Source organism: Trachypithecus francoisi, unplaced genomic scaffold, assembly GCF_009764315.1.
Source record: "Trachypithecus francoisi isolate TF-2019V2 unplaced genomic scaffold, Tfra_2.0 Lachesis_group11, whole genome shotgun sequence".
In the NCBI taxonomy this organism is placed as follows: Eukaryota; Metazoa; Chordata; class Mammalia; order Primates; family Cercopithecidae; genus Trachypithecus; species Trachypithecus francoisi.
The window spans coordinates 127,415,746-127,559,924 of NW_022681456.1; the positions used below are offsets into that span (position 1 = coordinate 127,415,746).

General features: G+C 40.6%; 3 protein-coding genes across 6 annotated transcripts; 2 read left to right on the forward strand and 1 right to left on the reverse strand.

Annotated features, from left to right (window-relative positions):
• Positions 1 to 648: 648 nt before the first annotated feature.
• Positions 649 to 23,367, reverse strand: RAD51AP1 (RAD51 associated protein 1). 2 transcript variants are annotated; one of them, XM_033223159.1, is made up of 10 exons: positions 23,132 to 23,367; positions 20,231 to 20,280; positions 17,937 to 18,078; positions 15,744 to 15,794; positions 15,179 to 15,288; positions 12,933 to 13,019; positions 12,285 to 12,434; positions 7,978 to 8,142; positions 4,497 to 4,646; positions 650 to 1,842 (listed from the first exon to the last, which is right to left on the reverse strand). In XM_033223159.1, exons 1-10 carry the CDS (start codon positions 23,146 to 23,148, stop codon positions 1,706 to 1,708), a joined length of 1,059 nt encoding a protein of 352 aa, XP_033079050.1. In that variant the 5' UTR covers positions 23,149 to 23,367; the 3' UTR covers positions 650 to 1,705. The 2 variants fall into 2 exon arrangements, with proteins under 2 accessions (XP_033079051.1, XP_033079050.1); XM_033223160.1 differs by lacking the exon at positions 15,744 to 15,794 and having other exon boundaries at positions 649 to 1,842; positions 23,132 to 23,359.
• A 133-nt stretch (positions 23,368 to 23,500) lies between these two features.
• On the forward strand, positions 23,501 to 68,208 carry CUNH12orf4 (chromosome unknown C12orf4 homolog). 3 transcript variants are annotated; one of them, XM_033223155.1, is made up of 14 exons: positions 23,501 to 23,678; positions 25,879 to 26,073; positions 27,949 to 28,094; positions 32,216 to 32,397; positions 36,669 to 36,768; positions 36,882 to 37,003; positions 42,856 to 42,962; positions 43,479 to 43,676; positions 44,544 to 44,672; positions 50,181 to 50,255; positions 55,565 to 55,767; positions 64,677 to 64,734; positions 65,319 to 65,386; positions 66,034 to 68,208. In XM_033223155.1, exons 1-14 carry the CDS (start codon positions 23,546 to 23,548, stop codon positions 66,124 to 66,126), a joined length of 1,809 nt encoding a protein of 602 aa, XP_033079046.1. In that variant the 5' UTR covers positions 23,501 to 23,545; the 3' UTR covers positions 66,127 to 68,208. The 3 variants fall into 3 exon arrangements, with proteins under 3 accessions (XP_033079046.1, XP_033079047.1, XP_033079048.1); XM_033223156.1 differs by having other exon boundaries at positions 23,601 to 23,731; XM_033223157.1 differs by lacking the exons at positions 23,501 to 23,678; positions 25,879 to 26,073; positions 27,949 to 28,094 and adding an exon at positions 26,963 to 27,036.
• Positions 68,209 to 108,510: 40,302 nt separating this feature from the next.
• On the forward strand, positions 108,511 to 120,212 carry FGF6 (fibroblast growth factor 6). Its single transcript, XM_033223161.1, has 3 exons — positions 108,511 to 109,001; positions 109,973 to 110,076; positions 119,969 to 120,212. The coding sequence occupies exons 1-3, from the start codon at positions 108,656 to 108,658 to the stop codon at positions 120,143 to 120,145; spliced, it is 627 nt and encodes a 208-aa protein (XP_033079052.1). The 5' UTR covers positions 108,511 to 108,655; the 3' UTR covers positions 120,146 to 120,212.
• The last annotated feature ends 23,967 nt before the right edge of the window (positions 120,213 to 144,179 follow it).

The window sequence follows — 144,179 nt, forward strand, 5'->3', positions numbered from 1 at the left end:
CTAAAAATACAAAAACTAGCCGGGCGAGGTGGCGGGCGCCTGTAGTCCCAGCTACTCGGGAGGCTGAGGCAGGAGAATGGCGTAAACCCGGGAGGCAGAGCTTGCAGTGAGCTGAGATCCGGCCACTGCACTCCAGTCCAGGCGACAGAGCGAGACTCCACCTCAAAAAAAAAAAAAAAGAAAAGAAAGTTGCAAAATAATGAAGAGTAGGCATGGAGAAGGGAAGAAAATGACAAAGAAATGTGTCACATGAGCCAAGGAAATCAAATGCTTTCATCAGAGTATAATGAATAGGGTATGTAAGATTAGGTGAGAAAATTGTACACTGGGTTTGGCAACATAAAGTTATCGGTGCTTTCAGCCAGGCTGGTTTTAACATACTTTGAGGTAATTTTCAACCCCCCTGATAAACTATAAAGAACATGGCAAAAACAGGTTATTAAGCTGGTGCCAGATGACTAATCAATTATATCAGTACCCAATATAGAGTAGGCTCTTATGTTTATTGTTGATCTACACCAAGCAGAGAACCTCAATGCTATATAACTGAAAAATATGTTTTTAAAAAGGGGACAGGTGGGGCAGGTTAGGGGGCTGGTATATGACACTACAAAAATATACATTGGATACAAAAAGTATATAACAGCAATAGACAAATGCTCACTTTAATCACAATTCTAAATTAATTATTTTCACATTAACATAGATATATCCATAAACCAAGAAAAACTGAGTTAAGTATTATACATTTAACAGTTAACATGATTTGAAAATGTTTTATTAAAAATTGATCAGAAGCTAGTTGAAATTCTCAATGTAAATATAAACTATTCATTACAATTGTTTTTCAAAGTAAATTCGGATCTAAGCTTCCTGAAAAGCTGTATTATCTAATATCATAATAGGGATGACTAAGTACCTGACAACTACTTTCTAAAGAACTTAACAAAAAGTGACTTGAATATTATATTTACAACAAAAAGGCTAACATTCTCTGCAGAGCTCTCATTTTATCATGCAATGTGGACAATCAGGAACAGGTGGATGAGGGGGTATCAAGAAAAAGAGCATTTCAAAATATTTCCATTTTATTAAAGGTTTTGACAATTAAGATTTCATAAAATGTCTTTAAATTCTATTTTCTAGAGAATGACCATCTAAACAGGAGACACATGCCATAAAACTGCAACCATTTTAGTGTGTAAAATAATTCCGAGTTTGTACTATAGAAAGATTTGGCTAAAATATAAAACATCTTTGCAATAAAACTGATAATGTAGCTTAAGCAGCTTATAAGATTTCAGAAATGTCTTCTGAGAGAAATGAGAATGCTTCCCTCTGCCAGACAAAACTGAACAGTTAAAGTCAAGGTGCTATAAACTAGACAAGGCTAGAAAGGCACATCACGTAACTAGAAAAGAACGGCATGGGATGTGGACTTCCTCTATGTCGAACTGATAGAAAAACAGAATACACTATTCACAAGGAAAGGCATGAGAAGATAATTCTTATAAACAAACTTCTCACTGAAGTCTTGAAGAGTTTTACAAAGAACATAATCATAAAATGGCTAGAGGTCATTTATAGGACACGGTAATGGATTCCTTTATATTACAATACCTGCCTCAACTATAAACACAAATCAAATATAAACACTCTTGTAAAGCTGTGATTCTCTCAAGCAGACATTCCTCTGGTACCACACTCAGCTGCTAGTGGCATTTGGATGCAAAGGTTTAACTCGTGCTAATCTGGACAAGCCAAGGCGGAGACTCTGATTTGGAGACTTCACAGACGCTACCGCCAGTGGGCTGCTGCTGTTTCTGCTACCTCCAGATGCCGCTGAAAGGAAACATATGATGTGATGCTGATGATGTCGGAAATCGCTTAACAAAGATTCATTTATAAAACAAGCAGCAAAAAAAAGGTAGTTAAGCATTATTCCGCTTTCCAGGGTCTATCAAGCAATAAACTAGATCAAAAGAATAGAATGTTCTAAAGAGCAGAAATAATGCAGTATTGCCTATTTCCAAACATCCCAGAAGTCAAGGTAATGACTCTAAAACCTCACCATGAAAGCTGAAAAAGGAAGGCTGGGAACAAATAACACTAGTTGTAAAGGCATAAAAAAAATGCATAAAATTGTAATTTCTAAAGTAATAGAAAAAGCAAATGCATTTTTAAGGTCCTGCAATTTTTACAAGTAGTCCTTGAAGAGTCTATTTTTCAATTATTAAATACCTTTAAAAATAGTAAATGTTGTTTTTATTTATACTAGTTTCATTTATATTATTACTCTAATGTAGCAATTATTTCCATCTATTTCAAAATTATCCACATTAATGTTCACAGTTGACGATGATGTAGTTGCTCGCCATAAATTTAAAATAAATCATTATACCTGGCCAGGCACGGTGGCTCAAGCCTGTAATCCCAGCACTTTGGGAGGCCGAGACGGGCGGATCACGAGGTCAGGAGATCGAGACCATCCTGGCTAACACGGTGAAACCCCGTCTCTACTAAAAATACAAAAACTAGCCGGGCGAGGTGGCGGCGCCTGTAGTCCCAGCTACTCCGGAGGCTGAGGCAGGAGAATGGCGTAAACCCGGGAGGCGGAGCTTGCCGTGAGCTGAGATCCGGCCACTGCACTCCAGCCCGGGCGACAGAGCGAGACTCTGCCTCAAAAAAAAAAAAAAAAAAATCATTATACCTGCTACCCTGTAACTCAGACTATGCTGCTTTATTTTCTAGTTTGAGAGGTATAAAATAGTATTTTATCTTAATTTACACTTCCTTAATCAACAGTGAGACTGAAACTCTTCATATTTTCCAGTTGTATTAATAGTTCTTGAGGACACTGGTATATTTATGCCCCTGGCTAATTTTACTTTTGGGGTCTTGGTGATCTTCTCCAGTTGTATAAGATAGGTAACACACTGGCAATCTGAGGGCCAAATCTAGCTCTCAGATATATTGTTTTGGTTCACATGGTGCTAAAAAAAAAAAAAAAAAAGGCAACTTACAAAAATTAGCAGATTTCCTATTAAAATCTGGATTTCTGGCTTCTCTTGAAAACAACAATCAGATCTAGAAATACCAGACCCATCATCTTGCATGGAAACAATAAGATAGAGCTGAGCAGCAGCTGCTTCCTTCAAAAGGGTACCCGCTCCTGAGTCCAACAACATTGCTACTCACACAAGTCTACAGCATGAACCGATTCACTCATTTACATCACTTGCCTGACTGTCACATGCTGATTTTATAAGCACTTTGTGCTTTAAAACATTAACTCTTTATCCATCATTCTACTGTTTCCTTGTATCTTTTTGATTATGCTACTTTTAAATTTCTATAGTCATATCATTTCTTTTAAATTTCCTTCATTGGGGAAGCACTAATTATTTTTAGAAATATAGTAAGTATTACTCTTTGAACGATATGACATCATTATTTCCGTAATTAATCTTCCCTCCTTTCCTTCTTCAAAAAGTTTAAGTCTTCATTAAAAATCTTAGAAGTTGTAAATCAGAATGGACTTTAAAGATTCTATTTGTTTCCAGTATTTCCTATGACGAAATGAAGACTCTGTAAGTTAAGTAACCATGCGGCCTCACGGCTCAGGCCTAAATCTGCGAATAGCAGTCAGCAGGGAAGTGAGCACTGTGGACCAATTAAGAGAGACCACTCACAAAGAAAAACAGGAGTAGAACTGGAAAGGCTCAGGCAAAGAGAGGGGACACATGAGGAAAGACATGCCAGGCAGAGGAGGATAAAGAGAGGCCCGGAGAGAGGAATACATACAACATGTTTGAGAGACAAAAAGTGTTTCCATTTCACTGAAGTAGAGGGTTCATGTAGGTGGATGAGAGAAAGTAAAGACAGGACTGGTTAGGAAGGCAGCAACAATTTGGGCCTGGAATAGGGTTTTAGTAATGTCAAGAAAGGTGAAGGTCAAAGAATTCTTGAAGGATCCATGAGACTTGGCTGTGGAGCAAAAGAAAACAAAGAGAAGTGAAATTTGATTTTTAAAAGCAAGAGGTTGAGTTTGCTAGGGCATTTGTTAAATGCTAGAATTGCTACGTATAGATCCCAAGGCTTCAGTCAGACTGTGGAGGTCAGCAGGTCCTCAGCAAAAGATTTGCTGCCAGAAATACATATATCAGGAATCTGAAATGTTTATACCATTTAGCACGGTAATTCTCCTACTAGAAATTTTATCCTAGGAAAATAATCAGTAATATGCTCAGAGATTTCTAAAATAAGGACATCTGTGCTTATTGCAATCTTATTTATAGCACTGAAAAAATCATAAACCTGGATGTCCAATCATAAGGAATGGCCAAATGATAAATATATGCAGCAACCAGAAACTTTGGTTTTGACGATTATGTAATAATATGGGGAAATGCTCACACATGGCATTTGTAACTAGGAAACAAATTTACCAGTAATAATTTCCCAAGCTCTAACCCTTGATGATAAATATGCCATACCTGGTGGGACCCATTTAGGTCTCTTGCTTTCAGCTGAAGGACTGCGTATTTGTAGTGGCTTCCTAGTGGCATCTGAAGAAAGAGAAACCTTTTGTGGCGAGGACTGAGATTCTGATTTGACGGCAGCTGGAGCAGAGTCCATCGAAGTCACTTATTTTAAAAATATACGTAAAAAAGTTTGTCATGCAGGAAGAAAAAGTAAGTCTAGCATGTATGTGTAAAAATTGTAAAGTTACATAATCATATAAAAAAACTTATTAATCAACAAACATTTATTGAGAGCCTAAGAATAACCATCTTTTATGAGCATTAATATGCCAGGTAGTGTGGTAGGCATATCACACACATTACCTTTAACTCTTTACAACAACTCCAATACAGATACTACTATCCCCACTCTCAGAGAAGGAAACAGAGACATTAAGCAATCTGCCTGTAGTCTGACAGCTAGTCAGCATCTAAGCTTAGAAGCCAGATTTTCCTCCAAATCCCATCCTTGTAACCAACCATTACACAATAGTGTCTCACGAGTATGTGTCAGTGAGATTATGTGTCAGGCTCTAGGATTAGAAACAGTATCATTCATGGCTCCTGCTCCCAAGGACTTTAAGGTCTAGTCACTAGACTCTAGTGGGAAGAACAGGAAAGTAAAGATGTGTAAAATGCGGTGTGGTAAGGGACATGGCAGACTCTAGAGGTATGCCAAGTAGGAAAGGAAACTACAGTCTGGGGGTATGTGTTTTGAAGTTAGAGGGAGATGAGTGAGGATGGTCTGAACCAAATCAAGATTGAGAGTAAAGGTGAATTGAAAGAAGCTTTCCAGGCAGAGGGAGTATGGTGTGCAAAGATGGAGGATGCACCAAGTTCCAGGACCAGCAGTGCTGACTGGTTCAGTATATGGCTGGAGCAGAAATCTCAAGCGTAGGAAAGGTGAGAGACAGACACAGGGTGTAGATCACTTATGAAGAGCTTTGCAGACCATGCAAAAGAGTCTGGCTAGTCACAATCATGCATACATTTTTCTCAGGAGTGATTTGTATTTTAAAAACATCTTTCTGGTGGTAGTGTAGGAGAAATAGGCCACTTAGAAGGTTATGGTAATAAGGTAAGAGGAAATGGGGGCCTACTAAGGTGGAGAATAGAAGGAAAACAGCACATTAGATATGTTTTGGCAAAAATAGGCGGGAGGCAGCAATGGAGATGAAGAAATAATACATGACTTGCAAGTTCCTATCATGGGCACACTGTTTGATGGTGCCATTTAGCTAGAGAATGAACACAAGACTGGAAGTATGCTTTGGTTTTATTTATTTATTTTTTTTGGTGGTGGGGAGGGAGGAGAGGTGGCATATAAGTTCACTTTCAGATAGTGCTTGTTTTGAGATACCTAGGGGTATTTAAAGGCATATAAATATGAACATTTTCACCATATACTCTTCCTAATGTTAACATCTGCATCCTCTAGATCAGCACTGTCTGATGGAACTTTCTGTGATTATAGAAATGTTCCATGTTTTGCACCGTCCAATACGGTAGCCGCTAGCCATATATAGTTACTGTGCACTTGAAATGTGACTTGCAAAACTGAGGAACTGATTTTTAAATTTTACTTAATTTTAATTAATTCAAATGTAATATAACTACACACGGCTAGAGGTTACCATATTGGACAGCACAGTTCTCAACATTGTTTCTATCAAGGGAAAATTATAACGTGTGCTAGACACAATTCTCAAAGTTTACCCAATGCACTACTAGTAGGACTAAAAATATAATCCATTTTTCCTAATTCCTAATCCTATCACTTAGTGGTTCCATTTCATTTCTAATGGTATCTATTAATCTCAGTTGTGAAGCAACTTGCTCTGAGGGATAGAGAAAAGATTTTAAATGGTAAATTCCAACTTGGGAGCTGAAATTTTATTTTTAGTTATTAGTGTGTCTTGTTGAAGAAGCATAAACATGTAAAGAAAATACAAAATATATTCATGGTGCTAATAACTTTTTCCCATTATAGCTTGTGGTAGGCAGAATACTGGCTCCTCAGATGTCGACATCCTCCTCGCCAGAACATGTGAATATGTTACCTTACATGGCAAAGGGACTTTGCAAATGTAATGAAGTTAAGAATCTTAGATGGGGAAATCACACTGAATTATCTGGAGGGGCCCAATGTAATCACACGGGTCCTTATAAGTAAATGTGAGGAGGAAGAGAGTCAGAGTCGAGTGACACGATGTGAGAAAGTCCCTGCCATTGCTCTCTGAAGGTGGAAGGGGCCACAAGCCAAGAAATGCACCCTCAAGGGGCTAGAAAAGGCGAGAATGTGGATTATCTCCTAGAGCCTCCACAAAGGAGCACAGTTCTGCTGACCGCTTGATTTTAGCCCAGTGAGAACCACTTTGGACTTCTGATACTCAGAACCGTAAAATAACAAGTATGTGTTGTTTTAAGACAGACGCTACATTTATGGTGATTTGTTGTAACAGTAATAGGAAACTAATATACTGTTTTAGCTCTAAAAGCCCTTGTATTTAAAATCTAATTTCTGGAACCCAGATGAAGTCATCAATTAAAAAAAAACACTCTAATTAAAAAATCTCATTAATTCAAAATGCAGGAGAGAGAAGCATATAACTCAATCAGCACTTAGTTCTCGTTTAATTCTCAGTAAGTACTCAGCAACAGGCTACTTAAGGTGACAGCAGTTCCTATGAATAAATGGAAAGACTAAATAATGGAACTTTTAATATCAATAGCATATATATTAAGTCAACCAAGACATAAAAATGACTATCAAGAAATAAAACAAATTCAGTCAATAAGTTATATTTTTGCAATAACCTATCACATACTGTGAACTCAAAAATATCCTCACTTCTTTTACACAAGAAACAGGTATTCCATGTTCCAGTCATCATAAATTTTAAACGTTTTATCATAAAAGTAGTTTCTAATGGAATTTGTTTTGGGGAAGGAAAAAAAAAAAAAAAGCCCTAGACATGTGGCCAAAGAGTTCTCAAATCAGACTAAGTAAAGCCCAAAAGCAAAAAATTAGAATCATGCAAACTTCCTTGTTTTGCCTGGAGAAAATATGGCCCAAGATACAGCTTAGACTCTGAACGGACAGACATGGGTTCAAATTCCAGCCCTTCGTCTAGTAGATGTAAGATTTCCAACAAATCATTTAACCTCTCTGACACTCAGTTTTTCACTGTAGAATGCAGGTGACAACAGCTACCACAGAGGGCAGCCATGAGTACAAAGCAAGGTCATATACAGTAAGTGCTAGCATAGGCAGTGGAGTCAGCATTCTTGTCTGCTTTTCTCCGTTCCCCACCCCTACCTTCCTTTTACATATTTTAACGAGAAATGGACATTAGGAAAATGTTAAATAGAACAAAGGCAAAAATAAGAAAAATACAGCAAACAAACCACATACATTTCCTTTATAAAATTAAGTGTTTTGGACCAAGCTTACCCAAAGCATTACATTTGGATTTAGATTTCTTCTCTTTCTTTTCTACTGGGGATTTTACCTTCACTTCTTTCTTTTTAATTTCTTTAACTTTACTTTTTCTCATAGAGAAGTCTTCGTCATTATCCTCACTCTCACAAAAATCAGAATCATCCTCAGAATCTTCACCTAAAACAGAAGATTACATAGTTCATCTTTGCTCTAAAAAGTGAGGATTCTGTTGCCTTAACTTTATCCACAGCTTTGGCAGGCAGCAGATTCTTATGCACCTTTGTGCTGCACTGTTTCCAGTAGCAGAACACTGCAGTGGTTGACATTGTGGGTGCCTGGGTTTGAATCCTCGGACAGGTCACTAACTTCACTGAGCCTCAGTTTCCTCACCTAGAAAATGAGGATAACCATAAACCTCCATCAAAGGGTTGTTGCGTAAATTAAATGAGTTAACTTATATAATGCATTTAGAATAACATCTGGCATATACCGAGCAAAATATAATTGTTTGCTATTACCACCATCACTATAAATTTCCCATCAGTAATCTTTGCTTCAGATTTTACCATTTTACCTCAGTAACTTTCAAAAAGAATTGTAGGGTTTGACAATAGCTAGTCTTTCAAAACAATGACATTTATGGTAACAGTGAGCCTTCCCTTAACCACATAAACTGCAACACTCTGGAACAGACCAAATGAGAACTGAGATAACCATACACAACAATCTTAGCAGCTAATCCTAGAGCTGATTTCATTTGGGACAAACCTGTATTTCTCAAAAATGCTTTTCTGCACTTCGTGGGAAAATATAAGCCAGTGATCTAATTTTGAAAGTGCTACAGCTGTTCTGGGAAAAAGCATGTCCTAACCTGATAGTTAAGCAATGATCTTTCTATTTTCTGAGGGGCTTAGGATCAGAAAACCATGCCTTGTAGATAAACTCTGAAAACTAATTGTAAATAGGGTTAGTCCTATATTCATATAAAACTTTTTTTACATTTTTAATATTATGAACATGCTTATTGCAGAAAATGCTTAAATCAAAAAATGTACAAATAAAATGAAAAATAAACAGTACATGCTTATTGTAGAAAACAGTCCATATAAAAATTTATTAAAGAAAATCTGTGTAATCTCGCCACTCAGAGATAACCACTATTATCCCCACATACTAATATATCTACCTATGTGAAATATTTTATGTAAAATAAAAATCACATAAAATTTTCAAACCTATACCACAGTAGACAGTAATAAACCACCACCCAGATTCAACAATTATCAACATTTTGCTCCATTTGTTTCATCTATCTCGCTTTTCTTCTTCTCTTCCCTTTTCGTAATATATTAAAATAAAACCAAGGCATCATGTCATTACATTCCTACATACTTCAGAACGTATCTCCAAAAAACATGAGCATTTTGTTACACAACAATGCCATTATTACATCTAGCAATACCAACACTAGTTTCTTGGTATCATCTTCTATTCAGTCTATATTAATCTCTTTTAATATAGAGCAGTATCTTCTCCCTGCCCTCCCTTGTGTCTGACTTGCTGAAGCAGTTGAGTCAATTGTCCTGTAGAATGTCCAAAATTCTGGATTTGTCTGTTTTCTAGCTCATGGTGTCATTTAACTTAATCTTGCCTTTTTTTTTTTTTTTTTTTTTTGAGATGGAGCCTCACTCTGTCGCCCAGGCTGGAGTGCAGTGGCACAATCCTGGCTCACTGCAACCTCCGCCTCCCAGATTCAAGTGATTCTCCTGCCTCAGCCTCCCAAGTAGCTGGGATTACCGGCTCACAACACCACGCCCAGCTAATTTTTGTATTTTAGTAGAGAAGGAGTTTCACCATGTTGGCCAGGCTGGTCTCGAACTCCTGACCTCAACTGATCCGCCCACCTCGGCCTCCCAAAGTGCTGGGATTACAGGCGTGAGTCACCGTGCCCAGCCATATTCTTGCATTTTATGTGAACTGGAATTCTGCTCTCAAGGCTTGATTGGATTCAGGCTCACTTTTTTTGGGGGGGCAAGGGGGAGGGCAAGAATATGCTTCATAGATATATTCTCTGTACTTCATATTATATCACATCAGAAATCATATAATGTGTGGTTGTCCCTCTCTTAGGTGGTTCAGGTGATGCCAGCCGGAATTCATCATTGTAAAGATCATTATCAACCTTCCATTGATGACCTTTACCTAAATCAACAATGTCGTTTATGGGCTGGGCACAGTGGTTCACCCCTGTAATCCCAACACTTTGGTAGGCCAAAGCAGGTGGATCCCATGAGGTCAGGAGTTCGAGACCACCCTGGCCAACATGGTGAAACCCCATCTCTACTAAAAATACAAAAATTAGTCAGGCATGGTGGCGCACACCTGTAATCCCAGCTACTTGGGAGGCTGAGACATGAGAATTGCTTGAATCTGGGAGGTGGAGGCTGCAGTCAGCCGAGATCGTGCCACTACACTCCTGCCTGGGCGACAGAGCGAGACTCCATCTCAAAAAACAAAACAAAACAAAAACAAAAAACAATGTAATTATGATCTTCAAATTGCAATTTTCTTACTCTATCATTGTTCCCACACAAAATTTTAAAATAATCAACTCACAAATTCACATAATGGCTACTGGGCTATACAGAATTAGCCCAAAAAAGGCCAGCAGATCACATGAAGGCTGCTGGAAGTTTAGCCTGCAAATTCAAGTCATCCCAAGAGGCTCTCAGTTCAAAGAGGGCAAGTAATGGAGGAAGTTTCTCTAAACTTTCAGAATATATAATCTAGAACAAAACTTTCTGTATATCCAATAGCTCTAATACTGCTTGTGTTCAGTAACTTAGAAGTCTTAAGGATTCTCTTCTTGGCTTAAAAAGATAATTAGTAGGAGCTGGCTACATTTCTGTTTAACAAGCTTGTTCAGAAATGGGGTCCAACTAATCTTCGTCAGTCAACTGAGAAAGCAATTTAAATAAAATTAGAGATGGGGAGTTGGAGTTCCCAAAATTCCAAGTCATTTGCATACCATAGAGGAAAATCTGGAAGGCCCAAACCCTTCAGTTATGGATTTTGTTAGAGAAAAGACTTATCTTCTCTGCAATTTTCTCTTTTCTTTCCCTAATGAAGGTCACACATGGTCCTTTCTATTCTCATCCAGGGCAAGCAAATGCAGGCGCAAAACTGAAATGTCACTTTGGGGCTGCTTCTACTTCTTGGCTATTATGAATAATGCTGCTCTGAACACGGGTATGCAAATATCTCTCTGAGATCTTGCTTTCAATCGTTTTGGATATATACTCAGAAGTGGATTGCTAGATCATACAGTATAGGTTGAGTATCCCTTATCTGAAGTGCTTAGGACCAGACGTGTTTCAGGGTTCAGATTTTTTTGGATTTTGAAACATTGGCATTATAACCAGTTAGGCATTCCAATTCCAGAAATCCAAAATGCTCAAATGAGTATTTCCTTTGAGCATCACATTGGTGCTCAAAAAGTGTCTTTGCATTTTCCTGTCTCCCAGGTTCTCCCAAAGTAAAATAAATGCAAAACAGTCTTTTTTCATGTATTTCGTTTGTTCCACAAGGACAGGAGCTGTTTATTTTGTTCACTGTTGTATCCCTAGTATCTAGAATATTGTGCACATAAAAAGCATTCAAATATTGGTAGAATAGCTGATGATGAACAGATCTGTTATTTATTGATAGTATATCAAAACCTAAAATATGATATCTTGATTTGGCCTAAATTTATCAACTTATGAATTTAAATTTTTAATTAATATGTTATAATGTTCTGTCAAGGTCACTACACTTTCCATTTGCCCAATTTCTAAATGAGTCTAAAAACCATCACAATAAAATACAGATTTCATATCACTTCTACCTCAGAATAATTCATGGATTTCTACTACCTACAGGAAAAAAAAAGCCTACACTTCTTCAAGTGTGTCTGAGACCCTCCACGATTATTACCAGCCTCCCTCTAGAGCCTCTTCCATGTTCATCCCAGCAAGCCTCACTCAGAGACAAATACAGCATTTGTCTATTCCACGGGTAATGCCTTTCTATCAGTCAGAAATGCTACTTTCCACCATTAGTTTGTTGAAACGCTACTCATTTTTCAAGGCATAGCTTAAAGGTTAACTCGTAGAAAAAGCTTTTTCCCCAAATGCTATCACTGAATTGAACTGTTCTGCGTGTCCCTGAAGTTTGCACACCCCAAAGGTTTAACACAGTGCTTTGCACAATTAATGGCTTCCAAGAACTTTTTTGACTAAACTCCCATAGAATTAATTTCGAAGTAGGATAAAACCTACCAGGTGCAAAGTCTGGTTCAGTGTCATTAGCACTATCACCATCACTGCCTTCCAGAAGAATCTTCCTCTGCTGTACTGCAGCTTTAGATGCTGCTTTTCTTTTCCTTTGAACACCACCAACATCATCTTCCACAGTAATCTTATCCAAATCTTCAGGAGAGGCATAAAAATCAATGGAAAACTTTCTGTGACAGCTGATATTTCAAGAACTGCAGAGCAGACTCTATTACAGCTATTGTTTTTATGTGCCCAGGTTCATCCCTCCCCTGCTTCTATTTACCAGCCCAATCTGGGTCAACCATGGTACATCAGTGCCCTGGGAACACCTCTAGTTTTGGGAATAAATCCAAGACCCAAACAGAGATAATCTTTCCCCCAAAATTTTCAAACTAGAATTGGGAATATGCAGCCCCTTTCTTCAAAGGTCAGTTGCTCCAACTAGAAGCCATGAGTAGTTACGAGCCTTCAGGGAAGAATGTGTGTCTGCAGTAAGACAGAATGAGACTAAAACACAAAGAAATAAAGGCCATGACATCAAGAGAGTCTTGACAAATTTAAAGAACTTGCTTCTAGCCACAATTTCAGCAATTTAAACAAAAGTCAGAAAAACAGCATTGTTGATGAAAAAAATTAATATAAAAAACTTACCTAAATAATCACTGGCTACACTGCAATTAGAGATATGAGGAGACTTATTCATTGTTTCTATTTTACTACTGCCATGTTTTTCAATGCCTAAATATAAAGAACAAGAAAGAAAATTCAGATACATCTTAATCAAATAGTGTCTAGAAATAGGAAAATTAGTACTAAAATGTAATAGCATTTAGATATAGATAAATGATCCCAAACTCAAACTAGCACAATAATTTTATTCAGAGAGGGTAACCTATGGTTAGAAGTCTGGGCTCTGAAATTTACCATACTTATGTTTAAATTCAGGCTGTACCATGTAAACTGGCTGTATGACCATGGGCAAGTTGCTTATCCTAAGACTTAATTTCCTCATCTATAACGTGGAGATAAAAACAGTGTCTTGCCCAGTGGTATTACAGAAGACCAAACGTGGATGTCACATGGGAATTGCTTATTATTATGCCATGCACAGGAAATGGTCAATAAATTTTAACTATCTATCCTGTGTAGGCAAATCCATGTTTTTACTAACATAAGAACTCTCCAATCGTTATAATAAGCTGAAGATGATCCAAAGCATTCTAAGAGGACTTTAAGACATAATAGTGGTACTATTAAATTCCAGTGCTACAAGGTGCATTATTTAATAAGAAGTCGTATAATATTAATACTTCTAAGGAAGTCCCCTTATACATTCTACAATGTCTTAAAAGAGAGAGGTGAATTTCAGTGCCTCCATTTTAAATGTAATTTACGACAATTCTCTTTTGGTGTTTCTTTGATTCTTGGTTACTAAAAGTCTTCCTAATCAAACTTTCGTTTCTTTTTTTTTTTCTTCTTCTTCTTCTTTCAGGAATTTAAAATTTTATTTTTGCTTTATGATTGTGGGAAATATTTACATGGTTTCAAAGTCAAATTTACAAGAAAAAAGTATATTCAAAGAAGTGTAGCTTCTGTTACTTTCATTTCTTTTTAAAGAGGAGCCAGTCAGGTAAGGTGGCTCTCGCCTATAATCCCAGCACTTTGGGAGGCTGCGGCAGGAGGATTGCTTGAGGCTGGGAGTTTGAGGCCAGCATGGACAACAAAGTGAGACCCCTCTTGATAAAATAAAAAATTACCCAGGCATGGCAGCACATGCCTGTAGTTCCAGCTACTCAGGAGGCTGAGGCAGGAGGATTGCTTGAGCCCAGAAGGTCAAGATTGTATTAAGCCATGATCAAGAAACTGTATTCTGGCCGGGTGTGGTGGCTCATGCCTGTAATCCCTGCATTTTGGGAGGCCGAGGCGGGCAGATCACGAGGTCAGGAGATCGAGACCATACTGGCGAACATGGTGAAACCCCATCTCTACTGAAAATACAAAAAAAAAAAAAATTAGCCAGGCGTGGTGGCAGGCGCCTGTAGTCCCAGCTTCTAGGGAGGCTGAGGCAGGAGAATCGCGTTAACCTGGGAGGTGGTGGAGCTTGCAGTGAGCCGAGATCGTGCCACTGCACTCCAGCCTGGGCGACAGAGCGACACTCCATCTCAAAAAAAAAAAAAAAAAGAAACTGTATTCCTGCCTGGATGACAGAGCGAGACCCTGTCTCAAATAATTAAATAAGGAGGAGTACTCATTTAGAAAACAAAGAAAAAAAGCCCCATGTATACCCCTAAATAAGACAATAAGCTAAAATATCCCCCCACATAAAAACTTTAAGCCATAAAGCATTTTAGCAGTAGAGTATCTTTTTCAGGAATAATGATTTCTGCCTCTCCAGAATATTAATATATCATCTGCTGCATAGTTGCCAGAAAAATCAAACGAGAAAATCAACAGAGAAATCCAAAAGTCATTCTTGTAAGTCTACTGAGCTTCCTAACCAAATTAATACCTTTGACCTTTGTAAGAAATAAAAATTACCAGAATTAGGGCATGTTCAACTGATCTGGAAAAAAACGAGATGGATTGTTAGGACTATACAGATCAATCCATTTGATGAAGAAATTAAATGTTCACTGTACACCAACATGCAATGTGAGCAATGAGGCTCACAGTCCACGCCCTCAAGCTTACTCTGGGTATGAAGCAGAGATGTACATCTGTTTGTATGAGATTTAGGCAGCTGAATTCAGAACTAAATCCAACTGTATCCTCTGCAAATGGGTCTATTGACAGTGCAAAGTATTCACATTTTACTCTTTCCTCTGTGAAGGCCCACCCAAAGAGTTCCAAAAGCATTAAGAAGGTTTTAAAGTTACATATACAGAAAATAAAGTTACTTTTATCTTGAGACGTCTGCACATTGGTGGTGACTGTTGGAAGTTCCTTCACTGATAAAGCTAGTGCAACTTCTAAGTCTCTCTGGTAGAGCTTGTCATCTAAAGCCATCCTAAAATAGATACACAAGTAATAATGAGTTCTTCAAAATATCAGTCGCAACTAAAGAGCAACGTTTGAGATTTCCCTAAATGACTATCCAAGAGTTGCTAATCTCACAAAAATGTTTTTAAATAATCATCATCATTAATAGATCTTTGAAGATAAGACTCCTAAAATGTCACAGTATCATGTTATATACAGAGTAAGAGCTTTGAAATAGGAGGAGCATGTGCCTCTTTGCAATGACTGTTGTGTCACCTACCAGCTGTGTCCAGGTGGGAAACACCTACTCAACCCAAAACAGACTTGGTTCAAACATCACTTCCACTTAAAACTCTTCCTTGACCTCACCCACTCCCCTTTAGCAGATATTATAGCCCTTACATTAAATTAAAATTATTATCATTTTTTTTACATCTATTCTTCCCAGTCCAGACTTTGACAAATATTTTACCAAGCACTTACTTTGTACAAGGCACTGCACTAGCTGGAATATTAAAAGTACCTTCAGGGAGTCTGCAATTAAAGGAGGAGGGTGGGGAAATAAGACAGGCTGATAATTATACTATAAAAGGCAGATCATAAAGTCCTATTCAAGTTGGTCAAAAGTGCTATGGAGTGTAAGAGGAAAAAAACATCCAAGAAAGATAACGAAAAGTTACATAAAAGAAGCAGCACTGAGACGTACCTTAAAGAATTTATCTTTTTAGAATAACAGTTTTCTTAAGATATAATTCACAGATCATAAAGTTTACCTTTTAAAGTAAACAATTCAGCAGTTTTTAGTACATTCGCAGAGTTGTAAAATTACCATCCCTACCTAATTTCAGAACATCTTTACTACCCCAAAAAGAAACACCATACCCGTAAGCATTCCCTTCCTGTTTACCTCTCCCAGCTCCTAGCAGCCATGAATCTACTTTCTGTTTCTAAGGATTTGCCTATTCTGGACATTTCATGCAAATGAAATCGTATAATAGGTGACCTGTATATCTGGCTTCTTTCACTCAGAATGATGTTTTCAAGGTTCATCCATATTACAGTATATATCAGTTATCAGTAGTCATTTCTTTCTATAGCGGAAAAAATTCCATTTTGTGGATACCACATTTCACTTATTCATTCATTAGCAGACAGACATTTAGATCACCTCCTTTTTTTTTTTAGCTATTATGAATAATGTTGCTATGAACATTCATGTACGGGTTGTGTGGGCATATGTTTGCATCTCTCTTGGATACATACATAGGCTGGGTCATATAACTCTGTTTAACATTTTGAGGAACTGCTAAACCATTTTCCAATTTGGCTGCACTATTTTACTTTCCCACCAGCAATATAGGAGGGTTCAAATTTCTCCACATCCTTGTCTTTTTTATTAAGTCATCTAGTGGATGTGAAGTATTATCTCATTTTGATTTTGATTTGCATTGCCCTCACAGCTAATGATGTTGAGCATCATTTCATGTGTTTATTGGTTATTTGTGTATCTTCTCTGGACAGAGTCTATTCAAATCTTTTGCACATTTTAAATTGTGTGGTTAGTCTTTTTACTATTGAGTTTTACAAGTTCTGTGTATACTCTGGATACAGTCCCTTATCAATTATCTGATTTACAAATATTTTCTCCCATGTGAGTTCCTTTTTCAATATATTTAAAATGCAATACAAGAAACTCACAAAAAAAAAAAAAGAGCATGACATAAGTTTCTCCATGCTAACTAACTTTTCACAGAGAAACTTGGAGCAGTAAAACATTATGTATGCCATGTTCCATTTGTTAATATTCCTCTTCCATCCATCTCTTCTCCACACTGCAAGTTTTGGGTCTCTAAGGACTTCCTTCACTCCTTTCTCCCTCTTGGTACTATCTAATGGAATTCCATGGTTAGTCTAGAAACTATGGGAACTTATCACTGCTGGATAAATCGTAACAATATGGGAAGAAGACATCTTTTTCTACCAAAAAATACATGGCTTTACATTTTAAAGACTGTCCTCACATTAAGTCATCTTATGTCTTAATCATCTTAAGTCATCTAATGTCATTTTTAGCAAAGTAGTATGATTTGAGGACTTCAGAGGCAAGTGTTGGGTTCTGTCCAAACCAGTCATAACTTCTAAATTCCACAATCCTTATTGTTTTAATATTTAATGATATTTCCTTATATGTTTGTGAATTTCTTTTTTTTTTTTTCAGAGACAGAGTCTCGCTCTGTTGCCCAGGCTAGAGTGCAGTGCCACGATCTCTGCTCACTGCAAGCTCCACCTCCTGGGTTCACACCATTCTCCTGCCTCAGCCTCCTGAGTAGCTGGGACCACAGGCGCTATTATTACAATTTTTTTGTATTTTTTAGTAGAGACGGGGTTTCACCATGTTAGCCAGGATGGTCTCGATCTCCTCACCTCATGATCCGCCCGCCTCGGCCTCCCAAAGTGCTGGCATTACAGGAATGAGCCACCACGCCCGGCCGATTGTCAATTTCTTTAAGTCAGAAAGCCAGAAAAAAATAGTACGTCCTGTTTTCTGACATGCACGTAGTAAAATAAGACCTATGACTCTGCTCAAGTTCTAATTTAAACCAAGGGTTTGAATCTGTGTCTCTTTAAAATGAACACATCTCATGTCATATCTTTACTGCATGTCTTACCTCTCACCTTTTTTTAGGGGTTTTCTCTTGTACTGGGATTTCTTCTTTCTGGAGATTGCTCAAGTTAGGTTTTAGTTTATCTGGTTTTAACTCCTTTGGTGTTGTTCTGGATTTCTTGTTTAAAGGTACAGTTGCAGAAACAAAATCATCTATTCATGTGTGAATTAAAACCAAAAGAAAAAGATTATTTTCTTAGTAAACGAAAATCATTACAATGTGTGTTCAAGTTTTTATAGGCTAGGCAAATTGTTTAATTTCCATAATTTAAAAATCATTGTTAGTATTTTGTTTATCTTTATTCTCATTCATCTATTTCGACTTTTGTTTTTGTGCCCTTTATATTTAAAAATATCTGTCTATCAAAAACCAATTCACTAAAAACTGCAAAAGCAATTAAGACAGCATATAAATGTCAAAGACAAAATGATTAAAAACCTGTAAAACCATTAGAAAAATTGTAGAATTTAATCACATTGAAAAGTGGAAATAAATTTTTTTTTTTTTTTTTGAGACGGAGTCTCGCTCTGTCGCCCGGGCTGGAGTGCAGTGGCCGGATCTCAGCTCACTGCAAGCTCCGCCTCCCGGGTTTACGCCATTCTCCTGCCTCAGCCTCCCGAGTAGCTGGGACTATAGGCGCCCGCCACCGCGCCCGGCTAGTTTTTTTTTTTGTATTTTTTAGTAGAGACGGGGTTTCACTGTGTTAGCCAGGATGGCCTCGATCTCCTGACCTCGTGATCCGCCCGTCTCGGCCTCCCACAGTGCTGGGATTACAGGCTTGAGCCACCGCGCCCGGCCAATAAATTATTTTTATTGGAATGTCACAATGTAGCCAAGTATCTTTTTTCAAAGCCCATTACCTGGGCCAGGCACAGTGGCTCACGCTTGTAATCCCAGCACTTTGAGAGGCCAAGGCAGGCAGATTACCTGAAGTCACAAGTTCAAGACCAGCCTGGCCAACATAGTGAAACCCTGTCTCTACTAAAAAATACAAAAATTAGCTGGGCATGGTGGCGGACGCCTGTAAATCCCAGCTACTCAGGAGGCTGAGGCGGAAGAATCATTTGAACCCAGGAGGCAGAGGTTGCGGTGAGCTGAGATCGCACCATTGCACTCTAGCCTAGGTGCAAGGAGACTCCATCTCAAAAAGAGAAAAAAAAAGTCCATTACCTATTCCTAGTACATTAACCATACTAGAGAAAATAAGAAGCATTCTGGGGGGAAAAAAAGAAGCTCCTATTTGAGGATTTTTACAATAGTAGTATTTTCTCTTTCCATTACCATAATGATCTTCCTATGATCCTACCAAAGTAACTTCTTATTTTCTGGCAAAAGGATGTTCTTTTCCAGTCCATTACTGTTTCTCACAGGTTTTTCTGTCTTACCAATCCTCAGAACTGTTGTAGTTCTACTCTTGACTGTCAACATAAAACTACTACTGTGGCTTTTCAACATGTATACAACACATACATGCACACCTTCAGGGTCTATGTAGTCTTAATCACATACTCAGCAAGCACTAATACTCGTTGTTTCTTATATGCTTCCCCATGTAAAAATAAGTTAACTTATGACTCCCCCACCTACTGCCACCCCCCACCTACTACACACCTGACAATTTATAAGTATCTGGTGATAGACTAACAACAGTAAAAAAAAAAAAAAAATCTAGATGTTATATTCTATACTGTTTTTCCCAAGGGGTAGATACAGTTAAGGCTGTGCTCAAGGCAAAAACAGACTCCTTCAAACCGAAGACTTACGAAACATTTGACTTAACAGAAAACTCTAGTGGTCTGAGAAAGAAATATTGAATCTACTTCAACATATAACATAATCTAATGCAATGTTCCTCAAACTTTTCAATCATAGCAGAGTCAAGTAAACATCTGACTATGCCTATGTTATAGGCATAACATAAGCCTAACCTTTCTTCAAGGTTGTGTTTTATATTACAATTAATAGGGATTTTATATAATATTCTGTAACATCTTCGTATCTCAAAAAGACAGTGTTTTCCTTCTGCAGGGATGGGATAGGAAACAAACCTCTATGTGAGAACTATGGACTTGAAGTAGTTTAGATCTGAAGAGACTTTTCACCTGGCCCTGTTCATTTATCACCTACTAACATAATTTTTATCAGTCTAATTATCAGCATAATTATCCCAAATGACTGGAAAACTATCTTTTGAGACCTACTTCATTTGGGCAATGTAGTCAGTATTTGAGCCATATATGTCATATAAATTCTGAGGAAATGAGTTTCCAAATCTTTAGAGCAAAAATAAGCAGCTTTACTTACCATCACTGTCAGAGTGGTCAAATTGTGAGTAATTGACTGGTTTCTTCTGTCTATGAGCAAAACAGAATTTTTTTGTTAACACAAATGTCAATTTCTCACTTCTATTACTTAAGGCTATTAATGAATATTATTTATTTAATATTTATTTTAGTATTATTCATTTATTAATAATGAATAAATAAGTGAAATAAATAAAAATGTGTTAAATAAATGAAATGTTTGAATGAATGAAAATGTGTTTGGGTTCTCGTAAGAACATTTAAATCTAAAACATGATTTGCATTTTACCGCAGGGACTTATCATTAGCTAAAAGAATTACAATGATACCTGATATACCTGGGTATTGTTGGCTTTTCAATTATGTAATAAAGGAAAAAAATTCAGATAACTTACAAAGAATAATCTATACAATTAACATTTATAATTTCTATACTGTTTAATTGCTGTTGGGCATCTGTAAGTTCCCATTGTATGTATTCTTCTGTTCTGTGTGTGCATTGTCTTCCTTACTAGATTATCAATCTCTTGACACTAAAAGCTACTTTCTTTTTTTTCAGTCTCTCCACAATACCAAATAATGTTTTTATGCAATGGACACCTAAAAATGGTGAGTGACCTTGTTCCTGCCACCTGAGATGAATCTTTATACAGGCTGAGTATCCCTTATCTGAAATGCTTGGAACTAGAAAAGTTTTGAATTTTGGATTTTTTCAGATTTTGGAATACTTGTATTATATACTTACCAGCTGAGCATCCCAAATCTGAAAATCTAAAATCTAAAGTGCTCCATGAACATCTCCTTTGAGTGTTGTAGGTACTGCAAAAGCTTCAAATTTTGGAGCATTTCAAATTTGGGATGCTCAACCTGTACTACTTTATAGGGCATTAGAAGAAAATGATATTCAAAGTGAAAAAAAATAATTTTTTTCCTCCCTCCTCTAGGCACTAAATAAAATGTTTTTCTAGTTTTTATTTCTATATTTTGACAAATGGCCAAATGTGAATAACCTAATTTGTCAGCTGGCTGTTCTTTCAAGTAAAAATAATGTTCTATGAAAAAGAGGTAAGCTCAGCTCACAACTCAGACAATCTCACAAGGCTTTTCCTTGAGATAACGACCACACACCAGTATGTAGAAATGCTTTATGTGTACTTCCCATGTCCTCACACAAAATATTAAAACGTGCACTCATATTATTCTCTTACTCTTCAGAGTTAAAGAATTTAGAGCTGAATAAAATGTGAAAACTCCTTTAGAAATTCTGAACTTGAATAACAGTGAAATAAAATCAATAGCCTATTTTTAAAAAGGAAACTTAAGGGTTAAGCTATGATTAATATAATAATTTCCACTACTTCATCAAGCACATCCTTAACTGAAATTTTTTTTTTTTTTACTCTTGAGAGTATGGCAGTAAACAATGCAAAGACTAGTAGTACAATTTAGTGCCACTGCCTTAATTGTTCTGAGGTGCCAGCAGTTTTATCGTCACTGCAGTGCAAATGACAAAGCAGTGAAAAAGGCAAATCATGTCTGTTCCATACAAAGGGATTATGACTTCACTGCCTGGATGCTTAAAACCCATTTCAAATTCAGCATGTTCGAAACAGAAATCTTGATCCCTCACACCTCCTGACCTTCCTTTTCCTAGTCTTCCCTATCTTAATACAAAGATCATCCATTCTGTAGCTCAGACCAAAACTATTGTGGAGACATCTCTGATTCTTTCTTTCCCTTACCTGTACATCTACTTCATCAGCAAGTTCTGTCTGCAGTGCCTCCGAAATACATCCCAAATTCATCTGTTCCATTCCATGCCCAGCGATAATAGCCTATCCCAAACCACTCTCCAATGATGTAATAGCCTGATTTCCCTGCTCCCATTCTGGTCACCCCGTCCATCATTTATTCTCCACCAGCAGCCAGTGACCTTTATAAAAGCAAACTTAGATTTCTCTCCCCTACTTAAAACCCTCCACTGACTTCCCATTGACTTAAAATAAAACCTAAACTTCTTTCTAAGACTTACAAGACCCTGTCTGTTCTGGCACCTGCCTATTTCTATGGCCTAATCCCCTACGATTCTCCCCCACTGTTTGTTAATCCTACAGCTTTAGACTGTCCCTAAAATATGGTCAAGTATGGGGCCTTGGCTCCTATTTCCTCTACCCTGATTCATGACTCAGTGCACGTAATATCGCCTCAAAGTCACATACTAACTACTATATTTAAAGTAGTGCTTTCCTCCTTCGCACTCTATCATATTTCGAGGCTTATTTTCGGCCCCCTAACCTCACCTCCCACTAGAATGTAACCTCCAGCACCTCATACATTAAAGAAGTGAATCTATTCAATAATTTTACTAAATGAATGGCGAACCGTAGGCTTCCATGGCACTCAACTGTGTAAATAGAAGAATCGTTTCTAAATACCATAATGGAAAGCACAGAGGATCTGGAGTGAGATGACTTAGGTTTGAGTATTGCCCTGTCACTTACTGGGCTGTATGACTCAGGTAGCTTACCCTTTATACGTAGAAATGTTAAATGAATACAAGAGGAATGCTTACTCTTTCTATATCCAATAACTACAGTGATGAACAAATAACACATAATTGGGCGCTCGGTGAAATGTAAAGCTCTGTTCAAACGCTAACATAACAAGGTCTTGGTAAAAGAAACGGCAACGGCTGTGAAGGGAGGCAAAGAGAAGGGAAAAGCTACGATGCTAGGATACTTCTGAGCAACGGGTGGCTCTCCCTGGAGACTGGGTTCTCGATAACCGTACATTCTAACCCCACCATCGCTGCCCTCCGGTCTTACTCGATCCTTTCCCCGTAGTCGAACGTCTTTCCCCTTAGTTTTCTTCCCACCCCCGCCGAATGTCAGGAACTACGCACCTCACAGGCCGCACCATGGTTCCTTTCAAGGCTTGATATTTACAGTTCTCAAATTCTCGTCTGCTTCAGCGGCGGTTTCAATTCGCGCCCAAAACCAGACTTCGGCGCCCTCCGCCCCCTGTTACCAGTCGTCCAATCATGACAGCCATGCTTGCGGCGGCGCACGCGCCGTGGGGAAAGCGAATTTGCTCCCGCCCTTCCTAAGGCACCACCTTTCCGTATCCGGTCCAGCAGAGCCGAGTTTGTGCTTTGTCTCTGCACTTTCGTCACAAGGGCGGGTTTGCGCTGTCTCTGAAATACAGAATAACAGTAGAAATACACCTTATTGTCCTTTTCAAATGGTTAAGTTGAAACGGGTTGGGAGATAGGGGCACTTGGACTGAGAAATTTTCTACAAGATGTCAGGAAATAGAAATGGTTGTGGCGAATCTGCGGTCGCGGATCCGCAGGCTGGAAAGTATAAGCGGGCAAGTCAGCTGGTTTCCCAGTGCAGGACGCGCTGACAGCTGGAGTGAGCGGGCTACTCAGGACTTCGGAACTAGGCGAGGTGAGCCCAGAACCGAGTGAGGACGCCCTTTCAGACTGACGCCCGTTGCAGAGGTATGAGTCCCCTCACCCGGTTGAAGTTTCTCAGTTCGACCGTCTGCCTTCCTTTTGCCTAATGTGAGCCTCAGAGCCTCCGCTCTGTTGGCTGTGTGTGTTCGGTCCAGCCCTCCTCCCTTCCCATTTTCTTATGGGAAACTTTCCTGGATCACGGTTGCTAAAACTGAGCCAAGGCTTCAGGATAGACCATTAGTCTAAAAAAAGAGTGAGGGGAGAAAGAACTAAAGCTGTCAGTTTCTTGAAACACAAATCTGAATGTTGAACCAGAGCTTTTGTGTCTGCCTTCTCTTTTTTTTTTCTCAACATTCCTGATTCATTCATTGTTTTGCATTTATTAGCGGTTCTTTTTTATTGCCGTGTAGTATTTATCTCACAAAATAAACAAGTTTTCTATTCTACTAATACGCATTTTGGTTGTTTCCAGTTTGGGGCTATTATAAATAAAACTTGTATGGGCATTCTTTCCTCTGTACTTCAGCGAACATATGCGTGTGTGTGTATTTGGATATATACTTAGGAGTGAAATTTCTACATCATAGAATAGACTTTTATGTAGTTTCGGTAGTTTTCTAACATTATAAAAATGTTTATTGCTTTACGTTTAATGTTAATTCTTCCTGAGTAAAACAAATACCCTATCTATTTGCATTATGGTGAAATAGACGGATATTTTTGTGTGTAGCCTACATGCAGATTTGAAAATATAGTCTGGATAATTCACCTTATCAGCCCCGCCCCCCCACCACACGTACAGAAGTCCTCTGAGGTTTTTTTTTTATATTTCAGGTGATATCTTTTTAACGAACCGTATGAATAATTGCTTGTTCTTTATTTTTCCCGTGAGCACCATGAAATAAAAACGCCACACAATCCAACAATTATTTATTAGTTTTTGCCATTCCCAACATCCTGCTTAATACATGGAATACAAGACAGTATTCCTCCCACTTCAAGAAGACTATTTTCTAGCAAGAGTAAGAAATAGAGCGTGGTAAGTGCCATGATTCAAATAAGTCCAGGCTAATATGAGAGACTGTCAGGACCCAGTCCAGTTTTAGGGAGTTGAATAAGTCTTCCTAGAGGCTAAACTGAGACCTGAAGAATTAGCAATTGTTATCCAACGAAATTAAAATCAGTAAGAGTGCTCTAGGCCAAGGAAAAGGCATTCAAAAAGATTCGGCGTGGAAAGAGAAGTTTGGTATTGACAGAAGTTCAGAATGGCTGGAAAATAAAATTTGTGAATTTGTGTGTTAGGAAGGAGAGGTGCAGTTTCTGAGAAAAGAGTGGAAATATAAGCAGGGGTGTTGTAAACTGGGATAAGGAGTTTACATTTTATCCCAAGAGCAATGGAATGTCATAGAAAGTTTTTAAACGGATGAACAACATGATCAGATAAGTATATTCCTTTTTTTAAAAGAAAGGTTACTATAACTTCAATGTAGAAAATAATGTGAGAACTGATTTGATGGGAGAAAGCCTAGCCATAGGAAGTCTAGTTACAAGGCTAATGAATAAATAAATCTTTAATTGATGTTGATTCTTACTTCCTTTAACTAGATTTTCTTCTTTCTTAGTAGTGTCTTGTTTGCCTTTGGGGTGTGGGCCGGAAGTGGAGGTCCTGTACTCTCTATTTTCTGTGTATCTTCTTCCCACATAGAAATCTTTCTAACACTTTCTTACTCCCCTTCCCCCAGTCGGATCTCATGACCACGACCTCTAAGTTCTCCAGAATCACTGCTTGATCCCTGATTTGCTTCTTTGACTTTCTTTTTACCAGCGGTTTCATAAGCTTTGTATTTCCCCACCCATGAACTCTCCCTAAGAATTCTCTCTGCTCTTCTCTCCATGGTCCTTCCCTATTATTGAGAACCTTGCCTTGGAATATAAAGTACTTTATGGCCATAATTTTTTTTTTTAAATCAAGTTTAAAACAAAGTGTTTTTTTATTTGTTTGTTTTTTAAGAAGCACTTTGTTTTCTTCATGGAAGTACAGGGATAAACACTTGGGAAAAACTAGAATAATTGGCTCAGAGTCACACATATAAAATCGCTTGAATGGTGGAATGTTTTCTTAGAAGTAGGACAGCAGTAATGAAACATAATTTCTTTATGGACTTATAACCTTCTGCTCTTTTGTTCTTTAGAAATCCTGTCAAAGAATATGAAGAAAAACAGAGAAAGACTCTGCAATAGAGAAAGAGAATTTGTATATAAATTTAAAGTAGGAAGTCAGTGCTTAGAACTGAGAGTGCCACTCAGATTTCCTGTTCAAGAGAATGCCAGTCATTTACATGGACGTCTGATGCTGCTGCACAGTTTACCGTGCTTTATAGAAAAAGGTGAGGACTGATTTTTTTTTTTTTTAAAGTAACATCGCTTTATTAGTTTCAATAGTCTGTCATTAGAAGTTTCATATTAGAAAGCATAAACCTAAGAAGCTTTGGAAACAGCCATAAAATAGGAACTGATTCCAAGAATAAAAGCATTTCCCCAGAGCTTTATTAAGTGTTTTTTTCTATAAGTGGTAGTTGTTTATAAAGTATAAAAATTGGATTTTATAATGAAAAATTTGCTACCAAGTTTGGAATTAAAGGAGCTCTTCTGAATTTAGTTGGGTGACGTTATAAGGCAGTTTAGCTATCACTAATTGTGGTAATAGCATTATAGTGCTAAATTGGTTGCCCTTTTAATAATCTGGTTATTAATTTCTGAGATGCCATAGAACAGAAAGTGTACTAATTTTTGAAGTCTTTGCTTACCTAAATTAGTTTTATAAAGTTATATGTATTAAACCATTTTTAAAGGTCTGTGTTCTATCTCACAGTCTAGGAAAAATTTAAAATTCAGAATATGTTAGATCGTAGGTTAGAGTTAAAAGAGAATCTAGAAACTTTATAGCCCAGTCACATCGTACAAACAAGGAAACTGGGACATAAAGAGGTTAAATTATTTACCCAAGACAGTGGTTGTTGAAATAGGGTTTCTAATCGTTTAGCAGCAACAGCATCACCTGAGAGCTTGGTAAACATGCCAGTTCTCGGGCTCCATGCCATTCCTGCTGAATCAGAAACTGGGCTAGCATGCGGCAGTCCGTTTAACTAAGGCCTCCAGGGGATTCTAATCACACTTAAGATTGGGAACCACTGTGTAAAGTCGCAAACATAGTGATAATGCTAGAGCCCGAGCCAGGACACAGGTGTCCTAACTTCTCTCACAGTGCTCTTCCATTGTGTCCTCAGCTCAAATCAGCTGAGGTAGATTTACATCAGCTGGCGAGTACGTGGGCCAAAGCTTACGCTGAGGTAAGAAAATAGATCATAAATTTCAGGGCTATTCTGGATTTGGGTGAACATTTTAGAATGCTATGGTAATCCTGAAATAGTTATAAGATCTTTTTTCTCCACATACCAATATTCTGTAATAAATATGTGGCTACTTCTGTGCTTCCTGTATCAGGGTGAGCAGGTAAGACAAAAAAGACATTTCTTTCAAAGGATGTTACAATGTACCCTTTAAAGTTACATGGAAAACTCTTTTTAATCTAAATACAGTAATGTTCAGACCCTCAAAATCTGTAGCATTTCTTTATGTCCTCATACCCCCATGGCTTCAAACTGAAATATCAGGCTTAAGAAAGTAACATTACTTTATTAGTATCAAGGGAATACATAAGAGTTAAGACTTTTGACCTTTCTCTATGCAACAGCCTGTCATAGTAAAGGAAAATAATCATGAAATTAGTTAAATGATCCCCTAAGCTGATTTCATTTTAGTTGGAGATTCTATTAAGAGTATCAGCTTGATAAAATAAAATTTCATGTCCAGGCAAGGTGGCTCGCACCTGTAATCCCAGCACTTTGGGAGGCTAAGGCAGGTGGATCACTTGAGCTCAAGAGTTTGAGACCAGCCTGGGCAACATGGTGAGATCCATCTCTACCAAAAATACAAAAGTTAGCCATGCATGGTGGCATGCACCTGTGGTCCCAGCTACTCGGGAGGCTGAGGTGAGAGGATCACTAGAATCCAGGAATTCAGGGCTGCAGTGAGCTGTGATCATGCCACTGTACTCCAGCCTGTGTAACAGAGAGAGAACCCATCTCTAAATAAATCAATAAAAATTAAAAAATAAGATTTCATGTTGGAATTCTCAGGTAAAATGTTCCCTATTTATACCTGGATTTTGCTGATGATGGTGTTTGATGTCCCTATAACAGACTTAAAAGAAGCTCTGACTCAATTTATAGAAGAAGAATCCCTCAGAGATTATGATAGAGATGCTGAAGCATCCCTGGAAGCTGTGAAATCAGCTGAGGTAGATTTACATCAGCTGGCGAGTACGTGGGCCAAAGCTTATACTGAGGTAAGAAAATAGGTCAGATCGTAAATTTCAGGGATATTCTGGATTTGGGTGAAAATTTGTAAAATGCTATGGTAACCCTGAAATAGTTATAAGATCTTTTTTCTCCACATACCAATATTCTGTAATAAATATGTTGCTGCTTCTGTGCTTCCTGTATCAGGGTGAGCGCGTAAGACAAAGTGCTTCCTGTGTAATACCTTCGTAAAACAAGAGGCTACTTGCATATATCTCACCAGCGTAGGGTCACCAGATTTAGTAATTAAAAATATAGGGCACCCAGTTAAGTTAGAATTCCAGATAAATGAATATTTTTTAGTATGTCAACATATTACATGGAACATATTTATACTAAAAAATTTTTCACTATCTGAAATTCTAATTTAAGTGAGTGTTCTGCGTTTTATCTGGCAGCCCTAAACCAGCAATAGTAATTCATTTAACCTTTGGTTTGCTTTTATAAACTTATCTTCATTATTGTTGTCTAGTCACATAATATCATTTTCTATTTAAATAATATACCGTTTCATAAAGTCTAAGGTGCCATTAGGTGTACCACAAATGATTTTAGGTACTAAGAAAGAGCACTGCAAATTAAACTATGAGAGAATCCAAGATGACATCAAGTATAAGAGGCAAAGAAAAGACTCAAAAATATCCATTGCATTTATCAAGTAATCTTGTCTGTGGCAAGATCAGTTTCAGTAAGTTGGTGGTGGTGGAAACTAGATTTCATTGACTTTAAGAATGTGAGAGTGTGGAAATAGGAAGAATTAGTGTACTAACTGAAGAAGTTTGAATATAAAGAGGTGAAGGATGGGGCACTGGCTAAATGGGAACACAAGGTCAAAGGTTTGTTTGTTTTTTAAGGTGGCAGAGTTTAGGACTAGAAGGGATAGAATCCAGAACTCAAATGGAGAATTAATCATAACTGGGAAGACAGGTACTTCTCCAGTTATAGCCAAAGAGAAGCAGGAAAGATTGGATATAAATCCAGATAATTTTATTAATTTGGTAGCAGGAAGTTGAGAATATTCTCTTCTGATTGTTTCAACTTTAAGGAAAGACAGGTTATTTGTTTAGATGAGGCGGTAGGTATAATATTGTTGGATATTTAAGGAGAAAACTGAGCAGGTAATGATAGGATTGCCAGGCATCATTGAGGCCAAGATTAAGAGTGGCACCGGTTTGTCACCGTAAACTTTGTAGAGTTTTGTGATTTTTCTGCTGCAGCTCTCCAAAGCCTGACTGCAGACATAGAGAAGAGGAATAAGATTAGGGTTTTGTTAGGTAGGTAAGATAAGGTACATCAGTCAAGGGAGTTGAGGATATCGGCAAGACAGTGGTTAAATGCTAGATCACAAAATGTAAGCTACATAGGGAAGGAAGTGAAGCTAGATAGCAGTTGATGGCTGATAAAAAAATGAAAACATTGAGAAACTTATGAAGTGAAGGTCCTAATGAGGTTAAATACCAATTACCTGGGAATTATTGAGTGAGAAATCTTGGGTGGAGGGGTGGAGGTTATAGTCAGAGACTAGCATGTTTGAATACTGACTGAGTTTCTGGTGAGGATACTGAATGGTTGGCCGAGGTGGTGTGGAGAACTAGTAAATTTTGCATGTGAACAATGACTATCTGGGCTGGTGGTACAGGGGTAAAAGAATTTACCAAGACAGTTGCAGTTAAAGAAAGGTAGATTTATTAGAGAAAGCAGGAAAATACGTTGCGAGGAGGCAATGGGCAGGCCAGCAGAAGAGAAGCTGACTTCAAGGAAACAAAGGCTTGCTGGAGATTTTATGGGACAGCATTTATGCTGTATGCCGTAGAGTGCTGCGTGCAGTACTGATAACCCCAAGATGGCAGTGAGCTGCAGTCTTGCAGCTGTCTTGCAGCTGTCTTGCAGGTGTCTGGTGAAAGTTGGGCGCAGAAGGACTACATGGCCTGGACCGGGGTGTCCAATCTTTTGGCTTCCCTGGGCCACACTGGAAGAAAAAGAATTGTCTTGGGCCACACAAAATACACTAACATGAAGGACAGCTGATGAGCTAAAAAAAAAAAAAAATCAGAATTTATGAATTTGTTGTGTTGGGTGGCATTCAAAGCCATCCTATGCCACAGGTTGGACAAGCTTGGTCTGGCCATGAAGAAAGCCAGACCTACAGCTTCTCTGCTTTTTCTGTTTGCTTTCCTGTGGTCCTGCCAGCCTGACTCCTTTGCCCTAACTGGGACTCCGCAGTAAAGACTGTAGAGTTCAGGAAAGTAAGAAGGCAGGGCCTTGGATGGGTATCCACATGGATATCCAAGTAACCCAGGTTGCAGGATGTGGGGCAGAGAGGAAGTCTTTGAACTTGGTGCCAAAGCTTTACAGGAATGAGGGTGAGTGACGGACAGGTAGGTTGTTAGATAATAATGGCCATGAAAGATAAGGGGTGCTGAATGGTTTGAACCTCAAAGAAGTCAGACGTTATGCCTGGAAGTGGAGGTGGAGAAATAATGGCCTGGACATTGAATAGCTTTCTCTGTGCAGCCACTTCCTCAGTGCCGCATTCCTCTCAGCTGTCACAGTCCCCTTTCTAGTAGCATCTGTCCTGAGGGAGTGGCATAAATTAGACCAAGGAAAAAAGTATGTTTAGTTCTTCTTGCGTAGGTATCTTCTACCTATTCATAAGGCTTGCCCTACGCTGAGTTTAAAATTAAAGCTGCAGATTATTGTAGTTAAATGATCTGGTAGTGGGGCTACTGAACATCTGGTGTTAGGTGTGGCCAAGCACATCCCTGCAGTCTTGCAGTAGTTCCTCCCTACAAAATTTCAGCTTTGCCCTGAAGTGAATTTTAAACAGAAATTAAGTCCCATGGGCTGGTTATAATTCCTACAGCAGTCCCATGTCTAAAGATGAACAGTTATCAGAACAGTGTTGGAGTTTCAGAGGCATAGAGGAGATAAAATCCTAGTTCTAGGTTCAGCTAGTCTCCTGCTTTCTGATGTGGCAGCTGGTTGAAGTGAAAGAGAACAAATTAGAAAAGTTTACCTGTTGACTGAGTGAGTTCAATGTACCTGTTTCTGTGATGTGTTCAGTTTTAAAGTAAATTATTACTCTTAAGTCATATTATAAATTCCAGTTTTTAATATTTTCATGGATAAGAAAAGGGAAGAATTTAGTTTTTTTTTTTTTTTACAGGTATCTTTTGCAAAGATCTATAATGGAAAAAACATCAAAATCTTTGTTTTATTGCTGCTTCATGCCATTAAATCATAGGATCTTTGACAAGGGACTTCTCAGCGTGTCAGTTTCCTCTGACGAGTTGAGGAGGCTGCCCTTGGAACAGGCATCTGCACCTCCCTGGGTGTATCTGTGTGTGCTGAGAGCATTCCCATTTTGTTTCTCCCTGTTTCTGCTTTTCTTGTCTATCAGCATTTACTCAGTCCCTTCATCATTTTAATAGCTACCATTTTTATATACTTAAAAGCCTGCTTATATTTTAAAAAGAAAATGTAACACTAGAAAAGATCAAACTAAATGCATAATTACACATTTATCTTGATATAGGTATGCATGAATTTGGCTTTCATTCACAGGTGACCACATAGGTCACCTTATTTTCTAAATATGTAACCTATTTTAGCAGTATTTTTTTAATAATGAAAAGTTTCCTCTGATTATGTAACTAATGCCTGCAAGTTATTTTACCATACAGTATGTTAGAATATAAATAAAGGCTATCAGAAATCCCACTGTCCTGAAATAAGCCACCATTAGCGTTTTGTTGATCGTGTGTGTGTGTGTGTGTGTGTGTGTATGTGTATGTGTATGTGTGTGATTTCACAGAAATGAGGTCATAGCATACGCTTTTATTATGGACACTTCCTATCCTTTCCTCCGCATTAGTACCTCTTTCTCATTTCTGCTTCCAGGTAACTTATATTAAGAACTTAGTCTGTGCCTCTCCACATTTTTTTTCTGTACTTAGGTAATCCTATATAATACACACACATTCATATATATATAAAAGAGGGTCTTTCTGTCATTGATGTACAAAAATTGAATCATATACATTTCTGGTAGTCTGTTAAATAAAAATACTAGGTCATGATTTAAGAATGTCTGTATATTATCTTGTAGACCACATTAGAGCATGCAAGGCCTGAAGAACCCAGCTGGGATGAAGATTTTGCAGATGTGTACCATGACTTAATTCATTCTCCTGCCTCTGAAACTCTCTTAAATTTGGAACATAATTACTTTGTTAGTATCTCAGAACTGATTGGTGAAAGAGATGTGGAACTGAAAAAATTACGAGAGAGGTATTTCAAATTTCTTGCATTATCAGAATTAAATGTTACATTGTCAAATAGATGGCCTGCAGAACAACTTGTTTTTATTTTTTACAAAAAGGATAAGATAGAAAAAAATACTTCAATATTAGAAATTAATTTTCTTGTATGTTTACATGTGTAACTACAACTGGGAGGGTCCTCGTAGGTTTATACACCTTCTAAGTGGTTTACCTAAATAAATGATGCTGGTGGCCTTGTATATTCTTATCTCTAATAAGAGGAATAGATTACTTCCCTAGAAGGTTTGCTTTGTTCCAGGCACTGTGCAAAGTGCTTTGGATGCCCTGTCTCATTTGATCTTTACCATAACCCTACTATTATTTCCATTTTACAGATGAAGAAGTTTTTGCTTAAATAAGTAACTTGTCCAAGGGCATGCTGGAATTTGAAACCAGGAAATCTGACCTCAGAACTGTTAACCACTGTACCATTCTGTCTCCCTATTCAGAACCTCTGCATTGCCCTGCTCTAACTACGTCCATGGCTCTTTCAGTTCATTTTGTGTGCTCAGATACCTTAGAAAAAAACAATAACGCCAGTATTGTTCCAAGAAGTTGTAATTAGATTTGAATTCCTACTGTATGGCTTACTTAACACAGTATACAAACATTGCTTTTATTATTTATTTTTTCTTCGGAGTATGTCAAAAACTGCTAGCATTGTGTATTTTAAAATAAGAAGTGGCCTCCCTGACTGCTTTCTAGTAACTCTAGACAAATTGTGATAGGAGTTCAGGGTGTGTCCTTCTAGATGATCCATTGAAATTTAGCAGAATCTGATAACATTATCTTAAAAACACTTAGGTAAGACATTGGGTGTATATGCAATGAAGGTAATATTTCTAGTGTTGCTTTGATTGTGAGAGTACATTAGGACAAAAGCACTTTTTTTTTTTTTTTTTTTTTAGTGTAACCGACTTAATAGTCCCAAAGGAGTAAATTTAAAAAGATGTGCTGGTTTGTTCCTGGTTCTCATTAGCTTCCCCTTAGAAAACAGTAAGGCTAGCAAGATGAGAATGATCTTTGGAACGTTGTCATGGTTAAGAAAATTTTAAGTACAGAAAAATAATAAGCAAATGTGTTTAATCATTGTTCCTGAGGGATACCCTCTTGTGTGTACCAAATTAGCATTTTTATTATATTGCATAGATTTATAAATTTTCATAACAATTGTACTCCTCTGGACCGTTTATGCTCATACTTTGTAAAATATCAGAATGATCTCTTTGTCAAAAAGAACATGACATTTTGAGATATTTGTCACTGTTTATAGGTTTGGTTTGTTAACCAGCTGTATTGAGGCAGTTTATTCCTTTTTGATGAGATACCTGTAGTGAGTGGTTGCCACTAGGTATATAGTTGAAACATATTTCCCTGGGGAAGGGCAAATTTTTTTTCTAGTTCTTTATTATGTAACCAGTAAAATTGTGAATATAGTTTAAAAAGAAGAACAAAATATAGAATTAGGTTTTTAAAAATACATAAAAATAGAATTACCTAATACTAGTTAATTACTTTCTGTTGAACTTCATTTGTTTGATTTTTCCTCTTAGGCCTTCAAATAATATAACCTTAAAGTCATCCTGAATCTGTTACTAGCTCTCAGGTCTTCTGTGACTATACTCATTCTGCCTCTTTGGGTCTATTGATAAATTCCCACGTTGGCTCCCTATACTTCCATTCCTAGTACTTCAGTCCGTCTGTTGAGTGACTCTAACTTGCAGCATAGTTAGCTGCCTGTACCCCCCAGAAAACTCTGTATCTAGCCATTAATAGTCTATAATGGTTCCTTTTTCTAAATCAGAAGAAGATTTCTGTTCTACATGATTCTTCATCTTTTGGGAAGTTGAATTAACTTACTAATTAGCTGCATTTACTGGTGTTCATACTTTTTTTCTTCGTGGAATAGTTTTTTAGTAGAGGTTTGTTTGGGTTTACTTCATTGTTTGAAATGATCTTTGGCCAATTTCTTAATGGGGTTTGGCCTTCTTTTTTCTGTCTAAACATATAAATAATGCTTGAATTCATCTATTTTTAAAAGTTTTGTCATTTATTTTTCACCTGTCCAAACTGCTAGCTTGAAAAAAAAAAAATAAGCGATATTCCTCTGGTAGGTAACATTTATTGCAAAGGTGAACAGTATGACTTAAGGTAAGTTGTAATTCACTAGCGTCTGTGGAGGTTGACCCGACATTTTGGTGCTTAATTTATTTATCCAGTTCATGAGCAGAAATGACACATTTTCTTATTTCTTATTTCATTTTAATGCCATTGTACATCTTTAAAAGATAGTTTCTCGGCATAGCATCAATAGTACAAGTTATAATGATCTTTTTTCTTTAAGTATCTTCAAGATAATATGCAGGATGCCAGAGCTGTCACATCTGACATACTGAGCCAGGCTGTGTTTAGTATTTCATCGTGTAATAAAATTTTCTTCTATCTTAATCGTAGAAAATATATATTGTATCATCAGCTATATGATTAGCTAGTTGCCTTTTGGACATATTTAGGATGAAATAGATGTTCATGAAATTTTATTTGTTGAATTTCTGTCTTTTTCTTCACAAGAAATGTGCTTTCTTTTTAAGCAAACCAGATTCTAGGTAGTTCTTTAAACTTTAAAAATGGCAATGATACCTTTTATCCACTAGAGGGAACATGTGTAATGTAAAATAGTAATATATATTTATATCTAAGTTTGTATTTATAAATGTTTAGCAGTTATTTCTGTTTCTAAATAAGAATCTCACTTGCAAGCATAATTTTCACTTGACCTGTAGTAGTTGTTAGAAATTAATGGAGTCATCTGCTTTAGAACTAAGTGGGATTTAAATGATATTGAATATTTACTACCAGAAGGTATATATAGAAATGTATATATGTATAACTTGTTTGAATTTAATTTATCATATATATGAGTATCTTAATCAGTGTTATAAATAAGTACAAATTCACTCTTTTTTTTTTTTTTTTTTTGAGATGGAGTCTCGCTCTGTCTCCCAGGCTAGAGTACGGTGACGCGATCTCAGCTCACTGCAACCTCCGTCTCCTGAGTTCAAACAGTTCTTCTACCTCAGCCTCCCAAGTAGTTTGGATTACAGGCGCCCGCTACCATGCCCAGCTAATTTTTGCATTTTTAATAGAGATGGAGTTTCACCATGTTGGCCAGGCTGGTCTTGAACTCCTGACCTCAGGTAATCTGCCCACCTCGGCCTCCCAAAGTGCTGGGATTACAGGCGTGAACCATCACGCCCGGCCAGAAATTCACTCTTAAGAGCAATTTACTTGAATTAACTAGGATGATAAAATCCTTTTAGTTTATATCTGTGTTTTGTTCTTTCCCAGTTTGTTGGAAATTTGTTTTAGAACAAACTTTTTGCATACATTTGTATTAGAAGATAATCTTTAATTTCAATGTTTTAAGTGAACTTATTAAAATATAACATACATACAGAAAAGGCAACACACTGTGGGTGTACAGCTCAGGAAACTATGACAAATTAAGCATGACCACGTAACCACTGCCCAGATCAATAAATAGAATATTTCCAGCATTACGGAGGCCTCTTTCATGTCCTTCTAGTCCTTTACCCTTTCCCTCATAAATAACCATTATCTGTACTTCTAATACCACTGGTTAGTTTTTCCTGTAGGAAAAACCATTTTTTGTTTTTTTGGATTCACGTTATTTCTTTGGATAAATGCAGAAGATGTGACTAACATCTTCAGACTGTATTTTACATCCCTCTGTAAATTTTATGGCTTAATAATAATTTGACTTAGGATCTAATTGTCTGCTTCTGGATATAATGTAAACTAACTTTCAGAGGTTGAAGTCACTTTAGTTCATCTACAAATAGAAAATCCATTTAAGCTGAAATTGCAGAGTCTCTTCTTTGAGGAAATTTGCAGGTGAAAAGAAGGTCCAGAGTTTTTAACATTAGCCGTGGTAATTGAAAGATAACTTAGATTTTGACTGCATTCATCTATGCAATAAATTTAGATGAAAATTTAGCTGCACAAATGATGTTGATATTATATGACACTGTCATCATAATTTGGTAGTCCCTATTTCCAAGGATTCTGAGTACTTTCCGGTTCTAATTCTCATTCCTGGACACATTTCTATAAAATAAACTTTTTATTTTCACTTTATAAAGAGTGTTCGATGAATCTGAAGGATCATATACCTTGAAAGTTTGATGAATATCCCTGATTTGCTTATTTGTGTTTTAGACAAGGTATTGAAATGGAAAAAGTGATGCAGGAGTTGGGAAAATCACTGACAGATCAAGATGTAAATTCACTGGCTGCTCAGCATTTTGAATCCCAGCAAGTAAGTGAAATACAGTGACTTTTAGGTATGCAGTTGCATTTTCTTTTGTTGTTTTTTTGTTGTTGTTTTGTTTTGGTAAAAAAATTAACCAGTTGGTACACTGTTTCTTTTAGGACCTAGAAAATAAATGGTCAAATGAATTAAAACAATCAACTGCCATCCAAAAACAAGAGTATCAGGAATGGGTAATAAAACTTCACCAAGACCTAAAAAACCCCAACAACAGCTCCCTTAGGTATTTACTATGTATTGTTCTTATTTGTATAATGGTCCATTGTTAGTAATGGTTTATATTTACTGCAAACTTAAATCTTTTAGCTGTGTGTATTTTTAATTTGCTAGTGAAAGTTCAAGATAATTTTGTGCTTCTTTTACCACCTTTTGCATTATAGGCTTTATGTGGATTATTTGGGGGGCAATGGTTATTGGTTAGTTTGAAATAGAACTTTAGTTTTATGTTCTAGATACATACACCTAAATACTTAAATACTATCTTTATTTCTTTAGTTTCCATTCCATGCAGTAAACATTGGTTGAATGCCAAACACTCTCTAAGCAGGAAAAACAAAAACAAAAACAACAAAAAAAACCTTCCTGTATGGAGCTTATATTCTCGAAAGACTGATCTATAAATAAATAATACTGTATAGAGTGGTATGTGCAGTAACAGAAGCATATAGAAGGTACAGAAATAGCATGGAGGATTTCTCATGAATTATAACTTGTGTGGCATCTCGTGGCCTAAATAAATTGTGTTTCACATGTTCCCTTAGAGCTTGGCCATGCCTATGTTATTTCCTGGCTACATATCTGTATATTTGAGAATTAATTTTTTTCAAATCCTAAAGTATATTCAGTTGGAAATATACTGAGTACAGTATAATAATCCTATTTCCAGTATATGCCAGTGTATGCCATAAGTCTTGTTAAATAGCATTTTATTTGTATAATGTCAGTCTCATGTCTTTTTTTTTTTTTTTTTTTTTTGTCGTATACCCAGTCCCTTGCCAAGTGTTTATCTCTTGACACTAGCACATAAGACATGCTCAGTTAAAGTTTATGGGATGAATGGATGGACAGATGGATAGGTTATCGTTAACTCTTTACCTGACATTTGTAGCATCTCTTACCTAAATATTAGTTTTTCATTTGCCTTACCGTTTTCCCCAGACTGTTTGTTGCAGCCTGCTGTGAACCATTCTACATCCCTTATTTTCCAACCTGCCTTTTAAAAATAACGGTAGAATAGGGAAAAAAATCAGAGTGCATCATACGTGAAGCTTTCTAAAGTGAATGTGTATATTGAGCCTAAATGTAAAATGTATACTGTATATTGTAGTCAGAAACATTGAAAGCCACTGACTTAAGGAAGCTGTGAAAGCCTTTTTGCTGTAAAAGTTATCCCTTCATGATCATGCTACTGCACTCCGGCCTGGGTAACAAGAATGAGAAACTGTCTCTTAAAAAAAAAAAGTTATCCCTTACTTTGCTGCTAGAGTTTCAGAAATTCAATCTTTAGAATCAATATCATTGCATAAACATTGGCCTGTAGCTGCGGCTGGTTTTAAAAATCAGGTAGTCCTAGGAAATAATGTTTTTATTGTGACTATGTTACTTTGCTTTTCTTTTTGATAGATGTTTCTTTGGGCAGGAGAGATCTGTTTTCAACACAACTATATGTGGAACCACTATATGAGATTGATAAAAGTGGTATTTTTAAATTTATTTTTGCTTTGTTTTTCTTTAAAGTCAGGTCAGTTGAGGAATAAATTACATAAAGTTAAAGTTCTTCTGTTTTAGGTGTACAGTTTGATGAATTTTGACAAACTGAGTCATAAAATCATCACCGCAATCAAGATACAGAATTTCCCTTTTTTGTAGTTTTATTTCATTGTAGTTTGATTTTTCTAGAATGTCACATAAATGGAATCAAACCGTATGTAACAATTTGTATCTTGCTGCTTTCACGTGGCATAATACTTTTGAGACTCATTTGAGTTGTGTTTATCAGTGGTTCTTTTTATTACTCAGTAATACTCTATCATCCATTTGTTTATCCATTTACTCAGTGATGGACATGTGGGGTATTTCCAGATTTTAGCAATTATAAAGCTGTTATAAACATTCATGAACAGGTCTGGTGTAAACATGTGTTTTGATTTCTCTTTCATAAATATGTAATCCCTCTCCCCTAGGAATGGGATTGCTTGGTCATATGGTAAGTGTACATTTAACTTCAGAAGAAACTGCCAGACTATTTTCCAAAGTGACTGTACAATTTTGCATTCCCACCACCAATATATGAGGGTTCCAAATGTTCCATATCTTCATCAACACTCAATATTGCTGTTTAGACACTCTAGTACGTTTTGCAGTGATGTCTATAATTTTACTTTGCATTTCCCTGATGCCTAATTATGGTAACATTTTTTCATGTGCTGGAAAAATGTGTCTTCTTATTGAGTTGTGAGAGTTCTTTATGTATTCTGGATACAAGTCCATCATCAAATAATGTGTTTTACAAATATATTCTCCCACTATGTGGCTTGTCTTTTCATTTTCTTAATTGTGTCTGTCAGAGAGTTAAGTTTTTCATTTTAGTTAAGTGCAGTTTATCAATTAAAGACTATTTCTTCAAAGTATTTTTAGGTTCACAGCAAAACTGAGAGGAAGATACTAAGACTTACCTCCTGACCTACAAATGCATAGTCTTCCCCTTTGTCAGCATCCCCCAGCAAGGTGGTACCTTTGTTGTGATCAAGAACATATATTGACATAATCATTCAAAGTCCATAGTTTAACATTAGGGCTCACTCTTACCATTGTATATTCTGTCAGTTTAGACAAATGTATAGTGACATGTATCTGTCATTATAGTACCATACAGAGTAGTTTTGTTAGTTAAAAATCCTCTGTGCTTGGTCAATTTATCTATTTTTAAATGGTTTCTATCTTGTCTAAGATATCTTTGCCTAATGGAAGATCACAAAGATTTTATCCTATATTTTTCTTCTAGAAGTTTTATTGTTTTAGGTTTTATATACAGGTCATGATATGTATTGTTTCACACATATGTATATATATGACATATATCCACCAACTTACATATTTATGCATGTATGTTGGTCTATAGTTTATTTGTTTCTTATAACATCTTAATTTGGTTTCGGTGTCAGGTTAATGGTGGCATAAAATGAGTTGATCTGTGGTCATTAGTCTGATACCATGTTTTGCTTTCTAGTATTTCCCTTTGTTTCTGCTCTTTGCTAAAATAGCTTGTGTGTTGTCTACCTTTCCACTAGATCTTTTAACATGTTGGTTATAGTTTTTTGAAAGTCCCTTTCTTTTAGTCCCAATATCTGGATCCTTTCTAAATCTGTTTCTGTTGATTGCTTTATCTCTTGACAGTGGGTTGGGTTTTTTTCTTGCTTTTCTGGGTGTCTCTTCTTCTTTTTTCTTCTCCCCGCCACCCACCCACCCAGCCACCCACCAAGACAGAGTCTCTCTCTGTCTCCCAGGCTGGAGTACAGTGCCGCAATCTTGGCTCACTGCAACCTCCACCTCCTGCATTCAAGCGATTCTCCTGCCTCAGCTTCCCAAGTAGCTGGGATTACGGGCATATGCCACCACACCTGGCTAATGTTTGTATTTTTGGTAGAGATGGTGTTTCACCGTGTTGGCCAGGCTGGTCTTGAACTCCTGACCTTGTGATCTGCCCACCTCAGCCTCCCAAAGTGCTGGGATTACAGGCATGAGCCATCGTGCCCAGCCTATTTTTTTCTTCTTTTCTTTTTTTTAACTGAATGCTGGATATTGTGGGTATTAGAAGAGACTGAGGTTAATAGTATTTATGTCCAGAAATGAACCGTATTAATGTGAAGGTTGTTCACATCTTATTAGCAGTTGAGGTAAGTTCGGTTTCTTTTTTTTCCCCTTAGCATTAGACTTTATTTATTAGCTTATTCACTGGAACGATGCTTGGATAAATCTGAAAATACTTGGCAAGTTTGTTAGAGATCTTGCTTTCATGTAATTTTTAGACTTTCTGGCTTTCTTTTTAAAAATTTTTAAATTCTTTTATTTCAATAGGTTTTTGGGGAACAGGTGGTGTTTGGTTACACAAATAAGTTCTTTAGTGGTGATTTCTGAGATTTTGGTGCACCCATCACCCAAGCAGTGTACACTGTACCCAATGTGTAGTCTTTTACCCCGCTTTTATCCCAGTTTGGTTTCGTGTCTGTCAGGACCTTCAATGTACCACAGGCTTCATTTTCTACTGGTGCTACTTTGTGCTTAGAATGGCACTTGGGGGTCCAGGAGGATTTTTCTCTGTCTCTCTGCTCTATCCCTTGCTTTCAGCAGTCTTTGCATGCCAGAGTCGCAGAGTGGAGTCTGTCTCCAACCTTTTGCTCTGCCTCCCAGCAGTAGATTTGTTACTTGAATCTAGGCTCATAGTTGGGGGTCAGGAAGGTCACTTTGTTCAACTCTTCTCCTTCTTTGTTGTCTTTGTCAGCTCTTAGTTTGGTCAAGCCTCATGTATCCTGATTCTCAGCATTTCTGCCTGTGCCCTTGAGAAGGCTCTCTTGTCTCCTGCCTTCGGTCTTTTCTGGAAATACCTGATGGAGGCCAATGGAAAAGAGTTTGCAAGTTCCGGTGTCTGTGGCTCCAACCTATTCTAACTTGATATGCTAGCCCACTTGGCCTTCAAGAATCTGTTAAAATTTTAGCTGCTTTCTTTTTACCGGCTTGTATGACAGCATCCCATTTCAGCTATCCTCTAACAAAGATGAAACTCCTTATATGTCCTGTCCATCCTTGGAGGGATATGTCACGGTGTGGAATTCAGTTTACAAGGTTGCCTTATTATCACTTATCTGATGGAGTCCAGAAAGGTGTGATTTTGTAGATCAGCAGTCCTCAGCCTTTTGAGCACCAGGGACCAGTTTCACGGAAGACAGTTTTTAAAGGAGAGGCGGGGAGGGTTTGGGGATGAAACTGTTCCACAAGGAGTACACAACCTAGATTGCCTGCATGTGCAGTTCACAATACAGTTCACGATCCTATGAGAACCTAATGCTGCCGCTGATCGGATGGGAGGTGGCGCTCAGGTGGTCATGCTCACTCACCTGCTGCTTACTTCCTGCTGAGTGGCCCGGTTCCTAACAGGCCAGTACGGGGGGATTGGGGTCCCCTGTTGTAGATTATATGGCTAGGTTTAAATTTACCATATTTACTAATGAAATCAGTCATTGAGTCTAATGGGGCTATTGGGATTAGCCCCCAAAATTTAGGGAAATGGATGACTTGTACAGACTTGTATCATCTTCTTCAGCATACCACTGTTTGAATTCCACAATGATGTAGTTATTGCTCTCTTGTGGAGGTCTTTTCAGGAACTATAAAGAGGAGAGCAAAGAGAAAGGCAGTTTAGTAGGAGGAGAATGTTGGAGGTAAAAAACAAAACAAACGGGAGGCTGAGGCAGGAGAACGGTGTGAACCCAGGAGGCGGAGCTTGCAGTGAGCCGAGATTGGGCCACTGCGCTCCAGCCTGGGTGACAGAGCGAGACTCCATCTCAAAAAAAAAAAAAAAAAAAAAAAACAAGAAATGGTAAAAATAAAGGATATGTATACATCAAAATGAACTTCATCTTTTTTAGTATCTATTTTATTTGACTTTAAATTTTCATTGCTATCACTTCGTCTGTTTTCTAATTTTGCCTAGAGCTAGCCCTGGTATAGGATGTATTATATATTTTAAAATATAATGTGATTTTAAAGTAATAAGTTAACGGCTTCATTTAATCATTCTCTTAGGCTGCTAAAAATGTTAAATGGCAGTATATTAATTGACATTATAATGATTGAAAATAATAATCTGCTTTATTTATTGTGAGGAAATGAAAGAACAAGTGGGAATTTTAGAACCTATTGGTGCTTATGGTCTTACTTGTCACCGTGGATTAAGGATGACTTTAGGAAGAAATTAACAAGACTTTCAGCTGTTCAGTTTTCTCTCATTATAAAGCTTTCCTTTAAGAAAAGTTTTTGACAAACATAAAAGTATATCAATAATTTTATTACTTTTAGTGAGGAAATTAAAGTTCAGCCAAGTCAGTTCAGAGAATCTGTAGAAGCAATTGGAAGGATTTATGAGGAACAGAGAAAGTTAGAAGAAAGTTTTACCATTCACTTAGGTAAGTGTGTTAACTTTTTCCAGTTATAATTTATTGTAACTTCTGAAACTTTTTTTTAATTATTAGTTTTTTAAAATAATAGAGACAAGGTCTCACCATGTTGTCCAGGCTGGTCTTGAACTCCTGGGCTCAAGCAATCCACCCACCTTGGCCTCCCAAAGTGCTAGGATTACAGGCGTGAGCCACCGTGCCTGGCCGCTGAAACTTTTTTTATATGCTGTAAGAGAAAAATCCCTAACATATGAGTAGTGTGTACCTATGTTATTTTTAATTCCAAATTATGTTTTGCTTTAAGGAAGACTATATTTTGTTGGCTTTAAGTTTTGTATATTTATATAATGTTTTTTCAGATAGATTAAATTGAAATAGTCATTAAAATGGAAAGTTGCAAGGCCCATTTTTAATTATTTTGTAGTACAGATTTATCTGGATTCTTGCCATAGAGAGTCGCATCCTGTTATACTGGACTTTTTGCAGCTGCTTAAGTATCTTTCCTGGACTATTGCCTACCCCCAGGAGCCCAGTTAAAGACCATGCATAATTTGAGATTGCTGAGAGCAGATATGCTGGACTTCTGTAAGCATAAAAGAAATCATCGAAGTGGTGTGAAACTTCATCGGCTCCAAACAGCTCTGTCACTGTATTCTACATCTCTCTGTGGCCTGGTTTTACTAGTAGATAATCGAATTAATTCATATAGTGGTATTAAAAGAGGTAAGTTAACATCACACATTTATTTTGTTAAATCTCACCCTATAACACTATTCTTACAAAGAAAGGAATTATGGGGAAACTGAAAAAAAATTTTAATCACCTTGGCATTCAAGTAGACCAAACAAACATACCCAGCCATAGTTATTTTATTTCAAACTGTAGCATTGATAGAGTGCTTCATGATGTTTATTTTTCTTTGCTATTATATTATAAATAATGTTTTTAAAGAATTCTCATTACAAGGTAAAACAAAAAGAGCAGTCACATGTTTTCAGTTTAGAAGCAAATCCTGGCTTGGTGATTTTTAGCTCATCCATTTGTCTATCTATCTGTGTGTGTGTGTGTGTGTGTGTGTGTGTGTGTATATATATATATTTTAAATAATCTACCTCTTAAATTTGCTAGGTAAAATTCTACCTTCCCTCTTAGTACAACTTACTTTTTATGATTATTTCTAGATTTGTAAATATATAAAATGTAAAATATATAAAATACATGAAATGTATACCTGTTTTTTGAAAGAAGCTTAAATAGAATTTATTTCCCCTCATAAATATAAGAACTTTCTTGTATTTTTATAGCACCTTTTGGGGTGGATTATGATCAAAGTATTATTTAAAGAAGACCTGGAATTAACATTTATTTGTCTCTTAATTGTATACTCTTTTGAGTGATTGAGAGGTTAAGTTTCTAATCAAAACAAAATTACTGTGCCCTAACTTAAGGCATAATTATTTAAAGGACAAGTATAAGAAATCTTAAGAAAAATAAGTATTATTTTCTGTTTCTACTAAATCTCATTGTAAGTAAATACTAAATATTTGATAGTTTGCATTTAGAAGTTTGTAAATGTTTTGGGTCCTTTAGATTTTGCCACAGTTTGCCAAGAATGCACTGACTTCCATTTTCCCCGAATTGAAGAGCAATTAGAAGTTGTCCAACAGGTGGTACTTTATGCCAGAACCCAGCGCAGGAGTAAGTTGAAAGAATCACTTGGTGAGTAAAACTCACTTTTATTACATTCTGTCTGTAAACACTGTAATAGTATATGGATCATTATTAAGATCATATAGAAAATTATATTGGTGGAAGATAGAGGGAAATTAAGAACAAAATTTAAGATTATTTTAAGTTTTTTTTTTTTTTTCTATAAAAAGAACATCAAAATGTATTTTTGGTTTTTGGGGTTTTTTTTTTCCTTCAACTTTTATTTTAAGTTCCAGGGTACCTGTACAGGATGCACAGGTTTGTTACATAGGTATACGTGTGCGTGGTGGCTTGCTGCACCTGTCAACCCATCACCTAGGTATTAAGCCCACTGTCTATTAGCTGTTCTCCCTGATGTTCTTCCCTTCTCCCAGTAGGCCCCAGTGTGTATGGTTCCCCACCATGCGTCCATGGGTTCTGATCATTCAGCTCCCATTTATAAGTGAGAACACGTGGTGTTTGGTCTTCTGTTCCTGCATTAGTTTGCTGAGGATAGCAGTTTCCAGCTCCATCCATGTCCCTGCAAAGGATATGATCTCATTCCCTTTTATACCTGCACAGTATTCCATGGTGTATGTGTCCCACATTTTCTTTATCCAGTCTATCATTAACGGGCATTAGGGTTGATTCCATGTCTTTGCTATTGTGAACAGTGCTACGAAGAACATGCGTGTGCATGTATCTTTATATAGAATGATTTCTATTCCTTTGGATATATATCCAGATCTTCAGAAGCTTGAACTCTGTGCCTAATTTTCTTTTTTAAGGGAATGGTTTTCTTCAAGGTTCTTAGTGAAAACTATTGTTAAATTTCAGTACTATAGTTATACTTGAAGTAGACACTCAGTGGAAAGTTGGTGATCTTTTGATCCAAGTTCTATATCTTTAAAATGGACGTAATTATTACTACAGAGGGGATTGGAAACGTAGACTAAAAGGTAGCACAAAATATACACTTTTTGTATGTTATATCTTTGACTGGCTTAAGTAGCATGAAGTCAGTTAAATGAATTATTTTTCGTTCTTTAAAAAAAAAAACTCTGTGTCCTCAAATAACTGCTTTTTCTTTATTTATCCATAACTTAACATTCTTCGTATTTAGGAAATTTACAGGAAAAATTTTTTTAATTTATTGAGATATATTTGACAATATTGTATATATTTGAGGTATACAATTTGATGATTCAGTGTGCACAGATATTGTAAAATAATTAACTTCACATGGATTAGCATCTTTATTACCTCAGATAGTTACTACTTTTTGTGTCCATGGTGAGAACACTTAAGATCTGCCCTCTTAATGAATTTCAAGTATACACTAGAATATTGTTAAATATAATCACATTGTCATACATTAGATTTCCAGAACTTATCCATCCGTGTGGCTGAAACTTTGTACCCCTTGACAAAAATCTCCCCATTTCCCCCCACCCCAGCCCTGGTAACCACCTTCTACTCTCTACCAATGTGAGTTCAACTATTTTAGGTTCCATGTATAAGTGAGATGATATAATATTTGTTTTTCTGTGTCTGGCTTATTTCACTTAGCATCCTGCAGGATGCTTAGTGTCCTCCAGGTCCATCCATATGGTTGCAAATGGCAGGATTTTCTTTTTTGTGGCTGAATAATATTCCATTGTGTGTCTGCCTGTGTATGTGTGTACATTTAGGTGTGTTTTTAATATCTTGATTATTGCGACTAATGCCAAAATGGAGATAACTGTTTAAGATACTGATTTCATTTCCTTTGGATATACACCCTAAAATGGAGTTGCTGGATCATAAGATAGTTCTGTTTTTAATTTTTTAAGAAACCTCCATCCTGGAAATGGTTTTTAAAGCTATTGAAAAGTTAGTGGCATCTTTCTTCAGAAGCTTTCTATCTATACATAGGAAGAGGGTTAAGGGAAGTCAGGTAAAAGAAAAATCTCTGGCTCAAATCCCAGAGTAATTTAGCTGTTTTTTAATTGAAAAATGAAAGTTTAAAGAGTGGTTTCTTTGTAAATTAAATTGGTACCATGGGTTTGTTTAGTTAGGACCTAAATATTAGGGTAGTAGTCATTTCAAATATGTGTTAAGTTGTATTTTTCTTTTATTTCATATATCACAGATATAAAATCACAAACATCCTCTTGTCTGGCTTGAATGCATACACAGTATTTTATTATTTCTCCTTTTTTTTTTGAGACAGAGTCTCACTCTGTCATCCAGGCTGGAGTGCAGTGGCGCGATCTCAGTCCCTGCAACCTCTGCCTCCTGGGCTCAAGCAATTCTCGTGCCTCAGCCTCCTGAGTAGCTGGGATTACAGATGTGTACCACCATGCCTGGCTAATTTTTGTATTTTTAATAGAGATGGGGTTTTGCCATGTTGGCCAGGCTGGTCTCAAACTCCTGGCCTCATGTGATCCACCCGCCTTGGCCTCCCAAAATGCTGGGATTACAGGCGTGAGCCACCGCACCTGGCCAGTATTTTATTATTTCTTATAAAAAGCTGATGTTGGTGCCCAGGAAATAAAACATGGTAAGCTTTAAAATTGGGGCTGTCTTCTCCTTTAAATCTGCGTTTGGTACTTTTGAATGCTTTTTTCTTTCTTTTCTTTGTTTTCACCTGCTGTGTTTAAAAGAAACGGTTATAGTATTTCAGGTGCATATATTTTTGTTGCACAGTAGCAGAGAGATATTATATCTTTGCTTGGTATAAGGAAGACCTTTCTGAAGGGTCTTTGTTCCCCTCTCCCATGTTCCTCTCTCCCAGAAATTATAGAATTCTTTCCTTTTTCGTAGCTAGAATGTGGCTATCTAGTCATAACTTGACTAGGGTTCACTACAGTTTATCTATTCAATAAACTTTAAAAAAAATGGTTTATATGTTTTTAATCATTCTTTAAATAGGTCAGACATTCTGAAGATTCACAATTCAAACTATACAAAAGAGCATACAGTGAAAGTGTCCGTAACTCTGTTCCCAGCTATCCAGTTTCCCTCTTCAGAGGCAGCCAGTGCTATCACACATGTCCCTTGCAGACAGATGTTTATGTATGTATAAGCAAGTGTATGTGTGTACTTGTTTATTTTCCTTTTTTACATAAATGGCAGCTTTCTGCGTAACACTATTCTGTATTCTGCCTTTTTCACTGAGTAATTTATCTTGGAGATCATTTCGTATCAGTCCATAAAGACCATCCTCATGCTTTTATGCTGTTGCATAGTAGTCCATTGCAGGATATCCTGTTATTAAATCAGTCCCCTACTAACAGACATTTGATCTATTCCTTATTTTTTGTTATTATAAGTAGTGATGCCTAGTAATGGTAAATAACCTTGTATATGAATAAATGTGCATGTGTGTGAGCCGTAAGCATATCTACAGAAGAGATTCCTAAGGATAAATTCCCAGGTTAAAGTTTATAATTTTCATAGCATTGGCAATTACTCTCTGTAGTATTTCTACCAGTTTATATTCCCACTAAAGGCAGTTGAGGGTTTGCTGTGGCAATATGTGTTATATATAACAGAGCCAGCTGAGTATTAGAAAATCCCTATAGAAGTATATCCTAACAAAACCTTTCAGAATATCTTGGTATACCCTCTTATTCTTCTACGAGTTGTTATTACTTTTATCAACCCTCGCCAAAAGAACTCATATCCATATTACGTAAAAATAGCTTCCTTTTTCTCATACAAACTAGCAATGATGTGATCAGAAACATTTTAACATTATTCTTAGTAGTGACTAAAAGCGTGAAGATTGAGATCATGACAGGTGTGGAAGGAGGAGGAGGATTCTAAGTATATTTATGAGAGATAGAAAGTGTGCAGTCAATGACAGGAAGTTTTTAAACCACATATGGCTAAGGCAGAGCGTATATATCATGATTTTATTTTGTTCTTGTTCAAGCAACTACTTTGTGGTTTCAGTGAGTCAGTGATGCAAGTAGGTTTATAAAAGACTTTCTTAAAGCTGCATGTTATTACAGAAGAACTTTGTGAAAATACCTTCTCCATCTTTTTCTGTGCACACCTACGTATTTGTTCTGCACGTTTACATCCTGATATTCAATTGTTTATTCTAAGACATTCCATTATTTTTCTTACTGTGGTTGTTAATATATTAACATCTTTGTATTTCTGTGGTCCGTGATAAAAAGCCAAAAATGTTTATGCACATTTTATATACGTTTTCAAAAAATAAAACTGGCCATCTTCTTGCTATTACTAAACAAGGCATTGCCATGAAAATATGGAAAGGGAAATGGACTATTTACTGTTCTCTCTTGTTTACTTAACAGAGATTCTATTGGTTCATACTCCATGTGAACAAGATTAGAGTCCTTCTTTATTGTTCCTTATAATCTGTGCTACGATTAGACATTTATTCAAAGCCTATCAATCAAATGGCTCTGTATTGCAAACAATAATTCATTAAATATGGATTCTAGCATCAGAGCCTTCTATCTCTCTGACTCTTGATTTATAAAATATGTGCATTTACGAAGTACAGTGTTATAAATCAATTTATCAAAGTAGTCACTAGATAAAAATGTTACTTTTATTCAGATCTCTTTTAAAATTATAATATTTTGATATTTGCTGTTTACTTGTTTGAAGGTCTGTTTTCATGTGATTTTCTGATGCTGAAAGCCATTCCAAAATAGTTTTTAATTGGAATAAATATGCAACCTCTTAAAGACGGCTAATATGAAGGCTAATATTCAGTTTGCATTTGTGAGTTCTGATGGAATTCTTATAAAGTTCAGTTGTCTCTTTTATTAAAATATATATGTAAAATAATTTGCATTCGATCTTTAATAATGTATGTTCAATCATAATGTTTATTTTACCAACATTTATTCTTCTAAGAAATAGCATGCCTTCAAAAAAGAAGAAAAACTGTTAAATATCTGAAATAAAAAGTTCCATTTGAAACAGTTTCACCTATCTGTTATAACTGTATATAGCGTCAGGTAAGAAATCCATTTTAGGAATGGGGTGAATATACAGTGATTCCTGGTCCCACTAGCCGTTTATTTGTAACCCTGAACAAGTTCTATCAACAACAGTGACTTAGATTCTAAAAATAAAGATGGCCACACCACAACTACCTAATGAAGTTATTTTATATGTGGTTAACTTGGTGCCCTGAACCTCCCAGATGAAAAACAGGATACTGGCATGTCTAATGTGGTTAATACCATAGGACTTAGAATCTGAGTATGTGAATTTAAGACCTGGCTCCACCACTTACCTGTGCATGCTTGGTTAAGTTAGTTAACCCATCCAAGCCTCTACCTCCTCATACATAAAATGGACATAGTAGTAGGACCTACCTGCCAGGGCTGTGGTTATAGAGGTTTTGTAAGAATTAAATGACATCATCCATGTAAAGCGTGTAGCAGAATGCCTGGCATATAAATGCCCTTAGTGAATTTTTGCTGTTGCTGTGATTCTTTTGGGAGTGGTCATAGTAACATATTCTCATATGTTATGTTCTTTCATATTGCATTGTCTTATGAGTAGATTCTGGAAACCAAAATGGAGGAAATGATGATAAGACTAAGAATGCTGAGAGGAACTATTTAAATGTTTTACCTGGTAAGTATTTTTTTTTAATTTTAAATTACTGTTTTCTTATACCAAAAAAAGTTTTATAATGCACAGCATAGGAATCTGTGTTTTAAATCGATGATTTTAGTATATGTCATCATATCACTTTGAAACAACACTTGGTACCTCTGTAATACACTTTGACAGATGTTTTCCAGTGTTAAACTTGATTTTGTTGTTTGTTTTGAGAGAAGCCATACTCTGTCGCCCAGGCTGGAGCACAGTGGTGCCATCTCAGCTCTCTGCAACCTCCGCCACCCGGGTTCAAGCGATTCTCCTGCCTCAGCCTCCTGAGTAGCTGGGACTACAGGCGCCCGCCACCACACCTGGCTAGTTTTTTTGTGTTTTTTGTAGAGATGGTGTTTCACCATGTTGGCTGGGCTGGTCTTGAACTCCTGACCTCAAGTGATCCACCTGCCTAAGCCTCCCAAAGTGCTGGGAGTACAAGCGTGAGCCACCATGCCTGGCCTAAAACTTAATTATTAATATTATACTAGTACTCACTTTTTTCTAAATCCATAAAAGAAAAATTGCTCAAGAAGTTGCATAAGTTTTATCATTGTTTTTTATTGCAAATTTTCTCTTATACATTATTTGTTAGTTTCTTAGGAAATAAACCAAAAAATAAGTTTTACTCTGAAATATTAACTATACACTTCTCAGCCTTAGAGCTAAGATGCAGTGAAATATGAACAATAGTGCATAGAGATATAAACAGTTGGACTTAAATATAAAGAAAACGGGTCATCTTACTTAGAATTTTATGTTCATTTCCCCTTACATTTTTCTGTTTTCCATTTTATTTCCTTTATTATTCTTTTTTTTTTTTTTTTTTTTTTTTTTTTTTTTTGAGGCGGAGTCTCGCTCTGTCGCCCGGACTGGAGTGCAGTGGCCGGATCTCAGCTCACTGCAAGCTCCGCCTCCCGGGTTTACGCCATTCTCCATTCTCCTGCCTCAGCCTCCCGAGTAGCTGGGACTACAGGCGCCCGCCACCTCGCCCGGCTAGTTTTTTGTATTTTTAGTAGAGACGGGGTTTCACTGTGTTAGCCAGGATGGTCTCGATCTCCTGACCTCGTGATCCGCCCGTCTCGGCCTCCCAAAGTGCTGGGATTACAGGCTTGAGCCACCGCGCCCGGCCTATTATTCTTAAATATGTTGTTTAACACCTGAAAATTCAGTCTCTCAATCCTGTTTCTGATTAAATTCACTCTGATAACCTGTAGTGTTTGTCTCACAGAGCATAACAAGGGCTATTTGTATACTTTATAAAATTTTTTAAGTAAGTGGTATATTTTACAGTTTCAGAAATAGCCATCTCTTGATGGTTTTTTATTCTCCTTTAAGGTAATTTTCTCACATTTTCTTCCCCAGATCTTTGACATGTAGGTCACATTACATATGTATATGTATATATATATGTATATGTATATAAACCACTGTCACTCAGTTGGAACACATTACATTTAATCTAAGCAACTATTATACCCATTTCTGGTATTCATCTTGTCGGGCCCTGTCTGTTAGCCTGTGGTCATCAGCCTCGAAATTTCCTTCCACCTTCAGTTATCCCACCTTAGCGGATAATGTTAGCATCACCACATGTTGTTTCCTCCACTGTGTGGAACAGGAAACCATCCTCCTCTTCGTTTAAAAATACCTTCAGTGAAGGATCTATTGTATTTCTCTTCATGGATCCACAACTTAAATCATCCATATTTTGTGGCTTTCTTAAAATGTGCCAATCTTATTTCTACTCTGGAAGAACCAATGTCTGGTTTTTTAAAAACATAACTGTTTGTTGCTGTATGTATTTCCTTCCTTAGTCTTTTCTGGAAAAAGCCTATAGGTTGTTTAACAAGTGGCAATTGAGTCTCTCAGTCGTCTTTCTGATTGAATTCACCCTGATGACCCTTACTAGTGTTTGTATCACAGAATGTAACAAGGACTGTCTTATTTGTGTACTTTGTCTCTGTGTTACAACCAAATCAGGAGGATATATCATAAGTCTGAGTCAGAAAAGGAATATTAAAGTATTCAGTTAGAGATAATAGCATATTCATTTCCATTTAGTTAAAGTATACCTACACAACCAGGATGTTTACAGCAGATGAAAAATATCTAAATCAAAACGTATTTTAATTTTTAAATTGCAAAGAAAAACAGTTTTATTTATATACTTGTAAGCCAGTCATAATTTACTTAATAATGATCTAAATATTTCCAGTTTATATCCTCTAATTCTCATAACCTTGTAAGGAAAGCAATCAGCATTATTTTCCCCATCTCATACACTAAGTAACAGAGGATCGATAAGTTGAATTGATTTGCCCAAGATCACTCAGCCAATGTGCTAGAAATCAGATCTTAACATCCAATCTAGTCCTTTTTCTACTATAGCATATTAATTTGATTACTACTGCCAGCCCCATGGCCCCCGTTTTATTAATGGGTAAAATTAGGCCAAGAAACAAGTCATTTAAGGTCAAAGAAAGCAGTGCCAATTTGGGGATTAGGAACACCTGACTTGTTCACTAAGTCATCCTGCCACACTCCTGGATCGTGGCCCATATCTCAAGCTATGACTTCCATCCTGTGAATAATCAGTAGCAGTTTAGAAGGTAATACACTGTACTGGGGCCAGAAGGATATTGTCTTATCACATAGTCCACTGAGTTTCTGATAAGCAGTCTGTGTCTTTTGTTGCCTTCCTAGAAAATTATAACTGCTCCTCACCAATTTTCTTTTTTACTTTCTCTTTATCCAGTTTATTGTGATATATCTGTTGCTATCCTTTCTTTAATTTCCTTCTCTGTTTATCTAATTCCTTTATCTTGTTCAAGTTAAAATAAAAAATAAAAGACCTTTGCCTGGGACCTGTCAGAGGCATCTGTGGATACAGCTGATGCAAACTGGTAACTAGAAATGTTAACCATTGGGCTAAAGTATATGAAGTATTTTAAGTGTACTCTATGTTTCTAAGTAGATTCTGAGATAATGACGTTGCTGCAAGGGCGAGCAGAATTTGTGAGGGCACAGGTTAAGAGTGTGAGAGTAGAGATATGCAGACCTTTCCTAGAAGGACTTACCGGAATTTCCAGTGAGGTATATGTATTGGTAAGAACATATCCTTTCTGTGTTTTCTATTTTATTTCTTTATATTGATAGGAACTACAGAAAATACAAGCTGATGAGATTTTTCTTGGCTTGTGGGGGCTTCACAGAAAAAAGAGTGATGGTAGGAAGCATGGATTTTAATGTTTGAGAAAGACTGCTCCAGCGTTCAGCCTAAAATATTCATTCAAATAATAATATTGAGTATCTTCTACGTGCCAGGTGCTGTTCTACTTGCTAAAGATAGAACACTGAAGAAGATAAACAAAATCCCTATAATTATGGCACGTACACAGTGGTCTCTTTAAAATAATATGTACACAAAATAATTTCAGTGCTAAGAAGAAGATAAAACTGAATAAGGTGAAAGAGTAAAGGGTGGAGGAGACCACTAGTAGATAGGATAGTTAAGGAAGACCTTTCTGAGGAGGTGACTTTTGATCTGAGATGTGATTGATGAAAAGAAGTCAGCCCTGTGAGAATCTTAGAGAAAAGCTCTCCAGGCAGCAGCCCTGAATTGGGAACAAGCTCTGCATGTTGGAAGAACGGAACAAAAGCTTGTGTAACTGGAGTGACGAAGGAGTGAGACAAGAAGATACTGGAGAGAGAGGCAGGGTCCAAGTCATCTTGGCCTGCTAGACTAGTGGTCCCCAGCTTTTTTGGCACCAGCACCGGGGACCGGTTTCATGGAAGAGTTTTTCCACAGACCGGGAGTTGGGGAGGTTTGAGGATGATTGAAGTGCATTCCATTTATTGTGTACTTTATTTCTATTATTATTACATTGCAGTATATAATGAGATAATCACACAAGTCACTGTAATGTAGAATCCGTGGGAGCCCTGAGCTTGTTTTCTTGCAACTGGATGATCCCATCGGGGGGTGATGGGAGACAGTGACAGATCATCAGGCATTAGAATCTCGTAAGGAGCACGTAACGTAGATCCCTCACATGCGCAGTTCACAGTAGAGTTCACGCTCCTGTGAGAATCTAATGCCGCTGCGGATCTGACAGGAGGTGGAGCTCAGGCCGTAATGTGAGCAGTGAGGAGCGGCTGTAAATACAGATGAAGCTTCCCTCCCTTGCTGGCGCTCACCTCCTGCTGTGCAGCCCAGTTCCTACCAGGTGATGGACGGTGCCAGTCCATGGGGGACCATTGTTCTAGACCATGATAAAGAGTATGGATTTTAAGTAGGGGAGCGATAATGATATATATTTAAGTCACAGCTGCATGAAGAATTGGTTTGTAGGTGGACAAGCAGGGAGTAGGGAGATCAATTAAGAGAATATTACAAAAACCTAGGTGAGAAATTACAGTAGCATGAACTGGGGTGACACCAATAAAAGTGGAATACTCAGATGTGGGCTATTCTGGAGATAGAACTGAAAATAGTTGGTGGTAGATTGGATTGTGGATGAAGTGATAGGCATTGAGGGAAAGCACAGGAATTAGGGACACCTATCTTTCTGTCCTGGGCAACTAACTGGACAGATTGGTCTCGTACGTTGAGATGAGGAAGAGCAGATTTAGGGCATAGACACGACAAGTAACCTTTTTTACATGTTAAATTTGACATTTTAGGCCAGGCGTGGTGGCCCACGCCTGTAATCCCAGCACTTTGGGAGGCTGAGGCAGGCAGATCATGAGGTCAGGAGATGGAGACCATCGTGGACAACATGGTAAAACCCCATCTCTACAAAAAAATACAAAAGTTAGCTGGGCGTGATGGCACGTGCCTGTAATCCTAGCTACTCAAGAGGCTGAGGCAGGAGAATTGCTTGAACCAGGGAGTCAGAGGTTGCAGTGAGCTGAGATTGTGCCACTGCACTCCAGCCTGGTGACAGAGTAAGACTCCATCTCAAAATACACTAATTAATTAATTAATTTGACATTTTAGGCATTTACATCAAAATAAAGATGAGCACTTATTTGATTTATTTACTGCTTGGTGGTCACTTCATACCAATTTATGAACCTATTGCATAATTGGCTATTGTCTCTTATTTTCATTACCCTCTCTCTGAGAATTAAGGAGCAGTAATCACAGTTGCTTCCTGAATCCGGTAAATGTTCGTGATAGACCCCACTGGTTCAGCACATTGATTGCTAATTGCCCTTATTTATAAAGCCCAGTGATGAATGTGACTGAGGCATTTGATAATCATAATTGTGTTTCTTGTTCACAGGGGAATTTTATATTACACGGCATTCGAATCTCTCAGAAATCCATGTTGCTTTCCATCTTTGTGTGGATGACCATGTGAAATCGGGGAACATCACTGCTCGTGATCCTGCCATTATGGGACTCCGAAATATACTCAAAGTTTGCTGTACCCATGACATCACAACAATAAGCATTCCTCTCTTGCTGGTACATGATATGTCAGAGGTAAGCAGATAGAAAAATCCTGGAACTTTATGATTAACATAATTATAATATTGATTTAACCCTCAATATTGTATAATAATCCACTTTACATTTTTTTAAACTAATGGATTTTTGCATCTCCTATCTGGTTAGTAGAATTGAGTGAAATATAATACAAAATGGTGAGTAATCCTTAATCATTTATGTTCATAGAACTATAGCATTGTCCTATAGTAAATAGACTAGAAAATCAAAATAATAATTAGCTTTGGATAAGGTATGTGCCCCTACACCTCTTTCTCCTCCTTTTTTCCCCTCCTCTTCCCCCCCTCTTCCCTGTCTTCCCTCTCCCCTTCCCCGTCTTCTTACCCCTCTTTCTTCTTTTTTGCCGTAAGTAGTGTTAGATTTACATACACGTATATATTTGGCTTAGGCTGCCATGAAAATTAGTTTGCATTTTCTGAGTATGCATGAATAGGTAATGGAAAGAGATGCTAGATGACAGGAAGAAACCAGCCTTCGTTTAACATTTTTCTCAAGGGTTCTTTTTAGATAATACAGTTCTGCAATTAAGATGTAGCATAATCGTTCTTCCATTTTATTGTGTACTATAATTTAATTTTTAACAGTCTCTTCCCATGACTGGTTTTCCTCTTTCTTCTTTCACCCACATAGAAACTGGTTAGAAGGCATACATTGTAGAAATAATACAAAAACTAAAATTCAACTTTACGTAGTCTGGAGAAACAAATGAGCCTCAAACCAAACAGGTCCAGACAAGTCATAGGAGAGCCAGTGTTCAACTTGGTGATGAAGGATTCCTATCAGCAACTCTATGCCTGCTTGTTTTGAGGAGGCATTTATTAAAAAGCAAAATTGGCCCCTGTAGTCCCAGCTACTCCCAGGACTGAGGCAGGAAGATTGTTTTAGCCCAGAGTTCAAGACCAGCCTGAGCAACATGGTGAAACTGTATCTCTTTAAAAAATTGCTGACTAGGAAATGGAGATGGTGATTGTCAGGAAGGAAGTTTGATTATTGATTATGTATAGTTGTTTACCAAAAGAAAAATGATATGTTGTAAAGGACAGTGTAAAAGATTTTATGTTTTACTTTTTAGACTAAGTCCCCACTTAGACTCATTATATTACAGGGGCCTCATTTTAAATTTCGGATCCTGTATAACAGGGGTCCCAAACCGCCAGGCCAAGAACCTGCCACACAGCAGGAGGTGAGCATCAAAGGGCGAGCATTACTGCCTGACCTCTGCCTCCTGTCAGATCAGCAGCCACATTAGCTTGTCATAGGAACGTGAAGCCTATTGTGAACTGCGTGTGCGAGGGAGCTCGGTTGTGTGCTCCTTGTGAGAATCTAATGCCTGATGATCTGAGGTGGATCAGTTTCATCCTGAAACCATCCCCGCTATCCCTACCCTCACCCCCAACTCCAGTCTGTGGAAAAATTGTCTTCCGTGAAACTGGTTCCTGGTGCCAGAAAGGTTGGGGTCTGCTTCTATATAAACACAAAAAAATAATTCTTGTCCTTCCGAGACAGGGTGATTTTAAATGACTTCCCATTTATAATCTATGCTGGTATATTTTTACCAGGCACTTTGTTGTTTTGATTAGGAGAATCCTGGCACTGTCCTACGAAAGCTTCATCAGACTTACTAATTTCTCATTCCATTCACTTCTGTAGCCTCAGTCATACCTAATATGGTATCAAGAGAGATAGACAAACATTTTTTTTCCCCACCGTAGCTTTATGAAGTTTTTGTTCCATCAGGAATTTTTAGCTATTGTTAAATCATCATCACTAACTAGTTTATCTATAAAAGGGTCTTTGGGAGTAACAAAGTTTATGATGAATTCCTACCACAAGGAATTCATCCAAACATTCCTGCAGCTGGACTCCTGGTTAACCAGTTTATAAAAATGGTTTTATGTAGGTGGGAAACAACCTCAAAAACAGTGTTTCCAAAAGTCACTAAGTTCAGATTTACTTCCAGACATCTGATACTACTAGCATTCCCTCTCCCACAATGTTACAAAAGCTACATGTGTTAAATTGGGAAGGCCAGCTGCAGAACATTAAGTTTGTTTCCAGAGTGTCCACTTTAATTCACAAAAGTATATTGAGCTATGATTCTCCCATTTGTTGTATCTAAACATCCATTCAGGTCAAGAAGTTTATAAACTCAGACACTAGACAGGATATAGAGGTAATATTTGTTTTTGCTGTGGTGCAAGGATCCCAAAGCATTTTCAGGCGTCATTTTCCTCTTCTAACAGAGTTGTTAGACACTCAGTTACCATATTTTAGTGTGTGCAAGAAAATGAAGATGACTGAAGTAGCCCAAGTCCTGTGTCAGATAAAAGAGCTATAGAAATGAATTGCAGTTTAAAAAGGATAAAGGAAAAATAACCTATCAGCAAGAAGAAAGACATATTATCCATTTTATCTCAATAGATCTTTGTGATCTCAAGATACTGTCTTACTAGAGTCAGTCTTATGGAATGAAACTACAAAGCAAGAATATTGAATTCTCACCTTCCTTTTATTTTTGCCGTTAACTTGTTGAATAATTTGGGGCTTACCAAATTGTTTAGTTTTGTAACTGTTACTAATGAAGATTTTGTTTGTTTTTAACTTTTATATTGGAGTATAACACACACACATATAGAAAGGTACACATAGGTATACAGCTCAACTCTTCATAGACTGAACACCCATATATAACAAATATGCAGATGATGAAACAGAACATGACCAGCACCCCAGCAGCCACTTCCCTTTCAGTCACTTAAACCACACTCCCTCCTCAAGGGTAGCCACTGTTTTCATCCCAAAAATTATGGATTAGTTGGGCTTGCTTTTGCTGTTTATCTTATATCTGGCTTCTTTCATTCAGTATTATGTTTGTGAGATCTATCCATAATATTGTGCATGGTTATAGATTGTTCATTGTTGTTTTTTATTATTTCATTGTGTGACTAGACCACAGTTATTTATGCATTCTATTTATGGACAATTGGGTAGTTTTTCCAGATTTTTATTATTATGAGTAGTATTGCTATGAACATTCCAATAGACATCTTTTGACACTACTGTTGAGAATATACTTAGGGATAGAATTGTTAGGTCTCAGGGTATGTTTATGTGTAACTTTGTTAGATATGCCAAATAGTTTTTCAAAGTAGTTATACCTATGCTGTTATATTGAATAAAGCCAGACTATTTCTCATCTTCTGATAAGGGTTGTGAAACTTATTAACACAGGTGTTTCAAGTACCTCAGAGGCACATACTTGAGAAGTAAAGAATAATCGTGGAATATTCCCCATTGGTGCATAAACGCAAATGATAATTCTTATATCTAAATTCCAAGACATACAGTGAAGACTTAAAAGAACATACTGACTAACTCTGCAGTTCAGCCTTACCCTAATGAGAGGATTCAAGTTGAGTAACCGTGAGCTTTAGACAGAAGGCGTTGTCTCAGTTGTAGTCAGAACTGAGATTTTAAGTTCATGTTCGTAGGGGTAGAATCTCTTCTGTGCACTTGTCATCTGGAGTGTGACAGTAGGGGCCCAATTTGTGGCAAGTCTGTAATGTTTCACATGAGCCTTCCAGCTTCATTGGATTTCTCTAACAGTGCATTCTCACAGGCATGTCACTATGATTTAGTCACTTTTCCGTTATTTAGAACTTACGATCAAAAACTTTCTGTACTGTTACCTGGCCCACTATGTTGTCTATACCATCTACTATATCATATATACTAAGATTTGTTTCCAGAAGTGAGCTCCTTGTGAAACTGCTGGCCACAACTCATGATGACATTCAATAAGTCATTCTTGTCATGACCTTATTGAATTCTAAAGCTTACAGTTTACCTTTTCTAAGTACCCAAAACCATTCTTTTTGGTGCTGGTTTTAGTCAGAGACAAAATGACAGGATTAAAAAACTCTTGCAAGCATCTATCTTAAACTTATGGTGGAGTGTCTATGGAGGGACCTGGAAGATTGAAAACAACTTAGACGTGTGTTGGGGGGGATTGGGTGTGTGTGCGTGCACATGCCTATACAGGTAGCTGTCTAGTTTCCTCTTAGAGTCATATGCTGCTAAGTGTCATTAAGTTCAAGTATACTGAATATGGAGTTTATATCATCTGAGAATTAAATTTATTTTTAAAATATGTCCGTCACTTCAAAGATTTGCTGGGGTCCTGTCACAAGTTGGTATTTTGGTATATTCTCTAAATCGCATTTAGATATTTAGAGATTTAGAGATTTCAGATTTAGAGATTTCAAAGATAAAGCTTTGTCATTAATTCACACCATTCTGAAAAGTGTGAAGTTCTTAATTTGTATCACAAATACTTGCTCTAGACCATGCTATTAACCCCACGTATACAAAAAGCAAGAAAGCAGGGTATTAATGAGGAAAATGTGATGATCTTTGGACAAGTAGGACAATGAACTTGATTACTTTTCCCCTACCTACTTTTGGTCATACCATTTAACCCATCCCTGTTTTAATTTGTGTTACAATCTTTCACTATTACCATTAGTATCCTGATTTTAATGCATTGGAATAATATGTATTCTATTTGTGGGTGTTCAAAACTAGCCCTTCAATAAGCTCTATGCTTAGAGTTCACATTAGTTGTCCTAGTAGTGTTTAGACGTGACCTTAGCCTGAAATAATTCAAGGCTAATGATAGATGTCAGTAAATTCTAGATTATAAGACAAGTTACTGTCAGAAAATGCTTTTTTATATGTAAAAATGAGTGCTTCATTAAACCAGTGTACATAGTACTAATTCCTTGATTCTGATTACTATCCTAGTATTTCAAAAAATGATTGGTTTTAGAGTAATATTTTAAGATGATACAAATACTCAGTTATACAATAGTATTTATTCCTACATATGGGTTCTTGAATAAAATGTTTAACATAAGTGAATAAGTAGATCCTTAATGAAATTAGATACCGTGAATGAGAATCAGCAGAAACAACCAAACATAGAAACAGATGCACAAAGACTTTTAGCACTGGACTTATAAAACACAGACCATACAGTACTTGATTACTGTGTTTAAAGAACTGAAAAGCTTGAAAACAAGCTTAAAATGCCTTCAAGTAAAAAGATGTTATGAAAAGTGACCTGGCAACTATAAAACATGCTGAGAGAAATTTTAAAAGACCTAAATAAATGGAAATATATACTGTGTTCATGGATTGGAAGACTCAATATTGTCAAGATAATAGTTCTAAAATTGATCTATAGATTTAAATCCCAATTGGAATTCTTATAAGGTAATTTTGAGATTTTGACAAGCTAATTCTAAAAGGTATATGGAAATGCACAGGACCTGAAACAGCCAAAACAATTTTGAAAAAGAACAAAGTTAAAGAACTTACACTAATTTCAAAACTTGCTATAAAGTTACAGTAATCAATGCAATGTGATATTGGCAAAAGAATAGACTGTGGATCAGAAAACAGAATAAAGCATCCAGCAGACATAAATCCATACATATATGGTCATTTGATTTCCAGCAAAGATGCCAAGGCAATGCAGTGGGAGAACGGATAATCTTTTCAGTGTTGCTGAAACAACTGAATATTCATATAGAAAACAATCTTAACCCTTACATTATATCATATATAAAAATTAATTTAAAATGGATCATACCTCAACAAAAGAGCTAATATTATAAAGCTTCTAGAGGAAAACACAAAATAAAATCCTGATGACGTCAGGTTAAGCCGGTTAAAATTTGTTAGGCCACAAAGGCATAAGCCATAAAAGAAGAATGTAATAAATTGTATTTTAAAATTCAAAACTTTAGGTCATCAAAAGATGCTATTAAGAGAATGAAAATTCAAGCCTCAGGCTGTCACATAACCTTGAGCAATTCACTGTACTTCTCTGAGCATCTTTTTTTTTAATTTATAAAGGTTATTTTTGTGAGATTATGTGTATTGTAAGGTTTCATGTAAACATAAGACATTATTATTATAGTTTTCAGAGCCATCAGCATTGCTCTGTAGCTGCAGACATACATACATTTATTTATTTATTTAGTTAAGATGGAGTCTTGCTCTGTCACCCAGGCTGGAGTACAGTGGCATGATCTCGGCTCACTGCAACCTCCACCTTACAGGTTCAAGCAATTCTCCTGCCTCAGCCTCCCAAGTAGCTGAGATTACAGGCATGCACCACCACGCCCAGCTAATTTTTGTATTTTTAGTAAAGACAGGGTTTCACCACGTTGGCCAGGCTGGTCTCAAACTCCTAACCTCAGATGATCCACCTGCCTTGGCCTCCCAAAGTGCTGGGATTACAGGTGTGAGCCACTGCGCCCAGCCAACTGTAGACATTGTGACCTTGTTCTCTCTGTACATCATCTTTTCACCAGGAGGAAGTAAGACAAAAAAACCAAACACTTGTCCCTCCATGCATGTGCGTACTCCATAAGACCACTAGCTCTTTTGCAGCAGCCTTTGCAGTTACAAGGAAATACTCTTCTTTCTGTGAACTTTGAAGCCAAAGTGTTGTAACTTAAACTTGAATATCAGAAAATTCTAGTGAATTTTTAGAAGCTTCTAGGACCTAACCCAAGAGGATTCTTTACTTTTTAGCCAACCAAAAAACTACACCTCTTTTGTTAATCAATCTTAAAACCAAGTGTCTTGGACACAAGTTTAAAAGTAGCTTCCTATTAAACCCTATTTCTGGCCTCAGAGAAAGTCACATTCTTTTTAAATGTCCATGGATAAAAGCTAATTCACTCAACCTATGTTTTTGAGCATGTGTATTGCTCAGTATTATAGAAGGCATTATAAAGGTAATAAAGGTGAATAAAAAGTGGCTTCTGCCTTCAGAGAGCACGCAACTTAATAAAGAAGAGAAAGAATAAATCCCATCCTTCTGCCTGCTCCTCTGCCCTTCTCCCCAAAAACGACAGGATAAAAATCTGAGCATTGAGATAAAAGGAACAGTAAAGTACTTTGGGAGTTCAGAGAACGGAGACATATTTGTAGCTGGGAAAATAAGAAATACTGTATGGAGGAGATGGCAATTAAGCTGAACATTGAAGAATGAAGATCAGGTTCAGTAGATGGAATTACTGAGAAGGGCATTGTGGGTAGAAGAAACAGATTGAGGAAGAATGGAGGAAGGTGGGTGACAGGCACTGCAGACCATGTTTAGGCAAATGTGAGCAGATATACTTGACTGCAACCTTCATTTTTAAAAATGTAAAAGTCACAGAAGCTTAAAGTAGCTTTGGCTTTAAGGTATGTAGCCTTAAATAGTAAAAGAAAGGCTTACATATTATGTGTGAGACAGTAGGAAGCAATTGTAAGTTCTTAAAACAGGAGTATAATATGATCAGAAATGTACTTCAAATAGCCAAAATTAGTGGTTTAGAGGGGAAACGCTAGCATTCAGGACACTAGATAGGAAGCCATAGCGGTAACCAGCCATGAGGTCACAAACACCTTCAGAGACTGGTGAAGAACTGGAATAATGTGATCATCAGCCCTGGGGCAGAGGCGGGGAAAATGTCATGAAGAAAAGGAGTGGTCACAAGGTATGTGAATTACAGCAATAAGTAAACGGCAATTAACTAGAAGACTGAGAAAAGGTTTGGTAATTAATAATCATTGATGATCTGACATAAAGAATTTCCAGTTGAGTGATCGGGTGGAAGCCTGCTTACAAAAGATGAAAGACTGAGTGGTTGGTAAGGAAGACATCATTCTTATTCTCGCACATGTGTCCAGTGAGTTTTTCAGAAGCTATGTGCTGTGTGATAATATAACAGATTGAATGCAGAGACAGATATAAGAATTCAGATGTCTTCTGATAGGCTAGGCTTTAATGAGATTTGCAGAAATTTAAAACATTATTACACTTATTGAATTTTTTTTTTTGTTTTGGAAAATAGTTATTTTTCATTAAAATGTTATTTATATTAACATGAATGGGTTTATTGTTTTTAAATTCATGTTTTCTTAGTTTTAATTCCTAATGCAATAAATATCAAGAGATATAATCTACATAAAGAAAAACTCTTTGGAGTCCTCAGTAATTTAAAAAAAATTTTTTTAGAGCGGGGGTCTCACTATGTTGCCCAGGTGGACTTGAACCCTTGGGCTCAAGCAGTCCTCCTGCTTCAACCTCCCAAGTGGCTGGGACTACAAATGTGCACCGTTGCACCAGGCTAATATTTAAGAGTGCAAAAGATCCTGAGACCCACAAAGTTTGATAATCACAATAATGAAATAATCTACATGTTTTATAGTTATAATTATGAAGACTTAGGGAAAAACAATTCTGGTGTTTGTGAAGAGGAATAGATTTTTAAATGGTATACATGCTAATCATACTATGGAAAATTACCAATGTTTTGGTTATAGACTGGCAGTGACACTTATATCCATATTTGACTGAAGATTAGAAAGGAACGTAGAAAAATGAATGCATTTGTTTTGTTAGGTGGCTGGGATGGGGCATTTGTTTATTTCCACTCATTTGTAATAATGTATTATACAGTAGAAACATTTTACTGCTTACGCAAATATACAATGTAATATAATTATTCATGCTAACATTGAGGTTAGTAGGTAGAGTTCCTATGTCATATTTGTCTTTAGAATTATCCAGAAAAATTAAGGATTTTTTTTTTAATCGTATTTGTGGGGCTAACTAAATTAGTTTGTATTCCACAAGTATAGTCTTAGAGCCGGAAGAAGCTGCATGCCTAAAAACTAGAGGAAATCCAGTTGGGATTAGCAAACAGTTGCCTAAATCTGTTCACAACGTGGATGGTCAACATTATAGATAAATAAAGATCTGACTTTATTTTGTATACAAAGTTCTATTAAAAACATATCTTATGTTTTGTTTCTGTTTTTAGGAAATGACTATACCCTGGTGCTTAAGGAGAGCAGAACTTGTGTTCAAGTGTGTCAAAGGTGAGCGTGATCTTCTCTCTGACAACCACCACCTGTATTTCCTCCCAAATATGGAAAGTAGAACAACCCAGAAGAAAGAAGTGAAAGATGCCCCTGTCAGCTATTGCTTCAGTTAGATAGTTTAGCAAGTAAATATTTCATAATAGGCTTTTTTAGTTTTATTTTTCTAGTCACAAAATAAGTCTCCAGCCCCTTTGGAAATGCAAGGCTATTTGGACATTAAGTAGACTTTGTTCTGCTGCTAGCTTGCTATTACCTTTATTCTCTTAAAAGGAAAAAACTAGAGCCACATATTTATTAACTTTTAGTAAGCTGTCTTGGCTTCATTGTATGGAGACTCAGTTGGATTTGAGAAATCATAAATAAGAGCATGTTGACGAAACTGTTCAGCCTCTCTGGCACGAAGAATTAGGGATTGCAAACATTTGTTTGTCCTTTAGGGGTAGCCTATCCTACAGGCAAATGGCTCCCTAAAAAGTCAAGCCATGAAGCCCCACAATGAAAATTCAGTTAATTTCAGTAAGCGAGGGGTAGGTTTGAAGGCCAGAACTTGTAATGCAGCAACATCTGTTTTTCTATTTTAGGTTTCATGATGGAAATGGCTTCATGGGATGGAGGAATTTCTAGGACAGTGCAGTTTCTAGTACCACAGGTATGTTATCTGAATAGATCTCACCCCAATTTAATCTCTTGTATTAGATTTCTCACAGATAGAGCTAGGCACCCTGCCCTAAAATCCTAAATACAACATAAAATGCAAATCGCTTTCTGTGTTTTCAGGAGAGAAGTATTTGGATGTGATAAAGGCACTTAGTGTGTTGTCAAAGATATCAGCCTCTGCCACTCCAGGGGTTTGTTGTTTAACCCTAAACAAAACCTGACTCCTCATTCCCCCTAAACAAAACCTGACTCATCATTCCTTTGTTTTTCTCCACATTTGTATTATATAGATTATAAAGGGTTCTTCAATAAGGACATTATTAGATAATGATTCTGTATTCTGTGAAGAACTTAGCAACATCAGTGGTTTTATATTACTGATTACACTAGTGTTACCTAGAGGTTTTTCTATTACTCAAACTTATTATTTGACAGAAAGGACATAAGTGCTCAGAAGATGGAGCCAGAAAACCAGCCCTTGTCCATAGCCATGCAGTTATATCAGTCATGAAAGATAATTTTCACATATTGCACTCACATATTCCTAGTAGAACTAGGTCCGTATTTTAAAATACTTCTAAAATTATTTTAAAAATCAATGATTTGACAAGTGCAATTATTATTTTTTTCCTCTTACAGAGTATTTCTGAAGAAATGTTTTATCAACTTAGTAACATGCTTCCCCAGATTTTCCGAGTATCATCAACACTCACTCTGACATCCAAGCACTAAACCCTTATAGATTGACATGCTGGCAGAAGAGGATTGTTAAACTCTCCAGGAACTTGTGCTATGCTGGGAATCTGTCAAGCAAAAGATGCCCAGAAAGAGAACCTGCAACTGAATCCACAAATCAAGATACATGTCTGTGAAACCATTCCAAAAATTTATATACTGCAAAACTAGTGATCAACCCCTAACTTAAACACTTAAAGTTTCTTTATGAATTTCTCTTTTTGTTTCTTCTCCACGTTACCTGTGAATATTAGTAATCTAAAACTTTGTATTGGTCACACATGGGTACTTGCAAAAGGAAGCTTGCTTATATTTACATGAAGGCATTTGACTTTTTCAGAAGGCTTGACTCATATCAGGTGCAAGCCTTAATTAAACATGCAGATAAAATCTTCCTTTTATTTGCCGAAACAAAATTTAAAAGCACTGACATATACGTTGCAAGTACAAATTTCCTGTGAAAATCTTTTTATAGAAACACAAATGTATGAGACAAATGTGCTTATTCGTTTCAACTCTCCTGTTGCAGAACCCTCCTTTTAATCTACTCCTTCTAAGGATGCACAAGTTCGAGTCAGAAGACGTTTCGGATTTTTTCTGTCTCATCCTCCCTCTGTGACCTTGCATTTGCATGTTGATAACATTTCATGGACTGAGAAATAGTGTTCTTTTTTGCAAGCTTGATGTCAAGATTAAACCAGCCCCTGGCAGTATTTTAGTGCTCATCAACATTGTGACAATCAGTGAAGGAAGATCATGTTTATATTTCTGTCCTCCCTGTGTTCTCAGCTTGCTTAACCACTCTTCGGAACTCTTGCATTTCTTTGCAGATAAATGTATCCCCATTTCTGCCTCTTCTCTATTTCCCCTCCTTTTCCGTTGTTTTTCCTTATAGCACTACTTTCTCAGGTGCTGCATGTCATATATTTGTCCCATCTATAACATTTTCTATGAGTAGCAACTCCATTAAACAAAGGCATTTACAAAAGCACACAGGTGTTTAGAAAAGCAATAGTTTTATCAATTCCAAGTTGTGTGGATATTGTAACTGGCCACAAGAATGAAATGGAGGGCATTTGGTGTCATAAGATGGCATGTCTTGATGACAAGAAACAAAACGTCCTTCATTAATATGCCTCAATGTAACAACTATTATAGAAACTCTGTTAGCGAGCAGAGTGCTTTCCTGTAACAGAATGTGTCTTAATTTTCTACTCAAGGAAAAGGTGTGTCCAAGTAACAACACTAAAGACAACCCTAAGGAGAACACCCACTCCAGCAGTATGTCCATCAGACACTAAAATTCTCCAAATTGTTTGTCAGGGAGCCTGGCGATTCTGCCAAGAAGGCAGGTGTTTCGCCCTTAGAGCCTATACAGTTCTCTTGGAGAAACTGTCTTTCAGGCACCACTGTTACCACTGAGACTGATTCTAATGCAAAGCAGGGAAGACAGAGGCAGAAACCAGGAGAGTGGTGGTAGATCAGTGCAGCGGCGGTATCAGAATGGAGGAGCGAAGTTTCATTCATGGATGTTTGTTGAATGCTGCTGCCCAACTCTTCCTTTGTCACTTCTAGGCTATTCTACTAAGTTACTTATAAACTGGTGGCTTTAACTGAGGGCTGTGTAAAGGTATTATCTGGCATATGAAATCAGGATAAATTTATCGAATGTCCGTTTTTCACATGCAACTGTGTTACAGAAGTAGTAAAATTGGAAAAATCATGTTTATGGTGTTACCACTGATGGAAACACACAAACACCAAGCTAATAATAAATATATAATTAAAAAGCTAATTATATGCACTTAAATGGTGGGAATTTTAGTGATGCAGTAATTGAGGAGTTTGGAGTTTTGTATTTGGACCAAGAATTATGAGATAAGGATCTTTTTCTGAGTGTTCTAAAGGGCTTCTTGGACGGGAGTAGTTTCATGCACTTCATGAATGATGTGAAGAAGGTACCTTAGGCTGAGACAGCATTCTAGGTACAGGTGGCTGTCTGTTCAACCAACTGTGGATGGAAAATATTCTGAAAAAAGACAATAATACAACAATAAAAATTTTAAAAATACAATATAACATCTGTTTACGTGGCATTTACATTGTATTTGGTATAAGTAATGTGTAGACGAATTAAGTATATGGGAGGCTGTGTGTAGGTTATATGCAATTCCTACACCATTTTATATAAGAGACTGGAGCATCCAGGGATGTCGATATTGGCAGGGGGTCTGGAACCAGTCTCCTGCGGATACCAACGGACAACTGAGTGAGGCGCAGATAGGAGCAGAAATGGAATGGAGGCAGTGGTGAACGGCCAATAAGTTGAGAGGAGCTGACCACAAGAGTCTGAGGATGGGGAGATGAGCACAAACATTGACATTGGTGAGGATTGTGAGTTAGAAGTTTTCTATTTGTATAAACAGTTACATATTCCTAAATGGCTCTCAAGGCCTTAAGAGTGTGCTTTGGGAGTCAGGCAGAGACACTGAACCTGAGGTCTCCATTCTGTGCTGCTGTTTCCCTCCCTTCCCCCATTTCTCTCTCAAAGCACCACACAAGCAAAGCCATTGATCTAGAAGTGTGGTCCCAGCTGGTTCTCAGCATGACTGTGACCAGAATGGAAGAAATGCATGAGAAAGAATTTCAGCGGGAAGAGACTGAGCTTGCCTGGGAGTTGGCAGATCTCTTATTGGCACAGTACACACCATCATTTGTGTCACTTCAGTTGGATCCTGGCTAATTCTCACAAGAAGAAAGCATGTTTTGCAAAAGAAAGATGAAATCACAGAAACATTTCTTTTCTAAAAGCTCTAAGGGAAAATTCACAGAACTGTAGAAAGGACCCACCAAAGTTAGAGATTGGAGCCTCAGGCCTAGTTTCCAGTTTCTTTTATTGTATTTTCTACTTTTCAGTTTCTAGGTGAAAATGGCTGCTTTTCTGTGACTTAAGTTTTTCCATTTATATGAAGTTGGACTGATTTGCTCAGTAGGAGTAATAGAAGTATAAAAATCATTATAAATGTGAAACAAAAAGAATACAACACCTATTTGGAAAAAAGTACCATGTTGTAAGAACCTTTTAAATGAGTGGTTTTCCATCCTTTAACTATTCAAGAACCTTTCATTATCCATCCCATCTTTGCCTGAAATGTCTTGAGAACATAAACAATTGGAATTATTTGAGCAATCTTTTTTATTGAATCAAAGACAGGATATCTGGAGAGAAGCTTCTGATTAGCAAATGGTACATAGTATTGTCACCTACAGTGATCACCGTGCATTCTCATGCGTAGTATTACCACATAAAATGCAAGAATTATCATTGTATGATCCCACGCAAACTTGCAAAAACAAAGCCTTGGTGTTTGACTTAACCTGTGGGACATCACCCAAGTGAAATGTATTTTTTGAGAGATTCTTTAAATAGCTCAGTAACATCTTAAAGGATCACTAATTCCAGGAACCCCAAGCTGGGAACCACAACCTTGGACAGAAATACTTACATGAGAGTATGTTACAAAGGGAAAGCAGAGATCAAGAAAACATAAATAGCAGACTGACCCTGAGACTCTGGTTCAGTAAACAGCCAGTGTTTACTGAGTTTCTTCTATACACAAAGGCATAGTGGAAGCAAGATTCAGCCTCTAGAAGGTTATACAAAGGCAATGGGACTTGTAAAGACAGAAGACTTGGCTTGTCTGTGATCTGTGATGCTGATGATCTCTAATAACTAAAATAAAATTTCAGCTAAAGCAGGGGAAAGGAGGAGTCACCTCCTGAGGTTGCCTGCAGGACCAATATGTGCTTATAATGTCCTATTTAAAGATACACCGATAGGCCGGGCGCGGTGGCTCAAGCCTATAATCCCAGCACTTTGGGAGGCCGAGACGGGCGGATCACGAGGTCAGGAGATCGAGACCATCCTGGCTAACACGGTGAAACCCCGTCTCTACTAAAAAAATACAAAAAACTAGCTGGGCGAGGTGGCGGTGCCTGTAGTCCCAGCTACTCGGGAGGCTGAGGCAGGAGAATGGCGTGAACTCGGGAGGTGGAGCTTGCAGTGAGCTGAGATCCGGCCACAGCACTCCAGCCTGGGTGACAGAGCGAGACTCCGTCTCAAAAAAAAAAAAAAAAAGATACACTGATAAAATTACCATACACTTCAGGTCTGTCTTGCGGTTCATTTCCTGTGTTCCTATAGGAAAATGGTTCTGGATATGTCCAAATGGAAGACGTATCAGGCTTTCTCGTATATCTGATTCTAACGCTGGCTGAACTTCATACTATATACAGTCAATCCTCATTAGTTGAAGATACCATATTTGTGAAATCACCTATTCACTAAAATTTATTTGTAACTCTAAAATTGTTAGACATTTACAAAAGCATACAGTCATTTACAAAGACAATAGATTCATCCCATCAAAGTCATGTGGATGTTGTAACTGGCCAATAGAATAAAAAGCAGGGCCTTTGGCAGCACTTTCAGGTTATCTGTGGACATGTTCAGAGCACCAAAATGTTTGAGTCGCCCAACACATATGTTCCCAGCTTAAATGCAGCAAGGTGATGCTCTGCCGCCTTATTTTAGCTTTCATAGTGCAAATAAATGTCACTTTCATGGGTCATTAGCACCATGTTGTTTTTTTTTTTTTTTCCATTGCTTTGTGTTGGTCATTTTGTTGTTCAAAATGGTCCAAGCATAGTGGTCAAGTGCAAGAAGGTTGTGATGTCCCTGATGAAGACAGCACATGTCTAGATAAGCTCTGTCCAGGTATGCAGTGTAGTGCTGTTCGACGAAAGTTCAATGATAATGAGTCAGTGATGTGTATTAAATAAGGTGTCTTTCAACAGTAGCACACATAAAACAAGATTATATATTGATGGGCTGATGAGAAGGTTGTGGTCAGAGCCTTGCAGGAATGTAACTCTCTACCTTCCTTGGGAGCAATGATTTATTTAGTATTCACTAAGTCAGGGTTCACAGCAACTTTATCGAACATAACTACTGCGAACTGTGAGAGTCGAATGTGTCTTCTCACTGGCAAGAGAGTGTAAGAGCTATTCGTAGATATCTTTGATGCACAGAGAATGAAACCTGGAACACATTACCAAAGAAGCAAACAGATCCTTTCCAGAGGTGTTCAGGAATTAAGCAGAAACTGTACTGTCTGTCATACGTTAGGTGTGACATCTGCAGGAGGAGAATGTATTGATGCATCTCTCTTTCTCCCCCACTTTCTAGCCTTCCCTCCTTTTCTTTCTTTATAATAAATTCTCATTTCCTATTATCAGCTCATCTGTGCCCAAAAGTCTCTACTCTGAGCAACATCAGAGATCAGGAGCATAGTCTCTAAAGTTAAACCTGATTCAAGTGCTGACTCTTCAGTTTATTTGCTGTGGCTTATTACATTGGGCATATTACCTAATCCCTTTAAGCATGTTTCCTCATCTGTAAGCTAGGGAAAATTAATAATAGTATCTACCTCATTGAGTGGTTGGAAGGATTGCATAAGAAGTGCACATTACCTGGCATATAGTCATTCTATAAATATTTGCTGCTATTATCCTTCCTTCCTTCATTCCTTCCTGTCTCCCGCTCCTTCCTTTCTTCCTTCCTGTCTGACCTTTCTCCTTCTTCCCTTTCTTCCTTTCACTAGATAGAAGGGATGCTAAGTCACTTAAAACACCGTGTCCTCAAGAAGCTTACAACCCAGTTGAGTTGGTAAGAGAACACACAGTAACCACAGTACTAGCCAGCATATACTAGAGGTATACAGTCAGTGCAGAAAAAAGCATGCACAGAGTGCTATGGAAGTCAAAATAGAAACATTAGCAATACATTGGGCCAAGAGAGATGTTGAGCCTCTCGAGAGCGGACTGCTTATCCCTGCCTTTCTCTGGCACTGAGTGAATATCCTCTGAACCCTCATTATTCTCAACAGGTGAAGCACAAATCCTCCTGGCAGATGGGCAGAATGCCACCTGTGCCAGCAATGGCAACAACTTCAGATACAAAGGACGGGGCAAGTTAGAATGTCAGGAGGAAGTCACAGGGTAGGTGACTAACCCTGTATTTGAGTAGAGCAGGAAGGACTATCATATTTTTATATGAAGTGAATCTAGATTTTAGAAATAACAATAGTATGAAGTACTTAGGGAATTTAAAGTCTCCTACCCACATAGCAGCTGAATGAACAACTTGCCCCTGTAATCCTTTCCTGGTTCAACTCTTATGACTCTCTTGTCAGCAAGTTGATCATATGTTTGCTGTCTTGCAGATGAGCAACTAAGGCAAGAGGATTAGATGCTGGGAAGGTATAGAGGAGATGTCCTGGGATGATAGAAGACAATCAGAACTCAGAAATCACTAATCTATTTAGTATATTTTATGTGTGTGGTGATGGGGATGAGGGAAGGGCACTAGGATAAATACTTTTTTTAAAAAATCATCTTGGCTGTCTTGGCTAGTGCAGCACGTTGACTCTGCTATCTGAATTTCCTTTTATCGTGAAATACTTCAAAAATAAAAAAGAAGTTAGAGAAATTATAACAAATAACCATGTGCCTACTACTTACATTTGTTCCAGCCTAAAATTTTGCCACATTTGCTTTAGGGCCTTCTTTTTTATCACATAAAAGATCACAGATGCAGGTTCTCTTTTGCTTCTGTAGCTCTAGTCTCTCCTTGTCTCAGCTATTTCTGAGGAACAAACCACTCCAAAACTTAGTCACTGAAACAATAAGCATTTATTCTTGATGATTCTACGGGTGGTCACCTCAGCAGTTCTGGTCTCGCCTGGGCTCATTTTTGAGTCTGTATTTTTGTATTTTGGTCAGTAGGCCACTCTGATTATCTGGGCTAGGCTTTCTCACGTTTGGGGGTTGGCTGGCTGTAGGCTGGAACAGATGACCTCTGCTGGGACAACTGGACTTTTCTTCACCGCGAGTCTTCCTCCATGAGGCTAGCCCAGACGTGTTTACATAGTGGTAGTAGGGTTGGAAAAGAGAATCGGCACACCATCACTTCCATCACATTCTGTTGTTGATTAAATCTGCTCACACAGCCCTCCCAGACTCAAGAGCGGGAGTAATAGGCTCCTCATTTCGATGAGAAGTGCTAAAAAGTCACATTGCAAAGAACATGGACACAGGATGAGGAGAAGAATTGGGAGTATTTTTGTCTTCAGTGTGTCATACTCTCTCCTTGGCAGTAACCACTATCTTGACTTTGTTGTTATTCATTCTTATAGGTTAATTTATAGTTGTAATGCATATCTATAGAGTGTAGCCATAAGATGTATATAGTATTGTACTGAAAGCTTTATCTTCTACATATCATTCAACATTTGTGTTTCTAAGAATCCAATATCATGCTTTTGGGATTTAATCATGCTAATATACATATAGCTCCTTTATTAATTTTGGCTGCAGTATATTTGAAGACTCTGAATTATATGCCTATAGTCCAATTTATGTATTTATTCATTCTCCTATTTATTGACAGTGAGGTTGCTTTCACTTTTGTGTCATTTCATACTGTGCCACAGCAACCACATTCTTGTACATGTATCACTGTGTACATATGTTACAGTTTTTCCATGGTTTATATCACTGAAAAGAGTTTCTGGATTTTATAGTATTGACATCTTAAAACTTAATAAATTCCAAATTTAACTCCATAGTTGTACCAAATTTTCCTTCTAATGGCAGTGTATGAACACTCCTTTTTCTCCATACCTTCATACAGACTGGGCAGAAATTTTTGGAAATTTTAATTCTTACCATTCTGATAAGTATGAAATAGTATCTCGTTACTGTTTTATGTTGCATTTTTCTGGTTAGTGGTGATGTTGAGCAACATGACACATTTGTTGGCCATTTGGATTTCCCTTTCTTCCTTCCTTCCTTCTTTTTTTTTTTTTTTTTTTTGACGGAGTGTTGCTCTGTCACCCAGGCTGGAGTTTCATGGCACAATCTTGGCTTGCTGCAACCTCTGCCTCCTAGGTTCAAGTGATTCTCATGCCTCAGCCCCCCGAGTAGCTGGGATTGCAGGTGTGCAACGCCATGCCCAGCTAATTTTTGTATTTTTAGTAGAGATGGGGTTTCACCATGTTGACCAGGCTGGTCTCGAACTCCTGACCTCAGGTAATCTGCCCTCCTCACCTCCCAAAGTGCTGGGATTACAGGTGTGAGCCACTGTTCCCCACATGGATTTCCCTTTTCATGAGTTGTCTGTTTGAATTCTTTGTCCATTTTTTTCTCTTCAGTTGTTTTCCCTTTTCATATGGAATTTGCAGACATTGTTTCTATATTCCAAATATTAAACTTTTTTTTTTTTTTGAGATGGAATCTCGCCCTGTTACCCAGGCTGGAGAGCAATGGTGCGATCTTGGCTCACTGCAACCTCCCCCTCCCGGTTCAAATTTCCTGCCTCAGCCTCCCGAGTAGCTGGGAGCACCTACCACCACACTCAGCTATTTTTTTGTATTTTTAGTAGATACAGGTTTTCACCATGTTGTCCAGGCTCGTCTCGAACTCCTGACCTCATGATCCACCCGCCTCTGCCTCCCAAAGTGCTAGGATTACAGGTGTGAGCTACTGCGCCCGGCCCCAAATATTAAACTTTTATTAGGTATTCTTGAAAAAATCTTTTTTCCCAGGCTATGGTTTGTTGTTTTACTTTTTATTATGTTTTATTTTCACAGAGGTCTTAAATTTTGATGTGACATATCAATCTTTTCCTTTACAGTTTAAACTTCTTATATCTCACTTGAGATATTGTTTCTTACCCCCAGTATCATAGCTAAATACTCATATGTTTTCTCCTATGAGTTTTAACATTTTGCTTTTTCTTATTTGGGCCTTTAATCCATCTTTTGAATATTGTGAGGTAAGCATCCAATTTTATTAGGGGTGTAAAGAGAAACAGGGAGAAGACAAAATGAAACATGACTAAAAATCTCCCAAAATCGATGAACATGAATCTTCAGATTCAGGAAGCAGGTTGACATCTAAGCAGAAAAAGAAAAATAAATATACAGCTAGACCCTTTGTGGTAAAATTGCAGAACACCTAAAACAAAGGTAAATCTTAAAAGTCTCTAAAAGACTTTTTAAGAATCAAATAAAGAGAGATTTGTATGACAATTTTAAAGACTACAAATTTTGGCCGGGCGCGGTGGCTCAAGCCTGTAATCCCAGCACTTTGGGAGGCCGAGACGGGTGGATCACGAGGTCAGGAGATCGAGACCATCCTGGCTAACACAGTGAAACCCCGTCTCTACTTAAAAAAAATACAAAAAACTAGCCGGGCGAGGTGGCGGGCGCCTGCAGTCCCAGCTACTCGGGAGGCTGAGGCAGGAGAATGGTGTAAACCCGGGAGGCGGAGCTTGCAGTGAGCTGAGATCCGGCCACTGCACTCCAGCCTGGGTGACAGAGCGAGACTCCGTCTCAAAAAAAAAAACTACAAATTTTCAACAGCAACAATAAGCACCAGAAAATGATAAGCATTAAGAGAAAATAACTGCCAACTTAAAAATTTATAACCAACTAATCTGTCATTTAAGCCCTACTCACCACTTTCATTACTAGCTGTGACCTTGGACAAATTGTTTTATCTCTTTGAATCTCAGTTAATTTGTCTCTAAAGTATGATTAATACATTTTCCTCTCTCTAATTCATAAAACCACACAGGAAAAAAAAAAGAACACTTTACAAATTATAAAGTTACAAAAAGATATAGTTTACTTTGATCCTTGAGAGTAGGTTCTTATTTGAATGTGACAATCTTCATTTTTTTTTTTTGGATGAGGCAGAGCATGGACAGATGGATGCATGGATGAAAGGAAGAATATAATTATGCATTAAATGAATATTTATTGAGCATCTTTTGTGTACCATGCATTGTTTTAGATACTGGAAACATTGCGTAATAGTGAATAAGACAGATAATCTCATCCTCTGCCTAGTAGAAGAGATATTAAAATCAATGAACAAATATATATGTAATTATAGATTATTATGGGTCCTGTGAGAAAATAACAAGGGGAATATAATTGATATGCAAATAAGACAAAGCTTTTAGGAGGAAATTATATTTAAACTAAGACCTGAAAAATCGGTAGCAATTAGCCAGATAAAAAGTAGAGGAAAATGCTTTCCCAGGCTGAGGAAACAAAACAACAAACAAACAAAACCAAAAAGCAGGAGTTACAGGGTGTACACAAATGAGTGTGGGAAACTAAAGCCCTGGATTTCTGTCTTGAAAGCTGAAAATGGGAGACCCAAGGTAAATACAAGGAAAATTATAGAAAGGGAGAGTTTGTAAGCCAACCCATAAAGTTGTTTATGAACTCCTGGGCTTACACTAGAGATGTGCCAGCGTGACTCTAATTCTAAACTTCATACCAAAGCTTTTGAGAGCTTAGACTACACCCAGATTTTAGATGTCCACTGAGTGACACACATGCAAGACAAATTCAAATAACACTGCAAAGTCTTTGAAAATGGAAATGACATTGAAACCATAACCCACAAGAGGTCAGTCTGAATGTGTGGCCTGAAACAGACTGGTTGGTTGTCTGTTAAGAGAAAAATATCAACATTCTCCGTAGGATTCAAAACCCAGAGTCTCATAACAATGGTAAAAATGACCCAGATACAATCTAAAATTACTTGCCTTACAAAGAATCAGAAAAAATCTCAACTCTCAAAACACAATCAGTAGACAGTAATTCTGAGATGGCAGATGTTGGGATTAGAACACAAAGACTTTAAAACAGCCATTATAGAAGGCCTTTTAAAACTTATTTGAAATGTGTAAAACAATAGAAACTCTTAGCAAAGAAATAGATCTAAAAAAGAACCAAATGGAAATTTTAGAGATAAAAAATACAATCTCCAAAATTAAAAAAAAAAAAAAAAAACAACTCACTGGATAGGATCAGAAGCACAATCAAGATGACAAAGAGAAGAGTCAATGGCCAGTGAACTTGGAAATCGATCAACAGAAAATTTCCATGTTGAATACACAGAGGAAGAAAATGAAAAAATGATCTGAGCCTCATGGGCTGTATGGGAAAAACAAAAAGTTCTAAATTCATGACACTGGAGTCCCAAAAGAAGAGAAAAGATGTATTGCTGAGAAAACATATATTTGAAGAAATATTGACCAAAATTTCTCCAAATTTAGTGAATGATCAAAATACTGAAAACTAAAGACAAATAAAATAATCTTGAAAGCAGCCAGAGAAACCCAATGCTTTACTCCTAAGGAAACACCATTTTGAATGACTGCAGATTTCTCATCCAAACTTGTGGAAGCCAGAAGGTGGTGGAACAATTTTAAAGTGCTAAAAGGCTGTCAATCCAGAATTCTATATCCAGTACAAACATCCTTCAGGAATGAAAGGAAAATGAAGACATTCTCCAAGAAAGAACAACTAAGAGAATTTGTTGCCAGCAGACCTGCTAAAGGAAGTATTGCTAGAAGAAGTTCTTCAGATAAAAGGAAAATGACTTTCAAGATAAAAATTGGAACATAAGGATTGAGGGAAAAGGAATAGAAATGGTAAATGCCTGGGTAAATACAATATTTTCCTCTTGAGTTCTTTAAAGTATGTTTGATTATTGAAAGCAAAAAAATGTAACATTATCTAATGAGGTTTTCAACATATTTATGCAAAGAACAACTAGAACATAAATGGAAACCTATATGGTGACAAGGTTTCTACATTCCACTGAAGTGATAATATTGAGTCTAAGTAGACTGGGGGGAAATAAAAACAATATTGTGAGACAAGAAAGACTGGAACATTCATGTAAATGAGAGAAGTCTAATAGTATCAATGAGCTATTGGGTCATTACTGCTTCTTCCTCATCTTAGAAAAATTCCAAATGGAAAGTTTGCCTGATGTACTATCCCTCTCACACAATCCCATAGTTGATCACCAAATCCTCATCCTTCAAATCTGTTCATTTTTTCTCATCCCATTGCTGCCTTCATAATTAAGGCCATTGTTTCTTGCCTATCTGCCATCTTTCAAACTGGTTTCTCCAATTCCAGTTTTGCCTCTTCTTCTTTCTTAATCTCACCATAATTATCTAAAATTCAAATATTATCATGCCGTGTTCCTGCTTCAAACGTGTCAGTTGCTCCTATGTTGCTTTTAAAATAAAGAGTGAACTCGTTGCTCTGTCTCCTGCTTACCTCTCCAGCCTCATTTCTGGACACTCTCCAACTCCTTTCCCCAAACAATATTCTCTAGACCAGCATAGTAACTATTTTAGAATTAGAGGACCATGTGTTGTCCATTGCAATTACTCAGCTCTGTAGTTGTAGTGCAACAGCAGCCATAGCTAATATGCAAATGGATGAGTGGGACTGTGTTTAAATAAAACTTTAATTACAAAAACAGATGGCTTGCTGGATTAGGCTTATGGGCTATTACATGATGATTACCTGCTTTAGACAACTGAACTACCTACAGATCTGTGTAGATGACATTTTCTTTCATGTCTTGAGTACTGCACAATCTGAAATATCTCCCTCCTTGATCTAGTTACCTTCAATTCACCACCAGGCCTCAATTTGGATGCCACTTCTTTAAGGAACTAAAGAGGCTTTATCCCTCTACCACCATTGTTGCACTTACCACACTAATATATATATCTGTTCATTTGTCTGGCTTTCCCTATTTGTCTATAATCTTTTCAAGGGCAGAAACTGCCATGTCTACACTTTAATCTCTAGTGCCTAGCAGAATACTACTACCAGGTACATGTAGCCTTCAATAAAACTTACATTTCCCATTGAGTGAGTAGAAGCCAACTAGCCCTCTGGCTGACCCAGCTCTAGTCCTAAAACTTTAGGGTTGGCAAAACACTGCCTGACTATGTAGTTGTGTCTCCATGGAAGCTGTGATCTGTTTTGGGCAAGTCATCCCTTTCCTTTGGCCTGGACTTTTCTCCCAGGGCAGTAGGTCCAAAATTAAGGACCAACCACTATATCTCTTCTTGGGCAGCACCCATCCCATCCACCAGGCAGCTCAGAGCCCTCAGCTCTGTCTGACCCCACTTCCGACAAGAACTCTCAGCCACTGACTTTAAAAATAAGCCCTGAGGGGGAAATTGCTACATCTCTTTCCAAATACTGTTGCAAATGCCAAAAGTGGTGGACAATGAACCATTTGTGGTTAAGGGTGGAGCAACCACCATTCAGCCAGGCATCCTGGGGACTCTCTCTGCCTGTTCAGTGTCCTCCCTTGTCAGTGCACCACCAATAAAATGCCAAAGGCATAACTCTCTCTGCCAAGCCATCAGGTAATTAAGCAGCTGAAGGGTCTAACTCACTCAGGGTCAACGAGATGTCCCGTTCTGAACTTGGGCTAAATCTCAAATACAGATGTAGACCCTTTCTGCAAGACCTTAGTCAAGCTGAAGAAACAAGACAAGCACATAGGAACCATTTAGAAATTAGTAAAAATGCAGTTTATACATTCGCTTTTCAAAGTGTATACTCAGTGCCAGGCTCTTTGCAGGATGCTGAGTTACAGAGAAGAAAAAGAAGGGTCTCTCCATTCAAGGAGCTGTCACACTAAAATTTATGCCAAAGTGGAATACTACAAAAGCAAAGAGGGTTTAGAGTCCAAAGAAATTAGCAAAGACTAGTTTTCAGAAATGTAGGGCTTGAACTGATCTTGAGGAAAGTATGGGATAGAGACGAACGGAAGGAGAAAAGGATTTTAATTAAGAGAAACAGCATGACCAAGATGTGGAGGAGGACTGGGTATGGAGAGTGGAAAGGACAGCTGAATAGTGGGAGATGAAATTAGACTGGAGAGATAATGAAGGATCATATTGTGGAAGATCTTGAAGATCTAGAATTTAACTCCAAAGGGGGAGATGATAAAATACCTTTCCTCTTTTTCAAAATTAGGCTTTAATTCACACCATCAAACCCATCCTTTTAAAGTGTAAAATTCAATGGTTTTTAGTATATCCACAAAGTTATATAACCATCACCATGATCTAATTCCAGAACAGATAACATCTTTCTGAATATTTCTGAACAGAGAGTTCATGGATAAAATTGTTTTTCAAGCAGATTACCCTAGCTACAAGAGCAGGAATGATTATGTGTGATACAGAATTGGACATGGAAGCAAGCTAACAGGCTCAGAGGCTTGGGAACCTGGACCAGAAAAGGTCACAGTGCCACCTCCTTTCTATGATATTCTCACCTCATCCATGATAGTGGGATAATTTGCTGAAATAATAATCTGTATCTTTTTCTCCTTGTATTTTTCCTCCCTCATGCCAAGAGCATGGCCAGATACTTGTGTTCCCTAGCCTAAGCAGTACTGGAAGCTAAGCCAAAATCCTTTCCTGACTTCTGTTTTAGGAATTCTGAACTAAGTGTTAAGATTACATTTGGGGAGGGGAGAAAGGGGACTATTTGGGAGCAGTGGAAGCTGAAGCTGAGACAGCAGAGATTCCCCAAAGCTGGTTGTATGTCACAGTGGTTAACAGAACAGATTCTGGTGCTTGACCACCTGGAATTGAGCCTTGACCTTGGGCATGTCACTGAACTTCTATCTGGGTTTCCTTGAAGTGGGGATAATAAGAATCAATGGTCTTGTTCTGAGGACTAAACAAATGCACATACATGAAATACTTATAACACTGCCTGTCAAATAAGGAAAGCTATATAAGGGTTTGCTTGTTACTATTAATAAATGGGAGAAAAATAAATCATTGGCACAGGGTGGTGGAGTGTTGTCCTGTGAGGACTATTGGGTGGAAACAAGGGTAGGAAAAGATTTATGAGTAATGAAGAAGAAAAACCTGAAAAATAGGGGGAATATTAAGGATGCAAGACTTTTAAAAATTAATTTTTATTGACAAAAATTAAACTATTTATGGTATGCAAATGTTTTGATAGATGTATACATGGTGGAGATGCTCAATCAAGCTAATTAACATATTCATTACCTCATATACTTACTTTTTTGTCTTAAGAACATTTAAAATTGACTGTTAGCTATTGTCAAGTATGCAATATGTTTTTATTAACTGTAGCCACCCTGTTGTACAGCAGACCTCCTGAACTTATTTATTCTGTCTAACTGAACATCTGCCTAATTCTCCCCCTAATTTCTTCAACATCTTCCTAATTCTTGCCCCTCACCCAGCCCTTGGAAACCACCATTCTACTCTCTGCTTCTATGAGTTCAACTTGTTAAGATTCCACATATGAATGATATCATGCAGTATTTGCCTTTTAGTGCTTTCTTTATTTCACTCAGCATAATGTCCTCAAGTTTCATCTATGTTGTTGCAAAGGGAAGGGCTGCTGTCTTTTTAAAGGCTAAATAGTATTCCATGGTGAATACAGGAATATATATTCCTATATTCCTCACAATTCTATGTTAAGGCTGAATAGTATTCCATTGTGAATATGAGAATATATATTCCTATATTCCTTGCATTTTATTGTGTGCAAGGATTCTCTTGTCTCCACGTCTTCACCAACATTTGTTATCCTATCTTTTTGATAGATAATAGACATCCTAACAGGTGTCGGGTGTCATCTCATTGTCATTTCAATTTGCATTTCCCTGATGATTACTGATGTTGAGCATTTTTTTCATATACTCGGCCATTTATATGTCTTGTCTTTTTTTTTTTTTTCTTTTAGAAAAAGCTACTCAAGTCCTTTTTAAATTAGGTTACTTGTGTTCTTGTTCTCTAGTTGTTTGAGTTCACTGCATATTTTGCATACTCCCTAGCAGGTATATGATCCCCAAATATTTTCTTCCATTCTGTAGATTTTTTCTTTATTCTGTTGATTGTTTCCCGTGCTGCCATATAAGCTTTTAGTTTGATGAAAGCTCGCTTGTCTATTTTTTTTCTGTTGCCTATGCTTTTGGGGTTATATCCATCAAATCTTTGCTAGACCAACATCAAGAAGCTTTTCGGGTCTTACATTTAAGCATTCAATCCATTTCAAGTTGATTTTTATATGTGGTGTGAGACAGGGGTTCAATTTCATTCTTTTGCATGTGGATGTTAGTTTTCCCCACAGCATTTTGTGAATAGACTGTCCTTTCCACAAAGGTGCCAAGATTTGCTCATTGTAAATCCATGGATTTATTTCTGGGCTCTCTGTCCTGTTCCATGGGTCTATAATGTCTATCTTTGTAGCAATACCGTGGATTTTTCATTACTATGGCTTCATAGTCTATTTTGAGATCAAGTAGTGTGATGCCTCCAGCTTTGTTCCTTGTGCTCAAACAAAATTGCTTTGGTTATTCAGGGTCTTTTGTGCTTCCATATAAGTTTTAGAACTCTTTTTTGCCATTTCTATGGGGAATGCCACTGGAATTTTGATAGGGATTGCATTGAGTCTCAGATCACTACGGGTAGTATGAACATTTTAACAATATTAATTCTTTCAATCCACGAACACAGGATATCTTTTCTTTATGTCTTCTTAAATTTCTTTCGTCAATATTTTATAGTTTTCAGTGTACAGATCTTTCACCTGTTTGATTAAATTTATGCCTTTTTTTACATTATACATATTTTGATATTATTGTAAATAAAATTGTTTTCTTGATTCTTTTTGTATATTAGTGTGTAGAAAATGCTACTGCTTTTTTATCTTGATTTTGTGTCCCACAACTTTACTAAATCATTTATTAGTCCTAAGCTTTTTGGTGGAGTTTTTAGGGTTTTCTATATATGAGATTGTGTCATCTGCAAATGGAAACAGTTTAATTTCTTACAGTGAAAGACGTAAGGCAGATAACCATTTAGACCTAAAAGAGAAAGGGCAGGAAAGTAAAAACAGATGATAATAAATAGGGATAGAGAAATACATTATTTGACAGACAATAGATAGGGAAATAGATATGAAATAAGATTGAGAAGTAAATGTATCACACAATGAAAATATAATAGAGATAGAAAATAGTGGCAAAAACAAGCTGATGAAACTGAGAGATCAACTAATGTAGATAAACGACACGCTCAGAGTGGTATATAAAAAATAGTGTTAAATGCTAAATGGAAAAAAGTCATAATGGGAAGGCAAAATGAGGGTGGAGGTAAGAACTAGGTCGGGGGGATTAAATCGCTTCAGTCTGTGGGATGGAGGAGAAGGCTGTCCTAGCCCTGCTCCTTCCTCTCTGCTCACCCCACCTCCACTAGCTCAGCTCTGTCTTCTCCAACTTCTAGACCATGTTGTCCTCTTCCTTCAGTTAGGAACACTCTGTTCTGAACAGTTCAGAAATCTGTTTTTTTCTGTCTGGTTGTCTAATGGTTTTGTGTATGCAATTCTTTGTCTTTATTCCAGAAGACTGTGTCCTCAGTGAGAGTGGATCTGCCACTCCACTCTTAGTATCCTACTCAGTGTGAGGCTAAGAGGAAATGTGTTGCAAGACAGCCCTGGTATAGAAGTTGGACCAGTAGGGGCACAACAGTCTCCAAATACCCACTGTCATCACCTGAAGAACATCACCAATCACTCCTGGAAGGGTCCTCTCTAAAAACATAAAATAGCAGAAACTTGTCCAGCCTGCCTTGGCACAGAAAAAAAAAAAAATATGCAGTATCTGAAATATATTCCCCTCTGTGCTTCTTAAGGGTCAGACCTCTGGAGCTCTGTATTTTCCTACAAATAATTTGTCTCCCCTACAAAACAGCAAGCTCCCAGAGGAGACGGACTATGTGCATAGAGTTGCAAAAACATTATAGAATGAGCAGGAGCTTATATTCTGTATCCATCACTTCCAACCATCTGAAAGTTTCCACCATCTTGTAGTTTATGTACTTGGTCCTAAGGACAGAAATTGTGTGGCAAGGAGAAGGGAGATTTTGGTATAATAAAAGAGACATAAGAATTTCCATGACACATGTTCTGAATATAGGACAGGAACCCTGTTAGGATCCAGAGAGAGTTCTGGTCATCTCCGTCAAAGGAAACTCCCCCAGACTGATCTAAACCAGTTCCTTTCCTCCTAGACAAGAGGAAGGAAAAGTCCCATTCACAACCACAGAGAAATAAAAGTCTTCCTCTCTGATTATATGCAATTTACAACAGAGTATTTCATTTGGTGCCCAAGAACCTGTAATAGCTGGAATTACCCTTGTTCCTCTTCCTCTTTGAAGGGTCAGAGCTGAGAAGTGCTCTGTGATTATGTGTCAAGGGATGGCATCTCCATGCCAAACTCGCCCAGCTCTGGTTTTGTGTGTGTGTGTGTGTGTGTGTGTGTGTGTCCCACAGCCAAAATTTTCCCATCTCCTTGCACTGTTTCTCAATTCATAAGTAATGAATTCAAATGATTTTGCCATCTTGCCCATCCTTTTTGGGGAGAAGGAAGGAAGAAAGAGAGAGGAAAGAAAGGAAATAAGGGAGAATAGAAAGAACCATGCCCGCATCCCACAGCTTCACATGTGGAGTGAGAACTCTAGCATGAACAAAGCAGAGAAACTGAAGTGGGTGAGTTGTGATATACCAATGGTTATTGTGGGCTGGAAAATGAGAACCTGGAATGACAGACTCCCCAGATTGTGAGGGTGAATGCTGTCACACGGAGATATGTTGTGCTCAGTTCTCCCCAGGAGTTTTGCAGCAGAAGCCCCAGGTAGGCTGGTACACAATATGAAATATTAGAAACGCTAACTCTGGTGGTGCAAACTTAAGTGTTGTGAGCCATATGATTTGTTACCACCACTCAACTTTGCCATTGTACTGCAAAAGCAGACATAGACAATATGTAAACAAAGAAACACGGCTATGGTGCAATAAAACTTTATTTACCAAAACTGACCATAGTTTTCTGACTCCTGCTCTGAGTGATTGTAAGGACCTAGTTCTGAAAAATCTTGCAACTGTTAGAGTAACTGCAGAATCAGAAAGGATGGAGACAGAAAGAAAGAAGAGGAAGAGGCGGTGAATAACTATAGCTGTTTTTAGAACAGAGACGACCTGACGCATCTGAATCTATGGCCTGGGTACACAAAGGATAAAAATCCTAGTGTGAGTAATTTTTTGGATAAATTTAGCAAAGCCTCAGTAGGGCTTTGAGTAATTGTAAGGAAAGCAGCTGTGACTAAGAACTGAGAAATAAAATGTTGGGTCCTAAGATAAAAGAACTTGCGACCTGTATTATCTATTTCTATGTAACAATTTTACCCAAAATTAGTGACTTAAAAATAAATATTTATAATCTCTAATAGTTTCTATGGGTCAGGAATTTCAGAATGGCTTGGCCAGGTGGCCTGGCTCATGGTTTCTCATAAGGCAGAGTCAGAGGTCAGCCAGACTGCAGTCATCTACAGGCTTGGCTGAGCTGCAGGGCCTCCTTCATGTGCCTGACAAGCTGGGACTGGCTATGGTGAGAGGCCTCAGTTCTTCTCTACATGGACCTCTCCACAGGCTGCTTGAGTGTCTTCTCAACATGGTGGCTAGCTTCCCACAGGGAGGCAATTCAAGAGAACAAGTAGAAGCTTCAATGTCCTTCATCAACAAGCTTCGGAAGTCACACACCATCACTTCCGCCATAATCTATGGTAACCTGATAAAAGAGTCCATAACAGGGATTCCTATATAGGATAAAAAGTTTGCGTAATATAACCATGAAGCCCCCTCCTCCAAAATCAATTGTTCTATATTTATTGCTGGGATTTCTTCCTCATGTCAAGCCTAACCCTGTTTTCCTAGGCTTTCAACCTCTTTCATGAAGTCATGGAGTATCAGAGCCGAGGTCACCTTAGAGATTATATGGCCCTGTATTTCTCAAACATTTTCAGTCAGTGCTTCTAATTACATAGAATAAATACTGTCTGGCCTTCCTTTGTTATTTGGGATTTCAAAATCATATTTGAATCAACATTTTAAAAATATAATGTACATAGACTAAAATATAGTCATTTAAGTATACTATTTAATACATTTTGAAAAGTGTGCGTGCATCACAACAGTCAAGATACAGATTATTTCCATCACCCCAAAGTGTTCCCACATGCCCCTTTGCATTCAGTTCCCACCACTCCTGGCTCAGTGCACCACTAAGCTGCCTTCTGTCAGTATTGGGGTTTTGGGGTTTTTTCCTATTCATTTCTTAAGAAATTGAATCATGAAGTCTGAACTCTCTTGTGTAGCTTGGGCTCAGCAAATGGTTTTGAGATTCATACACGTTGCTGCGTATAACAGTGTCATTGTTCAGCGGTTGTCCATTGTATGGATGTACCACATTTTGTCAATCATTCTCTGGTTGACGTACATGTGAGTTTTTTCTGGTTCAGAGCAATTATGTATATATCTGCTATTAATTTTCATGTACAAGTTGACAGTTTTTGCATGAAATGAATGTCTCTTGGGCAAAGGCCTAGCATGAAATTAGTGAGCTATATAGTAAGTACACTTTAAGCTTTATAAGAACTGCCAAGGGGTTGTACCATTTGACATTCCCACCAGCAGTGTTTGAGAGCTCCAAGTTGTTCCTCATCCTCATCCATATGTGACATTCTCATACTGTTTAATTTTAGCTATCCCAGTGGGTATGAAGTAGCATCTTATTGTGGTATCGATTTGCCTTTTCCAGGCAAAAATGATGTTAAGCCTCTTTTCACGTGCTAATTGACCATTTGTATATTTCTTTTATGGAAGGTCTGCTCAAACCTTTTGCCCAACTGAGTTGTGTCATATTATTGAGCTGCAAGATTTCTTTATGTATTCTGAACATCAGTCCTTTCTCACATATATGTTTTGCAAATATTTTCTTGGGGTTGTGGCTTGTTTTTTTATTTTCTTAACATTAATTTTATCAAAATTAAAAACTTCTGGCCAGGCACGGTGGCTCATGCCTGTAATCCCACTACTTTGGGAGGCTGAGGCAGGTGGATCACTTGAGGCCATAAGTTCAAGGCCAGCCTGGCCAAAATGGTGAAACCCCATCTCTACCTAAAATACAAAAAATTAGCTGGGCATGATGGCACGCACCTGTAGTCCCAGCTACAGGGGTGGCTGAGGCATAAGAATCGCTTGAACCTGGGAGGTGAAGGCTGCAGTGAGCTGAGATGGTGCCACTGCACTCCAGCCTAGGCAACAGAGTGAGACTCTGTCTCCAAAAATAATTAATTAATTTTTAAAAACTTCTGGTCTTCAAAAGACACATCTAATTTAAAATTATTTTCTTTTATAGATCCTGCTTTTAGTATAGTACCTAAGAAACTATCTCCTAACCAAAGTCATAAATGTTCTTTTCTGGATACTCTACAAGATAATCTCCATTTCTTTGCCTTTCCAGCTTCTAGATGCCATCCATATTCTACTCCTTGGCTCACGACCTCTTCTCTCCATCTTCAGAGGCAGAAACACTGCGTTACTCTATGCCTTCCTCTTGCAGTCACATCTTCCTCTCTTTCCTCCCTGTTTCTTCCATGTTTACGGACTCTCGTACTTACATTGGGCTCACCTGAATAATCCAGGATAATCTCCCCATCTGAAAGTCCTTCATTTGATCACACATGTGACATCCTATTTTTCCGTATAAGGTAACATCCTCGTGTTCTGGGGATTAGAACATGGACATCTTGGGGCGGGGATAGCTGAGCATCATTCTATCTACCCCACCTGTGGATTGTTCCAGCATCATTTATTGAATTACCTTTTTGTTTTTGCTGAAAGCAGTTGTCTATGCATATGTGAATCTGCCTGGATTCTATTCAGCTGCACTGAATTCCCTTCCCTGTCTCTGGTAACCACTCTTCTACTCTCTGCTTCTATAATATCAACTGTTATTTTTTTAGATTCCATATATAAGTGAGATAATGCAGTATTTGTCTATGTCTGGCTTATTTCACTTAACATGGTGTCTTCCATGTCCATCCATGTTGTCATGAATGACAGGATTGCATCCTTTTTATAGCTGAATAGTATTTCATCATATATATATGATGAAATATGTATATATATATGCACACACACACACACACACACACACACACACACATATATATTTTCTTTCTCCATTTATCTGTTGATGGACACTTAAGTTGATTCCATATCTTGGCTATTGTAAATAGTGGTGCAATAAACATGAGAGTGCAGATATCTCTTTGGCATACTGATTTCATTTCCTTTGGACTTACACTTTGTAGTAGGATTGCTGGGTAATATAGTAGTTCTATTTTTAATATTTTTAGGAAACTCCATACTGTTTTTCATAATGGCTGTAGTAGTTTACAATTCCACCAACAATGTGTAAGTGTTCCCTTTTCTCCACATCCTCACTAACACTTGCTTTCTTTCATCTTTTTTATCATAGCCATTCTAACTGGAGTGAGATGATGGCTCATTGTAGTTTTGATTTGCGTTTCCCTGATGATTAGTGATGTTGAGCATTTCTTCATATGCCTGTTGGCCACTTCTGTGTCTTATTTTAAGAAATGTCTGTTAAGGTCTTTTGCCCATTTTAAATCAGGCATGTTTGTTTGTTTGTTTTGCTTTGCTTTGTTTTGTTTGTTTTGTTTTGTTTTGTTTTTTTGCTGTTGAGTTCTTTGAATCCTTTATCTATTCTGAATATTAATCCTTCAACAGATGTAGAGTTTGCAAATATCGTCTCTCATTCTGTAGGTTGTCTCTTAACTCTGTTGTTTTTTATTTTTGTTTTTGCTTTGGAAAGCTTTGTAGTTTGATATAATCTCATTTTTCCATTTTTGCTTTTGTTACCTGTGCTTTTGAGGTCTTATTTAAAAACTCCTTATCCAACCCAATGTTGTCAAGTAGTTCCCCTATGTTTTCTTATAGTAGTTTCATAGTTTTGGGTTTTATGTTTAAGTCTTTAATCCATTTTGAGTTGATTTGTGTATATGGTCTTGTATACGTAGTTGGTTTTGTATACGCAGAGGTAGAGGTTTAAGCTGAATACCACCTGCTGCAGAATCCCTTCTTCCTCAGGGGAGGTCAGCCCTTTTGTTCTACTCTGGCCTTCCACCGACTGGGTGAGACTTATTCACATTATGGAGGAGAACATGCTTTATTCAAAGTTTACCCATTTCAATGTTAAACGTATCTAAAAACAGCCTCCCAGGAACAGCCAGAAAAATGTTTGACCTAATATCTGCGCACCGTAACCCAACAAAGTTGACACAAAATTAACCATCACAAATGACTATGCATTTATTTAGATCTTTTAACATTTCTCTCAGCAACCCTTTGTAGTTTTCAGTGTATGCGTTTGGAATGTCTTTGGCTAAATTTATTCCTGAATATTATATTCTTTTTGCTGCTATTGTGAATAGAATTATTTTCTTAATTTCACTTGTGAGTTGTTCATTATACTACCAACTTTTACGTTGTTGTTGTTAACTCCTTGAGACTTTCTCTCTAAAGAATCATATTCTCTGGAAATACAGTTTTCTTCTTTCTCTCCAATAGAGATGACTTTTACTTCTTTTTCTTGCCTAATTGCACTGGCTAGAACCTTTAGTATAATGTCGAATAGAAGTAATGACAGCAAATATGTCTGACTTGTTTCGAATATTAGGGTGAAAGTACTTAATCTTAAACCATTAAGTTTAATGTTAGCATAGGTTTTTCACAGATGCCCTTTACCAGGCTTAGGAATTTCCAGTTTATTCTTAATTTTCTGAGAATTTTCATTAGGAATGGATATTAATTCTGGTAAATGCTCTTTCTGTGTACATTAAGATTGTTATAATTTTTTTTGTTAAATGGTGAATTACATTGATTGATTTTTGACTCTTAAACTAAGATTGCATTTTTGGGGAAAATCCCATGAAGTTATGATATGTTATCCTTTTATATATTGCTGTCATTGATTTGCTAAAATTGTATTAAGAATGTTTGCATCTGGCCAGACGTGGTGGCTCACGCCTGTAATCCTAGCACTTTCGGAGGCCAAGGCGGGCAGATCACAAGGTCAGGAGATTGAGACCACTCTGGCTAACAGTGAAACCCTGTCTCTACTAAAAATACAAAAAATTAGCTGGGCGTGGTGGCGGGCGCCTGTAGTCCCAGCTACCCGGGAGACTGAAGCAGGAGAATGGCGTGAACCCGGGAGGCGGAGCTTGCAGTGAGCTGAGATAGCACCACTGCACTCCAGCCTGGCGACAGAGCGAGACTCTGTCTCAAAAAAAAAAAAAAGAAGAAGAAGAAGAAGAATGTTTGCATCTATGTCCATGAAGGATATCGGTCTATAATTGTTATTATTTTAATCCTAACGTTTTTATCTGGGTATGGTAAAAATGCTGGTTTAATTGAGAAGTATCCTCTTTATCAATATTCTAGAAGAGTTTGTAGAACAGATATTATTTCTTCCTTAAATGTTTGGTAAAATTTACCAGTGAAGCCATGATCTACTTGGGTAAATGTACCATGTGCCCTTCAAAATAATGAGTATTCTGTTATTACTGGATGGAGAGTTCTTGAAATTTATATTAGGTAAGATTTGTTGATAACCTCTATCCCTACTAATTTTCAGTCTACGTGTTCTATGACTTACTGAGACACGGTATTGAAATCTCTGACTGTAGTTGTGGATTTGTCTTTCTGTAATTATATCAGTTTTGCATCATGTTTTCTAAAATTCTACTATCAGGTACATAAATAGTTATGATTGTATGCTCACTTCTATTATTTGACTCCTTTTCCATTACAAATCACCTTCTTTGTTGCTTGTAGTATTCTTTGCTTTGAAATCTATTTTGGCACTCCCGCTTTTAGACACTCAAGCTTTCTCTTGATTTATTTTCGAGATAGTTGTATCTTTATATTTACAATGTCTTTGTTCTAGGCAGCATACATCATCATTCTGTTTTATCTAATATGCCCATCTCAGCTGTTAATTGACATATTTATACTTTTTGTATTTAACGTGATTATTGGTATGACTGAGTTTAAATCTAACATTGCTATTTTTCTGTTTGTCTCATCTCTGTTCCCTTTTTCTTGTCTGCTTTTGAGTTAGCTGACACTTTTAAACATCCCATTTTTGTTGACTTATTAACTGCAAGTCTGTTATTCTTTTAGTAGTTGCTTTATCGTTTATAGTACATTTTTAACTTATCACACTCTACCTTCAAGTGTCATTATATTACTTCCTGTGTAACATAAGAACTTTATAACATTTGTCTCTTCCTGAACTTTCTGCTATTGTCATAAATTCTATTTCTACATATATTATAAACTCTACGCTACATTATTATTTGTGTTTAATCAATTATCTATTAAATATATTTAAATGACTTTTTAAAAAAACTTTTTATATATTTGCCAACATATTTATCATTTTGGGTGCTTTTCATTCCTTTATGTAGTCCACATTTCTATCTGGCATCATTTTTCTTCTCCCTAAAGGACTTACTTTAATATTTAACTCTTACTGACCAAAAATGTCATCATTTTGCCTTTTTAAAATATATTTTGCTAGGCATAGAATTCTAGATTGACTGTTTTCTTGCAGTATTTTAAAGATGTTGGTCCACTGTCTTCTTGCTTTCAATAAATCCTACAAAAATGTATGGTCGTCCTCAACTTTGTTTTTTCCTTTGGTTGCTTTAAGTTTTTTTTGTTTTTGTTTTTTGTTTTTTTTGAGATGGAGTCTCGCTCTGTCGCCAGGCTGGAGTGCAGTGGCGCAATCTCAGCTCACTGCAACCTCTGCCTCCTGGGTTCAAGTGATTCTTCTGCCTCAGCCTCCCAAGTAACTGGGACTATAGGCATGTGCCACCATGCCCAGCTAATTTTTGTATTTTCAGTAGAGACAGGGTTTCGCCATTTTGGCCAGGATGGTCTGGATATCTTGACCTTGTGATCTGCCTGCCTTGGCCTCCCAAATGCTTTAAATTTTTTTGTAAGAAAATGTTGTATATATATATACAATAGAATACTATTCGGCTATATAAAATAATGAAATCCTGTGATTTGAAGCAACATGGATGAACCTGGATGACATTATGCGAAGTGAAATAAGCCAGGCACAGAAAGACAAACACAGTATGATCTCACTCACATGTGAAATCTAAGAGTTGGTCTCATAGAAGTACAGAATAGAATAGTGGCTATTAGAGGTTAGGAGAGGGAATGCAGACAAGGAAAGGCTGGTATAAAGCTACAGCTAGGAAAAATAAGTTGGGATGTTCAATTACATAGCGTGGTAATATAGCCAATAACAATGTAGTTAAATTTCAAAATAGCTAGAAAAGAGGATCTTGAAAGCTATCACCACAATGAAATGATCAAGCTTCGAGGCAACAGACATGCTAAGTCCCCTGCCTTGATCACTATGTAATGTATACGTCTCCTGAAACACCACATTGCACTCCATAAACATATATAATTATTATGTATCAATTACATACAAAGTAAAAATAAATACAGAAAAGTGAAAATATTACAAGAATTTTTATCCCTGTTTTTCAGCAATTTGATTATGTCACACCTCATAGTTTTCTTTTTTTCTTTTTTTTTTTTTGAGACAGAGTCTCGCTCTGTCGCCCAGGCTGGAGTGCAGTGGCATGATCTTGGCTCACAGCAAGCTCCACCTCCCAAGTTCTGGCCATTCTCCTGCCTCAGCCTCCCGAGTAGCTGGGACTACAGGCGCCTGCCACCACGCCTGGATACTTTTTTGTATTTTTTTTTTAGTAGAGACGGGGTTTCACCGTGTTAGCCAGGATGGTCTTGATCTCCTGACCTCGTGATCCGCCCGCCGTGGCCTCCCAAAGTGCTGGGATTACAGGCGGGAGCCACCGCGCCCAGCCCACACCTCACAGATGTCTATGCTGCTTCTCCTTAAGCTTCTTAGTTCTGTGACTTTATAGTTTTCCTCAGATTTGGAAAATTTGAACCATTATTTCTTCAAATATTTTTTCCATGCCTTCCCCTCTATTCGAGACTCACATTACACATGTATTAGATTGCTTAAATGATGCTCTGTTTATCAGAAATGTTAGTTTTTTCAGAGCAGTTTTAGGGTCATAGGAAAATTGACCAGAAAGTACAGTTCCCATGTATCACCTGCTCCCACACACATACAACCCCCCTGTCATCGTCCTGCACCACAGCTGTACTTTTGTTACAATTGATGAACCTCCTCTTACATGTCATTATCATCCAAAGTCCATAACTTACGTAAGAGTTCACTCCCAGTAGTGTACGCTCTACAGGTTTTGAAAAATGTGTAATGACACGTATCCACCATTTTCGTATCATACCAAATCGTTTCACTGCCCTAAAATTCCGGTGTTCTCTACCTATTCATCCTTCCCACCCCACAACCCCTAGCAACTACTAATCTTTTTACCGTCTTTATAGTTTGGCCTTTTCCAGAATGTCATAGAGTTGGAATCATACAGTGAGTGGCCTTTTCAGATTGGGTCCTTTACACTCAGTGATATGCATTTAAGGTTCCTCTGTGTCTTTTCATAGATTGATAGCTCTTTTTTTTTTTTTTTAGTTAACATCCCATTGTCTGGATGTACTACAGTTTATTTATCTATTTAACTTTTTTTCTTTTTTTTTTTTTTTTGAGATGGAGTCTCGTTTTGTCACTCAGGCTGGAATGCAGTGGAGTGATCTCGGCTCACTGCAACCTCCACCTCCCAAGTTCAAGCAATTCTCCTGCCTCAGCCTCCTGAGCAGCTGGGATTACAGGCACACGCCACCAAGCCCAGCTAATTTTTGTATTTTTAGTAGAGACGGGGTTTCACCGTATTGGCCAGGCTGGTCTTGAACTCCTGACCTCGTGATCCCCCCACCTCAGCCTCCCAAAGTGCTGGGATTACACGCGTGAGCCACCGAGCCCAGCCCTATTTACCTATTAAAGAACATATGAATTGCTTCCAAGTCTTAACAATTATGAATGAAGCTGGTATGGACTTTTGTATGCAAGTTTTGTGTGGACATTAAGTTTTCAGTTCATTTGGGTTAATACAAAGGAGCGTGATTGCTGATGAGAGTTGTTTTGTTCTTTTTATAAACTTACAAACAATATTCCAAAGTAGCCATACTATTTTACATTTCTACCAGCAATGGATGAGTGTTGCTATTATTCCACATATTCACCGGCATTTGGTGTAGTATTTTGGATTTTTGCCCTTCTAATAGATATGCCCTTCTAACAGATATCCCTACATATCCAATAGATATGTTAATATCTAATACATATTCCTACATATCCAATAGATATGTTAATATCTAAAGAGATGTGATTGGATATGTAGGGATATCTCATTGCTTTAATTTACAATTCCCTAATGACATATGATGTTGAACATCTGTTCATATACTAACTTGCCATCTGTGTATCTTCTTTGGTGGGGTATCTGTTAAGGTCTTTGGCACATTTTTCCTTCAGGTTGTTCCTTTCTTATTAAGATTTCTTTGTGTACTTTGGATAACGGTCCTTTGTTAGATGTGTAGTATTTTCAGCCTGTGGCTTGTCTTCTCATTCTCTTGACTGTCTTTCACAGAGCTGAAGTTTTTAATTTAATGAAGTCTAGCCTATCTATTCTTTTTTTCATGGATTGTGCCTTTCCTGTTGTATCTAAAGAGTCACTGCCATATCCAAAATCATATTGGCTTTCTCCTATGTTATATTCTAGGATTTTTATAGTTTTGCATTTTACATTTAGATCTATGATCCATCTTGAGTAAATTTTTGTGAAAAGTATAAGGTCTGTTTAGATTCATTTTTCTCCACATGGATGTCCAAGTATTCCAGCACCATTTGTTGAAAGGATTAGTCTTTTCTCCATTATATTGCCTTTGCTCCTTTGTCAAAAGCAACTGACTATATTTATGTCAGTCTATTTTTGAGCTCTCTATTCTATTCCATTGATCTCTTTGTCTCTTCTTTCACCAATACCGCACTGTCTCAATTAGTATAGCTTTATAGTGAGTCTTGATGTCCTGGCTATTCTCCAACTTAGTTCTCCTTCAATATTTTCTCGGCTATTCTAGGTCTTTTGCTTTTCCATATAAACCTTAGAATAAGTCTGCTGATATCTATAAAACAATTTACTGGGATTTTAATCGATATTGCATTCAATCTACAGATTAGGTTGGGAAGAATGGACATTTTGATAATATTGAGTCTTCCTATCCATGAACATAAAATGTCTCTCCATTTGTTACTTTTCAATATCTTTCATTAGAGTTTTGTAGTTTTCCTCATAAAGCTCTTATACATACTTTGTTACGTTTATACCTAAGTATTTCCATTTTATGGGTGCCAATGTAAATAATTTTTTTTTTTCGAGACAGAGTCTCATTCTGTCGCCCGGGATGGAGTGCAATGGCGCGACCTTGGCTCACTGCAACCTCCGCCTCCTGAGTTAAAGCGATTCTCCCGCCTCAGCATGCCAAGCAGCTGGGATCACAGGCGCCTGCCACCACGCCTGGCTAAGTTTTTTGTATTTTTAGTAGAGACAGGGTTTTGCCATGTTGGCCAGTTGGCCAGGCTGGTCTCGAACTCCTGACCTCATGATCCTCCCTCCTCGGCTTTCCAAAGTGCTGGGATTACAGGCGTGAGCCACTGCACTAGTTGATAATGTGTTTTTAATTTCAAATTCCGCTTGTTCATTGCTGACATATAGGAAAGTGATGAACTTTTGTACATTAACCTTGTATCCTGCAACCTGTTATTATTGCTTGTCAGTTCTAGGAGAGTTTTTTGTTGATTTTTTAAAAGATTTTCTCCATCTACAATAATATTATCTGCAAACGAAGACGGTTTTCTTTCTTCCTACTCAATCTGTATATCTTTTCTTTCTTGTTTCATCGCATGAACTAGAACTTCCAGTATGAGTTGAAAAGCAGTGGTTAGAGGAGACATCCTTTCCTTATTTCTGATGGTAACGGGAAAGCATCTAGTTTCTCACCATCAAGTATGATGTTAACTCTTGGGCATTTGTAAATGTTCTTTATTAAGTTGAGAAAGTTCTCCTCCATTCCTAGTATACTAAGAGTTTATTATGCATAGATGTTGGATTTTGTCAAATGCTTTTTCTGCATTTTATGACATAATTATGTGATTTTTCTTTGTTAGCCTGTTAATGTGATTGATTACACTAATTGATTTTTGAATGTTGAAACAGACTTGCATACCTCCGGTAAACTGCATTTGGTTCTGGTGTAAAATTCTTTTTATAAATTAATGGATTCAATTTGCTAATATTTCACTGAGAATTTTTGCATCGACTTTCATGAGAGATGTTAGTATGTGATTTTCTTTTCTTGAATGTCCTTGCCTGGATTTGGTTTAGAGTAGTGCGGGCCTCATAGAATGAATTAAAAAATATTCCCTCTTTTTATCTTCTGGAAGAGTTTGTAGTGAATTGGTATAATTTCTTTCTTAAGTATTTGGGAGAATTCACCGGATAAATCTGTAAGGGCCTAGTGCTTTCTGTTTTAGAAGATTATTAGTTATTAATTCAATTTATTTTAGTGGAGATAGGCCTATTTAGGTCGTCTATTTTTGTTTGTTGGTTTTTCTATGTTGGTTTGTTTTTGTTTTAGCAGACTGTGTCTTCTAAGGACTTGAATAATTTTACCTAAGTTGTCAAATTTGTGAGCATAGAGTTGTTCATCATTTTCCTTTATTATCCTTTTAATGTTCTTGGAACTTGTAGTGATGTGCCCTCTTTCATTTCTTATATTAGCAATTTGTGTCTTTTCTCTTTTTTTCTTAGTTAGCTTGGCAAAAGGCTTATATATTTTATCAATCCATTCCAAAAATCAGCTTTTGGTTTTGTTGATTTTCTCTATTGATTTTCTCTTCTCAATTTCATTAATTTCTACTATAATTTTTATCATTTTTTTCACTTCATTTGGATTTTATTTTCTATTCTTTTTCTAGTTTCCTAAGGTGAAAGCTAGATTATTGATTTTTAGATTATTTCTTCCTTTACAAATACATGAATTCAATTCTGTAAATTTCCCTAAAGCACTGCTTTCACTGCATCCCACCATTTTCAGTAAGTTGTCTTTTCATTTTTATTTAGTTCAAAGTATTTTTACATTTATCTTGAAATTTTTTCTTTGACCTATGTGTTATTTAGAAGCACATTGTTTAGTCTCCAAGTATTTGGGGATTTTCCATCTATAGTTCTGTTATCGATTTCTAGTTTAATTCCATTATAGTCTGAGAGCAGACATTATGTTATTTCCGTGCTTTCACATTTTTTCAGATGTGTTTTATGGCCTGAATATCCCATGTATGTTTGAGAATAATGTGAAATTTGCTGTTGTTAGATGGAGTCGTCTATAGATGTAAATTATATTCAGATGATTGATGTTGCTGTTGAGTTCAACTATGCCATAACTGATTTTCTGCCTGCTAGAGCTGTCTGTTTCTGATAGAGGGGTGCTGAAGTCCCCACCTATAATAGTGGATTCATTTATTAAGAATTACTATGTCTTCCTGGAGTATTGACACCTTCATCATTTTATAATGTCCTGCTTTATCTCTGATAAGTTTTCTTGCTCTGAAGTCTGCACAGTCTGAAATTAATATAGCTACTCCCACTTTATTTTGATTAGTGTTAACATAGTATTTCTTTCTCCACTCCTGAACTTTTCATCTATATGTTTTTGTATTTAAAGTGGATTTCTTGTAGACAACAGACAGTTGGGTCTTGTTTTTGGATCCACGCTGTCTCTGTCTTTTAATTAGTCTATTTAGACTATTGGTGTTTACAGTGATTATTGGTATCATCGAATTAATATCTCTCATATTTTTTACTTTATTTCTATTCATTGCCCTTGGTATTTGTTCCTATTTTTGTTGCCTGCTCTTTTTATGCCTTTTTTAGTTTTAGTTGAACATTTTATATAATTCTCTTTTCTCTCATTTCTTAGCATATCAACTGTATATTTTTTTACTTTTTTCCCAGTGGTTGCACTAGTGTTTGCAACATACGTTGACAATAAATTCAAGCCCATTTTTACTTTTTGCTTTTGTTTATTTAACTTTTTTTTTTTAAATAGAGATGAGGTCTCACTATGTTGACCAGGCTGGTTTCAAACTCCTGGCCTCAAGCTATCCTCTTACGTCAGCCTCCCAAAGTGCTAGAATTACAGGTGTGAGTCATCATGCCCGTCCTCAGGTTCACTTTTTTTTGTTTGTTTTGAGACGGCGTCTCACTGTGTCACCCACGCTGGAGTGCAGTGGCACGATCTCGGCTCACTGCAACCTCTGACTCCCAGGTTCAAGCGATTCTCCTGCCTCAGCCTCCTGAGTAGCTGGGAGTTCAGGCGTGCACCACCTGGTTAATTTTTGTATTTTTAGTAGAGACGGGGTTTCACCATGTTGACCAGGCTGGTCTCAAACTCCTGACCTTAAGTGATTTGCCGACCTCAGCCTCCCAAAGTGCTGGGATTACAGGCATGAGCCACCACGCCAGGCCAAGTTCACTTTTAAGTAGCACAATACAACTTCACAGATAGTGCAAGCACCTTATAACAAAACATTTCTAATTTTCCCTCCCATTTATTGTATAATAGTATATTTCATTTCTATATAAGCATACATAATTATATTATACATACATAAACATACATAATTGAATACCTTGTTGCTATTATCATTTTTTTCTCATTGGCCATGAACCTTGTGATTTATGAGGAAAGGCATCACATCTATTCATTCCCACAGGAGCCAAGATAAGAATTATATCTGACATCCTCAAAAACCATGCAAATGAGAGTGGAGTGAAATATTTCAAGTGTTGAGAGAAAAATCCACCAAACTAGAATTTTGTACCCTGTGAAATCATCCTTTAAAAATGAAAGAAAAATTGAGACTTCAGAAATGAAGACACACACAAGGACCCAGGGGAGATTTTCTGTTTTTGTGCTTTAATGGACCGCCCTGTAGAAATGGAATTGGACTAAAAGGTAGGATCTAATGGTAAGAGAGTGAAAAGGGGAAACCCAGCAGCGCCTGTCTGTTCAGATTTTTCTTGGCCTCTGTGTGTAGCCTTCCTTCCTCCTGGGAATGGAGCAGGACCTCTCTGAATGAGGGTCTTCAAGGAAGAAGGGAAAAGGGAGAGAGTGACCCTCCTTGTTATTATGGCTTGCTTTGGGGGAGAGGGGTTCTAGTTTCTATGACTCACCTTGGGGAGAAGGAATCTTTTTTCTGGTGGGGGTAGGAGTGGGCGGGATAGGGTCTCCCTTTGTCACCCAGGCTGGAGTGCAGGGGCACGATCTCGGCTCACTGCAACCTCCGCCTCCCAGGTTCAAGCGATTCTCCTGTCTCAGCCTCCTGAGTAGCTGGGATTACAGACGTGCGCCACCACAGCCTGGCTAATCTTTGTATTTTTAGTAGAGATAGTGTTTCACCATATTGGTCAGGCTGGTCTTGAACTCCCAACCTCAGCTGATCTGTCTGCCTTGGCCTCCTAAAGTGCTGGGATTACAGGCATGAGCCACCCTGCCCAGCTGGATTCTTTCTGGTTTCTATGACTCACTTTGCGGAGGGGCAGGAGATAGGAAGGCAGAAGGAGGTCAGAAAGACCTTGCTTCTGAGACCTTTCCAATCTTCAGTTCCAAGTAATCAGCACGCCAAGGCACCATACTTCAGGGGGTGCCCCAGTGCTGCTCTGTAAATAAGGTGTTTTTTTCCTCTGGCTCCTTTCAAGAATTTTTTTTTTTATCTTCAATTTTCTGAAATTTGAATATAATTTCCTACATGTAGTTTCTGGCATTTATTTGGTTTGGTGTTCTCTGAACTTTCTAGATCTGTGGTTTGACTTCTGACATTAATTTGGGGGAAATTCTCAGTCATTATTGCAGCAAATATTGGTTCCATTTCTTTCTTTTCCTTCTCCTTCTGATATCCCATTGTGCATGTATTAGTTACATCGTCTGTAGCCCCAGAGTTCTTGGATATTCTGTTCTGTTTTTTTCATTTTTCTCTTTGCTTTTAAGTTGTAATTGTCATATCCTCAAGTTCAGAGATTCTTTCCTCAGCCATGTCCAGTCTACTAATGAGCCCATCAAAGGCATTCTTCATTTCTGTTACAGTGTTTTGATCTAGATTTCTCTGATATTCACCATGAGAACCTGGTAGAGCTTCTGGAGGCAAAAGTCACAAAAGTGTACCGCCGCCCACCACCCTCCAATGGAGTTTTAATCACTCAGTCTTATTCACTGAGCCTCCAACAATCGATCAGTTATAGCTCTGGTTTCCCTGCCCCAGCTCTGGTTTCCACGGAGGTTTCAGCTCCTGGGTTTCAGCTCTAGCAAGTTGTGATTCTTTGTATGCGCCTGTCTCTCTAGTTTTTCAAGCAACAGCTTGCCCTATGACATCATCTCTCTTACAAATCTGAGAAAAAGTGTTGATTGTTTTTTAGTGTGTTTGGGCTTTTACTTGTTAGGATGGAATGACAACTTTCAAGCTACTTATATACCAGACCATAACCCAGACGTCTGTTCTGTTCATTTTTTAGATTATTTTTTTCTCTGTGATTCATGTTGAAAGTTTCTGTGGTTATGTTTTCACTTTCACTAATGCTTTCTACTGTAATGTCCAACCTGTCATTAACCCCATCCAGTGCATTTTTCATCTCAAGCATTGTACTTTTTATCTTCAGAAGTTTGATTTAGATCTTTTTTACATCTTCCATGTCTCTACTTAACATTTTTTATCTTCTCTTTAACTTTTTGAACATATTAGATACAGTTATGATAACTGTTTTAATGCCTCTGTCTGCTAATTCTAACATCTGTGTTAATTCCAGATTGGTTTCAACTTTATTATTATTCTCCTCATTATGACTCATATTATCCTACTTCTCTGCATGACCGGCCTTTTTTACTATATGTCAATTTAATATACAAATTTTGCCCTGTTCAGGGCTGGATGTATTTTATTTCTTTTTCTTTTCTTTTTTTTTTTCTCTTGAGATGGAGTCTCGCTCTGTCACCCAGGCCGGAGTGCAGTGGCGCAATCTCAGATCACTGCAACCTCCACCTCCCAGGTTTAAGCGATTCTCCTGCCTCAGCCTCCTGAGTAGCTGGGATTATGGCACACACCACCACGCCCGACTAATTTTTGTATTTTTATTAGAGACGGGGTTTTACCATGTTGGTCAGGCTGGTCTCGTGATCTGCCTGCCTTGAGCCTCCCAAAGTGCTGGGATTACAGGCCTGAGCCACCACACCTGGCCTGATGTTCTATAAATATTCTTGAATTGTTTCCTAGAGTGCATTTAATATACTTGGAAACAGATTGATCCTTTTTGTGTTTGCTTGTAATATTTCTTAGGGGGGGGATCAGAGCAGCATTTGGTCTGAGGATAATCATTCCCCACTAATGAGGCAAGACTCAACCCAGCACCCCAGGAATGAGGATATTTTCCAGTCTGGCTGGTGGGAACAGGTACTGTTTCCAGTCTTGTATGAGCTCCAGATACTGCTCCCTCTAATCTTTTCCCCTAGTTCCTTCTCCAGCCACAGGTAGTGCACACACGTGCTAATCAATACTCTGTGACCACTTGCGGAGGCCCCTCAATGCATCTCTAGGCTCTTTTTTTGTGCCGCTCTCTCTTCTCTGGTACTCTTCCCCGAAAGCCCTCTTTGCCTTTGTCTTTCTCAGTTCGTTTCATCTCCTCCATTCAAGGTGTTCTCCAGGATCCAACAAGGTTTCTCCTCCCTGCGCCATGACTGAAATCTCTCTTAAATCAGTAAGCTGGCAGACGTGTAGGAGTCGTCTCAGCTCGTTTCTCAGGAATCACTGTTCTTCGCTGCCTGATGTCTAATGTCTTGAAAACTGTTCTTTGACGTCTTTTTCCAATGTTTTTGTTATCTGGGGCAAGAGAATAAATCCAGTTCCTGCAGAGCCTATTTATCCCTGTTACCAAGACATGACCCTTCTGGGTTCTCTACTGAATATTCGCCACTGAGAACACCTAGTTCTCTCCACCTGGCTGGTCTGAACAAAGCTTCCCCGTGTGAGCACACAGGACGGCTCACCTTACTGCTTTCTGGCAGCGCTTTTCCTAGTTTCACGGAGTTTCATCCATACTTATGTGGCTTTGCTTTCAGCAACAAACACAAGAGCGAACCTCTACCGGTTTCTGCAGCTCTTTCTCTAAGCTGCTTCCTCTGCTTTGGCATTCTGTCCTACAAATTGTGACTGCCTTAGCCTCACCAAACTTCAGTCTCTGAACCCTCCACTCTCCATCACCCCTGCACTCTGTGTGGGTTCTCCTTTCCTGCACTGAGGTCTGGAGAGTGCCTCCAGGCAGAAAGAAGAGGCGATCATGGGGTCCATCTTACTTGTTTCCTTTTTTTCAGGGATCATAGTCCTGCGCTTTTTGTTATCCAGTGTTTAAAAACTGCTGTTTCATTTGCCCAGTTTTCTTGTTGTTTATTATGGGAGCACAAGTCAAATACAGGTTTCTCCATCACAGTGAAAGCAGAAGTCTTCAATGTAAGTGTTTGAAATGACAAAATGCAAATCATTATATTGAAAATGCTTTTTTAAATGAATATCATCCCACTCCTACCAAAATTCTGATCACTCCCTACAGAGGGCTGGCCCTTGTTTGAGAATAGCTCGTCTACTGAAATCCATGGATGTAAAGCCTTTAATTCAACCACATTTATTCAAACATTTCATAAACCGTATTGCATGGCGGGCCTGGTGCTCGGTTCTGAAGATACAGAGACAGTAAGACGCCACTGGTGCCTTAAGGATTTCACTCTCAAAGTCAGCACCTTGTCAGAGTGTTAAAACCCAGTAAGGGCAGTGACAGAGATCATCGTGCGAAATACCAATGAGGCAGGGAAAGCGGGGAGGGGAACAGGCCGCTGAATCCAGTTTAGAGACAGGTGGAAGGTTGTCAAGGATTACTTCCGGAGGTGACACTTAAGCTGACTCTTTAAAGAGGAAAGTAATTCACCAGGCAAAGAGAAGACAGTTTGAGCAAAAACATGAGGCAGAAACAGCACACAGTATGCCTGGGAACAACAGGCCATTTGAGGTTGCTGAAGCAAAAATTCCCGGAGAGGGAGAGGCAGGGGATGGAGCTGGAGAGGCCGGGAGAGGTCAGGACAGGGAGGGCCTTTTGTGTCACACTGGGGAGCCTGCCACTAAGGGCTGAGTCTTTTACATAACTTTGCATGGTGGCTGGCAGGGTGCATGCCCGCCTCAGCATGCAGCAGGTATTATTAGATGATGATCATGAGAGATAAATCTGAGAAACCACAAAACTCTGAGCAGAGCCAAAATCCCTTAGGTTCCAAGGTTCCAGAAAGTTATCCGACTCCTCTGCCCCTTTGCAAATTCAGCTGAGATGTGTGGCAGTGGTGGCCAGCCAGCCCTGAGGTGCTGCTTTCTTGGCAATTGGCTGAGCCTCTAGACTTGCATCTATGGCTGGAGCATAGTAAGGAGGGAGAAGGGGAGAGCGTGAGTGAGACAGAGAAGACAGACAGCACTAGGGGACAGGAAGTCACGCTGAGAGACACAGCCACAATGGGGCTCAGATTGAAGGGATAGATCAAGAAGCACTTTAACGCAAGAAAATGATTTCTGGTGTAGAGAGGAGAATCATATGCTTTCTCCCAGAAAACTCTGCAAATACTTGGTGACCAATCAGACCACAAAGCCGCATGTTCAGGGGCTCCCTCCCTCCCCATTGTAGGGGTCTCTGGGAGTAGGGCAGGGTCTCCAGTCTAAACTCAAGCCAGGATTCAGACACATATAGACAATGCAGATGGGCCGGCCCCAGCAGAAGTCTATTTGTCTGAGGGGTTGAAGAGCCTCCAGAAAAATAATCCACATGGAAGGAAATGGGAATACCACTTGATCAGCTCAACCCATAACAAGACTGAGTCCTTTGCAGGGCAGGGAGTCTGAAAAAACTTCAGATGAGCAGATCACCAGGGCATAAGTAGTACTGGCCAGGTATTTCTTTAACAGGTATAACATGAAGACAGGGGCTAGGGTATTCTTCCTGGCTTTGAAACAGAACATAAAGCAGCTCTGGCTCCTTGAGGGCTGCAGGTGCTGAGCTGTAGTGAGAAAGGGAACACCCCCGGGCTGCCCAGCAGGAGGTGGAAGGGCTGGAGAACAGGGTGATCCACACAGGTGCCTGGCAGTATGCCCAGGAACACTGTGCTCGTGAACATGCATGAGACATGCTCTGGAACTGCAGAAATCTCTTGGGGGTGATTTGTAGTGGGGTGAAGTTCCACATGAGTTGGAAGAAGGAAGAACCAGGGAAATGTGGATTATGACTGTTAATGGCTCCCACCATGTAAGTGGGTGAGGCCTGGGAAAAGTTGGGTTCCACTAGGAAAGTACAAAGTTTAGGTTTCCCCAGGGAATAGCTAGCAAGCTAATAGCTGGCTCATCTTTGCAGAAGTTCTACCTGGACACTGTTGATCAGTTGAAACTGTTAAACTGTTCCTCTTCAATTCTCCCTCTTGTAGCAAGTTTATGAGCTGCAAATGTCCCTGTTTGCTCAGGCCTAGGGCAGGAATCCTTCCTAGATCCTCATCTCTACAAGTGTCCTTCTCATGCTGATTAAATCCCCTGAGCAACCTCTACCACTAAAAAAAGCAGGGAGGTGCCTGTCCGAGCAAGATGGGGAGGAGATACAGGGAGGGTTCCAGGCCGCTGTGCCAAGCTCGCACAAAGACAGACCTTGAGACAAAAGAGACAAAGACACTAAGCACAAACAGCTATTTTGTTTTCCACCTTATTGTTTTCCATATTTTCCAAATTATCTATAGAAAAAGGCAAATGCTAGTTTTTCAAACCCGAATGTAAGAAGTACAAGCAAGCACAGCTTTTCACAATCTACATGGATGAGGCGTATCTGGGTTTTATGTGCTTTCCTTATGGTCACCCCTCAGGCATTTGATCTTGATTATGTAACACACAGCAGTCACAGAGAGCAACCACCTGGTGTGACAGAGGGCGTTCTGCCATGCAGATGATGCAGAAGGTTGGTGTGGCTAAGCACTGCCAAATCTGACAAACCTATATTTTGTGGCATCCCCCTTGGGGACAAGGACCCTGTTGTAAAGGAGACAGACATTAACATATTTTCCTACTCACCTCCACTGGATCTTGGCTCATCCAGTGAGAGTGATTGACAATCCCCAAAGGCTGTTGGCCAACTATTTGCAAGAGGGGTCCATGGAGAGAGGCCTCTTCCACCTGTTACTCTTTTCTCTATCACTTCACATCCATAGGGTTCCCTAAGCCCCAAGAGAAGGGTCAAGTGCAAATCTGGTAAGCCAAGAAGACCTAGCAGTTGTCAACTTAATTAGCCTTCAGGAAAAATATATGGCTACATAAGCACAGTAAAGTTGCTATAGAGACAGGCAGAGGAGGTGCATTTAGAACAGGGCCTCATCGCATCACCCGATAAAAATAAGACCCAGGCTTTTTAATAGCATGAATTACTTAAGTTTTAAATTTAACAGGGGACGACACCAAGGCACTCACTGGTTTTCAGAACATTTGTGGAATCTGGGCTGCCTGCTTCTGCATATGTTAGCAGCCATCACAACATATGCTCTAGCGGATGGCAATGAAGAGCTGGAAGCCCACATGTCTCTCCCATCCCCTGAGATAAGAGATGGTCTTTCTCACTTTGGTTTGTCCTCTTTAATTGGGTGAGATTTCCAATGTGTTTCAGGAAAATTTCTGAGAAATAGCTCTACTGTGCTCTGCACTGGGCCAGTGGCATGTATTATTGCTAGTCATTGTAACAACCTTAAGAAGCAATGATCTCATTTTGCAGATGACAAAATAATGAAGCTCAGAGAGGTCCAGAACTTTCCCAAGGTCACAGAGCTACTAAATGGTGGAGTTGAGATTCAAATCCAGGTGTCCCCATTCCAAAGCCCATTGCTTTATGAGACATGAACCACAACCTCCGCACAGAGAGGAACCCAGGATGAGGTAAATCTAAGAAGCTTTACCATTTTTATTGGTATATGGCATAGACCTTGTTACAGTTTAATCTCTCTCCTAAGGCAGTCCCAAAGTGGATGGGTTCCAAGAAATTCCACAGAGATTCTGAGCTCTACTGGTGAGCACCTCTCCAATTATCCAAGGCAAGTGTTAATTTCAGACTGACTTCTCCTTACCATCCAACATGTTTCTGGAGTATATCTTCCCTAAGTGAGGACCACCAGCATAATTAACACAAGATTCCAAACAACATCACTGAGAAAGTGTCCCCACTGCTCTTGCATCCATGAAAGCTTAACTATGAAACCCAGCTGGAAATCCAAAGTGAAGTTCTTTTTGTTGACAACTTTGTCTTCGGATTATTCATGAACCTCTTACTTTGCAGAAGGATTTTTAAAAACAGTTTTCCAACAAAGGCCTACATAGTAGACTCAATCTGAGCCTCTATGGCATCCTCTTTCCTTGTGGGAAACGGCAGTGCAGGTGAGATGAGATTGGGTCTGGGACAATGGCAGTGGAAGGGAAAGGAAGCCAATAGGGAAGCCAGGGGACCCGTGGTGACAGTAGGAACAAGTGGTGCCTATGTCCCTCCCCCTTCAGTTTACCAGCTGAGGGTCAGGACAGATGTCTGGGCTTCACAGGATCTGAGAAGGCATGTCTAGGGCAACACTGAAACACATGGCTTGACAGAAATTTGAACCAAAGCATCGAACCCAGTGAACGAGGCAGAAGGACAGAGAGAAGGCAGGTAGAAGCCACAGACCAGAGGCTGGGACCCAGGCCACAGCAGAAGGTTTAGAATCAGAGGGAAGGTGGTGGTGCCTCAGTAGAGTCCTTGGGCCATGGAACTCACCCCAGGAGTTTTTTCAGGCTACCTGCAGCCTGCAACGTGGGTGCAGAGTGTGGCTAAGCGAGCTGCCTGCTGGGACCAGCTCTACTGCTCGGGACGCTCAAATCCATCTGTATGCCACTGTCATCACCCCCCACACACTCCTTCCAATCCCCGCACAATCAGCACTAATGTCTCACCAACAGATTAAGACCTGAACTGAAGTACAAGAAACAGGATTTTAAACTCAAGTCCATTCCATTCCCCAGGTGACCCTTGTTAACTTATTCACCCTCAGAGACATAGTAATAGTTCCTTCTTGTATCGTATAGCAATTTGTGGGGTGGGTTTTCTGGTAGCTTTACATTTTTTTCTCACTTCAGTTAGACATGTAATCTATTTAAAAGTAATATGGGAAAAGGAAAAAAGAGTGTAGGAATAACTTCCTGGCAGAAATACTTTCACTAGTTTCTGAATGTAATATCAGCCCAGCAAAAGTTATCTGCAAATACAGAAGTTATCTGCAAATACATGTACATCAAAGACACTCAAGTTTTTTTTTAACAAATGAATCATTTTATGCTACTGAAATAACTCTGTGATGTGCTATTGGCATTTAAGGAGCTAAATAGACTCTGCGGGCCAGCCAACTTCTACTGAAAACATTAGACATGCACAGGCTTTGGACTCAGGCAAACCTTAGAAGTTCTGGCTTTGCTACTTATGAGCTGTGGTAACTTGGGCAAGTCATTTAACCTCTCTAAGCCTCAGCTTCCTCATCTGTGAAGTGGGAATCATATCAGTCACACGCCAGGGATAAATCCAGGGAGGAGAATGGCCAGGGGGCTATGTCAAAGGCCAGACACTACTTCCACCCCAGGTGGATGCCGGGACCAGGACAGTGAGCAGGCAAACCTTGCCCTTGCCCCCCCCGCCCTCCACAATCTTAAAGCTCCTTGAACAACCCCCACCCCCACCCGCTGAGAAGTTCTGTACCCTCCTGCTGAAAGGGCTTAGCCTTTCGGGGTTCCCCTCCACCACCAGCTGTTTCCATGCAAAGCTCTCGAGGGCGACTTGCAGGCTACGGTCATCACCACCACCCGTCTTTTCCCATCCCTGCCTCTACCTACTGCCCTCTAAATAAGGAAGCCGGCGCTGCCAGGCAAAGAACTTCTGCCCAGTATGGGTCCTGGGCGGCCTCTCGTCTCTGTCTTTCCCCGGGCCCCCAGCCAGCTTCCCCCCCTCCCCCAGAGATGCTCCCTGCTCACTTCATTCCTGCCTCATAGTTGGAATGACAGTGGCTCCCAGAACCCCTGGGGAGCGTGGAGGGTGATGGGGGTCTGGGGAGGCAGCCAGGCCCAAGAGCAGGTTAATGTTACAGCCCTGGATAAGTGAGCCGGGCGGGTTGACGTCAGGGTGATGATGGGTGGAGGGGAGGGCCGGGCTGCTGAACCAACTATAAAGATAGGTCAAACCAAATATCATCAACTCGGAACGGAGCAAGCGGGCGAGCTCGAGAGCGTCCCCGAGCCATGGTCTCTACCGGCCGCGGCTCAGCCTGGGTCCCTCTGCTCTCAACCCGAGTGCCCCATGCAGGCTTTGGTTTCACGTCAGCAGCCTTCATCTGCCTTCCAAAAATAAGCCCCTGCCGCCATGCCGGAGGGAGAAAAACAAGAAGGGCGGTATTTTTAGGGCCATTAATTCTGACCACGTGCCTGAGAGGCAAGGTGGATGGCCCTGGGACAGAGGCTGTTCATCACTATGTCCCGGGGAGCAGGACGTCTTCGGGGCACGCTGTGGGCTCTCGTCTTCCTGGGCATCCTAGTGGGCATGGTGGTGCCCTCGCCTGCAGGCACCCGTGCCAACAACACGCTGCTGGACTCGAGGGGCTGGGGCACCCTGCTGTCCAGGTCTCGTGCCGGGCTAGCTGGAGAGATCGCCGGGGTGAATTGGGAAAGTGGCTATTTGGTGGGGATCAAGCGGCAGCGGAGGCTCTACTGCAACGTGGGCATCGGCTTTCACCTCCAGGTGCCCCCCGACGGCCGGATCAGCGGGACCCACGAGGAGAACCCCTACAGTGAGTGCCAGCTGCAGCCAGTTGGGACGCTTGGGGGCTTGGGCTCGTGCCGGGCTAAAAGGTGAAGGGGCCATGCTCTAGTGGACAGGATGCACTATAAAGGGGACAGAAATGCTGCTTACCACTTAGATGATTCCACGTGACTCTACCTGGGTGCAGACTCAGTATACTGGGGTCCGAGCATCCTGGCGTTCCTTGCCATCACCTTGGTTAGATCCTCTGTGGCACTATCTCAGCATTACTGGCCCATCTGATGCCTTGTAAGACCACTGGGAACCATCAGTCTGGGAAGCCTGCAAGGCAGGGGTAGGGAGAATGAGTTGGTAATACTTGGATCAAATTTGACACAAGCTGATTTTTATTCAGCTTCTTTCTTGGAGAAGAAAAGGAAATTTAATTTTGCAAAATGTCCAACTGAAGCACATCCGTCTTTTTATTTCAACGAGCTCCCTCTGTCCCCAGGTTCTTATCCTGCAAGTTGTCAGCTTGCTGTATGGTTAGTCTCCTATCCCAGAAAGGATAGGGGCTGCAGGATCCAAGAAAGCCATCAGCCATGGTGTGGCTGCTGTGCGTTCAAGATTAAGGGGGTTAAGATTTGTTGAAACATGTAGAATACACATTAAGAATAATAATCAGAATGTAGTTTTTTACTCAAGTCAAGGACCTCAAGTAATTATGTCAATGAAAGCCCAGATTCAAAGCTCGTCTTAAATAGGTAGCTAAGTGGTCATTGCCGTCCCTAACTCTGACATCAGAACTTTCCCTTGCAGAACTGGATTTTTAACAGCACAATGGCAGCACTTGATGAATGCTGCAGCCAGGGTCTCCTAGAGCGAGAGGGATCGTGGATGGGGTGATGGAGAGTCTGGCTTTCTAGGAGAATGGGAATGGACTGAGATGCCCTTGTCGGCTCACATTCCCACTGCGATTTGCATGCGCCTTAGGTAACGTGGCCCCCCTTTCCTTGTCAGGCCTGCTGGAAATTTCCACTGTGGAGCGAGGTGTGGTGAGTCTCTTTGGAGTGAGAAGTGCCCTCTTCGTTGCCATGAACAGTAAAGGAAGATTGTACGCAACGGTGAGTTCACCAGGCCGGGGAAGTGCCAGGTTTATGACAGCTTGATGCTTACACAGTTGAAGAAAATAATATGAAATTCTGAGTAGAGAAGTGACTATCTAAATGGGATAGGAAAGGCTGTTAAAAGGAGCCTGGGAAAGGGAGGGGCCTTGCAGCTTCTGCTTCTCCAGCCTCATGGGTGACTGTCCTCCTCTCTGGCCCGTGTTTCTTCTGTCCCACCTGCCGGATGAAGTCTGTGTGATTAAACAGAAACCACAGCTCAGGGAGCCCGTGGGCCAGAGGGAAGCCCACATTCTGGCATCCAGGCTTGTGGGCAGGTGTGATTCCCTGCATTGGCAAGGCCCTGAGAGCAAGCCTCTCTCTCTGCCTGGGTGTGCTGCTCCACCACACGTGCCCTGCAAGATGCCCCGGCCTAGCGCGCCGCAGAAAGAGTGGAATGGGAGGCTGTTTTCATCCTCATCAGTGTGCTGAGATTCTGCGCTAGCGTTTTCAATCCTCTGGTCTCTGATCATAAAAGCTGGAGAAGCAGCCTACCCATTTTTTTTTTTTTACACACTTTAGGCAGCTACCAGTCCCGCCCATTCCCATCCCCACCCCCATAGGTCACCCCTGGGAGCGCCAGTGCTGGCACTTGGGTTAATGCCACCAACTTCTAAGCCCATTGACCAAAACCTCCGCTCTCTCACTGACCTACCCATTCCTGCAGCCCTCGGCCCATCATTTGGCTTATTCCAAAAGAAGGTGGGCAAACATCCCTGGGAAGCTGAAGACATGGAGGGTTCCTTTGACAGAAATAAGCCAGCTAACACGGAAGACCTCAGAGCAGGCCTCAAAAAATATCAAAGTTATTTATAGGGAGGGTGTGGAGGGCTGATCTACTGCGCCTCGGAGGATCAACTGAGGATTGGGATGTGAAGAAATAGACCCAGGACTGGCACTGGGTCCCACGGGGGACCCAACATAGGAGGTCTATGAAACACAAGAATGGGTTCACCATGTGGCCTCCGTCCCATCATCTTTAGTGCTAACATCTCTCAGTCTGGGTTGGTTTATGTGGACATACGGCATGCATTCAAATCAGTGGGTCTCCCACACAGGTCTGTGGACAGCTTGCATCTCTATCGCCTTGGAAACGTGTTAAAAGTATGCATTTCCAGGTAGCCACCTAGGAGATTCTTATTCAACAGAGCTGAGATGTGGGCCCGGAAATCCGTTTGTTTTTGTATTTTAAATTTGCCAGGTGTTTCTGAGGCCTAGGCAGGCCTGGGGGACAGCAGGCTACATGGCCTCTGGAGGGCAGGGTACCCCCCACTCCCCATGTTACGCTGAACCTGAGAGCTGGAGAGTGGGTGAGGTGAGACAGAAGAGACATGTCCTTGTTACTCTCTCTGGAAAAGTGGTGGTGAGGAAAGGAAGAGGCCTGGGGCCAACCTAGGTTTTGGTGGAGCAGGTTCCCCCTTGGAGATTGCAGCATCCCAAAGAACCCCTTCTTTCCAGCCTGCATAATGCCTGGAATCCCATAGCATCAGGAAAGCCGGGAATTTGGGCTGTTGGCTGTGTGACTCCATGCAAGCAAGGAACGTTTTAGCAAGTAAATCTCCTGGGAGAAAGCACAAATTTCATAAACTCTTCTTTCTCCTTGTCACCTTTATCAACAAGCTATTTACTACTATTTTCTTCCTACCCAGAAAGGAATTGAATTGTGGGGAGGAGAAAATGCACAAATAGGATATTTACCCACTTCCCACTTGAATTCTCTTGGCCCTGGAAGGAGAAGCTGGGAAAGGCTGGGGAAGGGAATATAAGATTTAACCATCAGAGAAAGCGCCGCGAAGCGGGGAAGAGCATTCAGAATAGCAAAAGGGAAAGGAGGCTGACTCCCAGTGCCTGAAACCCCCACCCCAGCTCCAGCCCTCACTCTGCAGCACCATTATTGATGGATGACTTTAGAGGGAGTTAAGCAGGTTGATGAACTGCTGGGCTCACTAAATGAGCAGAGTCCAGGAGAACGGGGAACTTCTGGAGGAAGGACCCCGCCCCCTTCACCTCCGCCCTGCCACCCCTCCTACCTTCACCCTCAGTAGCATTTGGCCAAAGAGCATCTTCTCCAGGGAGGGAGCTTCTCCTCCCTGGACCTCAGGGCCAGCCGGGCCTGCACACAGAGAGTGGGGCTGGACAGCTGTGCCCCAAGCCTGGGGCACCTGACATTTCGTGTGGCTCAGGACCAGATGCTCCTGAGCGACTTCTACCCCTCCCTCTCTGCCCCTCAGAGGCCCTTATCACAGTCTAAAAAAACAATTGCCGACTGATCCCCGGAGCCAGGAAGCCTCCCGCTGGGTGATGATTTCATTCACACTATTTCCCTTTAAGCCCTCTGAGCGGCCTCATCTCCCAGGCTCAGCTGCTACTGCCACTACATGGGATTTCTCATGGGTGGGGGAGGGAAACTGGGCTGGGGCTGAGGTGTTGATGAGGGGGACAAGGGAACAACTTGTGGGCAGAGAATAAGGGCCAAGAAAACCTGGCTAGAAGTGGCTTCACACGTCTGTCTCCTGGAAAGACGGGTGGGGAGGCTCAGGACAGTTTGCGGAGCCCCCCCTTTAGACCATATAAACAGCTGCCCTGCCCTGCCCTGAGCACTGGCCTACCGCTTGTGTTAGGCTGCACAGGCTGCAGAGGGCTTTACGAGCATGATCTCACAGCACCCCTAGGAGGTGCATTTGATCTTCATCCTCCCTTTGCAGCTGCGGACGCCGGGTCTCCAGGGTCACACGTCCAGCCACAGCTGTGTGCAGCCCTGTCTCAGGGCTCCGTGACCTGAGTTCCAGTTCCTGGCCGACCTACCCTCTAGCTACTTGTCTTACTTTGGGCAACGTCACTGAGCTTCTCTGGGCCTGGACCTCTGCTCTCTCAGGATGAGGCAGGAATTAGTGAATTCTAGCCCCCTTGGGTCCCCTTTAAAATTCAGAAAACAAAACATCAAGGATCTCCACCTGACAGTGGTTCCATCAGAATCCTTTTGTCAAGAAGAATACACACTAGCAAAAAGATACCAGCAACTCAGTTATGCTTTCAAGTGATTCCAGTTTTACTAAGAATAACTGCATTTACATGCTTTTCATCAACAGTATGACAATGTGCAAAGGAGAAAGTTAATTTTCTCCAGAGACTTTTGATTAGTATCTGGGGCACTGCATTGCGGGAGGGGAGGACCAGCTTTGCCTTGGTTCAGCTGCCACTCTCGCAGAAAACAGCACTCCTGAGGGAAAGGGACAAAGGACACCCACCATGAGGAAGTGCTGGGAGATGGACCTGGAGAGCAGCGGGAGGCGCATGCCCTTATGAGGGGCCGGCGGCCCTGCATACAAAGCCCCGCCTGCTACAAAGAGCTGCACAGGAGTGAGAAGAATGAGACACCGGATGAAAAACTTTCCAACATTCCTAAATCAACAGTGCAATTGTGTGCTAGGAAAAAGAGTTGGAAAACGCAGGCATCTTCAGAGCTGACGATATTTCGGCTAAAGACAGGAAAAGAAGCAGTCAGGGGCTGTAGAAGAAAGTCTTAGGACAAAGAGTTGGTTTTTTTTTCCTTCTTACCCACATCCTTCCACCCCATCCTTCTCCATCCAACCACTCCCAGGAGGAACAGGGGCAAATGGCCCCAGCAGTCACAGGATAAAGATGTTTAAAGGCAGGATTAGATCCTCATTGGTCCAGGTGACTTAGCTCTAAAGGCAAGAGGGTGGCTGTCTTGTCCATCTCACACTTTTAGGGGCATTTCTACCCCATGGATGTGCTTGCTTCTCTGCGAAATGCCCTTCTCCATCGCGAGTGCCAAATGCACATAAGTCTGAATAGACCTACATGGAATTGAAGACATTGTCATGCTGGGGCTTGAGCCCGGCAGGCCCAGGAAATGTGACCCAGTGGAATGATTTTCATTTGTCCGAGTAATCATATACGGTAGCTGCTTTTATGAACATGGCGTTCACTTGGCTTGAGGGCGTTCTTCACCAGAGCTGAGGAGCCAACATTCCCAAGCCATGAGAACTCAAAGCTCAGGGCTCTGATGAAGATGAATTAAGGCGCTGGGTCTTGAGCATCACTCTGGGCAGCAGGAAAATCCAATCAACCTGAAGCATTCAGGGAAAATGCACGATCTCCCCTTCGTGCCACAGATGGGGGTGCTGAGGGCGGAGAGAGAGCAGCAAGGGGAAGGGTAGGGCTTCTAACACAAGCTTCATCTACTAGTTGTCTTTTTTCACTTTACTTTTGTATAGAATTCTGGGGAAGGCCAGAGATATGAGACAGGCTAGAGAAAAGAGCAGAATGGAAAGAAAAAAAAAAGTCGTAAACTTAAAAAAAAAAAAAAAAAACCCGTGTGTATGTTGAGGGGAAGTGGATTTGAATGATCCAAAATCTAACGACCAGAAAAACAAACTACAATCTATACATCCGTGGCCACGCATGCTTAAACAATCATGTTTTAGGAGGCCCAGACGTTTAGAAGAGGCTGGGTTCTCAAATGCACACATTCTAGGCACCGGGAAGTGGGCAATGGTTTCAGAGTTTCTTGCCCAAGTCATTCAGTTCCTCCCACTTCCCCTTCCTCCACCTCAAGATTTCATTTCCTCTCTAGAGCTTGCAAACAACACATGAAACCTCTCCCTTAACCACCATCCAGATCAGAAATAAATTCTCTGGAACTGACTGGGCGGGTTACTCTCCAGGGACATACAAAGTTAGAACAGGGGGGAGGCTGGTGGGTGGAGAGGGGCTGTGACCCAACAAGGAGGAGACCACCCGTTTCTGATCAAAATGTTTTCTCGCTCGTTTCCTGGCCCATCTGCTACCCTAAATTCCCTTCCCACTTTAAATAATGTACTTACTTGACTAGGTGACACATGAACTTGTTTTAAGGAGAAAAGGTATCAGAATATTCTATGGAAAGTCTCACTCCTACCATCGTCTTGAAGCCACTGAGTTCCTCCCTAGAGGCAGCCACAGTTACCAGTGTATCATCCCAGTATATCATTCCAGAAATAGCCTAGGCAAACGTGCATGCACTGCTATCATCTTTTTAAAATCACACACACAGGAGCATACTATGCTAACACTTTTTCAAACCTTGTGTCTTCACTTAGCAATGTATCTTTGAGGCCATTTCATGTCAGTACAGAGAGGCTTCTTATCTTTTCAAGGCTTGTAGAATTCCATCATGTGGATCTACCATAACTGAGTCAGTTATTCCTTTTTTTTTTTTTGAGACAGAGTCTCGCTCTGTCGCCAGGCCGGAGTGTGGTCTCAGCTCACTGCAATCTCCGCCTCCTGGGTCCAAGAGATTCCTCTGCCTTAGCCTCCCAAGTAGCTGGGACTACAGGTGTGCACCACCACGCCCAGCTACTTTTTTATATTTTGGTAGAGATGTGGTTTCACCATGTTGACCAGGATGGTCTCAATCTCCTGACCTCGTGATCTACTCACCTTGGCCTCCCAAAGTGCTGGGATTACAGGCCTGAGCCACCTCAGTTACTCCTCTCCTAATAGAACGTTGTTTTTGGTCTTTTGTTATTTAATACTGTAGTAACTTTTGTGCGTGTGTGGGAATATATCAGTAAGATAAATTTCTAGAAGTGGGATTGCTGATATAGTCATCCTTTACTCTGGTAGATGCAGCCAAATTGGTCTTTATAGAGATTATAACAGTGTACACATCGGAGGACATTAAATGAGAATTCCTAGTTTCTATGCCCTCACTAATTAGAGTGTCAAATGCTTTTCTCTTTGAAATCTGGCCACTAAACATGTGATCTCACAGTTATAATTTACATTTCTCTTATTAGGCATATTCTCTTCTGCTCACATGCCACTGATATTTCTTTTCCTGGGAATCTTCTGTTTTATAAATGTTGTTCATTCTCTGGTGAGTTTAGGGTTCTAAATATAGTAACAAAATGTACTCTTTGACATATGTGTATTGTACAGATTTTCATCCAGTTTGCCATTTCTGTTATTTTATTTAAGGTAATATTTTTCAAGTAGAAGACTAATTTATTAATTTTTTTTAAATGGCTTTAATTTTCTTTTTGTCCTGCTTAGAAAGATGTTCCTAACTCTGAGTTTATTTAAAAAACCCTTTTATGGATTTTAATGGTTCTCTTTTTTACATTTAAATTTTTGCTTCTTTTGGAATTTATTTTGATGTAAGGGATAAAGTCATACACACCAAACTTTATTATTGTTATAATAAAATGCCATTCCGTTGTTCCAACACCATGTTTTCTCTAGTGATTTAAAATGCCACTTTTACTTTATATTCATGTCAGATTCATTTTATTTTACATCCATGTATGTTTTGGGATCTACCGCCGGACTCTCTTTTGTTCATTGACCTGTACTGGACTTCTCATTCGCGTAGCTTTACTTGGAATGTTTCAATCAGTCCCGAGCTGAGTTTTTCCTGGTGCTGCTGCTCCCAAGCTTGCCCACCAACAAGGGAAGTCCTGTGACAGGTTCTATGCCCCATGCACAGGGCAAGAAACCAGGGTCCAGAGAGGCTCCTAATGAGGGGCTGTGGTTCAGAGCCAGAGCCAGCGCCAGCCTCTGCCCTTTCTCTCCCTTCCTGCTCTCCCATGCAAGCTCACTGTCTCCCAGGCACTCCGTCAAAAACCGCAGAGCTTAAAAGCTAAATTGTCCAGTAACCCACAGCAAGTCTTACAGGACTGGTGATCCAGGGTAAGGCAGTCTTTTGAGGCTTTTAATGTAAAGTAGTTCATGATTTACTTGGAGAAGAATACTACTATTAATTTGTTTTTAATTCTACTATAAAGCAAGCATTGTTCCCAGGACTTTCCATGCATTATTTCAATTAATGCTTAGTCCAATTCTATGACATAATTTTTCTTACTGTTCTTGCTGCACAGATGAGGGAATTGAAGCTTTAAAGGTTAAATGATTTGTCCAGGCTCACATAGCTAAGAGGCCATTGTCATCAGTCTAACCTCAAAGCTATGGCACAAATGTTTTTTTTTTTTTTTTTTGAGATGGAGTCTCGCTCTGTCCCCCAGGCCGGAGTGCAGTGGCGCGATCTCGGCTCACTGCAAGCTCCGCCTCCCGGGTTCACGCCATTCTCTTGCCTCAGCCTCCCGAGTAGCTGGGACTACAGGTGCCCGCCACCTCGCCCGGCTAGTTTTTTGTATTTTTAGTAGAGACGGGGTTTCACCGGGTTAGCCAGGATGGTCTCCATCTCCTGACCTCGAGATCCGCCTGTCTCGGCCTCCCAAAGTGCTGGAATTATAGGCGTGAGCCACCGCGCCCGGCCACAAATATGTTCTTGACCTATGTTGATTAGTTCATCCTTTTTACCTTTAGGACGTCCCTTTATTCATCCACAAATATTCACTGAGCATCCCTAACAAGGAAAACAGGAAAGTTATGAAAACCCATCCCCTGGCCTGGCATTAACCTGTTGACGTGGCTGGTGGACGCCTTCACATTGATCTCAAGCAAGTTAACACCAGCGGAAGTGCTTTGTTAACAGGCTGCGAGCGTGAGAGAAGACGACGGGGAAAATGTATGAGGGGTTTCCCTGTGTTCCCACAGGCAAGGCTGTCCCCTCGCCCACTCACATTACGTTGAAAGAGCCGCCCATGCAGGGGTCTCCTGACGTTTCAGTGCTGTCCTTATTTACTCATTTCTTTATTCTTGAGACAGGGTCTCACTCTGTCACCCAGGCTGGAGTGCGGTGAAACGATCATGGCTCACTGCAGCCTCGACCGCAAGCAATTCTCCCACCTCAGCCTCTAGAGTAGCTGGGACTGCAGGCATACCCCACCATGCTTAGCTTTCTTTCTTTCTTTCTTTTTTTTTTTTTTTTGTAGAAACGAGGTCTCGCTATGTTGCCTAGGTTCCTCTCAAACTCCTGGGCTCAAGTGATCCTCCTGCCTTGGTCCCCCAAAGTACTGGGATTACAGGTGTGAGCCACCGAAACCAGCCATGTTGTCCTTATTCAACCACCATCCACTCAGCATCATGTACCAAGCAAGACACAGTCCTCATCTCAGGGATCTTGGAGTCTATTGGGAAAGAAAGTATGGCTGTTCTAAATGTTGCCAGAGGGGTCCACTGAAAGGGCTCTGGGAGTCTTGGGGTCGTGAGGAGCAAGCTACTTACCAGCCTTCTGAACAGCAAGAGGTTCTCGTCCAGCTACACTGCCAGCAAGATGGGACACTAGCAGTGCAATTCCTTTACAGAAGGTAGAGGACGCCACTGGCACAGCCCAGCAGCCATCGAGTGGGGTTTTTTTCATACCCAAGCAAGAAAGAGTCAGAAATTATCCTCCACCAATTTCTCATTCTATATTTCTTTTCAAAAGTAGATCCTGGGTCTCTGGCTCCCACCTCGCTCTCTGTTCTTCTAGCCCCGACCCAGCTGCTTCCCCCACAGGAGCAGGAAATCCCTGCACACTCCCTCAGAGCAGCCACCCAGGCAGGTTGCAGAGGAAAGAGGGGGACTTGGGGTGATGTACTGGGAATGAATTTGTGCATGTGAGACAGGAAGTCCAGCATTCATGTTCTGAACAGGTGTCCCACACACACTCCTCTACCAAATTAGCATGGAAAGGGCCATTTTTTTTGTTGGTCCCAGGCTCCTTGGCATCACCTGTCACATTGGGAACCAGGTCCTTTTCCCTGTAAGAACTCCTGCTCCTCACCATCTCTGTTCCTGTGTGTCCCTGGAGAACTATGATTGTCTTGGACCGCAGTCCTCAACCTTTTTGGCACCAGGGACCAGTTTCATGGAAGACTATTTCCATGGACAGGGTGAGGGATGGGGGCATGGGGGATGCTTTGTTCTACCTCAGATCATCAGGCATTAGATTCTCAAAAGGAGCAGGCAACCCCAGATCCTTCTTCACATGCAAAGTTCACAACAGGGTTCTTTCTCCTACGAGAATCTAATGCCACTGCTGATCTGACAGGAGGCAGAGCTCAGGTGGTCATGCAAGCGATGGGGAGTGGCTGGAAAACAGATGAAGCTTTGCTCACCCACCACTCACCTCCTGCTGTAGAGCCCAGGTCCTGCGCTGGTATGGGCCACTGACTGGTACGGGTCTACAGCCTGGGGGTTGGGGAGCCCTGGTCTAGGAGGTACCAGACACCTTCTAGGCTCAAAGTCAAAACTGAGAATGGGCCTTTTTGAGGGATAGAAACCTTGAGACTTAAACCAGGAAAGACAGACTGAGGAACAACAAGCAGAAAGAAAGAGACAGACAGTGTTGGAAAGGGCTTAAGAGATCCCCTATATCTCCTACCCTCCACCAACCACCTCTCTCCTTCTTCCCCCACCACAGACAGTCTGCAGAAAAGAGAACTGAGGCTGAAAGGGGAGGAACCTGCCCAAGGTCACACAACTAGGAAGTAGAAAAGTCACGAAATAGCACCCTGGGCTCTTATTCCTGCTCCAGTAGACTCCCTCTCACAGTGGACTTGAGAAAACAGCTTATCGTGTCATTTCCTGGTCTGTTCTTTGAATGGAACAAGTTACCATCTGGGGACTTCGTAGAAAGTACTCTGGAAGTCAGGAGACCTGAGTGGTAGAGCCTCAGCTCTGCCCCATGTGGCACAGACCATCATCCCCTGTGTCTCTGGGCCTTGGTTTCCTTATCGTAAAGGAGGGAAGGGGAGAGGAAACCATGAGAGCCTGCAGCCTCTTCCCATCCTAACCTTTCACTGTTCTGTCCACCCAGGATGCTCGGAACTCACAGTGGTTGTCTCACAAAGAGAAGGGAAGGGGCACCTGGCAGGGGGGCCTACTGTCCGCGGCCCAGCTGGCATCTGCAGCACTCCTCATTTGTAACCCAGTCTCTGCTGTTTGTTCATGTCTTTCGCAGCCCAGCTTCCAAGAAGAATGCAAGTTTAGAGAAACGCTCTTGCCCAACAATTACAACGCCTATGAGTCAGACTTGTACCGAGGGACCTACATCGCCCTGAGCAAATACGGACGGGTAAAGCGGGGCAGCAAGGTGTCCCCGACCATGACGGTCACTCATTTCCTTCCCAGAATATAAGGACCCGCAAAAGAAGGCTCACGGATTTAAAGCAGCATCTGTTCTATTGGAATTTTGCACAAGCGAATAACTCCTCTTGCCCTCCATGGCTTCTGAGTCAGGTTTATGTTGTGCTTGGGGGGATCCCAGTTGTTTCCCTTGGCCACTGGACCCCACGGCATGTAGCCCATTCAAGCCAGGGCTGCAATCAGCAACCTTAGAATGGCAATTTATCCCATGCTCTGACCTCCCTCCAGGAGAGAAGGTATCGGTGACACTTGTGGAATGTGACCATGTGCACAGGAAAAGGCCACGGTAGGAGTGTGTATGCACTGTTGTATATCCATACAGCTTTATATACATTCTCATAGCAATGGTATTTCAAAGCATCAGGTTTCTTTCTCCTAGCATCATCGCTGCAGGAATCTGCCTATAAGAATGTCAGTTGTCAAACCAGCAAGATTGATGTGTGCTCCCATTCTGCCTCTTTCCAATTATCTTTCCATTCAGAGGCCACTAACTACATGGGTTGCACAGGTCAGCAGGGAGCAGCTGTCCTCAAAGGGCAGAGATGGCAGAGTGAGAGGGTGTAAGGTTGAACTGCAAACCAGAGAGTGATCAGGCACTTCAAGCTTCCTGCCAGTGAGGGCTCTGGGGACACTGGGATGAATTGTCAGGGAAGCTGGGGGAGAAGCAGTTCCCTTCTTGGAGGAAAGGGGTAGAGCAGCATCTAGGGCAGCTGAGGAAGGCTTGTGGAGGCAGCAGAAGGGACTGGATGTTCTAGGAGAGCCACTCTGCCTGGAGAACTCAGGCTGTGTGTGGCTCCAAGAACAAGCAGGGGCCAGGCTGCCTGCCCATAACGTTTCCTCACTTTGAACTGGTCTTATTTTAACCTCAGATGACAAGGATCCTAATAATGGCAGCCTCTTTGGCGAGGGGTAGGGGGACAAAATAGGGCATGAAGGAAGTAGAGAGGCTTTGGACTACAGATGGTGATTCCTCTCCAAGTACGTCCAGGAAACGCACCCAAGTTCTCATCTGATACCCTCACTTCCTTCTGGCTCATCCTCATCTCACATATGCGCTGTGCCTGGATGCAGCAGAATGGGCACCGTGACCTCCAGGGTTTGTGCTCTCTTCCTCCCTGCAGCGGAAGAGGAGTGATAATCCCGTGGAGTCAAGCAGCCAAGCGGAAGCAGCTCCTTGCTGCACAGTGCCTTCTTGCCTCCTGTCCTTTGAGAATATTTAAAGCAGAGGTTCCCCAAGTGACTATAAATGTTGTCTGCCTGGAGCCTTCAGATTCCTGAACCATTGGAATGTTCCTAAATCTGAAACCAGAGAGAGCCATACCAGAGTGCAAATATTTCTGGCATATGTGAACCATCAAGTTACAAAATGACCTGACGCCCTCTGCGACTCTCGGGGCCCCCGGCCTGCAAGACAATCCCTCATCTGTTGCAAATACCTTCATCTTCAACATACCTCGCTATTTGCAGTTGCATCCATCTATAGATAGATCCGGGTTGAGGGATTCTGAGCTGAAGATGGAGGTTGGCCATCGAAGGGAGAGACACCTTACCGGCCACCTCCTCTGCCCTGCAAATGTCAGGGAGGACATGTGCTGGGTGAGGAGGAAAAGGCCACATCCAGGTGTGCGAAGATGGAAGAGACAGTAGAAGCCCTGGAGCACGGCCGATCCTTGGATGTGGTAGAAAAGGGAGAAAACTGGTCCATCTTGAGTCTGTGGAATATTGAAGTGCAGGTCGGCTTGGAGGCGGGGATAAAGCTCTCCATTGTTTTTTAGGGAGTCTCGTCCAGTGCAATCAGTCTCTTGAACAGGGTCCATCAGGAATGCAGGCACTCCAGACCCGAGGTGCATATCGGTTCCTAGTGGAGTTGGAGTGTGGGATGGCTGGTGGACGGCGTGACTGGGATCCAGAGAAAAAAAGGAGAAAGACGTTTTGGGTCCTAGAGCATGCTTTCCTTTCTTCCAAGATCTTTCAGCTCACGTGGCATGAGAGGACCCATCTTCAAGAGAGTCCCCAAAGCCTCGGGCTGCCAGCCCTTTCCTTCAGGTCTCTAGAGAATCATAATGTCACTCAAATCCTACCAAGGCATTTCCCCAAATGTCCACTTCCATTTTTCATGCTAGGAGTGAGAAGGAGAAGCTACGAAGTGCCTATGATCAAGCAGACATGATACTGAGCCGCTGCACTGCGGTTGCACCAGCACCGGTTATGAGGGGCTGGGTGTCTAACTGGTACCAGGGCCGGTGCTGTATCAGTTGCTAGTATCTGGGGCTTGTTTGTGACAGGGTCTCGCTCTGTCGCCCAGGCTGGAGTGCAGTGGTGTGATCTCAGCTCACTGTAACCTCCACCTCCCAAGCTCAAGCGATTCTCCTTCCTCAGCCTCCCGAGTAGCTGGGACTACAGGTCCAGCTAATTTTTGTATTTATTTTTGGAGAGAGAGGGTTTTGCCATATTGGCCAGGCTGGTCTTGAACGCCTGGGCTCAAGCAATCCACCTGCCTCAGCCTCCCAAACTGCTGGGATTACAGGCATGCGCCACGGCGCCTAGCTGGTTGCTAAGTATTTTGAATACCACCTTTGGAGGCAGGTATGTGTGGGTGACTCTTTAAAATCCTTCCCATGCAAAGGAATTCTCTCAAGGGCTTTCTGTTTTCCTGTAAGTGTCTTGGGCTTAAGAAAAGCCAATCCCCATCCACAGGAGTTAAGGGACAAGGCCAGAGTAGGGTCAGCAGGACGCATTTCAGTCCCTTCTCTCCGGCTTCTGTTTCTGTTCCCTGGGCGTGGAGAGTTGTTTCCTATCTGGTCACGTGTCCACTGAGTCCTGAACTCAGTTGTCAGGCCCATTGGCTCCCAAAGGCTACAGAAGACACTGCTATATGCAGGGTCACCAGAGTGCACCCCACTTTCCCACTGAGGACGTACTAAGACTTGGGTCGTCCATCCCCAAGTGCTGAGCACTAAGCCTGGTTTACAGAGCTTTGTAGCTAATGCACCTCTCTTTCATCCTGAATCTTCTTTGGCAGCTCCATGCAAACTTGGAGTTCTAAGGGCCAAGAGGCTGTTTTATTGTCTCTTCAAGAACAAATAAAGAGGAGAGCAGCATATCTACACACCCTTCAAGATGCACGTCTCAGCTGCAGCTGTAGAGGTTAGCTTAGAAGCAATGGGGGAGCCCCACGCTCCTTGTAAAACTTCCACCCTTTTCAGGGCAATGGATGAACCTCACAGGAAACCAGAAAACTCCAAATGCCTTGTTCAAGCTGTTGATTACGTTTGTTTCATCATTCACTGCCTTGTAACACCCCTTCCCTTCCCACTTCCCATACATTTTTGAACCTCTCTGGAAAGCAGCATATAATTTTGTAATTAATACCCTACCATTACCCTCCGCAGCCTTCCCCTCTGCCACCACATCCCACAGTACCCTAATATACGTGCCAAGCCCTTGGTCAGGGCCAGTCTATGGCCTAACAAAAAGAACATTTTCTTCTGCCATCTGATTCAGGGTACAAACCTCTCTCCTCTTTAGACATAGATCTCTCTCCTGCCCAGAAACCCAGGCCTGAAATTCTCTCCTGACCCTCATCCTGTCCTGGGCAGTTTGCAATTCTCCTTCGACGCTGGCTCTGGGCCACTTTCTTGTCCTAGACCTCAGACCCCTTCAAGTTCTTGTTCTATGCAAGTCCTGAGAGAAAGAAGAAATAGGAGAGTCCACGAGCTGCAGTCTCCTTGCTGTCCTTGTTGAAGTCCATTGCCTTTGCCCATTCTGTGTCACAGTCACTGGTGAAAACATATCTACCAAATGCACATCTACAAATGTCCTCCAAGACACCAGGATCTCCCCTCTGCCCTCTTTCTCCTTCTGCCCCCTTTCATGTGGACACAAGCTAGAAAACTCCTTCACCGGCTGGGCGCGGTGGCTCACGCCTGTAATCCCAGCACTTTGGGAGGCCGAGGCGGGCGGATCACGAGGTCAGGAGATCGAGACCATCCTGGCTAACATAGTGAAACCCCGTCTCTACTAAAAATACAAAAAAAAAAAAAAAAAAAATTAGCCGGGCGTGGTGGCAGGCGCCTGTAGTCCCAGCTATTTGGGAGGCTGAGGCAGGAGAATGGCATGGACCCGGGAGGCAGAGCTTGTAGTGAGCCGAGTGTGTGCCACTGCACTCCAGCCTGGGTGACAGAGCGAGACTCCGTCTCAAAAAAAAAAAAAAAAAAGAGAAAGAAAACTCCTTCATCCTTGTATCCCAATGTTTTTCCTCAAAGACTCTGGGTCAGCTGTCACTGAGGAAGCATTCTCTGCCGCTTACCATGCCTGTGTCTATAAAGTGGGTCTCTAATACTTGCTGGTCTCCTGAAGAAAGCAGCCACTCATTCTGCTACCTCCCAGAAAAACTCCAAAGACAGGAATGTTTGGGACAAGGCCAGAAGAATAGAGAGAAATACTCCAGTCTCTGCTTACATCGGAGTTGATGCTTCCTCTTCCCAGAACAGCAGGAGGATGCGATTATGCCCCAAGCAGGTCCTGAATCTGGTCCATCATGCAGATGGCCAACGCAGAACCATGTTTGTATACCTCATTGAACGACTGAAATTCCAGCACCAGAGAGCTGTGTCCTGCGTGGTTTCCTCGTTCTGTAAATCGCTAAGTACCTCACGCTGGTCCCAGGGCAGAGCTGCCCTCCAGCTTAGGCACAGCGTATAGTACACCCCAGATGCTGTTCAGTCATGTGATTGTGAAATGTGATACCTCTATTTTTTTAATATGTATGTGCCATGCACAACCCATATCATGTTCCAGCAAAAAGTAAAAGGTCTTTTTCTACATTTCTCTAAACTCTTTGACTCCACTCCTCCTATTAAAACGGACAACAAATCTTTGGGTTGTCATTGATTTTCATCTTGACTCTTTCCCCTCTTGCAGGAAGGCAGGCAAAGAGAAACCAAAAGCACCGATTCATGGTGCTGTTGATGATTAAGGCAGGAAGAAGTCCGGTGGCGTGCTCCGTCCAACTGCCCTATAGCTTACCAGTGGGGCCAGTGGCCCAGGAGGGTGAAGAAAGTGACGGGAGACCACAGCGAGGCAGCATCCCTCTTCCTTGTTTGCCTCGGTCAAAACCAAATGCACATATTTCTATGACTATAGAATTCATTCATTCATTTATTCACCCATCAAGATATACAGAGTTCCTCATCCCTGCCCCGGACTGGGCTAGGTTTTTGGGATACACACATGTGAACAAGGTAAATGCAGTCTCCATGCTCTCGTTAACTTGCATTACAAAAAATCACCCAAGAGCATGTTAAGACATAGATCTCCAAGTTCCCAGATATTCTGACGACGCCAGGCGGGGCCCGGGAGTCTACACGTTTCATACACACCCCAGGTGGGTCTGACATTGAAGCACCCATCTAGTAGGATGACTGGGATGGCAGGACATTGGAGCTGGGGGGGACTATAAATTATGCCATCTTTTTATGGGTTAAATGAAAAGAAAGACGATGACTGGAGAGTTTAAGTCACAAGGATCCCACAGCCTCGCTTCACACTGCCCCCTTCCTGAGCTTCCTGTCATCAACCCCGTCATCTCCGTGCCATGTTCCTGTGGTGGCCACCCCCAGTCTCATGCCCCTTTCATGCCATTTCGGTGGAGGATCCCAATGTGCCTTCAGTCAAGCAACTCTGGGTTCCGAACAAATCTATGTTCTCTTGGAAGAGCTGCCTGGTCCGTCGGACTCTGCACCCCATTCCTGTATTATTTATGCAATTAATATTTCTAACATCCTACTATGTGCCAGAAACCACTTGGGGCCCTGGGAATATCACCGTGAAAACTATATATGGGCTTATAAACTGGCAAGGAAGACAGACGTTAAATAAATAGTTACACCAAAATAGGCCAGGCACAATGGCTCACGCCTGTAATCCCAGCACTTTGGGAGGCCGAGGTAGGTGGATGACGTAAGGTCAGGAGTTCAAGACCAGCCTGGCCAACATGGTGAGAACTCATCTCTACTAAAAATGCAAAAATTAGCTAGGCATGGTGGCAGACACCTGTAATCCCAGCTACTCAAGAGACTGAGGCAGGAGAATCATTTGAACCCAGGAGGCAGTGTTTGCAGTGAGCCGAGATCACACCACTGTACTCCAGCCTGGGTGACAGAGCAAGACTCCATCTCAGGGCGGGAAAAATAAAAATAAAAATAAAATAATTACAGCAAAACATAATGAGCAGCACCAAAGAGAAACTTCAAGAATATTATGGGAGCACAGAACAGGGTCAGGACCTCCTCTTGGCGGATGAGAGGATCCATCCTTGGGAAAGCTGAGTTCTGAAGGGTCTCGGCCAGATTTGGGGCAGGGGTAGGGACTGGCAGGTAGGGGAAGAGTGTTGTGAGGAAGGAAGGATGCAGCTGATGTTTGCCAGTAGAGCCAGGGAAAAACACGGTCCCTTCAAGAATTTAAGCAGGGTCAGTATTGTATCCAGGATGAGAGGAGCACGGGCAGGATGGAGCTCAAGCTAGGTGGACAGGAACTGCATCCCAGAGCACTGGGAAGCTATGTTAACATGCTTGAATTTTTTTAAATTTTGCGTATCATACAATTCACCCTTAGTGTATATGACTCGATGAGTTTTAGGTAAAGTTAACCATCACCATAAATCAGTTTTAGAGCATCTCATTACTCCATTAAAATCCTTCACGCACATTTTTAAAAGGATATACTTGTTTATTTTAGAGACGAGGTGTCTGTGTCCCAGGCTGGAGTGCAGGGGCACAGTCACGGCTCAGTGCAGCCTTGAACTCCCAGGCTCAAGCAATCCTCCTGCCTCAGCCTCCTGAGTAGCTGGGACCACAGGCACACACCACCACAAACAGCTAGTTTTAAAAAAACATTTTTTTTAAGATGAGGGCTCATTATGTTCTTCATGCCCATTTAATCCCCTCCTCCCTGTTTTCACCCCAGCTACCACGGATCTACTTTCTGTTTCCATCATTTTCCCTTTTCTGGATATTTCCTATTGTCACACAATATGCAGTCTCTTGTGTCTGGCTTCTTTTCACCAGAGGAGCTTGAATTTTAATCTGAAAACACTGAGAGGCCCTTATCAAGACCAGGCCGGGCATGGTGGCTCATGCCTGTAATCCCAGCACTTTGGGAGGCCGAAGCAGGTGGATCACTTGCGGTCAGGAGTTCGAGACCAGCCTGGGCCACACGGCAAAACTCCTTCTCTACTAAAAAGACAAAAATTAGCCCGGCAGGGTGGCACGCACCTGTAATCCCAGCACTTTGGAGGCCGAGGTGGCGGATCACTTGAGGTCAGGAGTTCAAGGCCAACATGGTGAAACCCCATCTCTACTAAAAATGCAAAAAATTAGCCAGGGGTGGTAGCATGTGCCTGTGTCAGAGGTGTTTGAACCAGAGTGACTCCCTCTTGAGTGAGGGCTAGGAAAATGAGGCTGGCCACATTCCCAGGAAGTTACGTATTCCTAGCCTCCAGATGTTTATGGTGAAGGGAACAGATTGACGTTTAATAAACGCACCCAGACTTTGGTCTATAGGATTTCGATAGGATGATTGGACTGTAAATGAATACAGTAGATGTATTCATCCACAGTAGACTGTAGGTGAATCAGAGTGTCCTGATATCCTGATATCTTGAGAACAAAAACATTCCTAATTTTGTTTTGTCCTGATATCCTGATATCTTGAGAACAAAAACATTCCTAATTTTGTTTTAAAGATAATAATACTGATTCTTGCAAAATATAGTAATTGAGAAAATTAATCCTTCATCAGAAACCCGTGTAGCAGAGCACATCTCCCCGTGATTGTGGATTCGCCCTGAATTCTTTCTTGCGTCAGATCCAAGAACTCTCTCGGGATCTTTATTGGGACCCCTTTCCTGTAACACCTGTAGTCCCAGCTACTCAGGAGGCTGAGGCACAAGAATCGCTTGAACCCCCTGGGGGCAGAGGTTGCACCGAGCCGAGATCACACCATTGCACTCTAGCCTGGGTGATGGAGCAAGACCCTATCTCAAAAAAAAAAAGAAAAAGAAACAAGACCAGGCAGGGGTTCTAGAATGATCATCAGAACTGTCTCCCATAAAATGATGTGGTGAGGTAAGCCTGTGTGCAGGGAGAGCAATTTGGAGGCTCCCACACAGGAGTGTTCCAGGCTAGAGGAGACGACGCTGGAGAGAGCAGTGACGCCTGGACGGAAAGAAGCCCACGTGTGTGAGCCGAGCGTGGTGGCTCATGCCTGTCATCTCAGCATGTTGGCAGGCCAACGTGGGAGGATCGCCTGAGGTCAGGAGCTCGAGACCAGCCTTGCCAGTATGACGAAACCTCGTCTCTACTAAAAATACAAAAATTAGCCGGGCGTGTTGGCTCACCCTGTAATCCTGGCTACTCAGGAGGCTGAGGCAGGAGAATGGCTTAAACCCGGGAGGCAGAGGTTGCAGTGAGCCGAGGTGGTGCCACTGCACTCCAGACTGGGTGACAGAGCGAGACTCTGCCAAAAAAAAAAAAAAAAAAAGTAAAAGGAGTCCTCATGTGTGGCTCACAGCACAGCCCTCACTCCAGGGAGTGCCTCTCGGGCTGAATCGGATTCTTGTAAAGCACACAAGAACCAGTCCCCTCCATTTTCTGAGGCAGATCCCAAGAGATTTCATATTCCTTGCCTGACCATTCATGTCCCTAAAGGAACCAGCAAGAAGCCTTCTGCTGCCCTGCTGCCATCTGTTTATTGTCAGGGCCCTGAGACTAAACCCGATGGTGCTAAACACAAGCAGACGAACACCACAGCCTCATTTCACACACAGACACTTGGCCAGGACAGCTGCTTTTCCTCCTTTCCTCCAGCTTTAGGAGGAAAAAAAGCCAAAACGCCAAGAAAATAGGCTAATAACAGATCCAGTGAAAACAATATCCCAGGGACATTCTGAAATGTGCCCATATTCTATTAAGACTTCTACACTGTATTCATCTACAGTCCAATCATCCTATAGACAAATGATGCTCAGGATGAAAACGCTAAACCCACAAAATGCTCAGTTAAGAAGCATGTTTATTTAAAAATGAATGCATAACTTTAAAAAGATTTTTCAACATAAAATTTTGGACACACCTCCCCAACAAGTTTAATGCTGTTTGTTTTTTCAAAATCAACCAACCAGCATATTCCATTCCTTGCGCGTTCCTACGAAGGTTTCCGTGACTAGAGAAGGGAGGTTGATGACTGCGGCATTCAGGAGGCTTAGGGTGCGGAGGAGGTTGGAGGGTCACCAGGCTGGACAACTGAAGGGTTGGTTGTAAATGTCAATATTGGCCATTCATTTTTCTTACAAAGAACACAAGAGCCCTCCCGTCTGGTTTTCATGGGACATATGGCGTCCAATAGAGCAGGCATACATCCCCATAAGGCACGGCTACTCATGGTGCCAGGGACCCCTGGGGCCTGCCTCTGCTGGCACAGATGCACATCCAGTGCCATCTCAGAGCTGGGGCCCGCGAGCAGTGTGCCACACACAGTGTCTTCAACAACAGACACTGATTTCCTCACAGTTCTGGAGACTGAAAGCCCAAGATGGAGGTCTGGCAGGATGGATGTCCCGTGAGGCCTCTCTTCCTGGCTTGTAGAAGGCCACCTTCTCACCATGTCCTTTTAAGGCCTTTCCTCTGGGCATAAGGACAGACACCGCACACCTGCGTGTCTTTCTCTTCCTATAAGGCCATAGTTCTATTAGATTAGGACCCCACCCTTATAACCTCCTGTACTTCCTTACAGACCCTAACTCTCAATTCAGCCACATTGGGGGTCAGAGCTTTCATATATGAACTTGGGGAGCACACATTCAGTCCATACTGGTGCCTTGCTGCCATCTGGGGAAGGATGCCCTCACACAGGGTGTCATCCTAACTTCCTGTGCCAAGACAGAAGTCAGCAGCTGGTGCATTTACCAGGCCCCCAAGTGGTCTGCTATCATCAAACGTAGCCCTAATTGGGGGGTGGGGGCCCTATTCTTTTGGATGTGACAGGCAGTTACCTCAAAGGCAGCTATTCTCGAATGGGGGTAATTTTGACATCTAGAGGACATTTGGCAATGCCTGAATACCCTTTCGGTTGTCATGACTGGGGAAGGGAAGTGGGTAGTGGATAGCAGCTAGTGATGCTCTGCAGTGAATGGTGGGTGGCGGCTGGGGACGCTGAGGGTTGGGTGGTGGGTGGCGGCTGGGGACGCTGTGGGTTGCATGGTAGGTGGCGGCTGGGGACACTGTGCAGTGGGTGGTGGCTGGGGACACTGTACAGTAGGTGGTGGGTAGCAGCTAGGGATGCTAACCATCCTACAATGCACAGGACATCCCCCTACAACAAAGAATTACTCTGCCCCACACATCATTGGTGCCGAGGTTGAGAAACCCTGCTGCAGGGTATAGCACCTGTCTGACTTGGCCTGAAATTCTTCTGTTAACTCTCATAGAAGACCCAGGTTAGGAAGTGAAGGCGGGGAAGATAAGCTGCAGATGCCATTGTCAACCCTTACACCTAGACTCTGTCCCCAGGAAGTTCCCTTGGGAAGGTGGTAAGGGCAATGGGTTCTAAGGAATTGTCCAGAGTATAGAACTGGCAGATGGGCACTGAGGAATTTTAGACCTGGGTGTCAGGTAAGAGTTTCTGGGCTGAAGGAGCATTGTGAAGGCAGGCGACCTCCTCCTCACATCACCCTTCCTCTTCTCACACCCGGCTGCGGCCTGTGCCTCTAGCCTCCTCCCCACTCCACCGGCAAACAGGACCTGAGCCAGAAACGGTTTTTACCTACGTAATCTTAAGTTCTTCATTCCTTTTTCAAAGGATATTATTTTCATTTTCTTAAGATTGTAAAATTAAAACACGTTTATGGTAGAAAATTTACAACACCCACGAAATTGAAAAAGAATCTCACCCCTCATCATCTCACCACCCAAAGATCATCGCTGTTAAGATGTTGTACTTCCCTTCGGTCTTTCATATGGAAGGCAAATCTAGCACATGGAACACGCACAGTCGACGAGACGTTATCACAAGGCAATTTTATTTTTGTCTTTCACTGCTCTCTGCAAACATGCTGGATGAAACCAGTGTCCCTGGAGGAGAACTCGGGCTGTCTCTAGATTCTCCTAGCCACTCACAGCTAAGACAAAGCCATATGGTTATTCCAGAGGCAAAGCACAGCCACAATTCAGAAATTATCATGCCAGGCAACAGAATACTCTACACTTTGGTCTTCATTCAAAAGTAAGACTTCCTCCTCCACCTCCAGCTGGGACCTGCTGGGGTCGGGAGGCATGGCCGTGGTCAGTTTCTGCTCTCTTCCCAGATACCTCTTCCCAAGCTTGCTGACTTGTTTCTGACCCTTTTGGGCTACAGAGAGAGGCTAAGAGGAAAGGGGTGGGTAGGGAAGTTGTCACCTGATGACAAGTCCTGTTGTAAATTGGCTTTGTGCTCCTGGGCCTCGTAACTGCCTAAGTGGACTCTCCCATTAGGGGCCACTCGAGGCCCTGCAGAGCCCATCCGTCTCCGTATAATACCCAGGTACCTGCAAGCTCATCCTCCTTGGGGGCCTTTTGCCTCCTCCTTTCTCAGCCCCACGGGAAGCCAGCTGTCCACCGGCAGCTTCTTTGCACCAGGACCTGTTACCTGTCCAGGTGGCACTGCTGGACAGGGTGTAAGTCATCCCCACGCTCATGTGTGGCTCACACCCGGTCTCTGGGAAACATGCAGAAAATCCTGGCCCCTGCAAATTCTGGGAATGAAGCCCAAGCCCAGGGCAGAGGCAGCCTGCCCTTCACTCTTAGCACCACAGCAGCGGGAAACATCCTCTCTCCTGCCTTGGAATTTTCCAGGCAGGCATCACACAGAGGTCCACGGTGCCCCTCAGCTTCATGGACACATGTCAAGCCTTCCATGGGGTCTTACTGAAGTTTCTCTTCCCTCATGAAGCTATTTCAGGCCTTCCTGAAAGGTCCCCTAAAATGTCTTTCCCTCAGAAAGACTTCTCAAAATCCTCTTATTTTCCAACCCTCGATATGGGTGAATCCATGATTTCTTCTTATTTATTTTTTTGAGATAGAGTCTCACTCTGCCACCCAGGCTGGAGTGCAGTGGTGCAATCTCGGCTCACTGCAGCCTCCACTTCCTGGGTTCAAACGATTCTCCTGCCTCAGCCTCCAGAGTAGCTGGGTTTACAGGCACCCGCCACCAAGTCCGGCTAATTTTTGTGTTTTTAGTAGAGACGGGGTTTTGCCACATTGGTCAGGCTGGTTTTGAACTCTTGGGCTCAAGTGATCTGCCCACTTGGGCCTCCCAAAGTGCTGGGATTGCAGGTGTGAGCCACTGTGCCCGGCCTCGAATCCCATGACTCCCATGGATTTTTGAGCATAGGCCCGTAAGGCCCGTCAATATTCTGTGGCCCTTCTCCATCCTTCTCCACCCAGCCCTGCTCCATCTTTTGCCAAAATTAGCTGCAGGTTCCAATAGGGCTAGAAAAATAACATATCTCACAACTTTTATGATTTTCCACTCCTTTTTAGCCAGAAAAAAAAAAGGCAAAACAGCCATAACAATAAGTGAAAATATAACTTATAATCTCCATAAACAACAGTTAGGAGGAAGGTGGAGAAAGAACAACAGAAAATTTGAGGAAGCACAATAGAAAATAGCATTAATTATTTTTAGCCCTCTTTATGGACCTAAATGTGAGTTTTCCTCAATAACACGGAATGTGTTATGTGTTTCTGAGTTTGCTAACAAAATTATGTGTAGGGAACTAAAGATGTAAATGTTGTATGAAGAAAACCAAATAACACTGCAGGAAAAAAACTATATTCCCTATATTATCCGAACGGTTTTACAACTCCAAAAGTTTTCAAGAGCTTCCAAAAAATTGGGTTTTTTTCTAACTTTCTTCCCATTTTCCTCCCACGCTTCCCATTGCTGTTTACCTTTTGGTTGTGCACACTTAATTATATTAGACCTTGGTTCCTCTGCCCCTCAGAGCCATCGTGTGAGTTGGAAGGGTGTCTCCAGCAGAACACCCGTCTCCCAGGTGGAACAGGGAGGGCAATCCATCCTAAGACCCGTTGGTACTGCCCCCTTGTGGCTATTTCCTTAATAATAATCACATCATCACTAAACTTCATCCTGAGATGTCGAAGACACAGTCACTGAACACCAACTGTAACTTGGGACTGAGATGCTGATTTTAGAGGAGAGGAATAGGGAGAGGTTTGTTAAAGGATACAAAATCCTATCAGGTAGGAGGAATCAGTTCTAGTATCCTACATCACTGTAGGATGACTATAGTGAACAGCGGCGTATTATGTAGTTTCAAATAGCTAGCATGACGTTAAATGTTCCTAACACAAAGAGACAATAAATATTTAGATGATGAATAGGCTAATGACTCTCATTTATTCAGCATTGTATGTACTGAAACATCACCATGTATCTCCATGAACATGTACAATTATTGAATATGTACAATTATTCAATTTTAAAATAAAGTAATTAAAAAATTTTTTTAAAACATGAATGGCTTGTAGTCTTCGCCTAAAAAGAGCTCACAGACCCTTGTGGAGGACAGTCTCCTGCCTGGCTAATCCTGCTTTAACTCAGCATGCATTGTGTTGCAGAGGAAAAAGTGGCTCACGAGAGTGGATAGGATGTGAAGGCTCATGGAAGAAAGGCTGCTGAGGCAGACATAGCAAGGATGCAGGCACGCAGAGAAGAGAAGGGATATCCCAGCCTGAGCAAGGAACCCAAGCACAGGCCCCAGCCAAGGTGTAAAGGCAGAGTAAGTTCAACCTCACGTGGGACTTAGTGCATGTACTTGGGGGCAGAAAGGTGGGGGTTCAAGTCCCAGGTGTGCCATTCAAGAGCTGCATCATCTCAGGTAAGTTATTGAAGCCTCGGTTTCCCTTTTCATTAAAATGGAGACAACAGTGCCTATTCCACAGAGTCCTTGTGAAGATTAAGTAGAAGAATATACGTAAAGTGCTTGGCACCGTACTTGGCCTGCAGTAAGTGTTCAATAAATGTTAGCTGCTAAAGGCAGGTGGTGCAGGCTGTTTTGGAGTATGGATGGCATTTACGGGTGCAGAGGGGAATAGAATTTGAAGACAGAGCTTGAATGCCAAGCTAAGGAGCTTAAAATTATCTTCTACACAGCAGTGAACCACAGTAGATTTTTGCAATGAGGTGGCATGAGGTGATTCGACTATTTTAAGAGGAGAATTCTATGAAGAGGATAAAGGATTGGAAGCAACGAGGCTGCTAATTCATTTATGAAATAAATATTTATTTTAAGCCTACTAGTTTTAAATAACTATGCTGGTGCCTGCAAAGAACAGTGAACTGGAGAGAAAGCGGACTGTTGTCTGCTGGGAGCTTTCTTTTTTTTTTTTTTTTTTTTTTTTGTATTTTTGTTTGTTTGTTTGTTTTTTAGTAGAGACGGGGTTTCACGGTGTTAGCCAGGACGGTCTCGATCTCCTGACCTCGTGATCCACCCGTCTCGGCCTCCCAAAGTGCTGGAATTACAGGCTTGAGCCACCGCGCCCGGCCAGAGCTTTCATTCTAACAGAGAGTAGACATACCCAGGAGTTTCCCATGCAACAGTACAGCATCACTTCATGTCATGGGAGGGCTGGCAAGGCAATATATACAGGGGTAAGATAGAGAATAACCTTGGATAAATAAATTGCTTAAGCTCGCTCTGCCTCTATGTCTTCATCTCTTAAGTGCAGCTTATATTCCTGCCCTGCCTACCAAGCAGGATCAGTATGTAGATTCAAATGAGAGGATATGCTGGAAAGAGTTTTGTGAAGTATAAGTCACTTATAGAAGTAAGAATGAAAATGGATTCTTGGCTTGGCGCAGTGGCTCACACTTGTCATCCCAACATTTTGGAAGGCTGAGGCAGTCTGATTGCTTGAGCCCGAGAGTTCGAGACCAGGCTGGGCAATGTGGAGAACCCTCGTCTCCACAAAAACGTGGAAAAATTAGGCAGGCGTGGTGGCACATGCCTGTAGCCCAGCTACTTGGGAGGCTGAAGCCGGGGGGTTCAAGGTTGCAATGAGCCGTGATTGAATCACTGCACTCTAGTCTGGGTGACAGAGTGAGACCTTGTCTCAAAGAAAAAGAAAGAAAGAAAATGGATTCTTATAAGAGTCCCTACTGTTAATGGATTCTTAGGAGATTAAATTTAAGGGGTACAAGCACAGTTTCGTTACATGGATATATTGCTTAGTAGCGAAGTCTGGGCTTTTAATGCATCCATCATGCAAATAATATACATTGTACTCATTCAGTAATTTCTCGTCACCCAACCACCTCTCACTCTCCCCCTCCCAAGTCTCCAACTTCTATCAGTCCACACTCTATGTCCATGTGTACACATTATTTAACTCTCACTTAAACGTGAGAACATGTGGTATTTGACTTTCTGAGTTGTTTCACTGGAGCAACCGCCTCTAGTTCCATCCATGTTGCTGCAAAGGACATGATTTCATTTTTCATGGCTGTACAGTATTCCATTGTGCACACATACCACATTTTCTTTATCCACTCATCCATTGATATACATTTAGGTCGATTTCATATCTTTGTGCTATTGTGAATAGTGTTGCAATAAACATATGAGTGCATGTATCTTTTTAATATAATGATTTTAGAAAATGGATTCCTAGTAAGATCTTTAAGGCCTTTGCCCTAGTGTTCCCTCACAGTCAACTCATCTAGTTTTTCCTGAGCCACTCCACACAGCAAGACAGAGTTAATTTTCTCCCTTTCTTGGATCCCACTTCTTAGAATCATACGGAAAGATAGAAGGGAAGGGAAGGGAAGGGACGGGAAGGGACGGGACGGGAAGGGACGGGAAGGGACGGGAAGGGACGGGAAGGGACGGGAAGGGACGGGAAGGACGGGAAGGGACGGAAGGGACGGGAAGGACGGGAAGGGACGGAAGGGACGGGAAGGGACGGGAGGGACGGAAGGGACGGGAAGGGACGGGAAGGGAAAGGAAAGGAGAAAAAGGAAAGGAAAGGAGAAAAAGGAAAGGAAAGGAGAAAAAGGAAAGGAGAGGAAAGGAGAGGAGAGGAGAGGGAAATCTCTGTAAGGATTAGGCACTTTCAGCCCTGTTGCATCAGTGGTTCTCAGTGGAGCACTTCGGCAGTTTGGGAGGGTGTCTGGTTATCACAGTGACTGGGGACGCTACTAGCATCAGGGAACAGGAGCCACAGATGAGAGGCATCTGCAACACAGAGGAGAGTCTCCCATCATGAAGAATTGTCCTGCACGTTGCTTGGCTTTCAGAATGTCATGTAGGTAGAACACCTGTTTATAAATCTGAGCCTAGAATCAAACTGCTTTACATAAAGCAGAGAATGTTTTTCTCCATCGCTTTAAGATGCAAAGTTTCCCAACCAGGGTATCACTCTAGGGAAGACTGTGTTTTGTTTGAAACCTTTCAAACACAGTGCACCATCTGAAAAACCCTAGCATGTCACACCACCAGTGGCAGTCAGTTATCAGTACAACATTTGTAGCTCTGACATTCACAGTGACTCTCTCACTACATGTATTTACATAGACATACCTAATCCTATCTCAAATGTCAAAAATGGCACATAATTTTTAGTGGAACACTTTCTTGCCATTCTCAAATCCAAATGTATTCATTATAAGTCACTATGAGTGTCTGCATCCTCCATTGTCTTAATGTGGCTGTGCCTGAGCGTTTAGAACTTGAAATACAATCTTTTAAGCGACTTTCCCCCTTTTTTCTCTACAGTTAAGGCATCATGCGAATGTTTAAGTGATATGTGTAGGTACTACTATACTGACCATCAGTTTCACCTTTTTTTTTTTTTTTTTTTTTTTTTTTTTGTTGAGACGGAGTCTCGCTCTGTCGCCCAGGCTGGAGTGCAGTGGCCGGATCTCAGCTCACTGCAAGCTCCGCCTCCCGGGTTTACGCCATTCTCTCGCCTCAGCCTCCCGAGTAGCTGGGACTACAGGCGCCCGCCATCTCGCCCGGCTAATTTTTTGTATTTTTTTAGTCGAGACGGGGTTTCACCGTGTTAGCCAGGATGGTCTCGATCTCCTGACCTCGTGATCCGCCCGTCTCGGCCTCCCAAAGTGCTGGGATTACAGGCTTGAGCCACCGCGCCCGGCCTGGTTTCACTTTTCATAGTAAAGATAGTGTTACAAAATATTTGTTATTGAAAGTGCTGTTTGGGGTGACAGGAGAGAGAAGGACTGCGGTAGTTTGTTTAACTGGAGAAGGTCAAGCAGAAGCTCTCAGAAGCCCCTGGTGATCTGTTCCCACGGCAGATTGAGAACTGTCATTGAAATTATTTACCCCACGCCTCCCTGGCCTTGCTGCTTCCTTGTAAGGTCTGTCTGAGAAGCAACTAACTCTGTCTGGTCTGAATTTAGCAGAGCCTGGGCCCCTAAAGCAAAGATCAGGGAAGATGTCCTAACAGCTGCTGATAAAAATTCATATTCTATCCAAAAGCCCGTATTAATCCGTGATCCTCCTAGGCTGTGACTGGGGGCAGGGACAGCCCCTAAATTACAAAGAATAAACAGTATTCTCCGGATGGTTTCTCCTGGGGACAACACACAGGGCTGTTGCAGCCAGTGACCTGAGCCCAGTTTCTGGGGTTAAATTTAAGTCCCCCAGGGACCCCTTCCCCCCATCTGGATCCCTCCGGCGATCTGTTCCTCACCCCTGGAGTCCTGGTTAGCAAGAGGACGCTGTATTTATAGAGCATCTTTCTGAGAAGCGCTCTAAGCTCTTTTCGGAGATGAGCTCATTGCGCAGGGGTTAGAGGGGAGGAGGAGCAGGAGGGCCGCGTGTTCTCTCCCTTTAAGGCAGAGGAATGAGCCCCGCATGGAGGCTGGGGGACTTGGGTTCCCTGAGCCTGTGTCTGCAGTGTGACCTCCACCGAGTCACATAAACCTCTCCCCGTCCTGGCTGGCGTTCAATGCCTGGCCCCTGCACCCTGGATGCTGAGCAGCAGGGAGAAGCCTGAGTTTCATGTGTATTTCTGTGTTTCTCATGTCCAGGGCAACCCGGGGGCGAGCTGGCTGCCGCTCCCTACAGAGCTCTTTTAAGGACAGGGCAGGACCTCGAACTGAAATATGTTTGTGTATAATTGTGATGAAATATGCATAACATAAAATTTGCGCTTTTAATCATGTTTAACTCTGCAGTTCAGTGGTGTTGCCTATATTCACAATGTTGTGTAACCGTCACCACCATCCCTCTCCAGGACTTTTTCCTTTTCCCCAACTGAAACCCTACCCCATTAAATACTAACTCCCTGACCCCCAACCCCCGGCAACCACCATTCCACTACCCGTCTCTATGAATGTGCGTATTCCAGGTGCTTCATATGGATGGAATGATGCGATATCTGTCCTTTCCTGTCTGGCTTATTGCATTTAGCACCATGTCATCAAGGTTCTTGCCTGCTGTGGCAGCAGACTGAATTCTTAGGTCCCTCTAATCTAAGGTGAAGAGGTGAAGCCAGCTGGACTTCCTGGGTCGAGTGGGGACTTGGAGAACTTTTCTGTAGCTAGCTAGAGGTTTGTAAAATGCACCAATCAGTGCTCTGTTAAAACGCACCAATCAGGCCAGGCGCTGTGGCTCACGCCTGTAATCCCTGCACTTTGGGAGGCTGAGGCAGGCGGATCACAAGGTCAGGAGATCGAGACCATCCTGGCTAACGCGGTGAAACCCCGTCTCTACTAAAAATACAAAAAATTATCTGGGCGAGGTGGCGGGCGCCTGTGGTCCCAGCTACTTGGGTGGCTGAGGCAGGAGAATCGCTTTAACCCAGAAGGCAGAGGTTGCAGTGAGCCGAGATTGCACCACTGCACTTCAGCCTGAGACAGAGTGAGACTCTGTCAAAAAACAACAACAACAGAAACACACACACACCCATCAATCAGAGCTCTGTAGCTAGCTAAAGGTTTGTAAAATGGACCAATCAGCACTCTGTAAAATGGACCAATCAGCACCCTGTAAGATGGACCAGTCAGCACCCTGTAAGATGGACCAATCAGCACTCTGTAAAATGGACCAATCAGCACCCTGTAAGATGGACCAATCAGCACCCTGTAAGATGGACCAATCAGCACTCTGTAAAATGGATCAATCAGCACCCTGTAAGATGGGCCAATCAGCACTCTGTAAAATGGACCAATCAGCACTCTATAAAATGGACCAATCAGCACTCTGTAAAATGGACCAATCAGCACTCTGTAAGATGGACCAATCAGCACCCTGTAAGATGGACCAATCAGCACTCTGTAAAATGGGCCAATCAGCACCCTGTAAAATGGGCCAATCAGCACTCTGTAAAATGGACCAAGCAGCACCCTGTAAGATGGACCAAGCAGCACCCTGTAAGATGGACCAATCAGCACCCTGTAAGATGGACCAATCAGCACTCTGTAAGATGGACCAATCAGCACTCTGTAAAATGGACCAGTCAGCACTCTGTAAAATGGACCAAACAGCAGGACATGGGTAGGGACAAATAAGGGAATAAAAGCTGGCCACCCCCAGCCAGCAGTAGCAACCAGCTCAGGTCCCCTTCTACTTTGTGGAAGATTTGTTCTTTCGCCCTTCACAATAAATCTTGCTGCTGCTCTCTCTTTGGGTCTGTGCCATCTTTAAGAGCTGTAACACTCACTGCAAAGGTCCCAGACTCCATTCTTGAAGTCAGCGAGACCACGAACCCACTGGAAGGAACCAACTCCGGACACACAACCAGACCCCAGACCTGAGACGTGCCACGGTTTCTCATGCACACACACACTGGGGAGAGAAATGTAGACTTAGCTTGACCGCCTACTTTGAATTGCATAAAGTCTGCTTTCAGGATCCTTGACTGTGACTCTTTTCATACTCCTCACGTAGGGCTGCAGATCTAGCAAATAGAAACACAATACCTGAATTACGGAATTTCAGATAAACAATGAAAAATGTTTTAGTACAAGTATGCCTTCATGGAATATATGGTACTTAAATTCATTCTTTATCTGAAATACAAATTTCCCTGAGTGTCCTGTGTTTCACCTGAGAGACCTCTCCCCACGCCCCGCTGCACCATTCGGAAACCTCTTCCTTCCTGCTCTTCCTTCCCCATATCGGTTATTTATCCTTACAAATTTAAGCAGTGTCAATGTAAGTGAAAAGAATAGGAAATAGATACAGAGAAGATGTGGTTTGAATCTCAGCTCCATACCCTCCTGGCAGAAAATCAGTTGGTCTCTCCAAGTTTCATTAACTTATGTGGAATGAAGATGACAGGAATGAAGATGATGGTACCAACTGCACAGTGTAGATTTAAGGGTCAAATGATGGATGTGAATATTCTTGACATGCATTAGTAATTTCTTTGCCTCTAGCCATGGACTGACAGATTCTGCTTACCCTCACCTCACCTGCATTTGTAGGAGTTATCTGCTTAAGTGATTGGAGAGAGAACATGAGGACAAAGGGCAAACACGGACGTTTTGAGAGCTCCAGAAATCACACTTGCTCTGGGCAGGTCATGCTCCTTCTGCACGCATCGTCCATGGCTGCAGGGAGACAGCTCCCTTCCCCGGTGCGCCCTCATTCTCCCACCCTTACAGTAGCTGTGAGTAATTGGAAAGGAAGCTGCTGGGGAAAGCCCTATGCAGTTGATGACACGCTAGCAAATGGTTGCCTGTCACTGGCTGGCCCATGAGATAAGCATCAGGCCAAACGCGCGCACAATTCCTGTCACGTTTAGTACCGTGCTGCAGTTCATCGTAAACAGTTCCCTTTCAGCCAACAGTTCTAGGAATCAGCAGAACATTGAATCCTTGAGCTGGAAAGAACGGACAGGGGCCAGCAAGCCTGCATCTCCCCTGGAGGCTGAGCCTACCCCAAATAGCCGCTCAGTTCTTAGCAGTTCTCAGGACGCTGCTCACAGCTGCCTGGGGGCACCTGTTCTGGAAGTTTCGCCAGTTGAGGGAGTTCACCCACAGCCAGCCTCTTTTCCCTTTCCGTTCAGTCCACCCCAGTTCATTTTCTGACTCTGTGCCACTGTGTGCTCAGCGCTGTTAGCTGCCGGGGGAGGACACCAAGGAGAATAGTGCCCGGTCCCTGCACCCAAGGCAAGGCTGGAGAGCTGGGGCATGAGGGTACAGTCCCTAGAGACAGACCACCTGCGTCCATGTCCTGGCTTCCTACCTGTGTGATCTTGGGAAAGTCATTTACCCTGAGTTAGTGAGGCTCAGTTTCTGAGACTCAGTTTCCCTACCTGTAAAATAAATGTGATCCTTAGTACCTCCCTCATAGAGTTGTTCTATGAATTAAACCAGGAAATGCAGCCATTCCTCAGCATGCATGAGGGACTGGTTCCAGGACCTCCCTTGGATACCAAAATCCACAGATGCTCAAGTCCCTGATACTAAAAGGTGTAGTATTTGCATATAACCTATGCACATCCCCCATATACTTTAAAACATCTCTAGATTACTTGTAATACCTAATACAATGGAAATGTTACATAAGTAGTTGTCATACTTTATCACTTAAGGAGTAAAGACAAGAAAAACTGTTCCGTGTTTTCAGTACAGATGGCAATTTTTTTGGAATATTTTTGATCTGTGGTTGCTTGAATTCATAGATGCAGAACCCACAATACTGAGGTCTGGGTATATATCTCAAGTGCTTAGAACAGTGCCTGGCATGTAGTAAATATTCAATCCATGTCAGCTATTGCCACAGTCCTTTTGGGGATTCAGACATGTTCATACGAGTCATTACTAATACAAGCAGCAGAATATGTTTTATTAGGTTGGTGCAAAAGTAATTATGGCTTTTGCCATTGAAAGCAATGACAAGAGCTGCAATTACCTTTTTTTTTTTTTTTCCGAGGCGGAGTCTCCCTCTTTCACCCAGGCTGGAGTGCAGTGGCCGGATCTCAGCTCACTGCAAGCTCCGCCTCCCGGGTTCACGCCATTCTCCTGCCTCAGCCTCCCTAGTAGCTGGGACTACAGGTGCCAGCCACCACGCCTGGCTAATTTTTTGTGTTTTTAGTAGAGACAGGGTTTCACCATATTAGCCAGGATGGTCTCAATCTCCTGATCTCGTGATCCACCCGCCTCCGCCTCCCAAAGTGCTCGGATTACAGGCATGAGCCACCACACCTGGCCATCATTATCACTAATATAAGCAGCAGAATATTTTATTAGGTTGGTGCAAAAGTAATTATGGTTTTTTGCCACTGAAAGCAGACAAGAGCGGCAATTTCTTTTGCACCATCCTACATATTTATGTATTCTACACTATAGCATGCTTTTTATACTTTATCTCATTCAAGAAAATATAAGAATGAGAGGTAATAAAGACAAACATTTGCGACCAGAAATTAAATGCATAGAACTGAGAGTAGCCTTAGAATCAATCTAATACAGATCCATCATTTTACAGAGAAAAATGAGATTGAAGTAACTTGCCCACATCACATACGCTGAGGGTGGGAATACAGGGTGGGGTGCTCTCTGTCATCCAGGGCCTGAGGAGATACTAAAATAACCCAGGGAAGAAAGCCAGCAAAGCACCCAAGTCAAAGGCCCTGCTCTGCTAATTCCCACTCACAGTGGAGACATGTCATGGTATTGAGAAAAAAGGTTTGAGCTTTGTTCGAGACCCACAGTCTAACCTTGGCGTTGGCAACTTACTAACCATATGACTTCGGGCAATTTGCCTGGGTCTCAATTTTGACATTTGTCTGTTCAGATTTACTAAGATCTTGTTTATAATAGAAAACATACATTTCAGAAAACAAAGTCTGCATTCAAGTGCTCCTTTGATTTTATAAGATGGAAAAGTACATTTTCGGGCAACTTGAAAAGAACTGGGGAAGATAAAATGCTTAGGGAGACCGCGTGGGGACCTCTCGTCCGGGCACATAATAAGTGCCGAATAAACATGACAAATAAATCAAAGGTAAGGATGTAGTTGGTGTTTTGGTGATTCTTTCTCTGGAAGCAGAAACCTAGAAGATTTGTCAGTCTATTCATTCATTCAGTTATCTCATAAAACATGCATTGGGTCTTCACACGAGTCTAGCTCTGAGCTGTGGAGGGAGGAGAAAGCTGAGTCCAGACCCTCAGGAGGTTTACAGTACCTGAATGGAGGCAAGCCTGCAACATGAAAAGTCCATCGTTGGAACGGACGTTGAGCAATGCGTAAGGTCCAGCGCAGTGTGTGATCACTGCTGAGTGCACAGTGCAGGAGGGAAACCTCAGGCTGGGTTTGAGAAACTGGAATAGGCCTCATGGGGAGTCTGGAATCAGATCCCAACAAGCGGGCTTGGATGGGAGGCAGCTAGAGGATTTGAGAAGTCATTCTGGCTGTGGGAAATAACGTAAGTACAGCTTGGGAGTCAGAGTCCTGGCTGGTGTTCTGATTCTCATTTCCTAACCCTGTGACTTTGCACGGGTTAGTTAACCTCTCTAAGTCCTCGTTTTCTCGCCTATAAAAATAATTACAGGTGGCTCACACCTGTCATCCCAGCACGTTGGGAGGCCAAGGCAGGTGGATTGTTTTGAACCCAGGAGTTTGAGATCAGCCTGGGCAACATGGTGCAACCCTTCTCTACGAAAAATACAGAAAATTAGCTGGGCATGGTGGTGTGCACCTGTAGTCCCAACTACTTGGGAGACTGAGGTAGGAGGATCACTTGTGCCCAGGAGTTTAAGGCTGCAGTGAGCCATGATCACGCCACTGCATTCCAGCCTGGGTGACAGAGCAAGACCCTGTCTCAAAAAAAAAAAAACAAACTTGTCTTGGTCAGCTCAGGCTGCTGTAACAGTAACAAATATCATACACCGGGTGGCTTTAACAATGGAAATTTGTTTCTTAAAGTCGTGGAGGCTGGAAATCTGAGATCAGGATGCCAGCATGGTCAGGTTCTTGGTGAGGGCCACTTCCCAGT

Coding starts and splice junctions, on each gene's coding strand:
- RAD51AP1 (XM_033223159.1), bottom strand. Junction 13,020..15,178: donor GCAGACGTCTCAAGATAAAA/GTAACTTTATTT, acceptor CTTTATATTTAG/GCATTGAAAAACATGGCAGT. Junction 12,435..12,932: donor TGTAGCCAGTGATTATTTAG/GTAAGTTTTTTA, acceptor CCTCTCCTGAAG/ATTTGGATAAGATTACTGTG.
- CUNH12orf4 (XM_033223155.1), top strand. CDS start 23,546: ATGGTTGTGGCGAATCTGCGGTCGCGGATCCGCAGGCTGGAAAGTATA. Junction 23,679..25,878: donor GGACTTCGGAACTAGGCGAG/GTGAGCCCAGAA, acceptor TTTGTTCTTTAG/AAATCCTGTCAAAGAATATG. Junction 65,387..66,033: donor TGCAGTTTCTAGTACCACAG/GTATGTTATCTG, acceptor TTCCTCTTACAG/AGTATTTCTGAAGAAATGTT.
- FGF6 (XM_033223161.1), top strand. CDS start 108,656: ATGGCCCTGGGACAGAGGCTGTTCATCACTATGTCCCGGGGAGCAGGA. Junction 109,002..109,972: donor CCACGAGGAGAACCCCTACA/GTGAGTGCCAGC, acceptor TTTCCTTGTCAG/GCCTGCTGGAAATTTCCACT. Junction 110,077..119,968: donor AAGGAAGATTGTACGCAACG/GTGAGTTCACCA, acceptor TGTCTTTCGCAG/CCCAGCTTCCAAGAAGAATG.